Consider the following 110772-nt stretch of genomic DNA (forward strand, 5'->3'; position numbering starts at 1 on the left):
ATCGAGCCGGGTTTACTCGGATTGGGTTCAGGTTCACCTAGGGGCAAACCGAAAAATACAAGAAAAGATATAACCCAGAGAAAATCATGATAAAATTAGAGGACGGAGCTTGGGTTTGGGGTGGATCGGGTTGCCAAGGCCTCAACCCTAACCCAACTCGATATTAAATCAGGCTGGCATTTCCCAACCCTAACCCAACCCAACCCAACCCGAGCCAACAAAATCGGGTTGAACCCATAGGGTTTGGGCTGAGCGCGACCCAAGTTGCACCTCTAGACTTTACCAAAGAGAGGGACGGTATTATTGTCATCTCTCCTCATTAGTTTCTATGGATAACATATCCCTACTCTATTAAATCTCGACGGCCCTTAGTGAGTAGTGACCATATAAGAGGCATTTGGTAGTTTTTTTTTTTTTTTTTTTGATAGGTAAGCTGGGGTTAGGCAAGACCCCTACCAGATAACATTAAAAAGATAGAAACATTACAAGGGGGGCCAAGAGGCCAGAAACATAAAGGCCGACAGGCCGGGCTTCAGCCCTTACAATCTAAGATACAATGATCCATTCATGTCTTCAATTACAGCTGAAAGGAGGCTTTGAGTAGCCAAAAATACCGTGGAAGGAAAGCCTTTATGTGGGTAATTCCTTTTTGACAGTTGATCCGCGGGGCAGTTTCCTTCTCTCCAAGAATGGGAAATTCTCCAATTCAGCTCATCCAGATAGCTTCTGATTTTTCTAACGCATTTGGTAGTTTGCAACCGAACTAGGGGTTTATTTTTGGGTAAATTAAGAAACAGAAAATTCTCCCCCTTATCTACTTGAGACATCCCCTCTTGTGTAGTAGTGTAGTCATAAATAGAATAGAGGGGACTGTCCCAAGTGCGAAAAAGAGAGGCCATTATATCACTTTCCCTTTATATAATGCCTCCTTTGGTAGCAAAGATCAATACCCAAAAAAGAAATCTTGTTACAAGTTTTGAGAGATATGAGAGATAGATTGAGCTCTATTACAGACAAGATCTACAACATAGCACTATATGCGGATTCGTAAGCAGGCAAATAAGAGCTCTTCATCTCTCGTCCCTTGCACGCACCTGTGCGAGCTCAACCGCTCCCTGTGGGATATCTCCCCCTTGCCCCCTCAACCCTACATTTCTCTCCCAAAACAACACCAGGTTTGAACCCAAAATGAAATACCCTTTTTACTTTTGTAATATTTTTTCATACGCTCTTATTTTCTTCATTTTATTTTGGGTGTAGGGTTTTTGTTTCATACTCTATTTAGAAACCCTAAATTCATTTACTACCCACATTTTTCTTTAATATTTGAAATTATATATGTGGGTTTTCCTCATGGATTATTTTTTTAGGATGAAGATGATGAAATCATGATGAAGGAAGTGAAAGAGGAGGAGGTAGAAGAAGAAGAAGAAGAGGAGAAGAATAATAAGGAAGAAAAAGTGGGGCGAATTTGTAGAATGAGAGGTGGGAAAGGATGGAAATGTAAGAGGGAGGCCAAAAATGGGCATTCCCTTTGTGCCCACCATCTGACGCAAAGCAGGTCTTATCGGTACGAGCCATGTCGGAAATTTAACGATGAAGTAGGCCCCGCTGATTGGACGGCTAGGAATGGATCGGATTTTTATTATTATTCTGGGTTTGGTCCTTGCTCGACAGCTCGAGGAAGGAAGAGGAAGGGAGGAAGAGAGTGTGAGATGGATGATGAAATTGTCCCATTATCATCGGCTAATCATGATTATGGGCTTGATTATAAGGACCATGAAAATGATAATGATGATAATAATCGAGATGAGAATGTTATTGATGATGATGGGGATTATAGAAAGAAAAGAGGAAGAAAACCAATGAAAGCTCGATCTATCAAGTCTATCCTTTGATTCTTCTATTTGGTTTCTGTTCTAGAAGAGAAATAGCTTGAGTTTGATGTCCAACGTTTTGGCCGTTCTATTTGGACAATCTAAAATTACATAAAAGTAACAGTCCACATTCAACGACAACGAGCATATTGGATGGGAAATGTTATCAGCACTACAGTATTTTGATGAGGGCACTCCTCACTTTATTAAAAGTACGGGATGGCTCGCACCATAGGATGATTGAAACCGTCCATTAGATGGGCCACAGCCTAAAAATTATTTCCATAGGTTGATCCTAACCCTCCGATCCGAATGTTAGAGGGTTGGTCTATCTAATGGACGGTTTCAATCATCCTATGGTGAGGGTGCGGGCCATCCCGTACTTTTAATAAAGTGAGGAGTGCCCTCATCAAAATACAGTAATGCTGATAACATTTGCCCTCATCAAAATCAAGTGGGGGCTACCAAGTCGTGGAGATCCAGTTTCAATATGCCATAAAGAGCAATTCGAGGTTTTCTTATCCCGTATTGAAATGGTACAAAATGTCAAAACTAGATTTGTGCTTTGCAATTCTAGGTTTTCTTATCCCATAATGAAATGGCGCAGAATTTCAAATCTAGATCGACTTGTGTGTGGCAATCATGTGAAGTCATCCTAAGTGTGTGAACTGAAATTCAACCAGAACCAACCCGACTCAACTCAACCCGATTTCGGGCAGATGGGTTGGGTTGGGTAAGCGTTGGCCTCAACCCGACCCGATTTCGGGTAGATGGGTTGGGTTAGGGTTGAGAGATTTGAAGGCAGGTTTGGTTAGGGTTGACCATTCTCAACCCGAGGCTGGGGTTGGGTCGGGTTAGGGTTGGCCTCAACCCAACCCAAGTTGCACTCCTACTTTGTGAGTTAGGGCTGCAAACGAGCAGAGCCAAGCCAAGCTTTGGGGGGTTCCGGCTCGGCTCGCCTAGTTTGAACAAAGGCTCGGGTTCGTGACAAGCTTAATACTATAGGGTTCGAGCTCAGCTCGCAAAATATTCAACCAAGCTCGAGCCTGGCTCGGCTTATCTCATCAAATACAACGAACCAAGCTTAAGCTCATTATCAAGTTTGGGCTCGGGAATTTACAACTCCAAACACATTCCAAGAACATGATATCAAACAAATACCATTAACATCAATTAATTGAAAATTGCAACTTGCAAGTCAAGAAGACAATATAAATTAACAACGCCAAAAATATCATTCTTTATAATTATATTTGAAGTATATCACTTCTTTTCCCATCTCCACAGTATCATCAAAGCAAAAAAGCCATGTCATTTATCGAACATAATCCGAGCTTTAAAGCTCGGCTCGGCTTGTTTATGAATCGAGCCTAAAAAGTTCACGAGCTTGTCCAAGCCGGACTATACAATTGCTCGAGTTGGGCTCGTTTATTTGACGAGCCTATATTTTTGGGCTCAGGTTCGGCTAGTTTAGTAAACGAATGAGCCCGAGCCAAGCTTTTAATGAGCCGATCCCAAACATGTTCGTGATCAAGCTCAGTTCATTTGCAATCCTATTTGTGACCACATAAAAGGCATTTTGTAGTTTCCAATTGAACCAGGTTTTTTTCTTTTTTTTTTTTGGTTAATTAAGCACAAAATACGATAAATAGGGAAATGATAGATTCTTCCCCTCTTTCTAATGAGCACTGTTAAGAAAACGGGACAACGTAATGGGACTACATTTTTGGAAAAATGACAGATTCTTCCCCACGTTTGGTTGCTAGAATTTTTTTGGTTCTTGGGATTTTTGTGGAACAAAAAACTTCCTGGAGATTGGTGGGAAAAAAACTCCCTGAAAGTATCCCGATAAAATAAAAATCCCATGTTTGGTTGACCGGACTAGGCTTTGTTTGGTTGCTTGAACTGTTTGGAAGAAAAAAAAAATCTTCTGCAAGCTTTTTTTTTGTTCTTGGAATTTTTTCTTCCCCTCTTTCTAATGAGCACTGCTAAGAAAACGGGACAACGTAATGGGACTATTTTGGTTCATGGGATTTTATTTTTTTCCCTCCTGGGATTTCGTGCGGGGTTATTTTGGTTCCAGGGATTATTTTGGGCCCACCAACCAAACGCGCATTTCCTGTGGAAATTCCACAAAAGTCCTAAGAATCAAAAAAATTCAGGCAACCAAACGGGCCATTTAATTGAGGGAGCTCAAATCCCCATTTAAGCAATAAATACACATTTAGAAGCATCAAATCAAGAGTCATTTCATTCCCGTTCTTATTTTCCAAACGGAATCCCGTTTTCAATGTGTTTTCCTTTTCTAATTGAGACAGGCTCCTCTAGTCCTCAGTCCTCTTGTATAAAAGAAAGAGAGTATTGATTAATAGAGTAGAGGGAGCTGTCCCAAGTAATAAAAAGGGGGGCTAATATATCACTTCCTCATATATGATGCCTCCATTGTTAGCAAAGAGCGAGGCCAAAAAAAACCCTGGTGAAAAGTTTTGCGAGATCTGAGAGAGAGCTCTAATACACACAAGATCTACCCACATACACTCTACACTCCAGGCCTCGCACCATATGAGGATTCGGAAGCAGGCAAATAAGAGCTCGTCATCTCTCTTCATCTCACCTTCTTCTAATCTCGTCCCTTGCACGCGCGTGTGCGAGCTCAATCGCTCCCCATGGGATGTCTCTCCCTTGCCTCCTCAACCCTACTCCTCCCTCCCAAAACAATCCCAGGTTTGAGCATGAAATGAAACATCTTTTTTTTGCTTGTGTTAATTTTTTGTATTCATTTTTATTTCTGGGTCTAGGGTTTTCATTTCAGATATAGATTAATGGAAACCCTTGTTTTTTTTTTCAGGATGGAGAAGATGAGAGCTTGGTGAAGGAAAATGGGAGCGAAAGAGAGTCAGTAGGGGTTGTATTCGGGTAAGTAAATGATAAACTTAGAAATGGATTTTGGAACTTTATTTTCATTTTCATTCCAAATAATTACTGGTTTTTTTTAAGTAATTAATAATCTGAATTTGGGAGGGTTTAATGGTGTTGAATGGCTAAAAAGGTTGAAGAAAACGTGGGAAGTGAAAGAGGAGGAGGTAGAAGAAGAAGAAGAAGATGAGAAGAATAATAAGGAAGAAAAAGAGGGGCGGATTTGTAGAATGAGGGGTGGGAAAGGATGGAAATGTAAGAGGGAGGCTAAAAATGGGCATTCCCTTTGTGCACACCATCTGACTCAACGCAGGTCTTATCGCTATGAGCCTAGCCGGAAATTTAACGATGAAGTAAGCCCTGCTGATCGGACGGCTAGGAATGGATCGGATTTTTATTATTATTCTGGGTTTGGGCCTTGCTCGAGGAAGAAGAGAAAGAGAGGAGGAAAGTTTGAGATGGATGATGAAATTGTGCCATTATCATCATCAAATCACGATCATGGGCTTGATAATAAGCACCATGAAAATGATAATGATGATAATAATCGAGATGAGAATGTTATTGATGATGATGGGGACTATAGAAAGAAAAAAGGAAGAAAACCAATGAAATCTCGGTCTCTCAAGTCTATTCTTTGATTTGTGAGAGAGATAGCTCGAGTTTCATCTTTCTATCTCTTTTTTTGAATTCTCTAAGCATTTTTCTCATTACAAATTGCAATTATGAATGTATTTTTCTTCATTTTGGTCTTACTCACCTTCTATTGAGGTCCAATGTTTTGGCCTTTGAATTTGGACAATCTAAAATCACATATAAGCAACAGTTCACATTCAACGTCAATGGGCATATTGAAAGGCGTGGAATTCGAGGTTTTCTTATCCCGTATTGAAATGGTGCAGAATTTCGAAATTAGATTTATTCTTCACAATTCAAGGTTTTCTTATCCCGTAATGAAATGGTGCAGAATTTCAAATCTAGAGTTGTGTGTGGCAATCATGTGGAGTCATCCAACGATAAGGTCCGTAGTCGATTTTACGTCGCTATAGCGGTGAAATAATTCCATCGTTCTAACTTATCCGTCGCTAATTAAGAAAAATCCTCAAATTAGCGACGGATTATATCCATCCCCGTATATATCTAAAAAGAATTAGAGAAATTTTTATTTTTTTTTGGGGAAATTATATCAACACTCCAATGTTTCTATAAGATGCGCCAAGCATCTCGTCGGGCAGTATTTAAAGGGCTTGTAATAGCTTTTTGAAGACTGTGACAGCCCTTTAAATACTGCACGACAAGATGCTCTGCGCATCTTATAAAATCATTGGAGTGTTGATCTCATTTCCCTTTTGTTTTTTTTTTGAATGGCAAGTATTAGGGATGGATAACGTTGTTAATGGGTGTAGATAGAGGAATTGGAGACTGGCTTTTTCTATTGCTGTTAGGGCATTTGGATTGGCGATGAAAATAACCGTCGCTAATTATTTTTAAAAATTGGATTGGCAGAATTATTATTTAAAAAAAAAAAAAACCGTTTTTCATAGCGTGAAAGTTTTATTTAAAAAAAAAGGATTTACATTTTGGTGGCCCGACCCAAGATATATCTATTGATCCGGTAAGATATAATCAAATATTAGTACTAATGATATAAATATTAATTAAAATACTAATTAATTGAATACTAATTAAATTACCTCATCATCATAACCATTACCAGTATAATGGGATCGTCTTGACGAAGAACATTGTGACCATCTGAGAGTGGTGAGGAGCATGAAGCTTGGCTTTGTTGGGTCTACCGGAGCTCTCGGATCTTATCCTATAAATTAATGAAAATTTAAACCAAATCTTCTCATATACACATATTATCTATCTAACTCGCAAATAAACATATAAAACTTAGGAATTGTTGGCAGGCGAAGTTAGTGCTGGGTTGGGCCTCGCCCTTTTTACCATCCAAGTGTTAGTCCAATCGGGAAGACTTCTATCTTCCCTCTTTTGTGGTCACGTTAGAAACACTTGAATTGTTATGTTAACTTGATGAATGTAAAGTCACACAATGAAACTTCTATTACCTCTTCCTTTGGGCAACCGCGCTGCCGTCTTGGAGCCTACATAGGTAGGCATCTTATTCTTTGCTCAATTTTGTTTATTTATCTCATTGACTCTCTGTATGATGTAAAAGATTGTGTGTGTGTGTCTAAGTATATGTTATTTTTTCATTATTAATGGTAAGAAAATAACTAAATATAATTTACATACTTGGGCCTCGTGACTAGCCCAATAGTGGCACAACTGCTCCCAATGCTCCACAGGGATGTATATGCTAGTTAATGATCACACAACGGATCGAAGCGCATCAGGATGCCTCGGACTCTACATATAACAACAATTGTATATGCCTTGTTGATTTCCCAGTAGTTACTAGATTTCATTGGTGATCAAATAAATTCATAAAGGATCAAGAAATTATACCGAAGTGATTACCCTACTGGTAATCTTTACTTGATCTACTCCTTGCTTGGTTTCTATGTTGTCAAGATCGAACGCCCTGAAAGTCGAAGTGCTAGCTTCCTTTGATTTCTCAGACAATGGAGGATTGGTGAAGAACCTTTTTTCAAAGAAGAAAACAAAGAAGAAAAATTGCAATCCTTCAAGCGAGAAGAGGGAGATATGAGAGAGACTTTGGGAAAGAGGGAGAAGAAGAGAAAAACATCTCTCTCTCTCTCACACACACACACACCTTTTTATAGAAGGAGACGGGAGTTGGACATCCAACCCAACTTGGTAGCCCAAGTTCTCTTTCCAAAAAGAAACTTCCTTCCCTTTTCCAGTTTGTTTCCAAAACAAGTTTTAAAATAAAGAAACTTCTTCTCTTTTATCATCTCTTCCTTCTTATTCTCAAAATAGAAATTCCAAATTTCTTCTTTCATCTTAATTAATTAATCCAATTAATCAATTAATTCACAAACACAGCTATGGTATATATATACACTTAAGTGCATACACCACTGTTACGATGTAAATCCTTCCTGTGCAGTTGATCTCATCCGTCTGTGAAATACATAGATTCGGTACTCGGATTCTCCAAGAATCCTCATGAGTCGGGGTTGAGCCTAGCTCAGCTGGTAAAGACTATGTTCTTTCACCCTGAGGTCCGGGGTTCGATCCCAGCTTACCTATTAAAAAAAGAATCCTCATGAGTAAAGCGAGTAATGAGTGGGATCGACGTAGAGATCCGACGGCCTACCTTGTAGGACTCCTAGAGCCCCACTACGACCACGCTATGTAGTCCAAGTACAATCACATCTAGGTAAGTGGTCCCCACCAAGGCATTACCTTGAAGATGACCGTTAGATCATCCAAATACCCTTAATCAAATCCTATGTGTACATGCTTCCTCCAATCCTCATTTACCAGGTTGGGTCCTACGAGGGGTGGACACTTACTACCCCCGGGTCCACCCAAAGGTATATATACCTTTGAATCTAGAAGCATGTGCCCGCAAATGCATTTGCCAATCCCTTTTACAAATAATTGTTTTCAAAAACCTTTTGATAAACATTTTATCAAATTGGCTGGGCAGACATATTTAAAGGTTTGTGCTGAGAATAAAATTGTAAATGACTTTCCTCTTCATAAAAGATGGAGGATTCCCTATTGACCTCGTGGATTACCCTATGACCTAGTACTATTTGAATATGATCCTGAAACCAAAACCACTATAAGGCAGACCAAAGTCATGGAGAGGGCTCATAGACCAATTTGACCCCTCAGATCTGAGGGCATATAAAAGGTTCTGTTAATCTTACCCTTATTCCTTGTCCACATGCTATTCTACAATAATCATGTTCAGTGCGCAAACCATTTGTTGCACCCATTTTGCCTGCTTAAGTTCCACTACCCAAGTGGCTGAGATAAGCCACCCCAATGCATGTATTGAGGCAAGAAATGATGGTGGTTGTGTACAGGAAGAGATGTCAAGTCTCAACCCTAACTAGGAACATTCTAGGTCTGCAAAGAACTGGAATATCATATTTCCCCGCCCCTTAGGATCTGTGAATCCTTGGGCATGATATTCCTACGATGCTACCTAAGGACAAACGTGTGTCTGAATGAAATAAGCACATCACACGCTCATTTATATCACCCAAATACTCAATGAATGTCATAAATTGAAATCTTATTAATAATGCAAGTTTCAATACATCAAGGACTGGCTTTTAGGGCATACACTCTAACAGTATTCTCTAACTGTATTCTAGTTGAGCAGCAGCTCGCGCCTTATGAGTATTATCCATTTCTTAGACTAACATCTTCAACTTGTTCTTTCTTTTTCGCCAACACTTGTTGACTTTAGAAAGAACACATGCTTTTCTTGAATCATCCATTGAAATTTTTTCCTAATAAAAGTTCGATTGAAGTGAATCAAATATGCACCTGCTAAATTGGAGAAATTACAATAATCATTTTATCTTGTGTGATTGCCAATTGTAGGAAAAATTAGTGATAACACGGAACATATGGTTACATGCATTAGAGAGATCCATGAGCAAGTGCACGATAAGCTATAATAGAGCAATTAAAAATATGAGGCTCAAATTGACAAGCACAAACAACATCAATGGTTTCAAGAAGGTGATCTCCTCAAGGTTTATTTGTACAAAGAACAATAGTGGCTACATACAACAACCTCAACAAGATAGTTGGATAGATTACCATTTTAAAGAATATTAGAACATTGTTGTTGGTGCTCAAATCCTGCTGAATGATCAAACGACAATGATGATGACGATCCCACTCGTTGTCCAGAGCTCAACCTGCAACATGCGCTCCCAGACAACAAGTTAGGGACCACCCGGAGTCGGAACTCCAAGGGAACCTTCCAATGCTCAAGTCAGCTTCGAAATCAACAGAATGAGAGCTTAGCGCGGGAATGTGAAATGTTACCTTTGGAAAAGAGATTCAGTTCTGTGAGGAGCCAATCCCTTGGCATGGAGGTGAGGGTTCCTCTTTGTAGGAGGAGGTTATGTTCTCCAGACACGATATGACGGCAACCTAGCGCCGTGATTATCTCCGGGGTGAGGATATCGAGATTAAGTGAGACATGTCAATGGCGATGTGATATAGTATAGTGCTAGCTGGAGCTCTTCCAAGGGCAAGTGGTCATCCCCGGTGCTCCTCGGCCCTCGGCTACGTGTCCTTATCTGGTGAAGCGTTCAGATTTAACCCCATCACTGCTTATGTAATTGACTTACCATAGGACATGAAGACTTCCAAGTTCCAACCCGTAACGTTTATTATTTTATGCAACTATCATGGAAATGAGATTGATATCATAGAATAATTAAACTCGTGGTCAGGAATGATGCATGCATCATCAAATGGGTTACTAAAATGGGAAGTGATATTTACGCCCCTTTTCATCACCAGGGACACCTGGTGCCAGTATACCAATGACGAAAGGGGGCCTAATGTACTTGATGTCAGAAGAATCTAGTGGCCTTGATTGCCACGTACACTGGCGATGGGTGTCCCTGGTGATGAAAAGGGGCGTAAACATTAAAGGGAAGGGTCATATTCCACCAAATGGCCACTGTAATCTTAAGGTGGTGTTTGGATCTAAGGAAAAGAAAAGTATGGACAGTAATATTTTCAATGGAAAAATATTTCATAAAAAATAAATTCTAAGACCGAATAGGTTTGCATGTTTCCTTGAAAAACTAGGTAAAATTTCGATATTGAAAAAAAAAATCATTAAAAATGACTTTACCAAACACTAGAAAATTAATTTACCTATTATTAATTCGAAAAAAGAAAATCCCCACATTCAAATAGCCCAAAGTAACCATAGGGCATGTTTGGATAGGAAAGTAAAATTATGGAAAGTAATACTTTCTTGGAAATATTTTTTTGGATTTTTTTTTCTAGAATTTCTCTTTTCACTAGTAAAATATATGTGAGTAAATGGCAATATGGTGCGACCCCACTTCATATGATATTTACATAATCGCCCCTTCATGGTTGCTTCCCACGATTCCACCTGGACTCCCTATGTCCAATCTCAGTGGGCCCAAAAGTCACACTAATTGGAAAATCCAATCTCAGTGGCCCAAAAGTCACACTAAGGTGGGTCCCACTAGTTGGAGGCAAAACACAATACATGAGATGGCGTCTCCCTGTAGCATTCCTCTACTAAATGCTATGGTATGTACGTACACAGAGACGGTTCACTTCGGCCCGGCCCAGTTCGGCCCGGCCCGGCCCAGTTCGGCCCGGCCCGGCCCACTTTGTCCCGGTCTGGTTTAACAGTTCTTGTATGTATCCTCTCTCATTTTAAGAAGGTTACTGAAGTGTTGACAACTTGGCACTACCATGATGTGATAATTAAACAAAATCAGCTTCCTTTTATTATTTAAACGGCTCTCAAATGTTAATACAGTTCCCAAAACGGACTCGGTAGCATATCTACTCGGTCGAGCTAAAAACGGTGGGGCCAACATTTTCTGGGTGATCCAAACCATTCACTTGAAAGGCCCTTACCTACATAAGGTGTCCACAAAATATCGGATCCATAGAATCATCCTATAAAAAATAAGATCCATAGGTTTGATAGATCTGATTTTTTGTGGACACCCTATGTAGGTAAGTGCCTTTCAAATGAATGGTTTGGATCACTCAAAAAATGTTGGCCCCCACTGTTTTTAGCAGACCGAGTAGATCAGCTTATCTACTCGACCGAGTATGCTCACTTTTAACTATTAGAAGCTAATTAGAAAGGAAAAAACAAGCTGATTTTGTGCAATTATTAAAACATGGTAGTGCTAAACTGCTAACATCAGTACCCTTCCCCGAAGGATTTAAACAGCCTCAAAAGTTAGAGTTCCCAAAAATCTATTAAAAGCTAATTCAAAAATAAAAAGACAAGCTGATTTCATGCAATTATTAAAACAAGGTAGCGCTAACATCAGTTCCCTTTAAGAATAAGAATCTCGGCTCCTTCAATTTTACCCTCATTTCAACCTCCGCCCTCTCTCCTCTCTCTGAAACACAACATTCTCTCTCTGTCTCTCTTTCTCTATTTCTCACCTCTTCTGATTGATATCAACACACCCTCTCCAAGATCTGATATCAAAGACTTTTAAGACTCTGATGCATACTCCCTGATCTGATCGCTCTCTTTTCAGATCTAAGGTAACTCGTTCTTCTTTTCCTCTTTTCTTTTCTACTCCTCGTAGATCTGATTGTTTAGATCCAAAACCCTAACTTACTTTTTCCACTCTGTAATTAGAATTCCCCTCTCATCTGAACCGATCTAGTAAAGTTTCTATAAATTATGTTCGTTTATAGATCTTAATCTTTCGAATTCATTATAAAAAGATCTCAATATCTTATTTCCTTTTTGTCTCCTTATGAAGAACTTTAGATCCGTGTTTATGTATCTTGTAAAAGAAATGTGAATTGTTATTGTATTGTAGTTGGATCTGTATATTTATTGGATAGATCTAGGTCAGTTCATTTCGAATGATTGGTTTTGTTAAGATTTGTTTTGTTCTTATATTTTGGACATTTTTTTTTAGGTTTCTAGTAAGATGTAAATAAAGCATTTTTTTTATTAGTCATTAACTTCCCCCAATCTTCACTTATGCCATGCCCACTCTTTGTCATGGAATTAGACCAAGGGACAAGGTTTTAAATTTCGGCAGAGATCTTGTAAAATTCTGAGAAATTTTTTTGGTATTTTTAAAATTTAGGTGGAAATGTCTATAATTTCGGTGGAGATCCTTAAAATATCGGTGGAAATCTTCAAATTTCGGTGGAAATCGTTAAAATTTTGGTGGAAATCTTGTAAATAGGCGTTGAAACGAAATTTCGGTGATATCTCATTTATGCCATGCTCACTCTTTGTCATGGAATTAGACCAAGGGGTAAGGTTTTCAATTTCGGTTTCTGTGTCGGTTTCGGACACCACCGAAATTGAAAATTTTCGGTTTGGTGGAAATTTCGGCTGAAATCTTGTAAAATTCCGAGAAAAATTTTGGTATTTTAAAAATTTAGGTGGAAATGTCTATAATTTCGGTGGAGATCTTTAAAATATCGGCAGAAATCTTCAAATGTTGGTGGAAATCGTTGAAATTTTGGTGGAAATCTTGTAAATAGGCGTGGAAACGAAATTTCAACTAATTTCTGTTGAATTTCGTTGAAATCTCATTTCAGCGAAATCTTGAAACTTCGGTTCAATGTGTATTTTGTTTTGGTCTTGGCCGAAACCAAGGGGAACTCCATAGGAAATCGTGCCTCCGGTTTCTCATAATGAAATTTCTAAACCCACTTTTTTAGTTTCCTTTTGATAAATTTTAGATAGCATTTCAATTAAAGTTGATTCAGACTTTTTATGCTTATAATCTTAGCGTGAATGATTTAGAAATTTTTTCCTGTTTGCTATGCCTCTCTATAAGATCTGGTCCGGACTCTGTTCTATCTGTTGCAGAACACGGAACAGTTTCCTTAGAACCAGTTCTCTTCTAATGCTGCAGTTGAATTGTGTTGAGATTGTACATTACAGAATGTGATTTGCAAGTTTTGGCTTTGAGTCTGTTATAAAAAAATCTTGGTATATTATCCTTGATGAATCTTATCTGCTTCGTCAAATCAATTTTGAGTGTTTGGTTTCTGCTATGCATAATTGAGGTTCTGTATTTCAAAGTCATTCAGTTTTTGTATTTCATGTGATTTTTGGAGGAGAGAAACTTTATTGGAAATAAACTACAGTCCTCAGAATTCTAATTGTGTACGGAACAGGATAATGGATGAGTAAGAAAGAAAAGTATAAGGTGAGAAGAATGAAAAAGTGTAATGAGGGAGAAAAAAAAGGAATTATTTTTTTTAAACGAACTTTAATTCTATAAACAAAATTGGTAAAGACATATTTCATACCCATAGGAGCCACATAGCTAGGGAGTTGACTTTAGTAAATAAAAGGGTGGGTTTAGAATTCAATATTTTTTTGAAAGAAATGGGATTTGAATTTGATCAGAAGGAAAGAAACTTTTTTATTGGTTGGACTTTCATTTTCTATTTATTGATTTATTTATTTATTTTGGTTTTGATGCAGCTTGTTTTTGTTAGGGATTGAGTCGTGAGATTGTGACAATGCTAACTAAATTCGAAACAAAGAGTAATAGGGTTAAGGGCCTGAGCTTCCACAGCAAGAGGCCATGGATACTGGCAAGCCTGCACAGTGGTGTGATCCAGCTGTGGGATTACAGGATGGGAACCCTCATTGACAGGTTTGATGAGCATGATGGCCCTGTGCGAGGTGTCCACTTCCACAAATCTCAACCTCTCTTTGTTTCTGGAGGTATTCAAAATCTTGCTACTGAACATTTGTGACTTTCGTGATTTTAGAATTGCCCTAATTTTAGTTGCTTGTCTCCCTTTCTGTAGTAACTTGGGATTCGTTGACTTTCGGTATTATGCTTGATTTATATTTTATGTTTAGCTCAAGGTAATGGTGTTAACGTTCTTCTATCTCTATTTTCCTGAACTAATTGTGATGGATTTTGATCATGATCTTCTTCATCTTTAATACTTGTGACCATTGCATTAATTTTAGCTTGATCAGGTGGGCATGCCCCTTATTTTTAACAATTTGTAACATTGGAACATATTTTTAGCTCCCCCACTCCACCCCCCAACCACGACCACCACACACACACACAAAGGCCTGCAAAGCAGGCCTTATTATTAATGTAATCGTGACATCTGCAGAAGATTTATCGGGCTTTGGTTGCACAACAAAAAAGAGAAAAAAGACACTTTTTAATATGGGGCATTTAAAGGATTCTTATGTGGCTTTTGAATGGGCTTTATATGGCCTTGTAAAGTCTTACGTTTGAAAATTTCTATTTGGATATGAGTTTCTATTTTCGTTTTTAAGCATTGTAGTTAGCTCAGGAAGAAGTTTTTGATGTTCAAACAGAAGTGGGAAAGATCTAGGAATGGGTGATTAGAAAGGAAAGTGTTTGGAGGTGTTAGACTTCTTTATATAGGGATGGAATCACTTATTTCTGCAATTGTAGCTGGATTTTTCAATTTATTGTTTGGTTTCTTGCTGGATTTCACACAGAAAACGACTGGCTAATACTCAACTTATCTCCATTATATCTTATCTTTGAGTCTGTTTGAATGCACGTCTCAGTTGCACCCAAATAACAATCGAGAAATCCAAATGTACCTTTGTCAGTTGTGGGATTACAATTCGAATGGCTAGCTCATATTTTATTCTCTGGACCATTGTTTTGCAATTCTAATGGAGTTTTTTTTCTCGTTCTTTTTTGGCCATTGGAGAGCCCTCCTTTGGCGTAAAGGATATTATGTAGTGGGGTGGGACTTCTTGTCCCCAATCTGTGTACATCCGTTTATTATTAATATATAAGTCAATTTTTTTTTAAAAAAGGTGATGATGCTTAATTCTAAGGCAAGCCTTGATGTTTTGGGAGGCAAGGTTTGTTCATAATGCCTCAAGTTTTATCTGAACCCCAAGAAAAGTGAAGCTCAAACCGTACATATGAAACTTACACCTCACCAAAGGCTTAACTTTTCACAGTATTCATTTTTTGTTTTTTAAATGATTAAGTCCTTCCTGTTATGTGATCTTCTAAAATATTTTGTGTGAAAGAAAAACCTTACGGCGGCTATTCACCATCAAGTCCGGGTTTATTTTATCCTTGGATAGACTTGCTATATCCTCTATTCATGGGCACATTTGTTCACGGATGAATATTATGAGACAAACTTAGTGATCAGCGGACCATTAAAAAAAAATAATGATCAGCGGACAAGATAATATTCGAGATAAACTTATCCAAGCAAGATACTCGAAATTTAAGGGGCTGTTTGTATACATGGATTTTAAAATCCTGGATTTTACAAGCTAAAACCTGGATTCTACAATCTTGAAAATGCACAATCCAGGTTTTGCTTATAAAATCCTGGATTCTAAAATCCTTGTATCCAAACAGATTTTTAGTTTTACCCGTTGTTCGTGAAATTACTGTTTGTTAGATATATTGCCCATTTATAGATTATAAATAACCATATGAATATGACGGATGACCGGAGAATGAGTTAATTGGTCATCCGTCATATTCATATGGTTATTTATAATATATATATATATATATATATATATATATATATATAGAGAGAGAGAGAGAGAGAGAGAGAGAGAGAGAGAGAGAGAGAAAACATTTCCTACACACTTGTGTAGGTAAGTTACCTACGCACTAGCTTAAAATACAGTGGGGGCCCACATTGTTTGGGTGATCCAAACCATTCATTTGAATGGTCCTCACAGAGATAGGCTGTCCACAAAAAATCAGATCCATAGGATCATCCCAACCCTACGATTTGTGGAGGTAAAATGGACGTGTATAAACCTTCACAAATTAGTCCATTTTTTGCCTCCATAGTTTGAATGGTTGGGATGATCCTATGGATCTGATTTTTTGTGGACACCCTATCTATGTGAGGACCATTCAAATGAATTGTTTGGATCACCCAAACAATGTGGGCCCCCACTGTATTTTAAGGTAGTGCGTAGGTAACTTACCTACACAAGTGTGTAGGAAATGCTCTCTCTCTCTCTCTCTCTCTATATATATATATATATATATATATATATATATATATATATATATATCAGTGTTCTAAAAAGCGCTGGGCGGCTGACTGACCTCCCAGCGCCCAGGCGTTTTTAGGCGTTTTTCATTTTTTTTTTTAGATATTAATATATTTTCATAATTTCTTGCATTTTTTTATTTAAAATATAAGTACTTGAATACATAACAATCCAAACCATTTTATGCATAAGCACTAAACATTAAATAATAACAAAAAGTCAAAAACTTAATAAGAAATTAAGCTTAAAATACTTAATAATTTAAGTATATAACAATACAACACAAATCCATAACCAAAAAAAGATTAAGATCCAAGCACTTCTTCAGTTTTCATAAATCATTGTCCTCTTCCTCCAAGACCAAGACTCTATCTTCATCTGATTCTTCAAACACAATCTCCTCATCCACCCCCTCATCCTCTGTCTCATCATCCAATTGAAAATTATCTTCATCAAGTTCTCTTACATTCCTGGGAATGGTACGAGAGGAAGAAGAAGAACTACCACCAACTCTTCTACTCCTCCGAGGTTCTAAAGCATCATCTGCTCCTGCTGCCTCTCCAACCACTCTCCAAGTAAGTCCCGAACCGGAGTAGACTTCATCTTCGTTACTGGTTATAGCTTTAGGGTTTAGTATTTTACAGCTTTAGGGTTTAAAGCTTTAGGGTTTTGAAGTTTTTGGGTTTTACTGTTTTAGACTTTTAGTTTTAGTCGATGTTGAGGTTTGAGAAGAGGGTGAGGGTTTTACGTTTTAGGTTTTAGGTTATAAAAACTAAAAAATACACTAAAAAAGGCACCCCTTTTATTTCTTTAGGCACCCCTCTTTAAAAATTAAAATAACTAAAAAGGCACCCCTTTTATTACTTCAAACACCCCCTCTTTTATCACACCGCCCAAACCCGCCCCGCCCAGGCCCACGCACATCGCCTGGGCGGCCGCCTAATAACGCCCAGGCGGTGAGGCCGCTTTTTTAAACGCCTAGGGCCTGGGCGGTGCGTTTTTTCCACGCCCAGCGCCCAGGCCGCCTTTTAGAACACTGCTCTATATATATATGAGGAAAGTGTCTATAGTCAGTCGACTAGAGAACCTTCTCTAGTCCACATACCAAAAACACAGTGGGCCCATGTTGTTTGGATGATCCAAAGCATTCATTTGATGGGCCCTGACATAGATAGGGTGTGCCCAAAAAAGCATCTCCGTAGGATCATCCTAACCCTTAGATTTGTGAAGGTTAAAATGGATGCGTATAAACCCTATAGATAGCGTGTTCCTAAAAACACAGTGGTCCCACGTTCTCTGGATGATCCAAGTCATTCATTTGATGGGCCCTGACATAGATAGGGTGTACCCAAAAATCAGCTCCATAGGATCATCTTAACCCTTGGATTTGTGGAGGTTAAAATGGACGTGTATAAACCTACCATAGGTAGGGTGTCCCTAAGAAATCATCTCCATAGGATCATGGTAGCTGTTGATTTGGGGAGTTTTAGAATGGATGGCTACAAAGTGGGCTTCGATAGATCGAATGGTTAGGATGATTGTATGGAAATGGTTTGTTAGGAACACCCTATCTATGTGTGGTTCTATGGAATGAATGATGAGTCAAACAACATGGAGATGGTGTGTTTATAGTGGCTTGCTCAGGCTGAGCTATAGCTCAGAAACCTCGCCCCTATATATATATATATATATATATAGAGGAAACTGTTGGTGAGCTTAACCAAACTTATGGTGAGCTAGCTTTCCCAATCACATGGGTCCCACATTTTGGGGAGTGATCCAAACCATTCATTTGCAAGGCCTTATCATAGATAGGGGGTGTACCAAAAATCAGCTCCATAGGATCATCCTAACCCCTCCATTTGTCGAGGACAAAAATGGGGCAAATTTGTGTCTGTCCATTTTTGTCCTCCACAAATGGAGGGGTTAGGATGATCCTATGGAGCTGATTTTTGGTACACCCCCCATCTATGTAAGGGACTTTCAAATGAATGGTTTGGATCATCCTAACAAAGTGGGCCCCCATGTGATTGGGCAAGCTAGCTCACCATAAGTTTGGTGAGCTTAAGCTCACCAACAGTTTCCTCATATATATATATATATATATATATATATATATATATATATATAGAGAGAGAGAGAGAGAGAGAGAGAGAGAACGGCTCCTACACATATGTGTAGAGAGTTCTCTACACACTAGCTTAAAATACAGTGGGGGCCCACATTGTTTGGGTGATCCAAGCCATCCATTTTAAAGGCCCTCACATAGATAGGGTGTCTACAAAAAATCAGATCCATAGGATCATCCCAACCCTACGATTTGTGGAGGTAAAATGGATGTCTTTAAACCTTCACAAATTAGTCCATTTTTTGCCTCCACAGTTCGAATGGTTAAGATGATCCTATGGATCTGATTTTTTGTGGACACCCTATCTATGTGAGGGCCTTAAAAATGAATGGTTTGGATCACCCAAATAATGTGGCCCCCACTGTATTTTAAGCTAGTGTGTAGATAACTTATCTACACATATGTGTAGGAACCGTTTTCTCATATATATATATATATATATATATATATATATATATATATATCAGGAAAAGGTTTCTGAGGTATCGCGCAGCCTGAGCAGCCCACTAAATACTCCATCTCCCATAGTTGTTTGACTCATCCAACCCATTCATTCTGTAGGATTATGGTCATGGTTAGGATTATGGGTTATAGTTAGGGGTATGATTTGTGGAGGTTTTGAAATGGATGGCTAGAAATTAGGCTCGGTAGATCGAATGGTTAGGATTATGGTATGGAGATGGTTTCTTAGGAACACCCCATTTATGTGAGGTCCTATAGAATGTATGGGTTGGATGAGTTAAACTACATGGAGATGGTGTATTTATAGTGGCTTGCTCAGGCTGCGCGATACCTCAGAAACCTCGCCCCTATATATATATATATATATATATATATATATATATATATATATATATATATATATATAGGCAAACGTTTTCTGCACGATACCTCAAATAAGTTATCTGAGCAAGAGCTCAAAAAAATGTGGGACCACATTGTTTGGATGATCCAAAGCATTCATTTGGATAGTCCAAAGATAGATAGAGTGTGCACAAAAAATCTGCTCCACAGGATTATCCTAACCCTTCGATTTGTGGAGGTTAAAATGGATGGGTATAAACCTCCACAAATCTATCCATTTTTAACCTCCAAAAATCGAAGGGTTAGAATGATCCTATGGAGCTGATTTTTTGGGCACACCCTATCTATGTAAGGGCCTATCAAATGAATGCTTTGGATCATCCAAACAATGTGGGCCCACATGATTTTTTGAGCTCTTGCCAGATAACTTATCTGAGGTATCGCACAGAAAACATTTCCCCTATATATATATATATATATATATATATATATATATAGAGAGAGAGAGAGAGAGAGAGAGAGAGAGAACTGTTGGTGCGCTTAAGCTCACCATTTTTTTTGTGCGCTTAAGTTGTTATAACGCCTCCCATTCGTTTAAATGTTTGGGTCCCGCTTAAGTGCACCAATGGGAGGCATTATAACAACTTAAGCGCACCAAAAAAATGGTGCGCTTAAGCTCACCAACAGTTTTCTCATATATATATATATATATATATAGGGAAAACTGTTTCTGAGTATTATGATTTATCTATGATTTCTGCTTATAGGCTTTTATCAATGCTTGGGATAGTTCCATAAACTTATGATGGAATTTTGGGATAAACTTAGCCAAGCAGGATATCCAATCCCAGGAACATCTTATCCAAGGCTTTCTATCCCCATGGTGAACAACTCCAATCTTGAAAGTTCAAAGGATTGAGTTTTTTCAATTTATTCTTTAAATTACCGTTTTTATTATATTGCCCAACTATAGATTATTAATGACCATATGACGTAATGATTGATGAATGCTGAATGAGTTATTTTTTTATGCTTACTATATATGATTTATGAATTATGAGTTCTGCTTCTAGCTTTATATAGGAGCTTAGGGTAACTCGTGATGGAATTTAAGGAGAATTTTTCTTTCTTTATTCTTATGTTATCTTCTTTTGTTATATATATGATGAACGTTGAATGAGGTTTTTTTTTTTTTTTGAAATGTTTGAATTAGTATTTTTTTTTTTGAAAATTGACTATTATATTCATACCATGGAATATACATGGGGAACAATAGTCTCATTAGAATCACATAGTATGAGGGTCCAGGAGCATACTCCAAGACCAAACAGTAAAAAAGTGTAAGAAACTGTAAACAGGCTTGCACCATCATCTAAAACTACCTCCTGCATCAACGCTTCCCAACAACCTTCTACAATACCTTTCAAAGAATCCAACCACAGAAACACCGTAGAGCCCAACAATCAGCCACCAAGGAGCTTATATGCCTCAAAATGCATCAAGGATCTAATCATTTTTTCCTCCCATAATTCTTCATAGGATTTTTTCCCCCAGCCCTTGCAACATCTAGGGACTACCATAGCCTACAACAAACCACCAAAAATTCCAAAAACCACTCTGCCATCCCTCCAATCGGCATAACAACTTCTTTCTCCCTATAGTCCACCGCTTCCTCATTCACGGATAGGCGAGACTGAAAAGCTCGAGATTGACTGACATTCGACGAGAATATTTACACATAAGAGCTCCCCTTCATTTCCTGAGTGCTATAAGCTCTGAGCTCCCGCGACCCAGCGTTTTACCTTTCTTCTCTTCCGCATCCCTTTTCTCAATGTCGAAAAACATCTTTTTTGTTTCTTCCACATCTTCCTTGTAATCTATACCCAGTACATCCCCCATTTAGCCATCTCCTCAAACTCTTATGAATATGCTTGCTCTTCTTCCTCCAGGATGGCCTTCTCATCTTGGAATTGCGAATAAGCTTGCTCTTCTACCTCCAATATGGCCTCCTCTTCATCTCCTATGACTCCCTTATCTTCCTCTACAGGAATCTGCGCAGCCCTTCCAAGACAATCTTTGATTTTTCCGCTAAGATCCACGTCCATCGATTCTCTAGTCATCATAGACTCCACGCCCGGGATAGCAGTGCCCGCCTCCTTCTGTTGCTCCTTTCCATCCGAATTAGCCTCAATAAGAGCATTACGCTCTTCTTCCAAGCGTTTCTGAAAGAACGGTAATTTATAGACTAGTACACATACCTCCTCGATCGATCTCTTTCCTTGTGAGTTGAAATAACTCCTCCTTGCCCTTTGCCTCCTCTTCAAACTTTTTCCACTGGAGTTGCAGGTACTCCATAGCTATCTCACTTTTAGTTGCCGACCCAAGGTTCACCCTATTTTTGCCATATCCGCTCTTCTTGAAACTCTTTCTTTTCCCCACTCCCAGCCCGTCATCTCTGGCAGCCTTACCCTTCCCCTTATAGTCAATTTTGTCCCCTTCATCTGAGGAGGAAGAGTCCCCACTTTTCTCAAAGTTTTTTTTTTTTGAAAGATGACATATTTTCATTGATGCTATAAGAATTACAATGGGGACCAGGAGTCCCACCTGGCAATACACTTTTCTCAAAGTTTTTCAACATCGTTAGAATACCGGCGAGAAATTTTTTTTCTTTCTCTTCTCTTCTGTTGAGAGCACGCCCTTCTGGTTTCTTCTTATAGGGAGGAGGACCGCCTTTATTAGCCTCTAAGGTTGAGGACATGTGATGATGACTCCCAGAATAGTAAAGGCCGTGCATGGGATTGCCTTTTCCAATATGGAAACTTTTCGTATTCTGATTAAAATAGACATGTTTCCTTTCTGAATGTCGCCTCTCAGGTACTCTCTTGCCCAACTCAACTCAACTCAACTAAGCCTTTATCCCAAACTAGTTGGGTCGGCTAATGAATCCTTTAGAAATTTTTCATGAAAAAGAAAGGATCTATCCGGCTCAAATTGAGTAAGTCTAATCCTGACACTAGTTGGGTTCATCTACATGGATCATTTTCTTCCATTCTATCCTATGCAAGGTCATGTTCCCTGTTATGCTCCTAGCCCTCAAGTCTTTCCTCACTGTTTCTACCAAAGTTGTTTTCGGTCTGCCCCCACCTCCTTTTACTCCATCAACTTGGCACGAGTCACTTCTTTTCACTGGAGCATCCAAAGCCCTACATTGGATATGCCCATGCCCAAACCATCTTAAGTGGTGCTCTCTCATCTTATCCTCAATTGGTGCCACCCCCATCTTATGCAATGCTCTCCCATCTTCTCCTCAACTGGAGCATCCAAAGGTACTCACTTGCCTGACTTCCCAAAATACTTTTTGTAGCTAATTAAGTCCTTAGTGCCCTTCGGGGCTATAGCCGGCTCATTGTCTTTTCCTCCTCCGCCTCGATTTTGGCGGTCCTTTTCGGTATTGCCACTTGTCCATGCATTAAAAGCATTTTACTTGTGCGACTTAACTAGCCGTCCTTCTTCTGCTCGGGGTCTCAACATACCAGCCAATGACGATCTGGTTTTGGTTCAAATTTGAATTTGGATTCTACTAAAGGTTGTTTATCCTTTTGCTGGCCGTACAAAGGAATTGCTTTTCCTTTTCATAGAAAGATTTTTCCTCTGGCAACAGTTCACTGGAATACCGTTGGACCTTTTCACCTTGAATGCTTCCTTCCCCATAGTGACGTTAACATCAGAAGACGGTTCTTCTTAATGCCATTGTCCACAGGCATAACCTTAACTTACACTAATTAACTTTTACCTTTTATCTTCAAGCTAATAAATGGTGGTAAGTTTTTCCAAACTGTGGTGACAACTTTTGCAGATGCAAAAGCCATGCAGTCCATGCAGTGGTCATGGTCCCCAAATAATTAACTTGGAGGACCTGGCCAAAATATTTTCCCATAGCTTCGTCAGATGAAGATGTCCATGCATGTAAATGAATATCATAAAATCTAATCCATATGGTCTTCGCTTATGTATTGAAAGATGGGTTCTGTTAAGAATTAACAACGCAATAGAATAACGATATGCAAAAGATAAACGAACAATCAACACAAACAGAACACACAGATTACGTGGTTCACCCAACTAGTTTGGTATGGGCTACGTCCACGGCAGAGCGACAAGCCAACGATTTCACTATTCTGAAGAAGACATTACAAAACCCTCACAATGTTCTAGGGCTGCTCCTGATATCACACCTTTTTATATGGCGTTCTGAGACGCGTTACAATAAAGGAAAAAACCCTAATTCATGAAAGTACAAAACTACCCCCAGTATAAAAATACACTAATTCATGACCTCCGCAGTTGGGGAAAAGTGTACAGTACTTTCCAAATTAGACTGAGATCAGGCTTCACCAATAACATGTTCCATGTTTGAAAGGAAGCAACATGACCTCCAAAAGCATCCCCTGCACGACATAGGACCCGAGATGGTCGAGATTCCGAGTCGAAACAGAATAAGACTTCCAATGGGCTGATCATAAAGGGCTTCGGGAGGTCTGGCATCTCCCAAAAAATTTTGGCCCATTCCCAGACCTCCATGAGCTGCCTTTCATATAGCCCACTAGACATCTCTTTAGGGCTGTCTTGCGCTCCACTATCTCAGCAGAGGGGATATGTATTTCCGGAAATCTACTATAGATCCCAGCACTTTGAGATCTCTCCTCCCTGCCAGGATCCGAATAACTACCCTTGCCAAGTGGTCCGACGTTTCTACTCATATTGCACTTCCGGCAACAATTGTGTTGTCCGAAATTGTAGTATCCACAATCATAGCAACGCCAATCTCATCAGTTTGCGTCGTGGGAATATTTCTTCTACTCTCCTCATTCCATCTACCAGCAGTTCGCCAGTTGCCTACTGGATTGGTTCATTCCAGATCAGCCCTTTCATACCCGTGGACTCGCCTCGGCAAAGGTTGGGGCAATGCCTTTATACTTTTCCCTTTTCCGGTAAGTATAAGACTTTTTCTGCAGCAATCCTTCCGCAAGTCCAATGCTTGTAGGGCATCTAGAACTGAATATCCGGCGTCAATAAGGTCTAAATATACATATTTCAAGCTCTCTATTCCGTATCCGCAACTACAACAACCCCTTCCGATAGAGTTTCCCAAATAGATCACCCCTGAGGATCCCCCCCCGGGCGGCGACCAAAGTAGTCCCGCACCATCATTCAAAACTGCCCCGGCGATGATCCTTGAATTAGTAATTTTTTGATGTTTACTATTTATGATTTATGAATTATGAGTTCTGCTTCTAACTTATTGTAGGTGCTTAGGATAACTCAATGATGGAATTTAAGAAGAATTTTTCTTTCTTTATTCTTATGTTATCTTTTCTTATATATCAAATGGCATATAAAATGGAGAATTTTTCTTTATTGTTATGTTATCTTTTCTTATATATCTTTTTTTTTTGAAATGGGCTTTTCTTATATATCTAATGGCATATATAATTATTTTATTGTAAGATTGATGAATGATGAATGCTCTTCATGTACTCGATTCTTTTTTCTTTAAATAGTAAACCTTTTGTTGCCATTCAAAAAAAAGTAAACCTTTTATTCTTCACATTCTCATTTTTATCATACCACTTGTTTTCTGACTAATTGTTGGTTTTGCAGGAGATGATTACAAGATCAAAGTCTGGAACTATAAGATGCATAGGTGCCTTTTCACTCTCCTTGGACACCTTGATTACATCCGTACAGTTCAATTCCACAACGAGTACCCATGGATTGTTAGTGCGAGCGACGATCAAACTATCAGAATATGGAACTGGCAGTCGCGCACTTGCATTTCTGTTTTAACTGGACACAATCATTATGTCATGTGTGCTTCCTTCCATCCTAAGGAAGATTTGGTCGTTTCTGCTTCGTTGGACCAGACTGTGCGTGTTTGGGATATAGGTGCCCTAAGGAAGAAAACTGTTTCTCCGGCAGATGACATTCTGCGGCTCAGTCAGATGAACACTGATTTATTTGGAGGAGTTGATGCTGTTGTCAAATATGTCTTGGAAGGTCACGATCGTGGAGTCAATTGGGCTGCATTTCATCCCAGCTTGCCTCTTATTGTTTCTGGAGCAGATGATCGACAAGTAAAACTTTGGCGGATGAATGGTAAGCTGAGAAACCTGTGTTTTCTAGCTTAGTTTCGTTGGATTTAGGGCCTGTTTGGATTGCCGGAATTCACTTGAAATTTTCTGGAATGAAAATATTTCTAAAATTTCTTACTTGTTCAACACATGAAAAGACATATCTTGAACCGATCCTAATCAATTTTTACTTAGAGGGGCCTTCAATATATGATAGTATACATCTAAATTAAGTAATTAACCATTGTCATATCATTTCCCTCTGAATTGTGCAAGGAAAAAAATTTCCCAAGAAAAAAAAAATTCCATCAGAAATGTTTTTCTTGCAATTTGTTAAAGTATAAAAGATTAAATAACGCCATCTCCAATGGTTAAGCTTTTGGAATAATTGGTTGTTTGACTTGTTTCACATGGTGTCAAAGCAAAGGTCCTGGGTTCAAAACTCCTTAATATTAAAAATCAACATGTAATGGCCAACCCTAAAAAGAGGGGCCACACGTGACGGGGGAGTGTTAAAGTATAAAAGATTTAATAACGCCATCTCCAATGGCTTAAGCTTTTGGAGTAATTGGTTGTTTCCACACAATCCAAACAGGGCCTTAGTGTTTTTTGTTTCTCAGTTTTATGGAATCCAAAGAATTCATGTATAACTCAATCCAAACATGGCCTTAGTGTTTATGTTTTTTTCTCAGTTTTTTATGGAATCCAAAGAATTCATGTGTCTGAAACCTAATACTAACTTATTCATTTTTTTAGATACAAAGGCTTGGGAAGTGGACACATTGAGAGGGCATATGAATAATGTGTCTTGTGTAATGTTCCACGCAAAGCAGGACATTATCGTGTCGAACTCGGAGGACAAAAGTATTCGTGTGTGGGATGTTACTAAACGGACTGGTGTTCAGACATTCCGTAGGGAACATGACAGGTTCTGGATTCTTGCAGCCCATCCAGAAATGAACCTTTTGGCAGCTGGGCATGATAGCGGTATGATTGTCTTCAAATTGGAGAGAGAAAGGCCCGCATTTTCAGTTACTGGTGACTCTTTATATTACGTCAAAGACCGTTTCCTACGCTTTTATGAATTTTCATCTCAAAAAGATAACCAAGTGATTCCTATACGACGACCTGGTTCCAACAGTTTGAATCAAGGACCGAGAACACTCTCTTATAGCCCAACAGAAAATGCTGTGTTGGTATGTTCAGATTTGGATGGTGGATCATATGAACTTTATATTGTACCCAAGGAAAGCATTGGCCGGAGCGATACCGTGCAAGAAGCAAAGAGAGGACTTGGAGGGTCGGCTGTTTTTGTTGCTCGAAATAGGTTTGCGGTGCTTGAGAAGAGTAGCAATCAAGTGTTGGTCAAGAACCTGAAGAATGAGATTGTTAAGAAGAGCAACACCCTTCCCGTTCCCACTGACGCAATTTTCTACGCGGGGACCGGCAATTTGCTATGTAGAGCCGAGGACAGGGTGGTAATCTTTGATCTCCAGCAGAGAACTGTCCTTGGGGACCTTCAGACCCCATTTGTTAAGTACATTGTTTGGTCTAATGACATGGAGAGCATCGCATTGCTTAGCAAACATGCTATTATTATCGCCAGTAAGAAACTCGTGCACCGGTGTACACTACATGAGACAATTCGTGTCAAGAGCGGAGCCTGGGATGACAACGGTGTCTTTATCTATACAACCCTAAACCACATCAAATATTGTCTTCCAAATGGGGACAGTGGAATTATTAGGACCCTTGATGTTCCCATTTACATCACAAAGGTTTCGGGGAGTACTATTTATTGCTTGGATCGGGATGGAAAGAACCGCGTCATTGCAATTGACGCAACGGAATATGTTTTCAAGCTTGCCCTCATTAAGAAAAAATTTGATCATGTTATGAGTATGATCCGAAATTCTCAGCTCTGTGGGCAGGCCATGATTGCCTATCTGCAACAAAAAGGTTTCCCTGAAGTTGCGTTGCATTTTGTTAAAGACGAAAGAACACGCTTCAACTTAGCACTTGAGAGCGGTAACATCCAGATTGCCGTTGCATCTGCGAAGGAGATAGATGAGAAAGACCATTGGTACAGGTTAGGGGTCGAGGCCCTCCGGCAAGGCAATGCGGGCATTGTAGAATATGCGTACCAGAGGACAAAGAACTTTGAGAGGCTCTCCTTTTTATATCTCATAACAGGGAACATCGATAAGCTGTCCAAAATGTTGAGGATAGCTGAGCTTAAAAATGATGTAATGGGTCAGTTTCACAATGCCTTGTATCTTGGTGACATCCGTGAGCGTGTCAAAATCTTAGAGACTGCTGGCCATTTGCCTCTCGCATATGTTACGGCCTCTGTTCACGGGCTCAAAGAAGACGCCGATAGGCTTGCGGCCGAGTTGGGAGATAATGTTCCTTCTTTGCCAGAAGGGAAAGTCCCTAAGCTTTTGATTCCCCCCAAACCAATCTTGTGTGGTGGGGATTGGCCCTTGCTTAGAGTCATGAAAGGCATCTTTGAAGGTGGTTTGGACAATATTGGTAGAGGCGGACAAGAGGAGGACGATGAGGCGGCTCCCGCTGACTGGGGCGATGACTTGGACATTGTGGATGTAGATGGCATGCAAAATGGAGACATTGGATTAGTAGTTGAGGATGGTGAGGTTATTAAGGAAGAGAATGATGAGGAGGGTGGATGGGATCTTGAAGACTTAGAGCTGCCCCCTGAATTGGATACCCCAAAAGCCACTGTTAATGCCCGCTCGGCCATTTTTGTCGCTCCAACACCCGGTATGCCCGTCAGCCAAATATGGATCCAAAAGTCATCTCTTGCAGGTGAGCACGCGGCCGCTGGCAATTTTGACACTGCAATGCGTTTACTAAGCCGGCAATTGGGTATAAGAAATTTTGCTCCATTGAAGCCTATGTTTCTAGACCTACACAGTGGGAGTCACACCTATCTACGCGCCTTTGCTTCAGCCCCAGTGATCCCACTGGCAGTTGAGAAGGGATGGAGCGAGAACGCGAGTCCCAACGTGCGGAGCCCACCTGCTCTCGTTTACAAGTTTTCACAGTTGGATGAGAAACTTAGGACTGCTTACAAGGTCACCACAGAAGGCAAGTTTAGTGAGGCTCTAAAGATTTTCCTTAATATCCTTCATACCATTCCTCTTATTGTGGTTGAATCAAGGAGAGAGGTAGATGAGGTTAAGGAGTTGATCGTCATAGCAAAAGAGTATGTGTTGGGTTTGCGAATGGAGGTCAAAAGAAAGGAAATCCGAGATGATGCTGTTCGCCAGCAAGAATTAGCCGCGTACTTTACTCACTGCAGCCTTCAGAGGATTCATCTAAGGCTTGTCTTGGCTAGTGCTATGAGTATTTGCTTCAAGGGAGGAAACTATAATACGGCAGCTAATTTCGCGAGGAGACTTTTGGAAACGGACCCCACTAATGAGACTCAAGCAAAGAGAGCCAGGCAAGTGTTGCAGGCTTGTACTGAGAGGAATATGAAAGATGCAAATCAGCTGAATTATGACTTTAGAAACCCATTTGTGGTTTGTGGAGCGACATTTGTGCCCATATATCGTGGACAGAAAGATGTCTCGTGCCCATACTGTGGCACGCGATTTGTGCCGTCCATTGAAGGTCAGCTCTGTGCCGTTTGTGAACTTGCAGTTGTTGGAGCGGATGCGTCAGGTTTGCTCTGTTCTTCTTCCCAGATAAGATGATGCTTTTTTCTTTTCTTTTTTGAATCTTAAGACAATGGTAGGAATTTCATGCTTTAAATTTTCGTCGAAGTGTTTGTTTTCATAATTTTGATTACGATTCTACAGTTCCATCTCGTGTAATAAACATGTTTTTCACAGACGTTATGCTGTGTTTTCTTGTTATAGTGGTAACTATGGACAAGAACAGCAAAGCCCCATTTTAAGTCAGTGGTAGGTAGATAAGGATTTAGCTGAATGTATGTATGGAATGTGTCTATGGAAGCTTGGACAGGGATTTTCAGAAGCCACAGCTTGGTGGTTCTTTTGTTTTCGAAGAGGATTTTATTTGCTGGGTGAGTAAGTTTTTCATTTCATGTCATATCATTCATATTTTTTTCGTTTTCTAATTGCCTTATAGCAGCTCGTTATCTCATTGTTGTGCTATGGGAGATGAAGTAAGTTTTAAGAAATGACAACGATGCTGGAAAAGTGGAAATTTCATTTCCCTCGGAGAGGAATGGTTTTTAAAAAATGGCCAACAATTCACATTCAATGAGAAGAAGCCATTGATCGACCTGTCATGACTCATGATTTTCCAACAATTCACAACAAGCATCCTGCCGTTTTCCCGATTTGATAAAATGCTAAAAATCTCTCCAGATGTTTTTGAAGGTTTACGGTTTTTGATTATGCTATTGAAGGGCGAAAGCCTAAGGGGCTGTTTGGATACGCGGATTTTAGAATCCAGGTTTTAGTTTGAAAAGTGTACGGTTCATGATCAAGCTGTTATATGCTGTCCTGACAGCGTTTCTTGGATTTTAAGTAAGAGATCCAGGTTTTAGAAATCTCTCCCCAATCCCAAGATTTCTAAAACCTTGGAACATGGGACAATCTCCTGCTTTCTTGTTGTCGGAAGGAAGGGTGAGAAATCAAAAAATGACGGAAGAAATCGTTTATGAGAAATCTCAGCAGTATATAGTTAATGCCTGTCAGATCCCTGATTCTAAATTCAATAAGAGATCAGTGTTTAGATTGGGAAATCAGCAGAAAAAAGATATGTTAGCGCGGGGTTAAAACCTGATCTCTCTCTCTCAATAATTACTAGTTTGATTTCTCAGAGGGATGGCTGGTCCTGAATTGATGAAGTAGATGAGCAGGTGTAATTTGGGCATTTCGTTACAGATTTCCCATGAATAGTAAGTATTACGGTACAGTATGATGTACTAATTGTCGAGATTCTCAGCCCTGAAAATCTGTTTGGGAAAGAAAGGTTTTTTTCTGAAATTTCTTGCTGTTCCGTTGTTTTATTACACATGAAAAGGTAACTTGAACCAACGTAGTTGAAGTTTTATTTAGAGGCACCTTTAATTTAGAACAAATGACCCACTAAATCAGCCACAACAGTACCATCTCCCTCTAAATAACCTGAAAGGGATATATTTCTTTCAATCCTAACAGGGCGAGTTTGCTCTGGTTCGCTTTCTGAGACCAAGATTTTTTGGTATAATTCACAACTTATTCCCAAGAACTTACTCCCTGTTTCGATTGAAAGAAAATTTTGGAAAAGTTTGAAAAGGAAAAATATTTCTAAATTCTACCTTTTTTTAGAGAGAAGATAACATGAACTGACCCCGATTCAATTTTTACCTATTGGGGCCTCCAATTTATGATAATATCCCTCTAAATTAACCATAATCGGATCATTTCCTTCTAAATCCTACCAAGAAAAAAATTCCCACGGAACTTTTTTCAGTCAGAAATATTTTCTTGCAATCCAAACAGGGGGGGGAATGATATCAAGCCCCTTTTCTTCCCGAGGCCATCCTCCTCTTTTTATACTAGGAGTAACCCAGGGAGGAAAAGGGGCGAATTACTTTAAGATAATCAAAACAACTGGTTCAAAATCATCCTGCTGATTGTATCCACCTATCAAGCAAGGAAACTGTCAATGATTTCCTTTTATGAGAAATTATATGGCAACATGGTCTTTCTTTCCATCACTCTTATGCAAAGAGGTTACAATTGTACATAACAGAATGTTATCAGTCCAAGAACCAATTCTAAACCAGACCCATCACAGTAATAAAACATTCCAATGAAGAAGAACAAGGGTCACTGGGGAAATGGTGATCCAAACCTCTCCGCATTCTGCTCGACCATGGTAAGAACCCCTCATGAGTTAACCATGGCAGTCATCCTCTCTAACGAGCCGAAACTGTCTCAGAAAATCAACATTAAATACCTTATCAAGTATACGTTAAAATAGGTATTTTCACCTATAATCGGAGTTAGCTCGAGGTTTCCCCTTGATGGAACTTAAGTACTGCGTGACAAATATGACCCCCATCAGAACTATCAAACAACCCACCAATGTACTAAAGAAAAGGGCGCCGGGTTGCCTGGTCTGTACAAATCCATATACTCCGCTCGAGGTTACAAGAATAATATCGGTAAGCCCATCATTCGAGAAGTCAACAGTGATTAGGGCGTGTGTGGGAGATGCCGGCAAATCAATTGAAGTTAACTGGCTTCCACCAGGAGATAATACTACTGCCTCTTGATTTCCTGCTGCGAGGATCACCTCTTGTTCGTCCCCAACACGCAAAGAGAATGCCTTCAAAGTGGGCACTACAGTGGCTTCCATCATCCCAAGTGGAGATGGAAGGTTTGACCATGTTGCACCCGTTAAGAGTTGCCATCTCCAAACAGCACCGTGGCCGTGCAAGCCTGGTGTGTAAGAAGTAACCTAGAAACATTTCAAGGGCTTGATCCATCAATGCATAGAATAACTGGAAGTAAAACAATTTAAGAATGAGCCGAAACGGCCACTTGACTACATCTAGTAGCATAGTCACAAATATCTCCTGTATGAAATATTTTGTGACTTTTGATAAAAGCTCCAAAATCCCAAAATTTTCCAGAGATTTTAAAAAATTATTAGGATATATTCATATTTTATTTTTATCGTGATATTTATCACGATAAATTCACGATATTATGTGATTTCCTAAGGGAAATGATATCAGCACTACCATGTTTTGATATTTTCACTAAAGCATAGCATTTAAAGAGCTGTCGTAAGGTTATTACAGTTCCCAAAAGGCTCAAAAAAGCCAATTAAAAAAGAAAAGACAAGCTGGGACCGTGCAACTATTAAAACATGGTTGTGCTAAACTGCTGATATCATTTCCCTTTCCTAACTTTGTTCTTAAATTTAATATTTTTATATATTTGAAATATTTTGTCTTCCCAATATTTTCCCGTTATAAACCCGAAATTTTTTAAAAATAAAATAAAATATCCCGTAATACCCCTACCCGAGAAATTCCTGAGAAATTTTTTTTACTATGCCCAGTAGAAAGGGTACGTTTGGCTATGATGATCCGTTTATATGGTAACACTGAACTGGAGGAGCAAGAGGTCAGACTAGTGGCATACCTCTCCTCGATTGGTTAAGAACACAACATCACCATGGCTTCCCTTCCTATGCTTGTGACCATCCTTTCGTTGTACAAGGACAGGTGTTGCTACCTCTAGAGAACTGGCATCAATGGTTCGACCATAGCTTCTTGCAAAGTCTGAATGTTGAAATAGGTTGAAAGGTGCATGATGACAAATAGAAGCATTGAATAGTTGTTCTCGAACTGGTACACCAGATGTTGCGACCGCCCAACAGGGCCTTAGCACTTCCATAGATCCACTCACAACAGTTTTCTCAGCTCCATTTCCACCTACCACCTACACAATAACAGAATTTCAGTTACATTGTTAACCTTCTATTCCTGCAAAATGTGGCTTCTAATTTTGAATAGTACATGTTTAGACAGGAATTCCAAAGAAATAAGTTGGTCTCACTGCATATCTTAGAAGTAGAAGCCCTGTAAAAGAAATCTTCTGGGAGTAAGGGATATGAAATCAGTTATCTGTATAGACCTGTAAGGTGCAGGTTCTTGAGAAGAAATGTGTTTTGTGTCAAAACACATGCTTTATTTTCTTTCCATATATATCCATCAGGCAACCAAACTAGGCTGCACCCTCAGGGTGACAAGATCATCTTAAGCTAAACTCGGAGCATTTTCTTTACGGCTTTATCTTTCTTAAAATGAACAAACAAGTTTTTAATGTAAGCCGCAGCGCAGTGTATTCCAGACAAATATTGTGGAGAGATCGGTATTAGAACAAGACCTAATATCAAGTTCTTAGGATTAACCATAAATCGTGGAAAAAAAAGTCTCCAACCACATTCTGGAAAAAGTACACAATTTTCCAGATGACATCAAAGACGTAAAGATGTTACAAAGATTCTTGGGGTTGACAATGCTCCTGTCTATTCAATATAGAATTTTGGAGACCACTAGTTCCCACTCTCCAATGAGGTATCCATTTAGCTTAAAAGCTCAAGCTCCAAAGGGACATTTCAGAAGAATAACTACATTATGGTGTGGGTCAAAACCAATTATTACAAGATGACAGAGATTAAGCTCTCTTCTAGTGGACAACCCCTGAAGTTAATAGCATCAACTAAGCAAGTATCAAATGAAAATAGCTGTGTGCCCAAAACCCAAAGGCCAGCCTACCAAGGCCATAAGTGTAACAATACAGAGGTGTTCACCTTTATTAATAATGAACAAACCCCTCCAAATGACTCAGATAGAAGATCGTATCGTAGGGAAATCTCTATCTACATTAGTGGACCAATCAAACATTGCAAGGAGGCCGCCCTCCACACATCCATAGAGCTCAAACGATCATAACATGACAAGGGAGCAACTGCTTCAATTAAGGGAGAGAAATCGCTCGTAAGCAAACTAAACTGAACGAAGGTGCATACATATATCATGAGTCCACATCAATTAAGGACAAATAACCCCTTCCAATCGAATTTGGGTGCATGCAATCTTCACGGATTACTACATATAAACTCCCATCAACAGGTCATGAATCCAAAGGATCCCTCTAATTCATGGGCTCATTCACTCAAATCAGTATTGTTTCAGACGCATAATTTTAACGTAAGTTGTAATGTGTCTGAAGTGTCGACAAGCCTACTACACTAAAGGATTTCTGTCTAGCTCAATGAAAAAAAAAAAAAAAAACATGAACAGATATTAAATGATATGTAAAATAAAACATGAAAATATAAAAGAGTGACAGATAAAAAGGTAAACAAAGGAAAAAAAATGACATTAAAAAAACAAAAGAAAAATAAGCAAATAGATGCATAAATTCACAAAAAAAAATGTAGATGAATCAAACAGTGAAAATACAATACATTATATATAGGCTATTGATGTCCGCGTGACCATGCTTTGATAATGGGACGACACACTTTGTTTTAAACTTCTCTAATTGGCTGATGAGAGCTCTTTGGGAATTGTAATAGCCTCTGAAACAAGGTGAGTTGTCCCATTATCAAAATATGGTTGCGAGGATATCAGTCCCCTAGATATATTCATAAATGAAAACCAAATATCACTAAATCAGACCAAAAACATATATTTATAATGAATTATATACATGTTTGATGGTTTACAACTAAACCAACAAAAAGGAATAAAAAAAACTAAAGCATTAATTACAAAAAAAATCTAAATTTGTCTCCATTAGCTTTGGCTTCAGTTTGTCGTTTTCATTCTTCAGTTTGTCTTTTTCACTCTCAATTAGAGTAAAGTTTAATGGAAAGTAGGCACGTCTCTTAACCATAAAGAACGCAATCGATTTTCAACACCAATAAAATATTGGTTGATACGGGTGAGAGTGCCAATAAGGCACCATAACACCCAATATGGCCATTACCCACTCAATGCAAGCGAGATTTTTGGAAAGTACCGATCCTAGGCGTCCATATTATCTGAGGCTCCTCAAAACCAATACACATTCACTTTCAAGTATGTAAAGACTGGAAATCACTAGGCAGTTTTGTTCTAGTTTTAGGGTCCTGATTATCTAATTCCCACGATGAGAGAAAGTATTCACAATATCAGAAGATAATTGATTAAAAATTCAGTACCCTACTGTACCCCGAATCAAGGATCAAGAGATAATAATATAGTGAGGAATACTGAGGAAATGGTATTCAACAACATCCATAATGTCCAAACCAGCACTTACTGACAAAAACTTCAACTGGCACAGAAAGATGGAGGATAAGAATCAACACCCTAAGACTTAAACTACTTCACAAACTATATTTCTTTATATTCTACATGTATAATAGAAGTAACAACTTTTAGTAATTGATCTATTCTATTTTGAATTATAAAAGAGGATTTTTTGGAAATATTATGCATGAAAATCACTTCAATTGCAAAAAAAAAAATTATACATGAAAATCAAATAAGAAAGACATAGTGAAGCTAAGAGAGTTTGCACCTGAACATGGTCTAGAACCCCATCTCCATTAATATCAGCATGGAGGCCACCTTCTTGAAGATGAAGCTGGGAATTAAAACAATACAATAAAATTCCCATCACACCGCAAGTCCTTATATAACATGAAATATTAAGGATAATTGACTGCATAGTGAACAATATAAAGAAATGAAAACCCCATTGGCGCTTCAGATGTAACATCAGAAATAAAATTACATAAACAAATGAAAAATGTATTAAATATTTCTCACACACACACACACACACACATATATGTACGATTGACGTATCATATTAAAGATGATTGATTGCATTTAAAAATAATTTTAATAGATCCTACATCTCATGTATACCATGCATAAATTTTAGCCATGAGGGGAAGGCAGCAAAAACTGTCCAAGAAGAAAGATTGAGATGGGAACCACCGTAACAGCAAAAACAGTCCAAGAGGAAAAAGAAGAAAGATTGAGATGGGAACCACCGTAACAGCAAAAACAGTCCAAGAGGAAAAATTGAGATGATCACCATAAGACAAGCCCCCGCGAATTTTCAGATAAATACAACCATTTATAGACCTCCCCTATGAATTATAGTTGTCAATTTGATTCAGTTCTGGGTGGAAAAAAAAAAAATGTTCTGTTCTGGGAAGGCCAGTGAAACAAAAAACCACATCAGAACACGCAATAGAAAATTTTAGAATTGTTCTAGTGTTCCTCATTCCAACAGAAAGAACCTATCCAAGACGAAACCAGCTGAAAGAAGTTACTGTCCACCATTTCAAAAAGAAGAAGAAGAAGAAGAAGAAGTTAAGCTCCATTCATGATAGTATTTCAGGCAAAACAGAGGTCCCAATAAATTCAACAACAAAAAAAGGCCCAATGGGACATTTTACGCATTGGCACTTCAGCTATCAAACAATAGGGACATTTGAGGAATTTCACCTTCCCCAATCTGGTGAGGGTTCAAGTTCACTAAAAAAATTAGTTTTTTTCCAAAATTCGGGTTTTTAGGGAACTTAGAAGGGGCCGTTTGGATACACGGATTTTAGAATCCAGGGTTTCTTCAAAATTGTAGCTGAGAGAAAAGAGAAGAAGCAGACCAGCCGCTGTTTTTGACTTGTTTTTTACTTCTCACCCTTCTTTCCGTCAGCAAGAGTGTAGCGGATCCTCCCATATTTCCAGGTTTTAGAAATCTCAGTATGCTGGAGAGATTTTTAAAACCTGAATTTCTGACTTAAAATCCAAGAAACGCTGTCACGACAGCACACAGCAGCTTGATAATGAACCTTCGTTTACACTGTTTTCAAACTAAAAACCTGGATTCTAAAATCCGTGTATCCAAACGGCCCTGAAATGTTTGCTGGCAACAGAAGATCTAATAGCGGCAACCAGGTCGGGATATAAAGTGCTCCATTATCATGATTGAAGGGGGCAAGATTCTGGAATATAAGGTCGGACAGTCCGCTAGAGTTGCTCAACCGCCCCGCCTTTTGCCCGATGCTCATGATGCGCTACAGAACCTCCACCGTGTTGAGAGTCCAAGCGGGGCAAAGCTAGCGGCATAGGAGACGACTTGGCGGAAACAGCTTCCTTCTTGAACTATTTTTGCTCGTGCTACTGCCTCAGAAATTCTTAGATTTCTAGCAATATGAGATTGAATGCCATAACTCTGATTCGTATTTTACTTATTGGTGCTGCTGGGAAATCTGCACTGATAGGATTGCATACTCGGTCACCCGATGCAATGGAGCCTCAATCATCACGCCTCAACTGGTTCTAACCAAGGACATAACGAATGGAAAGACTTTATGTACAATGATCCGTGATTTCACGACACTCTGAACTATCATGACAGATTTTTTGGGACGGAAAAGGCACAAGTAGGCATGTACATAAATGACATTTAGGGCCTGCACAACCTCCCTTTTTTTAAAGGGTATGCTCCCGTATCCCTTTTAGTTACGGGCAACATCAGCACAATTATGTGGAAAAAAAGGTGCGTGGGCCATAACAAGCAGGAATAGAGGCCCTGCCATCAAATGGGTGCTTCATTTGATGGGAAAAATCACAAGTGGTAGAAATTTATGCCACCGGATAACTATGAGGTTCTCCACAAACTTCTTAGCCATACAAAGTCTTGCCATTCACAAGAAGTCTCTTCAGTAGATTTTGATTCTTGTTAGCATTTGGATCAATGCATTCAGAAATAACCATTCGGATCAGACCAGGAAGAATGGGGTTGGTCTGGCCTCTCTCTCTCTCTCAGATGGTTGACTCCCACTACCGAAAACTGTCCCATTCCACATTTCATGAACAAGTGTGCCCAAGAATTAAAGTATTGCGATATAGCCCCAAAAAAAGTCTACAAGGGTCCTTATTTGAGCCAAGAAGAAGCAACATAAGAGGGAAAGTGAGATGAGCAGGACGGGAAAAGAAGTATTGTGATATAGCGCCAAAAAAGTGAAACGTGATTCGGCCAAAAAAACAGGACGGGAAAATTCGAGTTTAATACTGTATTGGCTCAAAAAAAAAACACAGTCAAAAAATGGAAACACAAAAAATAGGTTTAAAATTTTGTCATTTACAAAATATAGTGGGGGTAAAGTTGGAAAGTTGAATAAAATGCATTTTAAATGTCTAAAAAGTGTTTTAAACACGTTTTCCACAAAAAATGAAGTTTTTTTTCTCTAAAAGTTTTAAACGGAGTAAAAAAAAAAGCGTCGTTTGAAACGGAGTTTTGCTAACTATGGCAGGGAAGTAGAGGAGACAAAAAAAAAGAGTGCAGGAAAGTTATTGGTTGATTGTTTATTTGTTGACATTACAAAAAAGGCTATGATCAGAATCCACTTGTTCATCCATGGAAGTTATGATGTGTAGTATTGAAATGAAAATTTTAGGCAAGATGATGTATTCACTAAATTTAGAGGGAAAACAGCCAGAACTGGCATCTTAATTTCACAAGTATATTCTAGACTCGCTGACAGGGTTCAGACGGAGAAATATAACAGGATATCAACTACCCTGCATGTTATAACCTTAAATAGTTGAGAGCCGCGCATATCATACAAGAGCAGAGTTCATGGTTGCAGCAAGTTTAATTTTCAAGATTTACTCAAAATCAAGATTCGCATGGAAGCTGTAAACAGAAAAAATAAAAAATGAAAAGCAAATAAGTGAAAAACTTTTGAAATTTTTCCTATTTTATTTCGTTACAGAAGAAAAAGGCTTAAAAAGTTAAAATAGTTTCTATATTAAAGGAGTTTTACAGTTACCATGAAAATGAAAAATAAAAAAACAAAATAACAAATGAATGAAGTAAAAGAAACCCAAGCGGTTGAGCATCTAGCTCAGCTGGTGAAGACTTTGTTCTTTCACCCTGAGATCATGTGTTCGATCCCAGCTTACCCACCAAAAAAAAAAAACGAAATGAAACCCAAGTGCAAAAAACTTGAAAAGGTGCAAGCATTTAAAGAGTTTCGTCTTTTGATCCCTGCTGGAGAGGAGATAAAATGAAGCAGATTTGTTGAAAAAGTTCAGATTGAGGTTTTATAATAAGAAATTGCTTACACAAAAGGTTACAATGTTGATACTTTTGACACTCGAGAACTCTTCAAAAAGGTAATTACGTTAAGGGGACATGACTACATATGTAATTGATCAAAATTTGAAACTACTTTAATATCAAAGGAAGTAAATTCTAAATTATTAATTTGCTATTTGTTTTTTTTTTTGAGATGGATTAATATGCTCGTTGTATATTCAATTTTAATCTAAAACAGATTTCCATTTTTTCTGGTAGGTAAGCTGCCTCAAATCCACAACCTCATGGTTGCCCACACAAAGGACCTTCCAACTGAAAATATGGATCACTTCAACACTTACAATTATACTCAACTTCAACACTAATAATTATGTGATGCCAAATCTCACAGCTTGAAAAAAGGACAAATGCATGTGCAAGAATACTCACTATCTCTTAGGCAAAAGGAATTGCATTTTTTAACCAGAAAATTCTCAAATGACGTGACATTTTTCAACATGAGGTGTATATGGAAAATGAAAAAGACCGGTAACATCTAGATACTTTGGTATATTACCTTACAAACAGTGCGTCCAGACGCCAAATGAACAGCCTCTATTCCTTCTTTTTGATGTGCCACAATCATATTTGGAACCCACCAAAGTTGAGTATGATTTGTTATCGTAGGAATATATGGCAACCTCTGCATTGATAAAATTAAACATGCCATAAGAAGTGCTCAAATCTTAGAGGCATACATTGACTGCATTTACAAATTACAAGAAACTGTAAGGTCAACACAACATATAACTAAGGAAAAGAATTGAAAATTAAAACCCAAATACTTCCAACAGCAACTTTAGCACTCTAGCTTCAGTAACTGGATCGCAGAGACGCCAAACATACGAAAAATGTATCAAAATAACAGTTTCTCCTTAAAGACGAGATTCAAAAAAATGTTGGTGGATTGAAGAACAAAGGGAATCGGACGGGATTAAACATAAATCTGTAGCATCACACCATAAATCTAAAAGGCATCACACCTTTAAGGGTCCCAAGCATCACACTAAGAAGAGAGAGTAAGCATCACGCCCACAATGCTCTAATTCTTGATAATTCCATCAATTAAAAATAATGTACAAAGATCCCTCTCTTAAGAGAAGGGGAGAGATGAAAGTTACATAACTACCTAGGTACTCTCCTTTAATGATAGTTGGACTCGTGAGAAGAGGAGAGATGGGCATATAAATAAAGAGAGTTGAACACTGGCAAGAGAAGATAAGAGATGTGTATAACCGTATAACTACATGGGTGCTCTCATTTAATGAGAGTTTGACACGCTGCAAGAAAAGAGGAAAGATGGGTAGTTACATAAATGGGTACTGTCCTTTAATAAGAGTGGGACACATGACACTCTAACCACATTATAACACATAATTATGTTATGCAGACACAATAAAATTAAAATGCATAAGATAAAATAAGAATACAAAGGCCACCTAAACAACACACTAAACACATAGGACACAAAAAATATTACACCCATGATGTTCTTAGTGCACTAAACATGAAGAGATCTAGTAATATCTTGAGCTCCAGACAACGGGCTAGTGGAATGACTAGAACATCAACACCGTCAATGACAAGCGTGAGAAATGGGGTCACGCTGGATCCGAGGCCTGAAACTGGATCTGTGCTGGACCTGCGCTCTGTAGCCTGGATCGATCTGGAAAAAAATCTAGAGATGCCATCATATAACCATATCGAAGTGAGAGATGGAGGATGGTGTCTCCAACTATGTTTATAAACCCTAAACTAAGGTTGGATATCCACCTCACCCATTTTTCTAATTTTCAATACGGATGGTCCCCCATCGAATCTGTATGAGTATCTATGCATCCATTTATGCATGTAATAAAAAACTAGTAAAGAGATTCTCCTAAAGTAAGAAATTCTATGATGCTCGGATTCAGGCTCTGTAAATCCAATACAACTCAAGGGTACAGGAGCGACCATGTGACCATAATATTCAGATTAGGGAAAAAAGCTATCTATACTTAAAAGACTACAACATGCTCAGCATGATGACAAGTCTCCAAAGTAACAGAGGACGGTATTGGAATCGTTACAATCTTCAAAAAGTACTTTGAATAAGCATACATCCCCATCATTGTCAGGTGATGTCTACACACAACCTCATACCCTCTATCAAGATGGTCCTCAAGAAAACCTCTATGGAGGATGGAAATTAAGGTAGAAGACCTACTTACAAGGCAAAAGCCACGATGGTGATCTCCAAGGTCTAATGAGGCGGTTGATGACGAAGTGCACCTTGGGAAAGGTTTTCATGAGGAGAAATCAGTGGGGAGTTGGTTTGTCTCTAGACCGAGTCTTTTCCTTTCTTTTTTTCCTTTTTTTTTGGGGTGGAGGAGATTTCATTAATGTAGAGAATGATATTTAGTAGGCAACACCATCGAACTACATAACAAAGTAATTGTATCTTATGCATGGGATGACAGATCGGGCATGGAGCCAATACCACCTCATAACTCTGTGGTAATGACATAAAGTTGGGGTCCTTGGAGGGATGACCCGTCATTATACTTCATTACATTGTACATCTTTATTGATTTTACTATTTCGGAAAGGTGCGATGGATGTCACAACATGTTCAATGTGGTTTTTTTATTTATTTTTTGAATTGTCGGTGTTCGATGTGATTAAGCTACATGGATGGCTTTCTTGCTTATGTGATGCTTTCTAAGTATGTATTTGTGCTTATTCTGACATTTCCCGAAGTTTCATCTTAAAATTTCATCATTTTCATATGTTTCTATACGCTTCCGTGGTTTTACAAGATTTCAACCAGATTTCAAACCGACACCGAAATGTTTACATTTCTGTGCCGACCGAAATAGAAACCGAAACCAAAATTTAAAACCTCGCTTCCAAACCCATGATTGGCTGAAGGAGGTCCCTACCTTATAGTGAAAACCATGACTAGCTAAATTTAGATGAAGTTGATGGAAGTAAAGAAAATGTAGCCACAGCCAATTATAAAAAAAGGGAACACGTCAAAATCGACACGAGGGTCCTCCAAGTACCAGAAATAGAAGAGGTGATCTCAATCTCACCAACAATCACAATCCAAGTCTCAATATCAACATCATAAAAGAGGAAAATTTACTATTGATTCATCGGATATAGAGCGTGCAATAAAGTTTTTAGTAATGATCACAACATTATTCGTGGTGGTGAGGTTAAGAGGAATGAAGCTGAGGAGTATCATATGCAAGGTGATTACTCCTCACTAATAAACATGTTGACATTTAAGGGCAAAGCAAGAGCAAAGAAAATGATTGTGAACTTGAGTATCATGAGTCGTAGAAACATGATAGGGGCAGTGGTGATATTGTGAGGTTCCAATGATTGGGTGAATTTCACCATTGATATGTACCATTCAAATGTGGTCCCATTAAGAGCTATGACCAATTTCATCCCTAGCCCTTTGGCTACGATATACGTAGGAATGGGGCAGCAGACAGCGTGGTACTCAAGAGATTCCATCTTCCATGGACATTGGAGGCTATGGATGGTTCTTATGGAGGACATCTATATGCATATAAAACTAGACAAGGCAACTACAATAAAAGTGATTATCAGCCTCCACCCAGGTCAATGTTGAATTGAAGAGCTAACTTGTGTAACTATAATTACCTGTATGATATATTTTGATGAATGGGTTTCCATGGTTTCTTAGTAGTTTCCAGTTGGTAATTGGTTATTTGGTCCAAAGTTCACACTCCAGTACTGCAAACTTTAATCAGTATAGGGCAGTGATAAATCGACCCCCATATATCTTAAATCGACCCCTATGTGTCTCTTTCACCTCTGGGTTAGAGAGAGAAATAAGAGAGAAAGACACATAGGGGGCCGATTTAAGATATATGGGGGTCGATTTATCACTCCCCATCAGTATATCACTATTGAATTATTGTTGTTTGAAGTGAACTTTGTATTCATTTCTAATTAATTTTTATTTATCAGAAATTATTCTATGTGTAATGGAATCGTATCAGGCATATCGGTAATATGTATTTTGTATCAGCAATACATAACAGATTTCACATTAGAAATCAAGAAGACAGCCTTGAAGGCGTCTAAACTCTAATCCAAATTGCAATGAATCTTACTTGATAACATTTATTTCCTTATCCAACTCATACAATGAAAGAAAATTTGTATCCATACAAAACATGAAATGGAACACCAATGAATAATTTACTTGCAGACAATGAATAATAAATTGTACCCTTTTCGATTTTGCTGAACCGGCATAATTTGCAGCTTTTCCAATTAGTTGTGGAATTCTATTACTTGAGTCTTTCCCTGGAGGGTGGTTTTCCTCAGGAACGTGAAAAGAGAATGGTGTCCCCTTCGCAGGCATTTTCTTCAATGACTTTCTTTTGTGCTTTCTGAAGTGTGTCAACTTAAAAGATGTGTCTTCCCTCCTATCCTGATTATAAAGTACTATCAGCATTAACTAATACATCTCCAAGCAACATGCAAACTTGAAAAAGGAGATAGCTAAGTGTCGCTAATGATTACCCAGTGATGTGGCATTACTCCGAGAATTGATTCTCGGAATTCTCTGCATTCAAACTGCAAGTAAACATGTATCAGATAGCTTATATTTTCCCAAGAAGAGATTCAATATACAACAAAATTCTTCTGCATACAGGAATAATAATAATATGAAGCAGCAGATTGGTATCAATTTTGTAAACTAATTGGTATTTCATGTGAACACGACCAAATGAAAACATGGCTAGAACTTTATGGTAAAAGGAATAAATATCATAAGTCAATAATGACATACATAAACCTCTCTCACTGATATGAAGCCAAATTATTTTTGATAAATTATTCTGTTTCACTTTCAACCATTAGATTTTAGCATCTTCTCAACTCAACTCAACAAAACCTTTGTCGCAAACTAGTTGGGGTCGGCTAGATGAATCCTTTAGAAAAATTTCATGAAGAAGGTGAAAGGAATCTACCCGGCTCTAATCCTGGTTCTAGTTGGGTTCTTCTACGTAAATCATTTTCTTCAATTCTATCATATCCAAGGTCATGTTCTCTGTTATGTTCCTAGCTATCAAGTCCTTCCTCACTATTTCAACCCAAGTTGTTTTCGGTCTGCCCCTACCACTTTTTACTCCATCAATTTGGCACGAGTCGCCTCTTCTCACAGGAGCATCCAAAGGCATCCTACGTTGGATATGTCCAAACCATCTTAAGCGGTGCTCTCTCATCTTCTCCTCAATTGGTGCCACCCCCACCTTTTTACAAATGTCTTCATTGCTAATTCTATCTAACCTTGTGTGGCTGCACATCCATCTAAGCATTCGCATCTCCGCTACACTCATCTTATGCACATGTTGCTTCTTGGTGGCCAAGCATTATGAGCTGTACAGCATGGCTGGCCTCACAGCTGAAATTTTAAAAGATATGAAAAAGCATATGGCAAAAGCACAAACGGCACAATAATGAAAAATATTCTAAGGAAGTTAGTTGAAGATGCTCGAGAGAAAAGAACTAAGAAATTCCACCACAAGCTCTCCCATGGCAGAATGCCATGAAAAACTAGCCAAATATCCTTGTCATATAATGGGCTTCCTTGTTGAAGATAGCTTCCATGTTCAAACAAAAACTGCTTGTCGTGTGTATTTATCAGAATTGCAACACAAAATCTGGCACTAAAGTGGCTGAAAAGGCAAGAATTAGTGCCAGAAAAAGGCAAGAATTATCTACTTCATCATAATTCTAGATATGATGGATAGTCCATCGAGTGATCTAGACCCTCATAATAAGGGTGATAATAAGCTAGAATGAGAGACTGATTCAATATCCTGGAAACCTCAATGATTAAGGATGATAAGACACATAGTTTCTGGAATCCTCTACCATTATATTTATAATGGAAGAAAATATTTTACAATAAGGTGCTAAATGTTTTTTATATTTTAAACGGCATAAAACGCTGCATTATTTACATATAAAGACTCAAAGCTAAGGAACCACAAGCGTCCTAAAAGGAATTCTGATCACATTGCACGGGCACACATTCTTGAATGATGAAATTTAAAACCTAGACGACAAGGGAGTCCCATTCGATCCACCACACGTTACCAAGTGCACTTCTAACCATGGATTTAAATTTCGACCGAAATCCAAAATTTCATGAAATCCGAAATTTTGGGTTTACCGTATTTCGGCCGAAATTTCCGAAATTTAGGTTGAAAATTCAGAAAATTTGTTTTTTTAAATATATATAGTATTATTCCGAAATTTTGGCCGAAATTACCGAAATTTGGGAAAGAAAAAACATAAAACTTTTTTATTACAGGATTTTGGCCGAAATTTCGATTTCAGCCAAGTCTGAAATTGGTACCGAAACTGAAATTTAAAACCATGCTTCTAACCAAGGTTTCAAATTTCGGTTTCGGAATGCGTTTTGGTCCTCACCGAAACCGAAATTTCGAAATTTCGGCCGAAATCCGCCGAAATCTATTCGACGGCTATTTTTCCTCTTACTTTATTTCGACCGAAATTTCAGTCATTTCGGCTGAAATTTCGGGATAATATTAAATAATTATTAAAAATCCAGATTTTTGGGTGAAATCCCTTAAATTTCAGGATAAACGAAATTTTGAAATTTCTGCCGAAATAAACTACGATTTCAGGTATAATCAATCTCGGTTTCGTTATCGACCGAAATTTCAAATTTTCGGATTTCGGTCAAAATTTAAAACCTTGATTCTAACCATGGTTTGAAATTTCGGCTGAAATCCGAAATTTCGCATTTCGGTGGAGACCGAAACCGAAATTTGGCAAAATCCGGAATTTCGGACTTCACCAAATTTCGGCTGAAATTTCTAGAAAAGATAATTTTTTTTTAAAAAAAAAGAAATGCTACAAAATTTTGGCCGAAATTTCAAAATGATTAAATAATCTTTTTTTAATTTTTACCAAATTTCGGCCCAAAATTTAGGATTTCGGAGGGGTCCGAAATCGGTACCGAAACCGAAATTTAAAACCTTGCTTCTAACTAATGACCCTGAAAAATGTAAACTTAAAGGAATGACAAATGCACTTCAGTGATGAGGATCCAATGGGGCGCCCCTTCCTTGTCAAAGCGTCTCCATGCATTTAATTCTAAGGGGGGATCTCTGGTACTCCTTTTCTGATAGAGCAGGTATTGAGTAAGAGATGCCCCTCTTATAACTATCTACGACAAATCAAATATAGTAAGTATTGGGTAAAAGATACCCCTCCTATAATTATGTATCTTAATTTATTCTTTTCATTGCTCGACATCTCCTCCCCCTTTTACCTAATTCATAATTCAAGACAGTTTTATTTTCTTTAGCTAAATAGATCTGGAAGGCATTTGCAAACAGCATTATGTTGAAAATAAGTTGCTGTTTCAAAGTGTAACGACACGAATTTTTGGAGGAAATCCACAAACCAAGATCACTACCAAAAAGAGAAACTAGATAGAACTCATATGAGTAAAATGCTAAATATTTTTTTTTGAAGGAAAGAGAAATGAGATTAATTGACCTAACTCAAAACATAAATGAACTGGACGAGTATCACCCATCGATGGCTAAGCAGCCTATCCAAAGAACACCGCACTCGTACTCTAAGCAAGACCCATCCCCATGTTCTCTCTCTTTCTTTCTTTTTTTTCAAGAATGGATGGGACGAATTTCCGAACCCTGCATCCCTTAGATGGTTTGTAGTTTCTTTTTTATCCTTTTTTTTTAGTTGAATGGTAGCAATGAAAGAAGTGGAAAACCGAGATGGTCGAACCGCAAAAGAACAAGGAGTTTCTTTTTTTTTTATCCTTCTTTCCTTCTTTTTTTTTTTAAATTCCTCTCCTTATTCACTTTCTATTTTCTCCTCTCTAATTGAATTGATTTAATAACTTTCAAATTAGAAGAGAGCTGTGATAAGATTTTCATTTTTCATTTTCCCTCCAATTTGATTTAAATCTTGGATTTTAGCTAACATGCCAAAAACATGTGGCATAAATTATTCTCTTCCAAAATCAACTCTCCAAAAGTCAACTTTCTAAGATTTTCAAAATAGATTAGATTTCATTAATTACCCAGCTTTCCCTATGGAATTTTCGTCCACATTGTGGTGGGAGGGTTGGGGGATTCACACAATTTCATGGAAAATATTTTACTTTAGTTTTAAGGAAATTTATAATGAAAATAAATCCATGGTATGGTTTCCTAGACTTGATGAAATGAGGGCCCTTGATACCCAATTTTCTTGATCTTTGGAAGATCAAGGGAGATCATCCTTAGTCCTACTAAAAGGATGAAAAAAAATACAGAATGTATCAATTCATGTTTGCCAAGCAGACGATCCCATGCCCAGAATAAAAACTTTTGACCTGTAAAATTTGGAAATCATCAATATGAGATAGAAGTGGATGAAGTGATGTGTAGACTGTAGAATAAGAATTCTTGTGTCTTGTAGTTTTGTTGATTGGTTCATTGCTCACATTTTACTCATGAAATGGATTGGATTGGTATTATTCTGGATAAGTAAAAAGCCACTCTATTAGATCCTCTGTGTGTGCGTACTGCGTATGCCAATTGTGTTAGGGTGCTCTAGGCTCCATCATCGCACACAAGGGAGAGCCAAGACCTGACAATTGATCAGTCTCACAATGGATGCCCCACAAAACCAAAAATCTCACTAAGATGATGCCAGTCAAGTAATCAGAGACCTATGACATGTACAGTTAAAATGAAAATAGCTGAAAGTTTGCATTCAATACGTAACATAGAACAGGCAGAGTTGTTGAATATGTGGGAATTGGGATCATTTGGTCGTCTCAGTCATGGTGATAGTCATTGATTAATGAGGTCTGTAACTCTGGGTTGCATCCACGTGTCACAAATGTACGTTGGGGGTCATAGGTCTTGTGAGCACCACCCAGAGAACCATAAGAGAGTGTGCCGTGCTTCAGCCTAACACAACCCATTTTACATGTCTAGATACAACTTCTTCTTCTTCTTCTTCTTCTTCTTTTTTTTTTTTTGCCCGGGGGGGGGGGGGGGAGGAATTTAAAAAATTGCAATATGAAATACTAAGTAGCATAATGAAATTTAAAAAATGGAAACCTGAAAAAATCCTGTAGTAAATTGAATAGCTTATCATGTGAACAAACTACAAGTTGCTTTCACAACATACATCTCCAGGAACCATGAAAAAAAAAAAAAAACATACCTCTCCAGGATGACGACTATTTAAAGCATTAGCATCAAGCTTGTAGTTATGCTGTGGAATCAATTGTGATGTGTCCGAGGAATGCGTCTGAATATTCTAAATACCAAAAAAAATTATATCAGAGAAATTCAGGTCACCTCAGAGAAGTACCGCAACAAATATTACAATCAAGAAAAGAATATAAGCAAAAGATCAAGAAAGACTAGTGAGGCACAACCATGTATTTATTTTTCATGGTGGATATCATTCAAGAAACCTCTAAAATGATAAGCAACACTAGAATTTATTCTTCAATAACTATACAGTCCAATGTTTAAATTTTCCAAAGCCTTAAGAAATGTTCATTAGTAGAGAAAAAACACTTCAAGAGTTTTATTTTTCAGATGAGATATTTTATATTCTCTACAAAATTGAATTGAAAATTATGGTCACTTTTTCAGATTTTTTTTGAAATCATCAAAAGCTAGCTTTGAAGCCCCCGCCTATTTGGGATGATTGTACGGCCTGCCCGTTAAAAGTTCAAGAGAATTCAACTTAGCATCAAATTCAACAGCAGATTTCTCAAGTTTTTTTGTTTGGGATTGGACAGTCAAGCATGAAGACACAGTGAGCAGAAGCACATGGAGATTTTAAAGAGTTCTAGTTGATTTATACTTCTATTCAAGGAAATAACCTTTGGTTTCGATCTGGACCTCAGTCCCCTCAGAAGTGGAAGTACTTCGTTAAAGTTTATAGAAGTTCATGGAAGTCTATGGAAGCATTAAAATTTTCTGATGAAACTTAAATGCTAAATAAGAACAAATACCTACCTAAAAATCATCACACGCAAGACAACTATCCAAAATGGTTTAACAAGATCAATCACCTAGTAGCACATATTGTCGCACGTCTTTTAACAACTCAGGATACCCTGGTGAAGGGTGATCGTATGATCGTAAAGCCCTTCACGGAAGTGAGCACGTATTAGGTTTCCCCTTCGACATTCCCCGTGCCACCCTCCAGTACATACCACATTGAAGTGTGGACGCTCATACTACTCAAGTAGAGTTACTAGATGGCTCACTATGCTTCATTAACAGGCCTGGAATATCAACCTATTCCGAGGTAGGGTCGGTGTGGCATACGCGTAAATGCAGCAAGTGGATCACATTTAGCTGGTACCCTTTCGGGAGGTACTTCTCTTCGAGTTTTTGTTTCATCTCCCTCCAATAGTACATAAAGGGCTAACTGATGGCATCCCGCACAGTATCTAGGCTTCTCCACCAAATTCTGCCGTGGACCACCAATTTCATCTTGGCAAATCTGACTCTCTGGTCTTCTGACATCTCGTGCCAGTCAAAGTACATCAAGGGTAGCAAGCGAATCGAAGACTGACTCAGAACTGATGTCAGTTCCAAACTCTCATGCCTCCACACGGACCCGCTTGGTGATATCATTCTTTTGATCTCTATAATAGTGTCTAGGTCGGTCTCACTGATCATGCCCTGCGGAAACAGGCACTTGGATAGTCCCAGGGTTTGGTACACATGCGGCCCTCAAGATTGCTCTAGTGTGGCCGGAACGCCGTCGGTATCTCATTCAGTCAGATCCTCTGTTCCTCCAGCGGGGTCGAGCATAGAGGTAGGAGAAGTATAAAGTCTCCCTATCTGCTGCTCCATGGTCTGTAATCTCGTCAGATTGTGAATCAACTTTGCTAACCCCAAATTTGAAGATGTTCTTGTTGGTAAGTGCTACACTCCTACAGCTACTAGTAGCCATTGTAAAACATATGCTCCGATACAACTTGATGTAAGACAGCCAACACAAGCTGTCTCTCTATAGGTTTACATTCAAATATAATTCAGGTAGGCTACAAGAATAAGTTAGGTTATTGTAATAATAGGGATTCGGGACAGTTATGAAAGGGTTTAGGTGGGGATAACAGATCTAGACGGGCCAATTAAAATCTGGGTAACATTCTGTATGTGAATTTGGATTACTGTTTTAGGAAGGGAAATAAAAGGGTTCAAGCAGTAAGTTTATACTAGGATGATAAGGACAAGGACTGTTCCCAGTAATAAAAGGGAACTAGGACCTTTTTATAGTAAGAAACTGTTAGGATTATAAGTGTAAGGGAAAGGGGTTTAAAAAAGGTATTAAGGACAGGATGGAAGCAGGTTTTAGTCGTGGAACAGTTCACAAGCTGAACTATTGCAGGTGTTAAGGGGAATTCAATAGAAAGGATTGTTGCAGGTTTTCCAGACCTGCAAAAGTTTTATTTTGATGCGGGCCAAGGGGTGGTGGAGCTGTATCCATCAGGAAAAGATGAAGGTGAAGAGAGTTCAAAGTTTTAGTGGGGAATAAGGTTGGATGTGGGTGTTGGGAAAGCGTAACCCTCAAGTTTGGAGGGGTTTTGGGGAATGGGGTGAAGATCAGGTGGAGATTTCTGGGTAGCACCTGTAGTCGGCCAGCAGTGGGGAGGGTGGGTTTCTAGTTGTGGCTGGTGGGGTTTTCTGGTTTTGTAGGTGACAGTTCAGGCAGAAAGAGGAGTTGGGGCTGCTAGTCGAAGGTTTGAGAGGGAAGGCTGTGTTTCGGTGATTCAAGGAGGTAAATGAGGGAGGAGAGGTGGTCGTAAGGTTGGGAGTGGAGAAGAGGTGGTCGTAAGGTTGGAATAGGAGATGGAGGGGCGGTGATAGGGATCGTGTGTGGGGACTTGTGGCTGCTTGCCGTAGGGGTTGCATCTGCATCAAAGTAGCTGTGGGGTAGGGTTTGCGGCTAAAGAAAAATCTAATAATAGAGAGAGAGAGAGAGAGAGAGAGAGAGAGAGATCTTTTTACCCAACGTGGGGCCTTCTCTTTGGCTATGGTGAGCAAAAATCTTATTTCTATTGTGTGTTCTTCAAAGAGGCCAAACGCCTTAATTCATAGACAAACATATGGAGAATGATAAATTCGCTCTCTTTCATCTCCTCTTTCGCCTCCATTTACCCTCTTTTACCAGTTGACAGTAAACTCCTCTCCTTTACTCCATCCTTTTGATATTAAAACAAGCACCTCGCCCTCTTCTGCCCTTGCCAACTAAAGGGAGAATCAGTGAGATGAGGATGGGAGCCAAGACAAACTCCGACGATGGTCAGGTCGTAAAGGCAAGTGCCAGATGCTTCACGTGATGGTATCATACGGCCCAACCGTCCATGGCTACTTTGATTTGGAAACAAAGATGATGGCCTGAGACACCATTGACCGTGGTGCGCTAACCTGTAACTGCTCTTTGTTTCCACATTTTGCCGACAATTTCTCAGGGCAGCTGCTTCACGTGATGGTATTATACGGAAGTGAATGAACAGCTGTGACATGTGCCGATGTTGGTCGCCGGAGGAACCATGTAGCTTAGGATGGTTACATGTCTGCAGTGAATCTGACAATGGCTCCTTCATTGTTCCACATCTCCTTTTTCACTCTTTTATATTGTTGTAAAATGGAGAAGGAAAAAAAGAAAGAAAGAAGATAACTGACGGATTCGAGGTTTTCATGTTCAACCATGAAGCAGAGGGCTTTTTTCTCCTTTTGTCTTTGGAGTTCGGTATTTTGTAAGGCTTTGAATGGCTCTTCTTGGGCTGCCATCAGCCAGTGAAAATCAGTCGGAAATACATGTTTATGAAGAATAAGAAATGGCAGAGTCTTGGGCACAGAGATAACACCTGAATCGCTGATGTCGTGATTCGGGTTTCTACCTTCACCCACTGCATTTGAATGCGCACTTGCAAAGGGAAGTGAGAGATGGTCAGGGAATCCTTTTCTATGTGATGAAGGAACAACAAAAATAGCCTAAAATCGTGAACCGGGTGATCTCTAAGCTCAATTTTATCTGTCGAAGTAAACGACAAAGAGCTGTCTTGTGGCAGAGCAGTAGTAGATGAAGTTGCATCAAGAGAAGATTTTCTCCTTCTGCCTTATCATAATCAGGAAACTGCTGGATAAAATGAGAGAGAGAGAGAGAGAGAGAGAGAGAGAGAGGCGGGAGGGAGTTGCGTGGGAAGATAAAGATAGGAGTTTACCGATTGCGAAGCTTCACAACCGGTAAAGGGGAGTAAAGGGAGTGACAGAGGATAAAAGGGGGTGAATATATCATTCCCCAAAAAATAACTTCCTAATTCTATTAAGACTTTGGCTTCTAATCTAACTTGACAAGGTTTCATCCACCAATTTTCGAAAAAAAAATCCACCAATTTTAATGAGACCCAAATACTAATCCAACACAAACTTCAAACACAACTTAACTAGAAATCCCTACAAACTATAACTTCTAATCAAAACCAAATAGATAGTGGGCCCATGGAAACTTAAGCGTTTAAAACATATGGGCTGCTCTATATAAGGACACTCCAAAGGTACTTTAGTGCTCCCCCTAATTTGAAATAGGATTGCCATCACTTTTTTCCAACTAAACACTCCTCATGCCAAATGCATGCCAACCACAGATAATTTGATCCTACAGTGCCTTTAGACCCCCTCTGGTAAGTATTGAGCGCCTTTTGATTCCTATAATTACTATGTTGATCTACAAAGATATATTGCAATATATCTTAGGAGATCTGCAAATGGTGTTTCAGAGGGGGATCTGCAAATTCCGAAGAAGATTCTCTTGCGAGGTCTGAGGTTCATAGGAATGTATTGGAGTGGTTTGATTTTCTCCCTCCGTGAGGTTTTTTTTGTTGTTGTTTTTCCCTCTTGTGTTCTTGTTCTTTCTTGAGGCCCTTCCCGGTCTCTTTTCTCTTATTATATTGCTATTTCAAAAAAACAAGATATATTGCAATAGCCTCTCAGAAAAATCAATTTTAGGAGGTGTTTTCTAGTGATTATAGATAGCCCAAGTGAGAAATAAACCATCATCGAACCAGATTGCACCAAGTCACAACTCACAACAGAGTATAATTACACTGATAATGATTCACATAGCTCAGTAACTTTAAAATCGAACATATAGCTCAGTTAACTTGTCAAGATTCACATTATCCACACTATGAAATACAATGCAATAACAAGCATAAACTCTTCACCCAGACAAAAATCACTTCCAAAGCTATTACGAAGGTAAAACTGCCTATATCAAAGAAAGCAAACTTACAAGCATAGAAGATAGGAACAAAAAATACCTCATTCTTTCTTTTCCAGCGCAGTGTGCCAGTGCGACCGGCAAATGCATAAAATGCAAAATGCCGTAAATCCACAGTTCCAGAGTTCTCAGATGCCTACACTTGAAGAAAAATAACATACAATTAAGCAACTGTGTTCAGTGACTCTTTCCAAAAATATATATATATATATATATATATATATATATGTGTGTGTGTTAAGTGACTGTCATTCCAACATACGGACACATGAAATTGACTTATTATTAAAAATCAACTTCCAGATACTATAGAATTAACGGAAAAGGCATTTTTAGAGGACTGGAGAAAATAGCGCAGGAAGCAGCAATAAGTCTTGTATTGATGATGAGAATGCTAAATGAACTCCAGTAGCTTATTAATAGTGATCAAGATTGAAGTAATACCTACAGAAAATACTACTTACCCTATGAGGAAAGATAGCAAGATGCAAAACGTATATTAGTAGGGTAATAAATATTATAAAAATTGAGGGAATTCTCATGTAGGCTTCTGTCATGTCAAAAAAGTCCAAAGGAAAATGTTGATGAGTCACCAGTTACGATCGAAACATAATCAGGTTTTCAACAAAGTACTAACATGGCTAAACCAAACTTTGACATAAGCTCAAGAGGCAATCTAGGTGGAAGTGGAACTGTTAGAAACGATAAAGGAGATATTATCAAACCTTCTCCGGGCCTATCCGGCATACCGATTCTAGAGAAGCTGAAGTAAAGGCTCTCCACGAAGGTTTGAAGAAGATGCAACAACAACTCAACTCAACTCAACAAAGCCTTTGTCCCAAACTAGTTGGGGTCGGCTAAATGAATCCTTTAGAAAAAATTCATGAAGAAGGAATCTACCCGGCTCTAATCCTGGCTCTAGTTGGGTTCTTCTACGTGGATCATTTTCTTCCATTCTATCCTATCCAAGGTCATGTTCTCTTTTATGTTCCCAGCTATCAAGTCTTTCCTCACTGTTTCTACCCAAGTTGTTTTCGGTCTACCCCTACATCTTTTTACTCCATCAATTTGGCACGAGTCACCTCTTATCACCGGAGCATCAAAAGGCCTACGTTGGATATGTCCAAACCATCTTAAGCAGTGCTCTCTCATCTTCTCCTCAATTGGTGCCAACCCCACCTTTTTACAAATGTCTTCTTTTTTAATTCTATCTAACCTTGTGTGGCAGCACATCCATCTAAGCATTCACATCTCCGCAACACTCATCTTATGCACATGCTGCTTCTTGGTGGCCCAACATTATGAGCCGTACAACATGGTTGGCCTCACAGCTGCTTATAAAACTTTCCCTTCAACTTGGTAGGGATTTTACGGTCGCACAGAACTCCCGAGGCAAGCTTCCACTTCAATCAACCTGCTCTTATTCTATGGTTAACATCCTCTTCAATCCCTCTTTATGTAGAATTGAACCAAGACAGCGAAAGATATCCCTCTTAGGTACCTCCTGTCCAGTCATATTTACTACATCCTCGTCCCGCCTCCTTACATTGCTAAAGTTATATTCCATATATTCTGTCTTAGTCCTACTCAGTCTAAAACATTTGGATTCCAAAGCAGTTCTCCATAACTCTAACTTAGCATCTACTCCTGCTTTGATTTCATCGATTAATACTATATCATCTGCAAATAACATACACCACGACACCTCGTCCTGGATACCCTCCGTAAGCTCATCCATAACTAGCGTAAAAAGATAAGGGCTTAGAGCTGCTCCTTGGTGCAGTCCTATTGTAATTGGAAACTCACTAGACGTGCCATCCATGGTTCCAACACTAGTTACTGCTCCATCGTACATATCCTTAATCACATCAACATATTTAGTAGCCACTTTTTTCCTTTCCAGGACCCACCACATAACACTCATGAGAACCCTCTCATACGCTTTCTCCAAATCAATGAAAATCATATGAAGGTCCCTTTTATTTTCTCTAAATCTCTCCATTAACCACCTAATCAAGAAGATAGCTTCAATAGTCGATCGTCCGGGCATGAAGCCAAACTGATTCTCTGACACCTTAGTCTATTTTCTTAGTCTATGGTCAATTACCATCTCCCAAAGCTTCATAGTGTGACTCATTAGCTTAATTCCCCGCTAATTGGTGCAACTCTGAATATCCCCTTTATTCTTATAAATAGGTACGAATGTACTCTTCCTCGACTCATCAGGCATCTTCTTAGTCTTCAAAATATTGTTAAATAATCTAGTTAACCAAACCAAACCCACATCACCCGAGCAAGAAGATGCAACAAAATAAGAATATTACAGCCAAGTTGTCAACAAAGGAAAACCTTCTGACATTGTGATATGTGCGAAATTATATGGTGTGCCTGTTGAGATTTTGATGTGTTAGAAATTAAATGGTGTACCCGCGTACCTGCACATAATGGGGGTACGACAAAAGTGCCGCCCTTGATATTTTATCAAGCGACAGCCTCTTAATACAGTCGGACGTTGTTGGATCAAATACCATGTGTGGCACCTTGATTATGCACAAGCATGACACGCCTAGGTACCAGATAGAAACTCATGATATGAATCTCTAGAAAATCGTGATATGAATCTGAAGAAGCCCCTGAAGGTGTACCAAAAGATATATCAAAGACCCAACTCCAAAGCCCCAGTTTTAATTTGGCTTGAGAATGGAGAAGGACCCACGTGTAAGATTCGCCAGCAAATAGGCGTGATTTTTCTTTCTTTCGTGTTGTGAGGGTAAAGTTGTCATTATGTTCTAATTCACTTAAGTCAGTAAGTGAACCAAGAGGGCTCACAGGTGTTTAAATCACCTAAAAGTGACTCACGAGGGACCACCTTGCACTTACAACATGAGGGGATGAGCAAATTTTTGTAGGTTTTTAGGGGGCTTTTGACTAGTTCAAATAGAAGTGTTGAATAGGTCTAAGTGTTGAGTCAAGTGTCCATGTGTCATCGTAGGCATGGTTTAAAATTTCGTTTGGCTTCGGCTAGAACCGAAATGATATCCACAATGAATCGGTTTTTTAGCTTCCGAAATCTCAACCAAAATTTCGTTTTCACGCCAATTTACAAGATTTCCACCAAAAATTTAGAAATAAGGGAAATTTTCACAAACTTTTACAAGATTTCATCCAAGGGAGCCCCATACGGGCTTTTTCCTAGGGAGTTTTAGTACAAAACTCATCACTGAGTCTTTCTGCCTTTGAAATAGGTGTGTCCATAGGCTTTCCCTATTCCATTGCACAACGCTTTAGTACAGTATCTAAATACATTTGTTGTGAAAGCGCTAGCAACCAGATGGATGTCTCTATGTATCTTAATGCCCAAAACATATCGGACCAAGTTACGAACTATCCAGAGTCCAAACAGTCCACATCTATGGCTTAAAATGGTACTATTGACTTCAGGCCATCAGTCACAAAAACCATAGCTTCTTTTGTAACTGTGGCTTAAAAAGGTACTATTGACTTCATGCAACTCAAAGAACATTTAGCATTACACAATAGAAGATAGAGGATCAAGTTATATCTTATCATGATTTAAGAAGGTACGAGTGTATGACACTATATATTGCTGGTGTTATTGTCTTTGGTGAGCTAGTTACAAAGTAATCATTCAAAAATTTATATGAAGATGTTACCCCTATTTATCAATAGGGGACCATTTGGATTCGCAATAAAAAGAAGGGTATGCTGAGTTGAAGATATGACGTTAAAATGTTTCTTGTTGAGAAAAAACAGCATAAATAATATTTTTGAAAAAAACAGATTTTAAGGACAGAAATGCCCTTGTGCTACGTTTTACCACTCGACCTGCCTCTTTCACGTCTTGTCTCTTTCACATCTTGCCACTTTCACGTCTTGCACTCGAAAACGACCATATCTTCACCACTCCGGCGATCCAAGATGAGGTTTTCCGGCAAAATTTTCCATTAATGCAGGTACGAGCTCTCTCTCTCTCATTGATTTAAGAGAAGTAGGGTTTCATAAATGGAATTTTTTCATAAACAGTAGTGTTAATTTCTATTCCTCTAATGTGGATTGCTTTCAAAATTTTCAAGCTTTCAGCCCTCTTCCTCTTCAAATCTTTTTCATTAACGTCTATTTGCATATTCAAAAAGGATTTCGAGCTCTCTCCCTCTCATTCTCAAAGCCAAAACAGGTACTCGAAGCGAAAACAGGTTATTCGAAGCCAAAAATTACTTGCTCGAAACCGAAAATGTGCTTCCAGTAACATTCGCCTAGGTATTTTTTCGCTTCGGCTAAAGTTTTTTGGGCTTCACGTTTTTGGCTTCGACTAAAAATTTTAAATTCCAGTAACATTCGCAAGAGTTTTTTTGGCTTCAACGAACATGCTTTTGACTTCGACTAAGATTTTTGGCTTCGACTAACTTTTTTTGCCTTCGACTAACACGTTTTTGGCTTCGACTAGAAAATTTGAATTCCAATAACATCAAAAACATTCGCAATAGTTTTTTTTTGCTTCGACTAACATATTTTTTTGCTTCGACTAATACCATTTTGGCTTCGACTAAGAGTGTTGATTTCTGGAAATTTTTTTGGCTCGGGCAAGATTTTTTTTTTGGCTTCGACTAACATTTGTTTGCTTCGAATAAGTTTTTTGGCTTCGACTAAGAGTGTTGATTTCCAGTAACATTTTTGGCTCGGGCAAGAGTTATTTTGGGCTTCGACTAACATATTATTAGCTTCGACCAACACCGTTTTAGCCCGAAGGCAAAAATGTTACTGGAAATCAACACTCTTAGTCGAAGCTAAAACGGTGTTGGTCGAAGCCAAAAATATGTTAGTCGAAGCCCAAAATAACTCTTGCCCGAGCCAAAAATGTTACTGGAAATCAACACTCTTAGTCGAAGCCAAAACGATGTTAGTCGAAGCCAAAAAAATGTTAGTCAGAGCCAAAAAATGTTAGTCGAAGTAAAAAAAAAATCTTGCCCGAGCCAAAAATATTTCCAGAAATCAACTATCTAAGTCGAAGCCAAAACGGTGTTATTCGAAGTCAAAAAAATGTTAGTCGAAGCCAAAAAAACTCTTGCCCGAGCCAAAAATGTTACTGGAAATCAGCACTCTTAGTCGAAGCCAAAACAGTGGTAGTCGAAGCCAAAAAAAAAAAAACTCTTGCGAATATTACTAATGCTATTAAAGTTCAAAATTTTTAGTCGAAGCCAAAAACTTGTTAGTCGAAGGCAAACAAAAGTTAGTCGAAGCCCAAAAATATTTAGTCGAAACCAAAAATATGTCAGTTGAAGCAAAAAAAAAAAACTCTTGCGAATGTTACTGTAATTCAAAATTTTCAGTCTAAGCCAAAAACATGTTAGTCGAAGCCAAAAAAAAGTTAAGTCGAAACCAAAAAAAATTAACCGAAGCGAAAAACACCTAGGCGAATGTTACTGGAAGCACATTTTTGGCTTCGACCAAGTAATTTTTGGCTTTTAATAACCTATTTTTTTGCTTCGAGTACCTGTTTTGGCTTCGAGAACGAGAGGGAGAGAGCTCGAAATCCTTTTTGAATATGTAGAGAGACGTTTATGAAAAAGATTTGAGGAGGAAGAGGGCTGAAGCTTTTAAAAATTTTGAATGCAATCCACATTAGAGGCATAGAAATCAACACTACTGTTTATGAAAAAAATTTCATTTATGAAACCTTACTTCTCTTAAATCAATGACAGTAAGGGGGAGAGAGAGAGAGAGAGAGCTCGTACCTGCATTAATGGAAAATTTTGCTGGAAAACCTCATCTTGGATCGCCGGAGTGGTGAAGATTTGGCCGTTTTCGAGTACAAGACATGAAAGAGGCAGGTCGAGTGGTAAAACGTAGCACAAGGGCATTTCCGTCCTTCAAATCTGTTTTTTTCAAAAATAACATTTACACGGTTTTTCTCAACAAGCAACATTTTAACGTCATATTTTCAACTCTGCCTGTAATTTACTTATGTGATATTTTCTCATGCACACCCAAAATACAATATATTGGGCGAGAAAACAATTATTTTTGCAACATTTTCTGGTCATAAAAATAGTATGATGAAAAAAATTCCAAAAAGCGAAAAAATTGCTCATGTTTGACGCTACTTTTCCAAAATCATGCCCCAATAGATTATAGCAAGAAGTAAGAACGAAGAGAAAAATGGGATTATACTCATGAAAAGGAAGTCCAACTCCTTAGACCATCTAGCAAGTAAGAAAATTAAAAGTACCAGATGGGGCCTATGCAAGAGAGAATAGGAGACAGGAGGAAGAAGTGCACACTCAGCTATCAATCAATTCAGATGTGATGACGATGTGGATCTCATCCAAAGAGTATGAGGGAGATGAGTAAAAGTAGTCGCAAAATAAAAGGGAGGAAGAAATAAAGTGCTTTATGGCACACCAAAAACTCTCAGAAAGGCTGAAATGAAGTCTTGGCCATGTGCACAGCAAGGATCTAAGGAATGGTAGCAGCCGAAATACATTCAACATGTGAAGAAGGATGGCATACAAGGACTTGCCACACCATCAAGTGATGAGGTGGCGCTTAGTTGGCCCATTCTTACCACCTCATCAAATGCTGAGTTGTCTCTTAGCTATCCACAAGCTGTCAAGAGTCAGCACGCACTTAGTTGGGATGCACTTGAGGCCACAAATTACATCTATAAATAAGATTTTGTTGTAATTTTTGAGTTCGTACTTGATTCGTTAAGTTTGGAGAAGATTGTGGTTGCAAAATTCATATCTGATCAGAACAAACCAACTGTAAATTGTAAATCCAGTTCAGATATGATGTCCAATATGAAGCATGTTTCAGATCTGTTACATACATTGGCCACACTACTCTTAACTCCATTGATTTGAGTCTTTAATCTTAAATATATTCATAATAGTTCCTCTGTGCTGCCGCAAGTGTTGCTTCTCTGCCACTGTAAACGGAACAGCCTCTGTTTGGTTTACAGTGAATCGATTCACTTCAAAACAAAATCAGAACCTCAAATCTTCCAATTGGATCTTGCAATTCATCAAGAATGTGAAGAATAAAACCGTCAGGCAAATCCTTCAACAGGTCCATAGAAATTCAGATCTTAATCGGAAGTTTGTTTCAGATTCTGTTGATCTTACATAGAATCGACATCCGGACAGAATCACCATCGTTCTGCTCGTTGTTTATCCTTGCTACAATTGAGGATCTTGTTCCCTGATTGCTGCAGAGATCTGAATATTAATTTCAGTATAATCTTGATAGGACTGTGATCAGAAGCTAAGATCAACCAATTCAAAATCAAGAGCCATGTGAAAGCATCCTCTTGTGGAAATTCGAAGAGTGAAACTCAGACTTCATGAAGATCTAGTTCAGTTAAACTTGGATCAGGTCTGAAACCATGAGCAACTACTTCAATGAAGCTCAGACTTCAGCTGAAACTGAGAACGGTTCGAATCTCCATCGAGTTTAGTTCAGATTTGAACTGCAACTGAACTAATTCAAAACTCTGATCTAAACAGAAAGGCCTGTAGATCACAAAATTTCAGTTCAGTTTGATGCAAACAGAAACCATGGCTGGCTAAATTTAGTTCAGTTATGAACTGAACAATTTGAATTTGATATCAACTGATCTGATTTTTGATAATCCTCTAGTTTGAATGGAGCTGCTGCTGCACTATTAATTAGATCGGTTTCGCTTCAGTTTATTGATCATTGAAATCTTAAACTGGTATCCGATCGTAAGTGCTGCCAATCCAATACGGAGCATTGCTTATGCTTGTGTGCTCTACATCAGAAGTGGTATCAGAGCTCGTAAACAAGGGAGTCCATCTCCCTTGACCAAGACAAAAAGGAGAGCTATGTTGAATTTCCAACCTATGGTGCGATTGTTTACACCTCACTTCTCTGGCTATAATAAATGAAAAGACGAGTGTTAATTGGATCAACGCCATCAAGACGTGTCATGTGCCATGCGGTCTGAGCCACAGAGAGATAATTCACTGTGCAAGGAAGATTGTACCTCTTCACGCCAAATATTTGTAGATACTCATGGAACAGGAGCGGCGCAAATTGGGAGAACCGTCGTTCAGCAATTGGGAGGCAGTACGTGATCATTTCGTGAATATTTGCAGGGATAACTCATCAACAGTCCTTAAAGTTCCAGTTTAGACGAATACATGGGAAAGGTTTTTTAATGAGTGAAGTGAAGAAGCCCGCAAAGAACAGAGGACTCGGAATGAAAGATAGAAAGTTGATCTTGAATCCATCATCGAGTAGATAGATAGACTATAGGCTCAGAGACTTGTCTTAAGCACAAGAACCCAAGTTTCTCTAGAGTTTGTCACTTTATGGAACACAAACTAATATCCCCATCATGACCCATCAAAATTCAACTGGTGTCAGCATGTCTGGAATTCCCTAAGCTAAATCCCCCAAAATTAAGCTTTTTAGAGGTCCAGGACGCGGAGATGACCACCTAGAGGCTGGTCGTTCATGAGAAAAAAATTGCAATGGTCAACTCCCCAAGCAGCCTAAAGATCATTCTCCAACACACACATGAACCCCATAGTCCAGCTAGCCCAACACACCATGGTACTAAGAATCCCCCAAAAAATGGCATGCATCAGTCTCGAGGTCCATTTGAAGATTCCTTGATTCCTTTCCTTCCAAGCAAGCCAAAGGGATGCCACAAAAGCAAGATTCCAAAGGATCTTCACCCAATGTTCTTGGGAAGAGAGAGAGCCTAACAATCAATCAGCTTGCCAATGTGCCCATGGAACACCCACATAAGTTCAAAAAAATCCAACACATACCACCATATTTCTATAAGAAAGCTACAATGAAAAAAGAAATTATCAGCCATCTCCTCATCGGCACCACGCATGCAGCATTGGTTAATGATGAACCTGTGGTGATGTCAGGAACGTGTGAAAACTCGGAACGAAATGCAAAAAAAAAAAAAAAAAAAAGTTACATGGGAGACAATATTCTCATCCTTGGATGTAGTACACTGGTTTGTTCAATACAATCTGGGATGTTTGTTTCAGAAAAGTATAGGTGGAAACTCCAGTCAGAAATGCAAAAAATTGTTACATCACAGATAAGATTCTCGTCCTTGAATGCAATACAATGGTAATGAGATTAGATGTGGAATGATGTACCCGAAACTCATCAATTCAACCCATCCCAATTGTTATAATATAGGACCCTTGCCATGGCCCATCTAAAGAATGGGCTACGTTTATAAAATGTGAAGATAATAGGAGTAATTACAAGGATCCTCAAATACAAGTTTTTGGAAAACGTCATTCTTTTAAATCTTATCTTTAGCATCGTCAACCACCTATTATTTGAATGTAAAGAAAGAACTTGTCAAGAGAAGACAGTAAGATACATTAAGGCTTCGTTTCATTCAACGTAAAATGGACATAAAACAAATTTTATGCACATATTTTAGTTTTAAAATGGGTGTAAAATTTGTTTTGACGCCCATTTTACATCAAAAGAAATGGGGCCTAACCGATAAGCCTACATGGAAGTGTCACTCTGCAGTAATAATGACATGTATGTCATAAAGGTGAATATACGGAATAAAACGAAAATAATTGCATCCAATTTCTGCTACACATAAGGCACATACCTCTTTCTCATTCGCACTTCTTCTGTGTTGTTCAGCATTTTTCTCTGCCATCTCTGATTCTTCAAATGGGTCCATGTAAAGCTAGAAAGGTCAGATGTTTCAAAATTGTCAGTATAATCAAAAGGGGGTTACAAAATTTTAAATTTATAATTTTCAAAAAATATATATATATAAACATATCAAAATATTGAAGTTCAGTAGGGATGCATTCCCACTATTTACACGCAATACCACAGTACAGGAATGTGATGGGTGGAAAAATAAATAAGCCAAAAGTTTAAAATTGAACCCTTTTGTGCATAATTCTTTCTGAAGCAATTGTGGTTGGATAAACAACATATAAAATCAACATTTAGAGCTACATGTATAACATGAAAACAAACGAAATGGAAAAAATAATACAGTTTGATGGAATTTCTAGCTTTTCTTTTAAAACAGAAAGAAAGGCAACATTTTCTTCAAATTTCAGTAACAACTTTCTGCATGACTGCAAGTTGTTCTCAACAACAAAAACTTCAGCCCTCCGTAACGTACACATGTTTCAATCATGTTGCATAACTAAAAGTTTTTTGGTCTCTCTGATTATTTTTTTCACGATAGATAACTTTCAAAACATATCTGATAGTTAAGTTTGGAGACTTATCTTAATCCTTAAACTTCCACTTCAGCACTCAATTTATTTTCTACTTCACTGGATTATTTTGAGTAGATTTACACTTTGACCAAAAAATTAAAGAATCTGTCATACCCACGGGTAATAGAATCCATTTTCACTATGGATTCCAAATAATTTTACAAAGGTTATTAATATCCCATCTTACATGTGATGTCTCAATATGGACATGGGTTTCACAGGAATTTTAGAAGTGTTTCCTGGAATTTTGATACCTCCATTTTTGTTTCTATCGTACTATACCAGGCATTTCCCAAATGAATGTCTCTTCCATTTCCCAAGCTAATGAATTCTCGTTTCCTACATTGTCATCTTAAGTTGTGTTTCTAATTCTCACAGAATTTTCACTTCCCAACCCAATGTAGCTACTGAGAAGACATTATACACGGACATTAATCAAAGACCATTTGTAAAGGGCTAACTGAAAAGCTCTTCCCTCAAGGTCTCCAATCTAAAGAATACAAGTCCTCTTGGGAGAACCACCATCTCCATACAGAAGACATTGTATTGGTGTTAAAGATACTATCGTTACCAATTTCGTTTCATTCCGGTCATTTTTGCTAATGGTATTCCGGACATAATTTTTAGAAGTCTCTTCTGTAATTTGGAACAGAAACAAGAAATTTGATAACCCAGACAAAAAAGGCCAAATGAAAAAGTCGATATGCATCAAAAATCCCTATTTTAAACAAATCTATGGTTTTTGGTTCTTTCCTGAAGCCTTATCATGAGCTTGTAGAGACAACCATATTTCGCCATTTTCATCAAATAAGTTTGTTGTTTTCTTTTACAAAGCTGAGTGAAAGCTAGGGCCAACCAAATTGTGACCTCCAACAAAATGATTTGAAGGTGGTACCAATTCCTGTTGCTCTTCCAATATTTTTCTTTTTTCTTGTCAAAAGCTCTGAGTGAGTTCAGGATCTCCTAGTGTGACATCATCATCCATAGTTCCATTCCCCCAAGATTAAATGACCGGTCATAGGCTCATAGTACAATTGTATCGGAACATCGCAATAAAATAATATGTATATTTTGCAACAAAATGAATTTAAAGAATGAAATTTCTGCTCTACTTCCAATCTTCCGTCATATTGTACCAGCCAAGCAAGCATTATCTTGGGGCTTATATTTAGTACCATGGCTGCAAGGAATTATGGACGCGAAAATTTTGTGGAGGTTGAGCAAAAATAAATCAATGCTTTGAAACCGTTGATGCCCCCTAAAAAGACAAATAGATACTTTGATGAGACAGATGGATCGAGTTATGTCCAAAATTTGACTGTGGTGAAAAAGATTGGTTGGGGGCTACGTGGCGTCAACTAGAATTCCAACAATCAACTAGAAGGTGTCTAATGTAGACCAAAAGCCTCAAATTTGGTGGAAAACAACATGGAGAAATTTCGGGAAACCAAACGCATCATGCCAAAGTAAAAGACGACACCCATGATGAAGAACTTAAATTATCAGATGAACTTAAATTATCATGATGAAGAACTTAAATTATTAAGAGCATCACTTCTTGGGACAGCATGGTGAATTGAAACCATTGGTCTCCTCCACCTCTCCATAACTCACACAGATCAAAAAAGTCCATCATAGGCTTATACCCCATTAAACAAGCCAAAAAATATTATCATATTTCTGCCAAACCAAATAAAAACAGGCGTTGAGGTTTCCTGAGAGTGGCCACGGAACTTACACAGTGTCATCTGGCAAATCCTTCTTTTTGGTGATGCTCTTAATAAGAATGTTTGTCGTGCAAGGATAAAAACCAAAAGGCAACCATCCAAGGGGAGGGATTGAGATTCCAATTACATGGGTAGTTTTTCACAAAGCCCATAACAGTTTTTTTTTTTTGATGCCATAGGGTACAAAGCCCATAACAGTTAACATGGAGTAGAAAGACTTGATAGAGAACTGACCAGGTTGATCAGAAGACCAAATAGCCTAAGCTTCCAAATAAGAGATATAGACCCTAAATTATTGAATTCTAGCCAAAAGATGGATGCTATTCCTCAAGAAGAAAGTAAACCCTAGTTTTTGGTATTTGTCCATGATGGTTCTTCACCAGAGGTCTCTGGTTGGGATACTAAACTCCACAACCAATTTGAGAGCCAAGCATAGTTCTTCTTTCTAATACATTTGACACCAAGAACCCCATCTCAATCAATACAAATTGGATCTTCGTAGGCTTGAACCCAGGTATTAAAACCCTGGTTTGAAGCAATAGAGACAGCTGAAAAAAATAGACCTGAAAAAAAAATTATGCTTGAGTTGAACTCTTCATACTCATCAATGGAATTTACATATACAGCAAATATAGCCCATAATTGAGATTATCAAGCACCACAATAACAATGTGAATGGACTTAATTCCCTCAAGGTGTAGTACATCTTGAAAAGTAATTCCTACAATGATCAGCCAGTTGTGATAATCCATGCATCGTGCACGAGTTTCCAAGCATCAATTGTTTGTAACGGACTTGCCCTCTGTAGCCTCTTTTGTAGTATATTTAGGAATCATTGTTCTAGAAACGTAAGATATCTTGAGAATTCATACTTCTTCAATGAGAAACATTTTACTACAGTTCAGCTCACTTTTTGTAATCTCTCCGTAGCCAAATCGTCCATATTTACCAACTTGAATCAATAGGTTTTGTACCAAGCAGGGAATCCACAACCTACCATGCCTCCCACTTATTGTAATGACCATCTCTTTCACCAGTCTATATTCAGGGATATTTCATAAAGTGTTCTAGAACTAGATGAGATCCAATTGATCTAAGAGGCATTTTCCCTTTCCATAGATATTGATCACATTCCACATGGTCTCTTACATGATATTGTTTTCATCTGTTCAGCCATGTATAGAAGACATGACAATTTATAAGCTCACTCATGCAATTTGTTGTGACTCAAGACATTACATAATTCTATAATACCAAACTTGCATCGATATAATATTCATATTATCATATAGAATGGGGGAGGATACCACCTATGAATCACTTGCTCTATCCGAGCCAAGTGATGGACCGAGCTTTGTTTTCTTAGAGATGCAGATGGTGCTACACTTCGGGCCTTCTCTGGACCTCTAGGGATTGCAGATTCTAATGAAGCTGAGGTCAAAGCGGTTCTTCAGGGTATCAAGTGGGTCAAGCAACAAGACTTGGAGAGGGTGATAGTGAAGGGAGACTCCCTAAATGTAATCAGATGGTTGAATGGAAGTTGTCCGCACCCTTGGAGATTTGAGAGACGGATTGACGAGATTGAATGGAAGTTGACCGACGCCAACTAGTTTGGGACAAAGGCTTAATTGAGTTGAGTTGAGTTGCAGGGGAATTTGGACTATCTTTCCAGCACGTGAAAAGATCGGCAAATTCGGATGCAGATTGATTGGCCAGGGAAGGAGTTGTGAGAACGGAATTAGAACTTTTTGACTTCCATCGTGATAGATGTTGCTTATATTGTTTTAGCCAGTGCCTTTTTTATTCTTGCCTTTTTCTCTTTTCGTAGCCGACCTCCTCAGTCAGTTTTGTACATTCTTTCTTTCCTATTGATGATTCATTACCATTCAAAAAAAAAATCATATAGAATATCTACATAACTAATTCTAAAACATCTTTTGACAACTGGGTTCAATAGTAATGGATGTTGCATATAAAGGCAGTGACTTAATTTTTTTATAGTTAATTTATAATATAGAAGAAATTGCATTCCTAACAAATTAGTATCCCAATTTTCTCTTGTCATTAGAAGCTTCTCCCAAAAGAATAATGCCACCACATTTTTAGTTCAAGCATCATTTGATCATGTGCAAACTTGAAGGATGTCCTGAGATATGGTACAATATCTGGTCACAGAAGACTTAGAGTGAGACAAATCCTAAATTGCTTGGCGAGTAAAATTTAAGTATCATTTAAAGAATTAATGAGAAAACATGTTACGTGAGCTATAAAAATGATAAAATATTAATATTAATGCAAAGATGAATGAGAAATATACATGTGGTTGCATTTCCATCCTTCCTCCAACAATAACCAGGCCTGCATCCCCATGCTTCAATGTGTAATTGCTTATAGATATTGCTATCTCCCTATGATGAGCACCATGTGGAAAATCCTCCTGTCAAAAAGTAGAAATGGGTAAGTGCATTTTAAGAACCATAAGAAAGCCTAAGCATAGCTGAGTTTACTACTTTCTGACAAATGAACAATATGATCTTACAAAACTTTTTGCTAGGCCTTGTTTGGATTGCTGGAATTTTGTGGAAAAGTTTGGAAAGGGAAAAAAATGTAAAATAGGCTACTTTTTTCACCCATGAAAAAAAAAACAACTTAACCAACATGCGCAATTTTTATTTAGAGAGACCTTCAATTTATGATGATATTCCTCTAAATTAACCATGATCATGTTACGGCCTCTGAATCGTGGAAAGAAGAAAAAAAATTACAGAGAAAATTTTTCCATCAGAATTGTTTTTCTTGCAATCCAAACAGGGCCTTATGGAAAGAGTCTGCAGACTTTTTGGATATGGAAGGAGTCTGCATGCTGGACATACCTGTAAATTATTTTCCCAGAGCTTTTTGAGATTGTGATCAAAACACATCACGGACCAACCTGATGTCACAACAACCAAAACTTGCTTCTTTATTTCTCCATGCTTGTGAGTTCGGTCAACGACACCCGCAGCCATAGCAACAGGACGTCTCCCAGATGAAATGCGAATTTTGTCAGGCAATAAGGACACCTCTGCTTGCAAACGTGCTTCACTAAATCCTTCATCTGCGTGCCTTTCATGGGGCTCCAAAACCTATGACATCACATCAAATTCTAAAAATTATAATGAGGATAAGAAGTCGGCAAAGGAACAAAGCATCACCGTGCTGTTGACCACAGAAAAGGAATAACTGTGAGGGAAAATGGAAAAATAGATGCTATCTTTACTGGGAATCCGTATAGAAAACCAGTTCATACTATACTTCTGATAAATCAGTTCTAAAACAATTTCAAACCTAAGAAGATTTCCATAAAGATGATTTAGCAGCATACTCTAATTTAAACTAAGAAGAGGAGCCGACTCAAAGAAATTGGATTTGGTACAAGATTTTCCAGAAGTTAATGCTTAGGCACAGAACAAGGTTTTAGATTACCATGCTGATTCAGCCAACCCATTAAATGACCATTTGTGATTTTCCTAAAGGAAATTCAATGTTAGTGCATATTATTCAGATTTCTCTTTTCTTCTCTTTTTTTTTTGAGCACTAATGGGATGGTTTCTGAGCCCAACCAAGGGGGAGCGGTTTATGAACCCAACCAAGGGGGCGGTATAAAAAACCCAACCGAGAAGGGTGACGAAGGGAAGGGGAGGAAAAAAGGGGGAAGACGGGGGAGGGGGGAATTTGACAACAAAAAAGTGACAAATAAAAAAGCAGGAGAGTGGGAGAGAAGAATTTAAGAAGGGAGAAAGTTGACGAAATGGATGGTTCATGGTTGAAGGTGAATGGAGAAGGGAGAAAAGGAGAAGTGGCAAAGGTATAGTGAAGAGGGAAGGTCAGAAGAGAAAGAAGGGAGAAAGGGGATGTGGGGGGGGGGGGGGGGGGGGGGGGGGACGTTGGTGTCGACCGAGGGGTTAGGATATAAGTAGGGATTTTAGCCAATCGGGAGTAAAGCTAAGTGGGCTAGCGTAAAAGACTATAAAAGATGGGTTTTAAAAGGGTACGTGGGCCAAAAAAGATGGGTACGGTGGTCCATACACTGATGTGGGCATCCCCCACATCTAGGATAGATAAAATGCAGATAAATCTGATAAAATATTACCTAAAAGAAAATATAACGATGTCCAATAGTCCAATAGAAAAAAAAATCTAATGGGGAGGATGACTGAATCACATCATAATCGAATCATGTCCTACGTGAATCTGTGTTAAAATGCATCGACACGTGATTGATCCATAAATTTAAAGAATCCATGCCACATAACACTAATTGACTTGAACATAACAAGTAGGATGATCCATTAAGATTATTGATAGAAGACAAGAAAAAACCACGCATGGATGGTTGACAAAGTGAAAGGATAAAGACACGGAAGTCGTACAAACACCTAGAGCTACAAGTGAATCATGAAAGTGAAGTTCCTCAAATTGAACCTTATAATCTTAAGGTTAATGATAAGTAGCGGGCCACATCATTACCACAAAGTCCATAACCACACCTAATGGCATTGCTCATGGTGGTGGTGATGATCATGTCAGAGCAAGTGCACATGCTTGTAATTACAATGAGAATTATAATATAAGGACAAATACAACAAGGATAATGATTCTGCCGAAAAGAGAAATATATAATTGAGGATGTTATTCTAATTCAGATTCATCACCTCTTTTTTTTTTTAAATCTCTGCTACATTTACCAGTGGCAGTTACTTTTGAAGTCTCTTCTACTTTCTGGAATATTCATTCTTGCAATGGCAATTCCTTCTATATTCAGTTTGTTGTTTAGTTTTGTTATGGAATTAATTAATGGTGTGAAGAAGTAGGGAAGTAACAGTTGCACTCCAATGACTCACTTGTCTCAGAGCTGACAATCTGCTGCTACACTTATCTTGGTCATAAATGCATGGTCCAAATTTATTAAGGGGTTGAAGCCCAACAATTTTGTAAATTCTATCGCATTTTTGTAAGAAATGCTCTCCTTGTGATTAAGTTGAACACTTTAATAGTTTATATTCTTTCTCATACTCCTCATCTTCTTAGAGGTTTAGGTTAGTTTTTAGAGAGATGTTTGACTTGTTGAGGACTGATGATTACTCCTCCTCACGTATCCAAAGAGAAGGAAATAGTTTGGCCGATCAATTGGCCAATTTTGGTGTCTTGCACAGAATCGTTGGTCTGGCAAAGTTGCCTAATTTGTAGCCTTTTCAGTGTTTTACCTTTCTTTTTGCTCTTCGTTTTTTTCAGTTCGCCTTGTGCAGTGCTTTTACTATATATATATATATATATATATATATATATATATATATATATATATATATATATATATATGAGAAAAGTGTAGCTACACATACGTGTAGCTAACTTAGCTACACCGACGGCTTAAAATACAGTGGGCCCCACATTGTTTGGGTGATGCAAACCATCCATTTGATGGGCCCTCACATAGATAGGGTGTGCCCAAAAAATCAGCTCCATAGGATCATCCCAACCCTACGATTTGTGGAGGCAAAAATGGATGTGTAAAAACCTTCACAAATCTGTCCATTTTTGCCTCCACAGTTTGAAGGGTTGAGATCATCCAATGGAGCTGATTTTTTGGGCACACCCTATCAATGTGAGGTCCTATCAAATGAATGGTTTGGATCACCCAAATAATGTGGGCCCACTGTATTTTAAGCCGTCGGTGTAGCTAAGTTAGCTACACGTATGTGTAGCTTCACTTAACTCTATATATATATATATATATATATATATATATATATATATATATATATATATATATATATATATATATAATCCCCTTCAGTTCCTTTTATTCTTATCCCTTGCGTCTTATCCCAATTTTCTTATTTCTTATTCTCATCATTTAAGAAGAAACATCCACAAAGAGCCGTACTCAGAATAGTCCAATAGATTTAGGTTGACAGCAGGAAGCAGCTTTCTATTTACTTCTTCCCTTAACCTACGTTCAATGACACTAGCCATAACACTAGATTCAGAGATATTTTGGTTGCTCTCAGTGGTTAGTTGAGACTAGATTTTGATGGACTAACAAAGCCAATCCACTCATGTTACATGGATTCTTTTGGACGGGCTAAGTGTCGGGCAAGTGTAAGATTCCAATACTTAACAATTTGTTGCGACACTTCTAGATCTCTTTTATCTATTTTTTTCTGAATAGTACTACCATAACTTTACAATTACCATATGTTCTGAGTTTGCACGTTCTAATAGAGTAATAGTAAGTTTTTTATAAGGAAATAAAGCATTGCATTTACTTAATGAATTAAACTTCCAATATATTACTTGTTATAACTATATTATTATGTAAAAAATTAAAATGCGATAAATGATTAAGATATTTTGGCGAATCCACAAATCTTTCCTTTTGAGGTTTTCCGAATCCAACACTCGATACCCGTGTCGGATTCTGACACTCATACCCGTACTGATGCAATATAGCAATCCACGGGAATTTGGATTTCAGGACAATGTGGGCAGAATGGTCTCACTTGTGCTGTAACTGACAGTTACTAAAATGATTTGAAACTGAAACCCCGGTACCAAGATTTAGCTTCTCTCGGAACTGGTGCCTACAATATTTGGGTAGAGGGAAATACGCATAATGGTGTAGGCTTACTGAAGGATGACTCCTTCCTACCTACGGTTCCTCCCCATATTCAGGGAACTAAAGCAGCTCAACATTTCCAGTGCTGTTGCTGAATATCCCATTTCGTCAAAAAGGAAATTTGAAAACTAACAAACTGCTAATCTCAGAACAAAATACACAAATCTCAAAAGTTGGAATTGTATGCCAAACTCATAATCTTCTTGTAATTTTGAAACTTGATTACGTCCTCTTCAATCACTCTTCTATTGTTTATATTTTCTTTATCTGTGCACGTGGCAACGTTGCTTGTGATTCAAATTTAAAGCAACTCATACATAGGTTATACTGTTAAATTGGGTAGCAGAGTACACCTACTTAATTTTAAACATGTAGAGACCCCACAAAAAACTGATTGACCAAATGCGGTCCAACAAGTATTAAGGTCTCAACAATGAACCAACATGTCCTGGGTCAAAACCTCAAAAGACTCAAAACATTGTCGTATTGAGCTATGCAAACCAACTATTAAGTCACCTGAATTTTGGCATCATGAGTTGCTACAAGAATTTCACTTCTTCCATCACCATTTAGATCAGCTACAATTGGTGGGGGGAGTCGCTCAGCTTCATATTTGATTGGGTAGTCATCTGAGAGATGAAACCATGCTTCCTTGAAGGAGAAATCACCTCCATGCTGAAAATGAAAAGTCGATCATAATTAACTCAAAGAAAAAGAGAATCACAACTTACATATATTTCACACACAATATAAATATATAACTTTCTAAGAGCTATTTATGGAATAAATGGCTGTTTGACTGCTCAGTTATGCATTTTAATTTGTTGTAACATTGGGAAATGAATCAGGGAAATTTGAGAACCACTTTAACTAAAATCCTTGCCGAGAATGGCATAACATAAATATCATAAAACCATAACGAACGAGGCCATGACTTAAGTGAGGCAAGAAAGAACTCCAAAAGCGCGTAGATTGGTCTAAGAAAATTCAAAAAATATATATAAGAAAAAAAAAATACACCATCTTTAGAAAGCGCAACATACTTGAGTGGCAGGCCACGATACAATCCTTTCTTAGACATCTCTTTTGCCCTAGGTGGGTAAGTATGTTTATTACTATGCACCTAGTTGTCCTTTAAACCCATTCTTATGTGCTTAATGATTATCATTAAATGCATAAGAAATTTTGATGGGTTAAATTGATGTATTCCAAAAATGTTTAAAATGAATATCCTCAATGTGATTTTCAAGAAGACCGAGGGCACCGTCTGATCTCAAAAACAACTCCATTTTCAGAGTTGAAGAACACAATGAGGAAAATTAACCAGAAGACTGAATACAACGTGAGGACAAGTTCGACAGTTCATAACCGAGAGGGGAAAAAAACAGTGTTGATGCCAACTTATTTCGAGTTCCATCAAATACAAGTACATCAGAAAACGAGGAGCCAAAGACTGGTTACAGTACTTAAAAGACTACGAACTAACCCTAATTCAGAGTAGTCACATGATCAACAATGTGGGGTCAACGGAAGGTTGAAGTTAATGTTACTCGGACCATGTTTGGCAACCGTGAAACTATTTTTCAGGAAATATTAGTTTGCCAGGTGGTGAAAAGGGGTAGAAAGATTGGGAAAGGTACAGACTTGAGAAGGCATGAGTGAGGGGATGGTGCTAAGGCCCTGTTTGGATTGGAATAAAAAATATTCCTGATGGATTTTTTATTGTCTGGAAAAAATTGTTCTTCCCATAATTTAGGGGGAAATAATATGTTATGGTTGATTTAGAGGACATCGTCATAAATTCAAGGTCTTTAAAAAAAAAATTGAATAAATTTGGTGCAAATTATATTTTTTGGTTTGGAAAAAAGTAGGAAATTTTAGAAATATTTTTCCTTTCCAAACTTTTTCATAAACTTCCTGCAATCCAAATAAAAGTCTATTTTGAGTAGAGTTTTTCTTTTTCCTGTTTTTTAGCAACTTTTCACTGTCTTTTCACCCATGCCCTCTCAATTCTCTCACTCCTCACCCTCATTGCCCCTCTCCCACCACTGGATAAATGGGAAAAAAAATTCATGGCTTCCAAACATAACCTTAATAACCATCAAAGAACACAACCAGAAAACCCACTACTCAGAGAGGCAGGAAATTCATTCTACAATAGAAAAAAAAAAGTAAAACACCCCAAGAGGGTTTACTTCTAAGTTATCAAGGAGAAGAATATAGCCCAAAAACCCAATACTCTTATAGGCATGAAATATTCATTCTACCATAGAAAAAGAAGAAAACCCAATAAGGGTCTAAGTTATCAAGGAGAAAAACATAGCACAAAAACCCAATACTCATATAGGCATGAAATATTCATTCTACCATAGAAAAAGAAGAAAACCCAATAAGGGTCTAAGTTATCACGGAGAAAAACATAGCACAAAAACCCAATACTCATATAGGCATGAAATATTCATTCTACCATAGAAAAAGAAGAAAACCCAATAAAGGTCTAAGTTATCATGGAGAAACACATAGCACAAAAACCCAATACTCATATAGGCATGAAATATTCATTCTACCATAGAAAAAGAAGAAAACCCAATAAGGGTACTGCTAATTTATAAAAAAAAAAGGAGTTTATACATACCTGAAGGGAGAAGAAAATAGCAAACGCAGACAATAGCAGAATACCCAAGTCTCGCTTTCTCATGATTCGTCCCTCTCTTTCCTGAATCACTATGAAAAGAGGGTGAATTTTTTGGTATTACAGAGAAAGGGAAAACAAGACCTATGAAATCGGATTAATAAAGCTTTCTGAGTCCACAAGTCTTATGAGGCGGACTTGAGATCTGTAACCTATTTGATGAAGGGTCCCACAATGGATGGGCCAGTTAGGGAAGTAATGTATTCACCCCCTTTTTTTCCACTGTCCAGCCCTTCTAGTGAGGGTGCAACTCGGGTGGGTTTGGGTCGGTTGAAGCCAGCCCGAACCCAACTCTAATCTGCGAACCCGAACCCGACCTGACTCTGAACCCAGCAGTGCCTAATCTGACTCAACCCAAATATTATTCTCCCAGCCTGATCCTGACCCGATTTCCCAGTTCGGTTCGGGTTGGGTCAGGTTGACCCGGGTATAGGGATAACTTGCTGGTAATCACGAAGTGGTGATTGAAAAGAGAGAAGGGGAAATTATTGGTTTGGGGGATTTTTCGACAAAAGAAACTTCGGTTTTCTAGATTTTTCAAATTCTGGACGGGTTTTGGGTTGTATTGGGTTGACTGATACCCCAGCCCGAACCCGACCCGAAATCTTCTGATTCATAATTGCCAGCCTGAACCCAACCTGAATTTTGAAAAGTCCAATGCAGCCTACCTAAATTCGGGTTGAACCCAACCTAAGTTGTACAGTGTATTTATGACTACACTTTTTACACTAAAAGGGGTGGTCCGGGGAAGAAAAAGGGGCAAATATATCATTTCACCAATTTTAACCTTTTTTTTATAGGTAAGCCGGGATTGGGCATACCCCTACAGGACTTTATAAAAAGAGAAAGATTACGAGTGAAATGGACTCCTTGAGAGTCTACACATACAATGCTCAAAATATCAGAGGGAGGACATTGTATGGGATGTCCTCCCTCTTTACAAGACAATCAAATTTTGAAAGGTAATCAGCTGCGGCATTTGCTTCTCTTTGAGTGTGGGAGATTTTCCAAGTTTCGAGGTTTGCAAGGATAGATTAGAGGGTTCGCAATCGTTGGGATATGCTTCCAAAGACATCTATATTTTCCTATAATAGTGTTGATTGCAATCCAAAGGCTGTTGATGCCTAAACTGCTAGCGATGGTGACACCTCTGTTAATTGCTTTCTAGCTCTTGGACAAATTTCGGATGACAATTAATGGATAAGGAGGTTATTGTTGACTTTATTTTTTATTTTTAAAGTTCTTTATAATTCAAAATTTACAAGAGGGGATTCTATTTTGTCTTTTTGTGGTTTGTCCTTTAGGATTTACTTTATGCTTTTGGAAGTCCCTCCCAAAAATTTGAACTCCCCTCCAAAAGGGCTAAGGCCTTGTGAAAACCTTTAGTCCAAGAAGGAAAGTTTGTGAGGAAAAGAGTGTCCATATATATACTTCCACTTTCATTGTCTTGTGAATGAGAAAGAGGAAAAATAGAGACCCTCGCGCATGAGTCGTCGGGTGGCCTGGTGGGCTAGACCATACCACACACGCGTGCCGTTCGGCTGGCCGCACGCGTGGGCCCGAAGCTTTTCTTTTATTTTTTCCTCTCATATTTTTCTTAAAAAATAATAATTTTGTTACCGTTTGGAAACGTCTCCACGTGCTTAGTGGGCCGTTTAGGAAACGTTAATTACGCAATAAGTATTGCAACGTTTCGATTCCCATCGGATTCTTTCCTTTATATAAAAATCAAATTTAGAGAAAGGAAAATATATCCCAAGCGGAAAGTCTTCCTCTCTTCTCGTTCTTCTCCTTTTCTGCTTTCTACAACTGTTGTTTTTCCCCAAAGCTTTATGATCAAGGCATTTTTAGCACTCATAAGTCAGTTGTAAGGCATCCGGGTTGCTTGAGTGCACACCCCTGGAGCGAGAGTTGTTGTATCCTGGAGGTATAAGCCGAGACGCTCATCTGCACCGTTGATTTGTCATAGTGGGGGCGAGATTTGCCTTAAGGACAGCGAAGATGCTTTGTGCCTCAACTCGATAAGTTATGACTAGGAGTGGACATTGTTCGGTTCGGTTCGGTTTTGGGCTAAACCCAGAACCGAACCATATATATTCGGTTCCATGAAATTGGAACCAGAACCGAACCGAACCAGAACCATATATAATCGGTTCGGTTCGGTTCGGTTTTGGGTTTACCCAACCTTCACCAATGGCCCTTCAGGCCTTCACCAAGTGACAAGACAACCCATCTCAATTTTTTTATTTATTTTTTGAACGATGCCCAGCTCAAAATTCTTTCAAGAACACTCCATTCAGCTCTTACTGTAAGTGTATGACTCATCATTCTATTTTTTTAGGATAGTCGGAAATGTTGAAAACATAAAAATCATAAACATTCCATAAGTAGGCATAAATATACATGACATTTCAACTTTTTAATTTTCAGGATAGACATTTATGGAATATGAAGTGTTTCCCCTAGAATCTCATTAATAGGAAGAAAATACAGATAGTAGTAGCACAAAGTCACAAACCTTCTCATTTTCATGAACTTTGTTGAGAGAATGGAATTTTGAGTACAAACAGAGGAGGATTTGGTCAGCTTATAGTAGCACAAACCTTCTACTTAAGGTGCCCTCCTAGATGGTTTGAAACATAAAACAGCTAATTTTCAACATTTTATTGCAGCTCCAACTTAGCACACGCACCTGTTTCCTGCCATCGTATGCTCTTGAATCCAGTTGAGCTACTAGGCTGTTTAATTAGGTAAACAACTGAAGTGAGCACTTCGAGAAATGTCAAATGGTTGTTGGCTACCCAATCACTCTTAAACGAACGGAGCTTCAGAAATTTGTTTTGGAGCTTCAGAGAGCAGACAGCCACTTATAGCCTTCCCCTCCACTTCAATGGTGAGTTTTGCTGCTTATTTGCAAGTGACTAACATAACTCATCACAACAACTAAAGCAGGGAACATAAATTTTTACCTGGAAAGAACAAACAAAACAGAGTCAGTACCCTGACCACTGCTATAAAAGATTTTGCACCCAGTCTAAGTGTCTAACACAGTATCACCTCGAAGCAGAATTCTGCATCGGATGAATTTAACATTCCCTTCGTTCTTGTTGCTTTTCTGTTAGTATAATGCGGGCATTTTGAGGATCCATGCTCTTCATAAGAAGCACAAAGAGCTAATCATAATCAAGGGGAGGAAAAGGAAAAGAGTAAAACCTCTCACTTACAGACCTCCTGTAGCCTTATCCTAAAAGGGAGAATTCGCATCTTGTCCAAGTTGCAGTGCCTAAATATTGCAGAGAAAAAAAGAGGGAATCTGAGTATTTTGTAGATTGGGTTATGCTAACTACCACAATTACCAACAATAAGAGGACATGCCCCGCCCTTGTGTATAAGCATGCAGGGAGAAATAACTTCCAGCAAAGAACAACATTTGAAAGAAATGAATAGTTCTCGAGTAGAAGTGATGATTCACAAAATTAAAACCAAAAGATAATTATTTAACACCATAAGCAGTATGCCTTTCAAAAAAATGCCATAATCAGTACAAGTTCCAGTAGCCACTGGCTTAAGAATATGGGCATCTCAGTAATCAATTCCGTTTTGCTTCGTCTGTTTCGTTTCTGTTGTAGAGGAAGTGATGGCGAACTTGTTGCATGAAGTAGGTAAATGCAAATGATATAACAATGTAGTGCTATCAATCTCTTTCGATGTACCTCCGGTGCTGGTACTAGTGCAGATTTCAGAAGGATCTAGCACTTTCTAGCATCAGATGAACATCTGTCACATGGAGCAGAATAACTTCATCAATAGCAGCAGGAGTCACTAGTAAATCAAACAAGGGCTTCAGCCCATTTCTACCTAAATAGGAGGCTTGAGAAAACAAACAATCAATCAAACAAGGGCTTCAGCCTCTAGACCAGCAAAGCTCACTGCAAAGAATTCAAGCTCAGCTAAGCAATGAAAAGATTAAACCACTACAAAAAAATGTTAATGACGATTATTTCAAAAGTAATACCTAAAGTTATTGGCAGAGAAAGAACATATTTGGCGATCAGGTGCCCCGTTAATGCGCCAAGCCTAAACATAAATCAACAGAGAAAAGTAGCAGACTACCAAATGAAAAACAATATCATGCAGCCATTCAACAAGCAGAAAGAGGGGGCAAGTTTGGGTCCTGCAAGTTCCATCAGGGCTTTGTCCACCTGCAATTTACATACAAGTAGCTTGGGTTTATCACCTTGTCATAAACAGCCAAGCAATAGTGGTGTTGCCTTTTCAATATTTGATGGACTCCTGTTAAGAAAAACTCCCAACAATAACTTAAGAATCAGATTTCAAAAACCATATAGACAAAACATGAATTCACTCACCTTCTCTTCTTTTCTCCATCTCAACTCTCATACATAAACTTTCGATTGTAAAAGCAAATGCTAACAAAGTATCTTCAAAAATGTCTATTAGACAAAATACCCATACAGACAAAGCTATAGATTATACTATTCATAGAGAGGAAAAGTTACAAAATGATGTAACATAACATAACATTCAAGCATCCCAACCCATAAAACATCCAAATAGAAAGGAAAAGTAAATAAAAAGGAATGGCATCAAATGATTCAAATCCTCCATTCCAATGTCCAAGTTCACGTTTCTTTGCATCATCCTCTTCAACATGAATGAAGTGACAGTTGGACTTTCAAGGTCAATCAAGAGAAGTAACAACTGCAAAAGTATACAACAATTAATGTGGGCATACAAGTTACAATAATTAATTATAACAAAAGAACTAAGACAACAATAAAAAAAACAAATAAAATGTTACCTGATTCAAATTCTTCAAGTTCATCTAGCTTTTCTTCTACTTCAATAGGGAGTGGCGAAGCCTGTAACCAATCTTGTCCACAAATCAAGCACTCTACTAATTTAGGGGTTAGAGAACTACGAAACTGATCAAGAATACGACCCCCGGTGCTAAAAGCGGACTCTGAGGCAACAGTAGAGACGGGAATAGCTAGAACATCTCTTGCTATTTTGGAAAGAATTTTGTATCTAGAACTATTCACTTTCCACCAAGCCAATATTTCAAATTTTAGGTCTTGCTTTTCACATCCTTCTTCTAAGTACTTATCTACCTCAGACTTAGTATCCACGCTCTCCTCTTCTTCTAAAAATGCAACAAAGTCCGAATCAATAAGATCTATAGTTTGGTTACAAGCGTCTAGATTTTGCTTGTCAACCTCCATCTCATCCAAGTTTTGAACTTTATTGGGAGGCGATGTGGAAAGAGATTGGTAATGCACAAAAAGACGATGAAATACTCCATATACTCTATTAGTGAGTGCACTAACCTTTTCCGAAGCATAGAGTTTAGAGTAACAAAATTTAATATACTTCAACTTAAAGCGAGGATCCAACACCACGGCAAGTAATAACATCATATTAATTTTATCAATGTTCCCCCAATACTTGTCAAATTTTTCCTTCATTTTCAACGCCATAATGCTCAAATAAGCATCTCCATTTTTTGACGACTCATCCAAAAGACGTTCAATCTTGAAAACTTCATGAAAATACGAGTTAGAGGTAACATATAAAGATCTGGATAACCGTAGAGTAGCCTCATTGAAAGATTTCAAAAATTGAGTCAATACTCGAGCATTATCCCAATCATCATCATTAGGGCACCCATCTTTCAACTCTGCCATAAAAAGTACATCTTCCTCTCCAAACCGTTCAAAAGCTTTTCGAAATTTCAATGCAATTTCCAACATAAGATAAGTAGAGTTCCATCTAGTTGGAACATCTAGGCAAAGTAAACTCTTGCATGTAATTCTCTCTTTTTCCACACAAAACTTAAATCTTTGTGCTCTTGATGGAGAACTCCTAATGTACCTCACAGCCCCACGAATTCGAGAAATCGAATCGATGACTTCACTTATCCCGTCTTTGACAATCAAATTTAATATATGCGCACAACACCTCATATGAAAAAACTCCCCATCTAAAATGAAACCGTTCCTATTAGAAATTTTTTTCTTCAAGTATCCAACAACAGTATCGTTTGAACTTGCATTATCTACTGTAATTGTGCACACCTTTTCTATACCCCATTCAATCATGCATGACTCGACAGCTTGTCCAATTGCCTCACCCTTATGACTATAAATCACACAAAAGTTTATTATTCTTTTATGTAATTTCCAATCATGATCAATAAAGTGAGCTGTAAGGCACATATAAGAAAGGTTTTGTAAAGATGTCCATGCATCTGTTGTTAGGGAAAATCTTTGGTCTGTTTTATGCAACAAATCCTTTAATTTTTTTTTCTCAATTGCATACATTGCCAAACAATCCCTAGCCACTGTACGCCGCCCAATCAACTTAAATCTAGGTTGCATGACACTACAAAAATGTCGAAAACCCTCTCGTTCTACAAATTTGAAAGGCAATTCATCAATGATAATCATCCTATTAAGCGCTTCCCTACACAGCTCTTGGTCAAATTTCCATGCCACACGACTACTATCCCCTTCTTGTGACAATGATTGATATGAAGAAAGGAGTGTTTGCCTCGTGTTTTGAAAATTGGGATACTTAGTGTAATTTTTAATATGCTTCCATAACGTACTAGTACCATAAGAACTACTATAAGTATAAGAATTTTGACAATAATTGCATTTTGCCTTTTCAAGTTTTCCCCCTTCCGGATCTTTAAGTCTAGCAAAATGCTCCCACACTCTAGATGTAAAAGACCTTTTCTTAGTTTGGCATACCTTTGCTTTACTTTGAGACGTGCCTTCCTCAATAGGACTTAAACCTCCAACAGGTACATCATTAGGAATGTTGGTGTCTCCCGTGCTCGACATCTAACAAGATAAACAAGATATGGAATATGGATGGTTAGATGCCTAGATGGTGTGACAAGAAATTCTAAGACAAGCTGTATCAATAAAATGAATTGAACTCAGACAATAATATGAATATGAATTGAACTCAAATTCTAATAGTAATAAATCTTGAGAGATGCATTAAAGCAGCATGTAAGAATATGATTTGAACTCAGACAAGCTGCCAACAAGAATATCTAAATGCCTCAAGAAAACGTGCAATGTGGTTTCACAAGAAAATACCCTAATTAATTATGCCCTTTCACAAAATATAAGAATTGTAAGAAAATAAAGTTATCTAAAATTAATGTAGCAAAGGACAAAATCACAAACCCTATTCTTTAAGTTTAAACCCTAATCTTTAAGTTTAAACCCTAACAGAGCTAAATGGATCAAAATTTGTAACAAAGAAAAACTACTAAACAGAGTCAAAAATACTAATATAAGTATCTAACACTCTCAAGTGGCTGAAAAATATGGACAAAGGACCCTTAAATTTCGAAAAGCCCAACAGACAATTTTTTCGTTGGAGATCTAAGCTTATACAGATGGGTTTATTCGGTTTTCTCTAATAACATATAACATTCTCAATGTACTGGACCCAGAACTTCTGCCCATTGATGATTTCATGTACAAAGGCCAACCCGGGTAGAGAAAGCCCCAAAAAAATTCTAAAACCAATCTGCAAAACAGAAACCCCCAAAAAAAAATTCCTAAAATTTATAAATCTATACAAAAAAAAGAAATCAAGGCCGTGAGAAATAAAAACCCAACAATGAGAGAGAGAGAGAGAGAGAGAGAGAGAGAGAGGAATGGAGGGAAAATGAAACCCGAAATAGGGTTTTCCCCAAAAAACATAAATAAAAAAAACATGAAATGGGGTTTTTGAAGGGTCGTTGGTTAGAGAAAATGAAATAGAGAGATAGAGAGGGAGGGAGGGAGAAATTAATCTGATAGAAAAAAAGAAGAAAATAGAGAGAGAGAGAGAGAGAGAGAGAGAGAGAGAGAGAGGAAGAAGATGGAGAGGAGAATTGTACCTTGCGCCTTGCGGGCTTGCGGTTTCCAGAGAGTCGGTTTGAAGAGAGAGTCGGCGGAGAGGAGTCGGTTTGCAGAGAGAGTCGGCGAGAGACCGAGAGGAGGGAGCGGCGGAGAGGAGAAAAAAAAAACTAGGGTTTTGAATCTTTGATAGTTTGATTTCTGATTTTGTGAATATTTTTGTTTTTTAACTTTTTAGTTTTAAGTTAAAACTTATAAGATATAAGGGGGTGAATTAAAATGGGAGTGGGTGATTTTATCAAACTTAAAGGCTTAAGGTAAGGTGAGGTGAGGTTCTCGGTTCCGGAATCCCAAACCCAGAACCGAACCGAATTTGCACCGGTTCCCGGATTTCGGAACCGGAACCGACCCATATACATATGGAACCGAACCATATGTGCCGGTTCGGTTCGGTTCCTCGGTTCGAACCGGAACGATGTCCACCCCTAGTTATGACTGAGCTGTTGTCGTCACAAATGATCCCTCCGATTGTGGCTTTGTTTTCCCGAAGCTGTGCATCTGTGTTCAGTTTCCAAATTCCCGGATTAGGAGGGATCCACAGGCAGGACTGATGCCTATGAGAGGGGCTGAAGTTCAGGGGACTGAGATGGTGCGAGAGGAAGTCATTGTGTCCTACAAGGGATTGGGCGGAGACCACAATACATAAGAATTGGACCGTGAGAATAAACCCTCAGCTCGGAGGATGGAGCACTCGCAACAAGAGCATGTAGAGGAAGAGGCGCATTAGCATTAGGGACAGGGTCAACGGTACAATTAGAAAAATATGGGTATCTAAAAAAAGTGACATCAACAGAGACAGATAGCCGACGTAATGTAGGACTGTAACACTTATGTGGGATTTTTACATGGTTTTATTGAGGATTTTTTGGGATTCTATGGTTGGAATTAGATGATGACTTGTCTCTAGAATGACTCATTTCATCCCACTTAAAAGCAATAAAATCAAATTTATTTATATCCCAATTTTTCAGATTTCTGCATCAATTTAAATATGAATTTATTTTTTACGGGGTTACTTAGGATGAAACACATCTCTTCACAAGTTTTGTAGCCTATCAAAACATAGAAAAAAAATCATAAAATCAGGAGTTCAATTGTAAGATCAACTGGGTGATTTTTTCCTGATGTGAAAACAGCATTGAATGGACTGATGATTTGATGAAGAGGACCTCACTACATTAAGCTCTCATGGGAGAAGATGCAAAATGGGAATAATTATGTTCTTATACAAATATACATCACATCTGATCATTTGGAAAATCACCAACAGGGCCTAACTTTTTCAGTGCAATCAATTATGGACTGGTAATCAGTTCTCAAAATCCAAAACAGATAGGGTCTAAGAGATGCATTTGGCATATTCATGAAACAAGGGTGTCTTAATATTGTTTATGTGGAAAAGAAAGAAAGAAAGAAAAGAGGGGTTCATAGTGCCCAAAATGTACAGTGGAGCCCAGATGAATGGATCATCTAAACCTTTCATTTATAGTCCATGTGGTCCCCAGTTTTTTTTTTTTTGGTGTACAAATAAGAAAAAAAAGAAGCCTCCAAAGAGTAGTGGGTGCGATACGGGATATAAAACCAGGCCTACCGAGTGGACGGCTCAGATCAATCAAGGATGGGACCCACCAGTAGAATAAAACCCTACCCAAATGGCGGGAAAAGGGCTGTACATTTTCCCGCCAAAAAAAAAACCACATCTCCTTTGTTGTAGAGAACCCTCGCCCCCCTCTTCACACCATCTCTCTCTCTCTCTCTCTCTCTCTCTCTCTCTCTGAACATGGATTCTTCTCCCATTAACAACACAAACGGTAACAATCTCTCTCCTTCTCTCTGTCTGATTTTCTTTTCACAGTTTAGTGTAAAATATTAGGGTTTTCATCCATTAACAAAATCTGCAAGTCTCATTTTCTGGGTCCGTTCAAATACATGGAGTTTACAACCCAGGATTATAAAATCGTGGATTTTACAAGTTAAAACCTTGATTTTATACTCTAATACCTGGACTTTATAAGCTAAAACCTAGATCTTACAATCTTGGATCATAAAAACCAGGTTTTCACTTACAAAGTCTAGGTTTTAGCTTATAAAATCTAGGTTTTAGTTGGTAAAATTCAAGATTTTACTGTCCTAGATTATAAAATTCATGTATCCAAACTCCCCATCTGTTTTTTATTTTCTGTTGAGAGTGTAATGTAACAATTATTGGGTTTTTACCTTCTTTTTGTACTGAATCCATTCCTCTCTCCCTCTGTTGTTTGATTTTCTGTTGACAGTGTAATGTAACAATTATTGGGGTTTTTTTTTTTCTGTTTGTATTGAATCCAGGCCCCTCTCTCTCTGTTGTTTGATTTTCTGTAGACAGTGTAATGTAACAATTACTGGGTTTTTCCCCCCATTTTTCTCCTGTTTGTATTGACTCCAGCCCCCCCACCCCCCCTCCCCTCTGTTGTTTGATTTTCTGTAGATAGTGTAATGTAACAACCATTCTATTTTTTTGTCTGTTTGTATTGAATCCATGCCAGTGTGTGTGTGTTGATTGATTTTCTGTCGATAGTTTAATGTAACAATTATTGTTTTTTTTGTCTGTTTGTATTGAACCTAGGCCCCTCTTCTCCAGATGATTCCTATTCCAGCCCAATCAACAACACCAATTCCTCTCCAGCTCCCCGAAGAAGACGTAGATCCACATCCGCATCCGGATTCCAAACACCCCCTCCTGACCACAATCTCCGCTCGCCCTCTTCCGAAAGTGGATTCAACACCCCTTCCTCCCGCCAAACCCCACGCCGTAGACGGGCCCCACCCGCAACCCCCACTTCCACTGACGACGCCCCGCCTTCTTCTGACGATGCCCCTGACGACACGCCCACCACCTTCGTGTGGGGCACCAACATCAACGTCCAGGACGTCCGGTCCGCCATCCACCGATTCCTCCGCCACTACCGTGACAACCCCACCGACCTAGAGGGAAAATACATGAAGGCCATTCACCAGATCCTCGAGCTCGAGGGCGAATCCATGGACGTTGATGCACATAATATCTTTGATTATGATCCTGATCTCTACAACAAGATGGTTCGATACCCTCTCGAACTTCTCGCCATGTTCGACATTGCCCTAATGGATACTGCCACTTGTATTAATCCTCTATACGAGAAGCACATCCAGTCGCGGATATTCAATCTTAAGTCATCTGTATCCTTGCGCAATCTCAACCCATCTGGTTTGCTCTCTCTCTCTCTCTCTCTCTCTATCTCATAGTTAAATTATTTAGGTTTATGATCAGTTTAGTCAATTTTTGAAAGTATTGTTAGTTTCAAAATTCTTAAAAAAAGCAGTTTACGTTGGTTAGCTTGAATTTATTTATACATTTTGGATTTATCACATTACTCTGATTGATTACACATTGAATTATCTCATGGGTTAGCATTTTGTAGTTGATTACATTTTGGATCATTAAGTCAGTTTGATTATGGTGCTTCGATTCAATACATGTTGTACATTTTGGATCACAGTCAGTTTGATCATGGTACTTAAACTAAATCTCAACCCATCTGGTTCTCTATCTCTCTCATCGTTGAATACATAGGTTTATGATCAATTCAGTCAATTGGAGAAAGTATTGTAAGTTTCTTAAAAAACAGTTTACATTGGTTAACTCGAATTTATTTTATACATTTTGGGATTTATCACATTTCTGCGATTGATTACATGTTGAATTATCTCATGGGTTAACTTGTTGTAGTTGATTACATTTTGGATTATAGTGTTGTGATCCATTAGCCATACACTTGATATTAGTTAGTTTTTTTTCTTTTGTGAAAGGCTTGTTTAGTTCCATTTTTTGGGAATTTTATTTGCTCCTAATTCCTGGTAGTCAACCTGGAAAGTGCAAACCGTGCAAACCCTAGGTTTGCACCAATTTGGTATCAGAGCCTAGGGTTTGCATTATGTAGTAAATTTTACAATGCTTTGATTCAGTATGTTTTGTATTTTTTGGATTATGTAGTCAGTTTGATCATGGTACTTGAACCGAATATATTTTATACATTTCGGACTTGTCACATTACTGTGGTTGATTACAATTTGGACTGTCTCATTGGTTAGCTTGCTCTGGTTGATTATATTTATCATTATATAGTCAGTTTGGTTACGGCGCTTAGATTGAATATTTTTATACACCAAAACCAACTAATATAACTGTTTAATTGCTTCAAGCAGACATCGATAAGATGGTTTCAGTGAAAGGGATGATAATCCGTTGCAGCTCCATAATACCTGAAATTAAGGAAGCTATATTCCGCTGCCTTGTCTGTGGTTATTTCTCTGATCCTATTGTTGTCGATAGAGGTATGAAATTCATCTCTATTGCCACTCCAATTCTATATCACCGTTAATTTTCTCGACATAATCATTATTTTGTGGGTTGCAACGAACATTATTAGGCCGAATCAATGAACCAACAAGGTGCGGTAGGCAAGAATGTCTGGCAAAAGATTCCATGATGTTGATTCACAACCGATGCAGGTATTACTGTTAATTTAGTGTTACATTTCATAATGCAATTATGCGAGTGATTTAGAGTATGATTGTAGAAATAATTCAATGAATTTGTATTTGTTTTTTATGGTCATGTTGTAAAACCAGTTTTGCAGATAAGCAGATTGTGAGACTCCAGGAGACCCCAGATGAGATTCCTGATGGAGGGACCCCACATACGGTCAGCTTGTTAATGCATGACAAACTTGTGGACACTGGAAAGCCTGGTGATAGAGTTGAGGTAATAACACATCAATGCTTCCCTCCCTGTTTTACCTCAAGTTCTGTCAATTTGTGGAGACTGGTTTTTTGTTTGTTGAGATATTTTTTTCTTCAACAGGTCACTGGGATATACAGAGCGATGAGTGTTAGAGTAGGACCGACACAAAGAACTGTAAAATCTCTGTTCAAGGTATGCAAGATTATCATTTAGGATTTTCCACGTTTCCCCTTTTTGCTTACATAATTGGTCAAGGCAAACCAAAGCCTGAATAATTTATGAAGCTCGAAGAAAGACTTGACTTTGTTTTGGAAGAGCTGAGAAGTTCTTAGAAAGCAAGAGAATGTCGTTGGAATTTCAAGCATCCCTAAAGTCGGTCTGGAGACTAGAAATTTCTTTCGGTTGGCAACTCCTATAAATTAGGGGGTTGTGGAGTCTTTTGAGCAAGGAAGCTAGCAAGCAATGGTGTAGTTGGGTGCTTCTAAGTGTATGGTGTAGCCTAGATTGTAGACAATTATTACAATTTTTTTTTGGTAAAGTGTCTTTTTTTGATACACAATCTTTTGTTCTTGTGGCACCCCCATTTAGCTTCCAGGAAATAACATCGGTATTTCCATCACTCTAGTCAGGTAAGATTCAGTCTTCATTGGCTCTGTTAATAACTTAATATCATTAGATTATTCTTCACTTGAATGCCTTGATATAGAGTCTGCTTTGCTTTTTCCACTAATTCTTTGGTCTGCTTGGATGTATTTAGTGCCTCGTACTTTTCTTTGAGCTCTACCAAAATCATTTGTGACAGAAAATACTTATTACTCTATATTCCTTGATTCCTAAAATGTGCTTTTATGACTGGGGTTGAGATTGGCTTCATCTTCTGGTGTGGCCACTTTGCTATAACCTTTAACAATCTCCCATAAATCTTGTGAATACCATCATCTAGATGCTCCATTTGTCCTAATTGCCCTTGTTTAACAGTGGAATCTGTGGACGGGATCGTGCCTGTAATCTTCAACTGTCAGATCAGACGGTCGTATCTGATCAATCAAATGAACTAGGCTCTGACACCGATTCGATGCAAATAACTTGATGTTGTTCCTGGAAGCTTGCCCGTGGCCCCGCAACAAAAAATCTTGCATTGAAGAACACACTTTAGAAAAAATATTTTGTATGACTTGACTACAAACTAGGTTACACCATTAGAAGCACCCTACTATACTATTGCATGTTAGCTTCCTTGTTCAAAAGACTCCACAACTCCCTAATTTATAGGAATAGGAGTTGTCGACCAACTTAGAAGCATGTAGTCTCCAAACCAACTTTAGGGGCGACTGAAATTCCTCCATAAATTCCAGCATACAGCCCGCGAGCACCCTCAGTAGATGTTTGCCATTTACCGCTCTTATACCAAATCATCAGCGATTCCTTTTTACTTGCACAATAATGGAATTAGCTGATCTAATTCTTATATCTCATCAATGGCAGACATACATTGATTGTCTCCATCTGAAGAAGACGGACAAGTCTAGAATGCAGGCAGAGGATCTCATGGAAAACGAGGATGGCGCCAATGGAGCTGAAAATGATGGTCCCACTGATTTCGAAGATAAGGTACATTCTTATTACTTGTAAACAATCGCATTAGCAAATCTGACCCATACTCGCTTGAAATTTTCAGGTAGAGCAATTGAAAGAGCTATCAAAGTTGCCAGATATTTATGATAGGCTAACCAGGTCCCTGGCACCAAATATATGGGAACTCGAGGATGTAAAGAAAGGCCTTCTTTGCCAGGTCCGCATAAAATAAAATTTCCTCTTGTTTGTTTGTTTGTTTTTTTGAATAAGTGATCTTAATATGGATTCATTATGTTGTGCAAACTTGGTTCTCTACATAGTTGTTTGGTGGAAATGCCTTGAAGTTGCTTTCTGGGGCCAGCTTTCGCGGTGACATTAATATCTTGCTTGTGGGTGATCCTGGAACCAGCAAATCTCAGCTGCTCCAATACATACACAAGCTATCCCCTCGTGGCATTTATACCAGTGGAAGAGGGAGTTCTGCTGTGGGTTTAACTGCTTATGTTACAAAGGACCCAGAAACCGGCGAAACTGTATGATATAGTTGTGGATTTCTTTTCCTTGACAGATTTCCTTCTACACACTTATTCCTGCACTTCAACTCAAAGTGGGCTTTTATGTATTGCTTGATCTCTGTTTTTTTTTAAAATGTGCAGGTGCTTGAGAGTGGGGCATTGGTCCTTAGTGACAGGGGTATTTGCTGCATTGACGAGTTTGATAAAATGTCTGACAATGCACGAAGCATGTTACATGAGGTTTGTGAAAACAACCAATTACTCCAAAAGCTTAAGCTGTAGGAGATGGCATTGTTTAATCTTTTATAGTTTAACACTCCTCAGTCTTCACGTGTGGCCCCTCTTTTTAGGGTTGGCCTACACGTGGCACATGTGGACCCTCTTTTTGGGTTGGCTGTTTCATGTGGATTTTTAATATGAAGGAGTTTTGAACACAGGACTTTTGTTTTGACACGATGTGAAAACAACCAATTACTCCAAAAGCTTAAGGGGTCGTTTGGATATGCGGATTTTAGAATCCAGGTATTTAGTTTGAAAACAGTGTAAAAGAGGGTTCATGGTCAAGCTGTTGTATGCTATCCTGACAGCGTTTCTTGGATTTTAAGTGAGAAGTTCAGGTTTTAAAAATCTCTCCTGCATCCTAAGATTTCTAAAACTTGGAAATATGGGAGGATCTGCTACTCTCTTGTTGATGAAAAGAAGGGCGAGAAGTAAAAAACGAGTAAAAAACGACAGCCGGTCCGCTTCTTCTCTTGTCTCTTAGCTACAATTTTGAAGAAATCCAGGATTCTAAAATCCGCGTATCCAAACGGCCCCTAAGCGGTTGGAGATGTCATTATAGTTTAGCAAGGTTGTTATGTTTTCAAAGTGATCTTTGGAAGTTGGCTTCCTTCTCTTGCCTATGTCACAAATATCGTTCTCGGGAATTTCTTGGCAAGGGAAAATCTCACGATATATTAATTTTTTTCTTATTTTTTTGGCTTTATATTTGGAAAAAACAATAAAAATAAAACTATATATATATATAGAAAAGGAAATTGCTAGCGTCCATCGCAAAAGGGTTTTCGCGGCTGGTCTGTCGCACGTCAAACCAGCCACCTCTTGAATGAAGACAACAACTTTTGTCTCCATTCACGAGGTGGCTGGTCTGACGTGCAACAGACCAGGCGCGAAAACCCTTTTGCTATGGAGCTTAACAAATCCCATATATAAATATAAATTTTAAGAAAAAAATATAAAATAAAATACTGTAAAAATATCGGGATGATATCATGATATTGTCGTGACATTTTATGATAAAAATGAATATATCGCTATATTTTTAAAATCTCAGGATTATTTCTGGATTTTTTCGTTTTAAGAAAATGTTGCGATAAAAATGCGTTATTTTGAAAATATTCGGAGATATTTGTGCAATAGTTTCTAGCCAATTAGAATCCTCAGGGGCATTTGACTGCGTATTTTACCTTATCATACCATGTCTTCTGATTTCTTTTTTAACACACTGCAGGTTATGGAACAACAAACCATTTCAATTGCAAAAGCTGGGATCATTGCCTCCCTTAATGCCAGGACTTCTGTCTTAGCTTGTGCTAATCCTAGTGGATCACGCTATAATCCCCGCTTGTCTGTAATAGACAATATCCACCTTCCTCCTACCTTGCTGTCTAGGTAATAAACTAATAACAAAATCATAACACACATAACACAAAATACTTCTTGAGCTGTTTATGGCATTGGCCCCTCTCAGATTAATATCTAATAATTGATGATGTCAACATCCACAGGTTTGATTTGATTTACCTAGTTCTTGACAAGGCTGATGAACAGACAGACAGGCGCCTAGCTAAGCATATTGTTGCTTTGCACTTCCAGAATCATGAGGTCAGCAGAGTTCCCATCTTGCAATTTCTCCACATGGAATTCCAAGTTTTTAGCAATTTGATATGCAAAATTAGTTTCTAAAGGAATTTGTTGAGTTGAGTGTCTTGAATTCAACCAGGTTGGGTTCCGAAATATTGTGTGATTTCGGTCCGATTTGAGTAAGTTCTGTCCCGCTTTTTATAAGGGGGTTTTAGGCCTTATTTTCGTCTTCTTGTCTTTGAGAAGAGGGTTGAGAGCTCAAAAGGGGGAAAATGGTGTATTAGGGTTTTTTGTGGGTTTGGTGAGAGATACTGATCTTCTCTTGTATTCCCTTGTTCTTATAGTGGATTTTCTCGTCCCCTCTGGCATGGATGTAGGCTTTGCCGAACCACGTAAATCTGTGTCTTTGTGCGTTTGCTTGTGGTTGGTTCTTTCGTTTTGCCTTGCCATTGAAATTGCAGATCGCTATTTGAGAGGTTTTTCATAACAAAATTGATGTCTATTGTTTGTGCAGAGCACAGTGGAGGATGTTTTAGACCTTCAGACTTTAACTGCATACATTAGCTATGCCAGAAAGCACATTCATCCCCAATTATCAGATGAAGCCGCAGAAGCATTAACACATGGATATGTTGAGATGAGGAGAAGAGGAAACTTCCCTGGAAGCAGCAAAAAGGTCCTCCTTTGTATCTACAACTCACATCTGAATGTGTAAACAAATGACATCCTATCCTTAATATTACCTGGATTTTTTATCGACAGGTGATAACAGCCACCCCAAGGCAAATAGAGAGCTTGATACGTCTCAGTGAAGCCCAAGCTCGGATCCGTTTTAGTGAATGGGTATGAAACTTGTTTGTCAGACACATGTTTGATTGTTTTCAGACACAAATAAGTCTTTTTTAAACCTGGAAAAGAGTGCGGCACCGGAGAGGTCTTCAAATTTTATAGATAAAGTGAAATAAACAAGAGGACTAACTGCCTTTCCTCGAGAACAAAACAGGGAAAGAGTACTAGGGTCCTGTTTGGATTGCTAGAAAAACAATTCTGACTGAAATTTTCCCATGAAAATTTTTGCTTTCCACAGTTTAGAGGGAACTGATATGTTTAGAGGTATCATCATAAATTATAGATCTCTCCAAGTGAAAAATGAATAGGGTTGGTTCCAAGTTATCTTTTTCGTGTGTAAAAAAATTAGGAAATTTTAGAAATATTTTTCCTCATCAAAATCCTGCAATCCAAACATGGCCTAAAGCAAACTCAAGAATCTGAAGCAAACAAGTTGATTCCCATGTCTACAGGTTGAAAAAAGAGATGTGACAGAGGCATTCAGGCTTTTGGAAGTTGCTCTGCAACAATCAGCCACTGATCATTCAACAGGTAAATAAATATCATTGGACACTAGCTGCTGTTTTTCTTATTCGAACAGTTGCCTGTATAGTATTTACATTGATGACCCTTAACAGGGACAATAGACATGGATCTCATTACAACTGGGGTTTCCGCAAGTGAAAGAATGAGAAGGGAGAATCTGTTGGCGTTAACCCGCAACCTTATAATGGAGAAAATGCAAATTGGGGGAGCCTCAATTCAATTGATGGAGGTAAGGCTTAATTTCTTCGAAACCATTCCATTTAAATGTGGAGCATTTCAATGCCTGAAATATTGTTATACACGCTAATTCAGTTACTCGAAGCACTGAGGTCACCAAGCAACATAGACGTCCACCTTAATGATGTAAGTAGAGAAGTAGAGACATTCTTTCTTATAGTGAAACATTAATGTCTATTGTAAATTGAATGGTGCTTACTAATGGGTAGAACCTTCATTTTTTGGGCTTTTGTCAGCTGCGAAATGCACTTGCAGCTCTTGCAACAGAAGGGTTCGTTAGTCTTCATGGTGATGGTGTGAGGAGGATTTGATTAGAGCACATGTAGAGTGATAGGAAAGCTCTTTTGCTGCATTGGGTGGAGGTCTAAGGCTCATTTCCATCATGGTGTCAGTCAGTCATGGACAAGGAGGTCTAAGGCTTATTTCAATCATAATGTTAGTCAGTCTTGGACAATTTCAGCTACATACTATGTTTTCACACTTGTAAAGGTACTATTGGAACTGTCATACTTAATGTGCGCAGATCGAGTCCTTAATGTACTGCGTCAAGTCAAATACTAGTTATTATCGTTGTTGTTATCTCTCCTTCACCTGAACCGCTGAACCTAAAACGCTATAAAAATACTCTTCAAATATTATATTCATTGTAACTTATTGGTCTCTCTCTCTCTCTCTCTATGCATATTGGAGACTGAAGATAACTATATTAGATTGATGAATGCACTGTTATTTGATTATCTCGTGTTTGTTTGAGACGTTTAGTTGGTTAATCTTAAGATTTATTAGTTTGTTAAATGAATGTCATATTTATTTTGTTGCAAATTATGATCAGTAAAGTAAGCAGTAATTTTGTATGTAAGAACACTTACGGGCTTGTCTCCATTTCTAGATTTTTTGGGGTTGCCGTCTCGGGCACCTTGTTTCTATGTCGTCACTCGATAGACGAATCCTAATCATAGACTACATGTGATTTGTTAGGGTTCTGTTGATAGTTTGAAAGTACTATGTGACATGGCTGGGGTAGACTGATAAAGCTGCATGTAATACCTGTGAACTGAGATAGAGCCTATCTACACAAGGATGAACTTGGTAAGTTAAGATTTTACTGCACTCACTGTCTAAGATCAATGGATGAGTTTATATGTAACTTTTAAAGGTGCTGTAATACATGAGAAGGCTGTTGCATCTTAGTTGTAGATACATTTCTTTCTCTCATGTCTCAAGTCCTCATTTTTCAAGCATATATCACGTTGGATGTTCTCTTATAACTAGAGCTACTAATTTAGTCAACTATGTTACCTATTTGATTATAGAATCAGACCAAGATAAGCCATGAGATCAATCAGTTAGAGAAGGAAATCCAATCTGAAACCTTCAGGCTCCGTTCACTTGTTTTCTAGCTGCAGGAAAAGAAAAGAAAGGAAAAGAATCTGATGTGGAAAACTTGAAAAGAAAGGAAAAGAAACTGTGAGAAAATTCTTTTTTCTCGTTGGTCACTTGGTTGAGAAAGGAAAAGAAAGTATGCAGGCAAAGTGGTTTTCTCCAGAAATGGATTTTCTTACGCTTTTGGTGAGAAAATTTAGAGGGAAAGTGCAAGAAAGTTGGTTTTACATGTAATTATTTATATATTCCACGTGTGTAAATCTGCTTTCCCGAGAAAACGAGTGAACGGCGGAAAATGTCCAATCACGAGAAAATTTGGCTTACTTTCTTCTGCTTTCCTTTCTCGAGAAGGCGAGTGAACAGAGCCTCAAGGATTTGGTATTAATGGCACTCAACACTTCATTAACTAGTTTTCTGGTGGGCTGTTTAGAGCATCTTGAGAATTATAACGTTTATCAAAGAAATATGAAGGAGTATAGTTCCACTATTGAAACCAGACTGCAGAAATCAATTTCCCATATATGTATACATATGTAGGGGATTTATATCTGCACTTCCATACTTATAATGACACCCATCTCTGCACATATATTCATATATGGGATTTGCACCTCACTTATGCAGGAGAGAACCACATCAGATGAATTAAATGAATAAGACAAATCTGCACAAGATGGCTGTTCTCTCCCAAAGTCCTTTTGGTAGAGTTGGAAGCTATTTTATCATGGAGATCATATCCCTAGCTTCATGAAAATTTTGGGAAATGAGGAATTCCCACAAATTCAATGGAGAAAAAATATCTAGATACGATTTTTCAAAAAAAATAAAATAATATCTAGACACAAGAACATTCATGGCATTCAACAGTGGATGCTGCTCCATTTGTGATGCAATCGACCCTATTTCAAATTGTGTTTTTGTTTTTCCTGTTTTCCAAAGCTTTTCATGCTCCTCTCACTCCCACCTCTCAAGTACTCTCTCCCTCTCTGCCCATCACTCACAAGTTACAATTAGCCCCACTAATATTCTATGGAATATTTTTTCTCGTTTGCCAAACATGGCGCATGGTAACAGATCGAGGCAGGCCACATGAGTTCGAGTGGGAAAAGTAGCATTCCAGGCTATATGAAATGAAATCCAGAATTCGCTTAGAAAAAAAAATTGTTACGTACCTAGTTGGTGTTGTAAAAAACGAGGGCACTGTTGTTTATAAAAAACAGAAAGTAAACATTTTCCAAAACACTAAAACATGTAAAATACATGATTTTGAAAATGCAAAATCACTAACAGTTGGGTCTCACTTGTGTGGAATAAATTAGTTTAGATTTGTGTAACTTGTGAGTTTGCTATCTAGTACGGGTACGAGTCTTAGAGATAAGGATTACTGTATCTAGATTGGTTTGGTTAGGAGCTTTAGAGAAAGGGTAAGTAGCTGCAAAGTACGTTTTCTATTTAACATGAAGTATTTTTTTCAAATTAATGAAGAATTTTGAACTCAAAGCTGTGATTTTGCACACAAAGGAGGAGTGACCCTTTCCTCGAAGTGGGTTGAGAGGCTGATCTTCTCTCTAAGAAGAGTACAAATTTTATTCGGGCACTAAGGCCCTTTGCACTAAGGCCCTGTTTGGATTGCAGGACTTTTCTGAAAAAATTTGAAAAGGAAATTTATTCAAAAATTTCCTACATTTTATACACACGAAAAAAGATAACTTGAACCGGCCCTCTTCAATTTTTTACTAAGAGACATCTTCAATTTATAATGATTTCTCTCTAAACTAATTATGACTATATCATTGCTCTCTAAATTGCGGAAAGAAAAAATTTTCCCATGAAATTTTTTCCATCGTTAATGCTTTCTTGCAATTTAAACAGGGCCTAAATAGAGACAGCGAGGAGAGAATTTTGTGTTGATAGTAAGCATCAAGAAAAGTGGGTACAGAATTTAGTAGTATTAATAAGCCACTTGAAAAGTATAAATGGAGATACTAGTAATGTTTATCAGAAATACACTTCACTAAATTTAGATGAAGAAATGAAGAAAGCCATTCTGAAATTTATTGAAAAATCCAAGAGAAGGACTAGCTGCCTTGCTTCGGACAAAACATGGGATAACACAATAACAGAACACAACAATCAGAGAACAACTCTTGCACAAATTACAAGGAGACAACCCTTAAAACTTCCACAACAGAGCCTTTATTACAGAACTGAAAACTGAAGCAAACACTAAGCAGCAATCCTGAACAGAAAATCCTACCCCAAACCCAACCACAAGCCTGTGGAAAGCCATAACCTGAAAGAACATACAGAAACCAGCATAGACCTCTTCCAAAAGAGCAGAGTAAATCCTGAACAGAAATTCTTCCCAAAACCCACCCACAAGCGTGCAGAAAACGCTCCTAATCGTAGCCAAACAGGGAGCAGAACATATGCTAATAGCAAGGAAAGGAGGCACCCAGAAGAAGGCTTTGGTTTACTTGACTATCACACCTTGAAAGCAATGAACAGCCACCTGTGTATATCAGAAGGGAAAACAAAATAGTGGAGTTTGGAGGAATGTAAAAAGACATGCAATATAACAGAATCCACTCACGAAAATGACATGAAAGAAGAGATTTTATCTTTATGAAAATCCTTCATTTACAAACTATAGTGTCTATTAAAACTCATGAAATGGTCAAAACGTGAACTTTTTTGAAAAAAAAAAAAATTCTCAAAAGTCCATATATAAAACAAGAATTTTTTATTTGGACAAAAGCTGTTATTTAACCAAATATAATTTTTTTAGGCATGTAAAAAACAATTGAAGTTTTCACAGGAATAGGAATAGATAAAGATTTGGGACTGCAAAAAAAAGATGTGCATGTAAAAAAAACGAACCTGGCAGTGGCATCATCTAATGGTGATATGCGGTACATGGTCTATCTTGTGCCAATACTCTCTCTGCCTTTTGCATCGTCTCTCCAAATCTGAACCAGTGTGAATAGACAGTCTTAGGAGTGTGGTGAGGCGTTGTAGTCCGGCGGGCAATGAAATCATTTTAGGACAATTCTTGATGGTCAAAGATCGAAGGGATGTGAGGTGGTGGACGTCATCCCACAAAGATTCCAACTTATTACACCAACTGATTGTCAGATTTTGGAGGGCAGTGAGGTGGTGGACGTCATCCCACAAAGAAACAAGCGTATCATCGTCAGAGATAACCAATGATTGAAGAGATTTCAAATGCCGTAGCAGCCCATCTGGCAATGCCAAATTCCAACAATTACCGATTTCCAGATTTTTGAGGGTAGTGAGACACCGCAAGTCATCCGGCAAAGAAACGAGCTTTTCACAGCCCACAATAACCAATGACTGAAGAGATTTCAATCCCCGTAGTACCCCTTCCTCGGCCAATGATATTAGACTGTCACACCTTGTAATCTTCAACTTTTCGAGAAATGTGTGGTTTCGCAATCCCTCCGGCAAAGACACCAGCTCCCTACAATACGAAATGTTCAATGACTTGAGAGCACTGAAATTGTCCAGCTCCCTAGGAAGACTCCTCAACTTCTCACAAGACCTAATTGCTAAATGTTGGAGTGCATTACCGTGTTGTAGAAAGCTTTCTGGAAAGGATGACATCTTATGAAGAGAAGAGATAAGAACGGAGGTAAGATGCACAAAACACGGCAGGGTGATCAACTTTGGGCAGTCTTCAATCTTCAATTCATTAAGGCAAGGAAAAGCTCCTCCTTTCTCCACTGATGCCCATATCTCTAAATTGGACATACCCGATAGCGATAGTCTTTTCAAAGATGGAAATGAAAATCCCTTCAATGTGTTGTTACCGTAAAACTCTTGGTTGATTTGCTTCACTGCAAACATTCCTCCTATCTCAAGACTCTTGAGTGAGGGAAGCTGCCCTAGTGGTGGGAGACTACAGACCCTCCAACAGCCTTCTAGTTTCAATGTTTGCAAATTTTGTAGGTAGATAATCGATTTAGGTAAAGTTTCGATGTTAGCATTGGAGAGGCGTAGGTATCTTAGCTGTTTCAAGTTGCATATTGAATGTGGGTTAACATCGCATCTACTTAGAGAAAGGCATCGCAAGTATCTAAATTTCTCAATATCTCTAAGGATCCAGTTTTTGCTGGTGTCTGTAAAGAATCTGAATTTAACTTCAAAGCCCAATAGCAGCGTCCGTATGGCTTTGGCCTTATACAAGCTCGGACATTCTGATAATGAGTAGACATATCGAGTCGAGGGAGGGATATTATCAGTTTTTTCTGAATCCACGATATAACACTTGTTCCCAATAACAGACCGTGAAAGATCGTGTACCAAGTCATGCATCTTGCACCTTGTTATTTTTCCTCCATCGTCCTTTTCTATGTCTTGGAAGAAAGACCTCCATAATAAATCATTGAAAATCTCATTTCCAACGTCTTCCAGCTCCATTCCTACCTTAGGGGTAACAAAGCCATTAGCTATCCACATACGAATAAGTTCTTCTTTCACAATTTCATAGCCTTTAGGGAATACAGAGCAAAAAGAAAAGCATTGCCTTAGACGAGATGGCAAATTGGTGTAGCTCAATCTTAGAGCCGGCAAAATTTCATCATCTTGTAATTCCCATATTTGGCTGTCTCTTACAGACAACCACGAAGGCTCCTCCCTTCTGAGACGTAGTAGGCTTCCTAATGCCTTAGCTGCTAAAGGAACACCCCCACATTTCTTGACGATCTCTTTGCCAATTGTAACCAAGTTTGGATGCTCTTCACTTCTCCCTGGTTCAAATGCTTGATTCTCAAACAGAGACCAACAATCACTGTCTGATAAACCAGTCAAGTGTGGGGATTCATGAAGCGCACCCATCATCGATGCAACTGTTTCTTTACGAGTAGTTACAACGATTTTGCTTCCTTTTCCTTCACATGTTAAGATCTTCTTTAGATCATCCCATTTTTTTGCATTTTCATTCCATACGTCATCAAGTACAAGCAAAAATCTCTTCTCACATATTATTTCTCGGAGGCTTTTTTGCATCTCATCCAACTGAGTAAGAGCAGTTGGTCTTCCAGTTGCAGATTCTAAAATTGCTGTTACAATTCTAGTAACAACAAAATCTTGAGACACATAAACCCACATTCTTAGCTCAAAATGGCCCTTTACATTCTCGTCATTGTAGGCCAATTGAGCTAGTGTGGTTTTTCCCAAGCCTCCCATGCCAACAATGGCAATAACAGGGACATCATTTTCATTACTCACATCGGCTAGCAATAGTTGGACACTCTTTTTTTTATCCTTATCTCTCCCATAAATTTCTTTTTCAATTACTGAGGAGTCAGTAGGTGTTCTCTCTTCGCTCTCAGAACTCATTGGTGTTACTTCAAAATTGAACTTTTGCCTCTCCTCAGCAATTGAGTCGAATGTCTCGAGGATCTCTTTTATCCTAGTTCCTATCTTATGGCGAAATATATTACGTTGGAAATGAAAACAAGGAAAGAAGGTATTGCTTACTTGTATGTTGCCACACCCACTTGTGCTCTCAACTTCTAATCGTTCATCTTCCACAGCCCAGTCTGATAAGATATCGTCCGCATCATAGGCCGCATCTGAAAGCTTTGAGAGCCAATCCTTCAGCTCCTCATTCCTAGCTGCCATAGCCTCTCCATTTGGGAGTATAACTCGAATCCTTTGTATGATGCTCCTAAGCTTTTCCATATCTTTCTTAACACCCCCCAGTAATTGAAACTCTTTTTGGATTCGAGAGTTCAAATTCTCAAACAGTATATTAACGATAGCATCCACCATATTTGATCCTTGGTAGGAGAACAAAATTTCTCTCGAGCTAGCTAGAGCAAGTAGAGAATCACACAGATAACTTGCAAGCTTCTTCCTGTAAGATGGTTTGTTATATAGACAACTCTTCTTTTTAGTATTCCTTTTTTATGCTCTTAATCTCCCGTTAATATGTTTCTTAAATCAATGATCTTATGCACTATATAACAAACTTACCCCTTTAATCTTACCAAACACCCATATAACATCCCCCTCACTGAGAAGACATAAATGGAGTGGGTAAAAGGAATACATAGACCCTATCTTTATGTCTCTGTCACAAGACATAAAGATGACATGTCCAACACAAAAGATGCCCACTTCTTTTTATAATGGGATTTGCTAGGGTCCATTGCAAATGGCATTTTGCGGACCTGATGTTGCCTGAGAGCAGCCACCTCGCATGTATCAAATGGCAAATCCCTTCTATAAAATAAGGATTTTGCTAACGAGTGCCCTTACCCAAATAAGGTCATTCGTAAACATCATATAATTGCTCTATCATGGATTTATACGTACGTTCGTTTAGGGGAAAATCACAAAACATGTGTAAAAGTATGTTTAAAATCATGTTGCCAACAATTAAATGATGCTTAAGGAGTCCCAACCAAAACCCTAATTTTTTGATAATACCTAAATTTGGCACGAGCGAGGACCATGAATTTGATTGCGCTGAAATCAATTTTTATTAGGCCATTTTTTGCTATCATAATTTTTTTTCCCATGAAATATTAGCTTAGGAAGGGAATGGGAGTGAACCGGGAGAGATCGAGTGGGATAAGGGTGAAAATAAGGGTGACTATGTACTTTAGTCGGTGAGATGGGAGACTATGTACTTTAGTAGGTGTGAAGGTCTTAGAAGGGGTGTCCCCAAAATTAATAGAATAATAGGGGTTAATATATAAGCTCCCCATCAATAATTGTTAGAGGGTCCAAAAACTTACACACTATGCACTATGTTGGTACTGTGGTAGGACCCACAACCCATGTGCCATACATTTGTTCTGAGCGGTTGTGTTAATATCATTTTCCTTTAGTAAGATTGGATATGGGCTGCTTTAAAGGGGACCCACATCCCATGTGCCAAACAACATTGAAAATGTTCTCTCGGCGGTTTGGGTTACTATCATTTTCCTTTAGTAATTGCGTGCCCATAAACCTTCTTTGGTCCTCAGTAGGGCTCACAATTTTTGGGTGATCTAAACCACTTATTTGTTGGACCCCAACGTAGATAGGGCGTGCCCTTAAAATCTTCTCCTTAGGATGATCCTAACCCAATGATCCATGGAGGTTTCTATATTGTGCCGTCCGTTTTATACCTCCACGGATCAGTGGTTAGGATAATCCTATGGAGAAGATTTTATGGGCACGCTCTATCTACATTGAGGCCCAACAAATGAATGGTTTAGATCACACAAACAATGTGGGCTCCACTAAATGAATGGTCTATATTGTGCACGCCCTATCTAGGAAGAGACTAATCCCTCGGGAAAAAAAAGATTATGGAAAGGGAGATGATATTTTCACTCCCCCCTGCATTTGTGTTAGTATCATTTTCCCGTATCATTTTTTCCGTAGGATTAGTCCCTTCCTAGATTGGGCGTGCACAATATAGACCATTCATTTGTTGGGCCCACATCATTTGTGTGATCTAAGCCATTCATTTGTTGGGCCTCAACGTAGATAGGGCGTGACCATAAATCTTCTCCATAGGATTATCCTAAGTCCTAACCATTGGTCCGTGGAGGTATAAAACGGAAGGCACAATATAGAAACTAGGGCTGCAACAGGGTCGGGTTTTTCAAAACCCTAGCCCAACTCTGGATCCCATTATCTCGGCCTGACCCGCTCTGACCCTGAGTCAGGTCCGGAAAACCTCAACCCATTACCCGCCCTCCAGGGTATTGTGCTGGCCCTGGCCCGCCCTGATTGGCCCTGATTGGGCAGGGCAGGGCCGGCCCGGCCCTAATTGACGCTAGTGCAAATACCTGTTAAAAGTGCCAAAAATAAAGTAACCACTTATCATAAGGAACAAAATGATCAATAAATAAAGAAATGGAACAAAATAAGACAATATGAATTCAACAACATGACGGGCAACAGAGACAATTAATAATAATAATCTAAAGAAACATCAATCCAAGATAATAGAAAACATTAGCAAAATAAACATGCACAGATGGTTCAATTCTATAATAGAAAACTCAGGGTCGGGCCGGGTCAGGGTACCCGAGGCATTAACCCAAAACCCGCCCGACCTGAGTCGGCGTCTAAAAAAATGAACCCTGACCCGCCCTCAGGGTTAGAAAATCCAGCCCTGACCCTGTTCGGGGTCAGGGCTGACAGGGCCAAACTTGCACCCCTAATAGAAACCTCTACGGATTAGTGGGTTAGTATCATCCTAAGGAGAATATTTTATGGGCACGCCCTATCTACGTTGGGATCCAACAAATGAGTGGTTTAGATCACCCAAAATTTTTGGGCCCCATGGAGAACCAAAGAAGGTTTTATGGGCACGCAATTATTAAAATATGGATTTTGTTTCTTCGGTTTTGGTCCCCTATTGCAAACTCACCCACTTATTATGATAATGGTACTCCGGACGCTATTAAATTTAGAGAAATATGGTTGACAGTCGTGCACGTGCAGCCCAAAAAAAACAGTCGGGCCCACATTTTTTGGGTGATCCAAACCATTCATTTGTTGGGCCTTGATCTAGATAGGGTGTGCCTGTAAAATCTTCCCCATAGGATGTCCCTGACACTTTGATCTGTTGAGTCTTTGTCACGCCCAGAATTGTACTTACGGTCTGGCACACCACAATGCCATATACATGCAAGGTAACCCCCACCAAGTATACAAGAGTAAGCAAAATAATACCATAAACTAACTATACTGTCTTATAAGAATTTAAAAACAAAGTTTTCACTATTACATTCTCACCCAATATTACTAGATTAAATGTTTCTCGACAATTTCTCTACACAAATACTCACTATTCTAGATTAAATGTTTCTCTACACAGAGATTCTACAAGGTTCCAATGGATGAGGAAACTAAGCATGCAAGACCCAAGTTAGTTATCGGTAACCGTATCAAGATTCCACATAATTTGAAAGAATATACAGGTCGCAAACAAAATGATATAAAATAGAGATTGAGTTACCGAAATCCCGATTTCGCAACCAAGAGGGGATGAATTTGTTGACTTTATAAAAAAAAAAAGGTTTGCTTTTTAAGACTTTTGCCAAGTCCACCGTAGTTTTAATGTTTGATTGATCAAGTTATAGATAATAACTATGAAATACACTTAATACCCTATTTGATTTACAACTTGATTAACAATGTAATCTTCATGCTAGCATGTATAGATTTTCAAGGGAATGTTGATCACAATGCTAATAAGGAGAAAATCACTCAAATAAATATAACCAAGATGAGATGAGAGAGAGAGAGAGAGAGAGAGAGAGAGAGAGAGATGTACCATACAAGAAGAGCACGCAAGGATTTATCGTGGTTCGGTCTTCTACCTTGAGGCCTACTCCACTCCCCAAGTTGTTTCTCCTCAGGATTTCTCCCCTAAATCCGACAGCACACAAAGCCCGGATCAGAGGGCGTAATACAATCACACAAAATAAGGGATGGAATCCCTTCTCACTACAATCAAGGGATGAAAACCCTTCTCACTAAAAATCAAGGGGCAAAGCTCTTCTCACCAAATATGAAGAATAGTTTCTGAAGTGGTTGGAATTGCATTATAGAGGTACGCCATGGGACAAATCTTTGGTGTTCTAATTCCCTAGAATAACCGTGTCGGTATGTTTCAAGTATGATTTGAAAAGGTGAATTATTCAACTATGCTAACTGTTTAGAATCCTAGAATTTCGTGAACTAGGATCTAGCATGCCGTCCGTATATTTTCGCAATTCATTGATTTGAGTTGAGACATGTGGAGTGTTGTTCATATTGAGTCAAATACTCAGATGATTTACATGACATGCTTTGCAAAGTTTTAATTGTATATTTGATGTTGTGTTGCACACGGGTTTTCATATCATGCTATGCGGTGCATGGGATTTTCAGTTTATGTTGTGTGATGTATGAGTTACAAGTTACATGAGCAAGCCATGATGGGCATTTGTATTTCAAAAGGACTAAGATCAGAACCATTTCTCTTCATTGCAAGCTACCGGTGCGAATAGCAGTGATACCGGTAGGGTATTCCTCGGACTGCCAGTGCGAATAGCAGTGATACCGGTAGGGTATTCCTCAAAATGTTTGCTTTATTCTACCTACCTAAAAAAAAAAAAATGTTTGCTTTATTCTTGCTTTATTCTTCTTTTTCTTTTGTGTCATTTGCTTTATTCTATTCTCAACTTAATAGGTAGGTTTGCTTTATTCTTTCCTTTACTTGTTAATCTCACGTATGTCCATTAATTATTATGTTCTTTAATTGAGAACCTTACTTCGTCTTTCTTTTCCTTTTTCCTTTTGCTTTTGGCTAGGCTTGCATTACTTTGTTCACCACTTGATAATCTTACTTTGATAATATGAGAACAAACTACTATTTATACTCTTAGCAAAAGAGCCCACTCTTTATCTTGAAAAAGTGGTTATTTCATAAAGGAAAGCACTTTGAAAACTGGATTCCGTTTGGAAAATAAAGAAGAAAGTGCAATCTACCAAAAGCCACCTGAAATTAATTAAATGAATAAGACAAAACTCTGTTACCAGGTGGCTCTTATCTCCTGAAGAAGTGAATTGCAAGATTGCTTTAGTGATATTGCCTAGTATATCCCCTCTCTCACAAAGACATGAACAGAGTGAGTGAGCTGTGTATATAGATAGCCCTTTCACTTATAAAACATTAATAATATGGGATTTGCCAGGCAATTTCACAAGAGAGAACAACCCACGATGAATTAAATGAATAAGACAAAATTTGCTTCAAGGCAGATGTCCGCTCCTACAAAATTGATCAGTGATATGGCTTTATTTGAAATTGCCTAGAATGTCCCTATTAATATACCTAAATTTGTCACGGGATTTGCTAGGGACCATCGCAGAAAGGCATTTCATGGCCGGGTTTTGCATGTGAGAGCAGCCACATAGGCTTACTTTTCAGCAGCTTTTGTCTTATTCATTTAATTCATCTGAGGTGGCTGCTCTCACATGCAACAGCCAGCTGTGAAATGCCTTTCTGGGATGGTCCCTAGCAAATCCCATTTGGCACATGCCACAACCATGAATTTGATTGGGCTGAAATAGATTTTAACTAAGGGCATGTTTGGAAACCATAAAAAATTATTCCACGGAATATTAGTGGATCCAATTATGAATTGTGAAAGATGGATTGGGGAGAAGGAAGAGTGGAGGAGTGTAGAGAGGGTAGGAGCGGAGAGAGCATGAGAAATTCCTAAAAAAATGGTGAATGCATTTTAGTTTCTGTTTTGAAGTGTCCACTAGTGAGACCAACCGTGCGATGAACGATTTGGAAGTTATTTAAGATCGAAATGAAATTAAGTGTTGATTAAAGAACAAAATAATTGAGTTGAGCAATGCTATGAGTTTTACCCTTGGGGTAGGGAATGCGAAAGAGATCTTAAGGGACTGTGACCAGGTTCCACTTCCACTGATAGTGTTAGGAAAGAGATATCCCTGATTAGATTATGTTTTATACATTTGTGTAGAATTTGTGTGGCAATTAGAATCTTTGGGCATTTTTGGCCGCCGAGAAAATTATTTCATTAAGTACTCTCTGGCACAACTGTGAAGTAATTGTCTTCCAAAGGCATTTCCATTAAAATGAAACATGCATTAAATGCCTTATATTCCACCATTCTTGGAAGCAAGTTGTATGCATTCTTAACATATCTACATGTGCCTTCTCCAACAGCTTAAGCTTTTGGAGTAACTGGTTGTTTCACAGTTTTATTGGTCTCCACTAATTCAACAATTTTCTCAAGGCATATGATAAGGGAATTATAGGTCGTCTAGGATTAGTAATCATATTAGTAGAAGACAAACAGTTTACTTAGTGATGAATGATTACGCCTTAATTCTACCATGTCCCAAGAATGGCAACTCTTTTGCCCCTGAAATCCATAATTTTAGTTTACTGATAGACGAGCTCATGCTAGTGGTGTTCGCATTGTAAACATTCTTGGAAGCAAGTTGTATGGCCACACCAAGAATACATGTGCATGATATCAAATTGGCAAAGATAAAATAACACATCATGGTAAATCAAACATTTTACTGATTCATATAAATGTATATATGTGGTGATGGTTGAGCAAACAAATGTCCCAAAAAGCTGCTTTCATTTAAACATTTTTTAATCATTTCCTCATGAATTCTGCAATTCCAACCTCATAATCCCGTGCATTAATGCAAGAAAATAAATTCCTTCTCTTTCCTTCATCACTTCACATTCCAAAAGAAATTGAAAAAATAAAAGAGAGAAGCATATTCGTACAACTTCCCTCTTTCTCCCTTGGCATAAAACCTTGCTTGCAAATATGATAATAGTTAGAGAAGAGACTTTCTTTTACTTGGCTCGAATTTTACTGTGAAAATCCCTTGAGGTACAAATCCTATAATGGAAGACGCTAATATTAAGATTGATTAGAAGAAAGAACTATACAGAGAGCTAAATTAGAGGAGCTGTATACATACAACTAAAGTTGTAAGCAAATAAACCCCAAACACACTGTTCTTGTTTAAGTATAAAAGATTAATTAACGCCTTCTCCAACAGCTTAAGCTTTTGGAGTAACTGGTTGTTTCACATGGTATCTGAGCAAAAGCTCCTAAGTTCAAACATCCTTGATAGCGAAAATCCACATGCAATAGCCAAACCCAAAAGAAGTGCCACATGTGCCACGTGTAGGCCAGCCCTAAAAAGAGGGTCCACACGTGAGGGGGGGTGTTAAAAGTATAAAAGATTAATCAACGCCGTTTCCAACAGCTTAAGCTTTTTGAGTAACTGGTTGTTTCACAGTTTTATTAGTCTCCAGTAATTCAACAATTTTCTCAAGGCATATGGTAAGTGAATTATAGGTCCTCTAGGATTAGTAATCATATTAGTAGAAGACCAAAACAGTTTACTTAGTGATGAATGATTACACAACTGACCCCATCCAAACCAAGACTCACATGCACATGTTCAACACTTCCTTGGGAGCATCTGCTTCTGTTAGCCTTAATCCTACCATGTCCCAAGAATGGCAACTCTTTTGCTCCTGAAATCCATAACTTTTAGTTAACTGATAGACGCGCTAATGCTAGTGGCGTTCGCATTGTAAACATCCTTGATTACTTTGACATCTATATATGGAGAACCCAGCAAAAAGTGGGCTGAATTGTTGTCTTGTAGGCTATCTTATACTATTTGGCCCCCATATGCCTAGTATTTTAAGCTGATGAATTGTTATAACAATCATGAAAAACCAATTGAAACCGTTCAGGAAAAAAAATCCTGCAGTTTTTCGTCATACCGTTTTTTTCGGCCATAAAAAAAAGTCATATGAACTCAAAATATTATAGAGATAGAAGTCGGAAATGTCAACATCACATTGAAACCTACAAAGTTGGCCGCAACACCCCACTGCATTCCTCTTTACAAACCTTCTCTTACACTAATCCTTACAAATAAGGTAAAAGAAAAAATACAGGAAATCCCAAAACCCCAAGAAACCCTATTAAAAGATGAATCTATAGCAATAACTTGACTTTTCCTTGCAAGAATCCAAACCCACCTCTGTAAAAAGCTTCAGCATATTGTCCAGATCGAACCGACAAAATCGGGCATCACTGTTACGGTCCTGAGTGGGGCCCGCCTAGGTATGGGACTTGGTGGGACCCAGCCGGGTATGGGACATGTTTAAAGGGCCTTGCCTAACACGTTCCATCATCTCTGGAGCTTTTGGCGTATTGGTAAGGAACCTAACAGTCACCTCTCTCAAGAATCTTCAAAACCATATGCGAAGCCGAATTCCTCTTCAACTTTGCTCAGCACTGAAATTAACAAGTAGTTCTTGATAGATGTTTCCACTGTTTATCTTGAAAAAGTGGTTATTTCATAAAGGAAAACACTTCCAAAAACGGGATTAAATTTGGAAAATAAAGAAGAAAGTGCATTTGACAAAACCACCTCAAATTAATTAAATGAACAAAACTCATTTGCTGGGTGGCTCTTCTCTCCTGAAAAAGTGAGTCTCAAAATGGCTTTCTGTGAATTTGCCTAGCTAATCCCCTTAACATGTCCAACTCTACATTAATAATAGGGGATTTGCTAGGGATTAGGGGTTTGCTAGGGACCATCGCAGAAGGCATTTCACATATGGTCCCATAGTTAGCAAAACATGATTCCGCAAAACAAAGGAGACGGCAAAAATTCGAGTTTAATTCGGCATTGGTTAAAAAAACGTAGTTAAAAACACGGAAAGACAAGAAAATGAGTTTAGAATTTTGTCATTTACAAAATATGGTAGGGTAAAATTGGAAAGTTGGCCAAAAACGATGTTTAAAACGCTTACCTAAAAAAAAGCGTTTTATTCGTTGTAAAAGTTTTAAACGACACACCAATAAAACATCGTTTAAAATGGAGTTTTGCTAACTATGGTCACACCAGGCAAAAATATTCGGTTTGTGTATTACTCCTTCGGATCAAGCCATCGGGTACGCCGCTGGAATATCAAGTATGTTGACGGAATTTTTGTGTTGAAACGCATGTTCAAATATATCAAGTACGCCGCAAGAATATCGAGTACATCGTCGGAACCTCGTGCACGCCACCGGAATATCTCAAGTACATCAGAATATGTCCGTTTGTCAAAGATGCAACGATCGCTGCTTATGGGTGACAGCTAATATTTAAATGAACCTAAGATTTTCTGGGTTTAAACGCATGTTAAAACAAAACAAAAGTGCAATAAAGAAAGAAGCCACCGTTCCATCAAAATTTTCTAGACGAAGGATCAATGAATAAACCTTCTAGTCACGTCTCAAGACATAAAGTACCCAATTCAACGTTTGAAAACCATTTTTTATTCAAAAAATATCCACTTGTTTTATAAAATGATAATGATATACCTTATTTCGGCAGAAAGGACAACCGTGAAGTTGATAGATTTCCAAAAAGTCCTACCTGCTACCCAATTTGATTAGGAAAATGTTATCAGCACTACGGTATTTTGATGAAGGCACTAAAAGTACGGTATGGCCCTCACCATAGGATGATCCGAAACGTCCATTAGATGGACCACAGCCTAAATAGGGTGTGCCCTAAAAATCATTTCCATAGGTTGATCCTAACCTTTCGATCTGAATGTTAGAGGGTTGATCCTAACCCTACGATCCTAACCCTTTATAAATCGAGGGTTAGGATAAACCAATGGAAATAATTTTTGGGGCACAACCATTTTAGACTGTGACCCATCTAATGGACGGTTTGGATCATCCTATGGTGCGGGCCATACCGCACTTTGAATAAAGAGGGGAGTGCCCTCATCAAAATACAGTAGTGCTGGTAATATTTTCCTTTTATTATTGTTTAGGGTTGAATCAGTTTTCCACCGCTATGTTAAACTCATTTTCTATATTCTTTTTTTTTTTTGGGATTTGCTAGTGTCCATCTCAAAAGGCATTTCGCAGATGGTTTGTTCATCTGACAGCAGCCACACAAGCACAATTTTCTCAATGAAGACAAAGTCTGCGGAAACGTGTGCCTCTGTGAATGCTGTCAGATGCAACAGACCATATGCGAAATGTCTTTTGCGATAGACACTAGCATATCCCTATTTTCATTTTTCCCAAAAAAGCTATAATTTGCTTCGTTTATATGGAAAATTTCAAATTTTTTTTTAAGGATTTGCTCGACAATTTTGCTCAGAGACATTTCCCGGCTCACAATCGATGGAAAGAACAATCAAACCATGTTGATGCAATGGTGTTTGGGTACAGATGGTCGGCCCTACCATGTCAAAACATGAGGCGTAAGTTGGTGCCCTACACCCATGCAATGGTGTAAAAGGATGGGTCTCACCTTATCAAAAGGTTAGTGGTATAATGATGGGCCCCACCTATGTTACACAATAATTAACCTAAGAAAATGTTCCAGTTCAATTTTTCTATGGAAAAAATATTCCAATGAAAAATTTTCTTAGAAGGAAAACAAATGACAAAGGAGAGAAAGAAGCATGTTTAGTAAGAGTTTTTATACGGTATTTTAAAAAAAGAAAAAATGTAGTTCCACATAACTTGATAAAAGGACAAAATGACCCTTGTAGAATCTAAATACCTAAGCCTAGCTAAGGCAAACAATCGTTAGTCAAGATTTTTATTCAAAATCGATAACATTTACACATGATTCAAATGTATCTAATAAATTTGAGACCAACCGGCCTG

At 38.3% G+C, this 110772-nt stretch overlaps 7 protein-coding genes across 13 annotated transcripts in view; 3 read left to right on the plus strand and 4 right to left on the minus strand.

Annotated features, from left to right (window-relative positions):
* LOC143859247 (uncharacterized) overlaps positions 1-7516 on the minus strand; it is an 11589-nt gene extending 4073 nt beyond the window's left edge. Inside the window, exons 1-3 of one of the 2 annotated variants that reach the window (XM_077369957.1) lie at positions 7269-7516; positions 7056-7169; positions 6488-6612 (exon numbers count right to left, since the gene is read on the minus strand). In XM_077369957.1, the coding sequence (XP_077226072.1) occupies positions 6488-6568 (81 nt within the window). In that variant the 5' untranslated portion in view covers positions 6569-6612; positions 7056-7169; positions 7269-7516. Of the gene's footprint in view, positions 1-6487; positions 6934-7055; positions 7170-7268 lie in introns of those variants that run through there. The other variant, XM_077369958.1, reaches the window with a different exon arrangement.
* Positions 4265-5636, plus strand: LOC143859280 (uncharacterized). Its single transcript, XM_077369987.1, has 3 exons — positions 4265-4601; positions 4726-4793; positions 4927-5636. The coding sequence occupies exons 1-3, from the start codon at positions 4440-4442 to the stop codon at positions 5432-5434; spliced, it is 738 nt and encodes a 245-aa protein (XP_077226102.1). The 5' UTR covers positions 4265-4439; the 3' UTR covers positions 5435-5636.
* Positions 7517-11800: 4284 nt separating the features above from the next.
* On the plus strand, positions 11801-29611 carry LOC143858875 (coatomer subunit alpha-1-like). 2 transcript variants are annotated; one of them, XM_077369564.1, is made up of 4 exons: positions 11801-11987; positions 13909-14154; positions 25070-25564; positions 26296-29611. In XM_077369564.1, the coding sequence occupies exons 2-4, from the start codon at positions 13947-13949 to the stop codon at positions 29256-29258; spliced, it is 3666 nt and encodes a 1221-aa protein (XP_077225679.1). In that variant the 5' UTR covers positions 11801-11987; positions 13909-13946; the 3' UTR covers positions 29259-29611. The 2 variants fall into 2 exon arrangements, with proteins under 2 accessions (XP_077225679.1, XP_077225680.1); XM_077369565.1 differs by having other exon boundaries at positions 13923-14154.
* A 1558-nt stretch (positions 29612-31169) lies between these two features.
* Positions 31170-75007, minus strand: LOC143859123 (FG-GAP repeat-containing protein). Its single transcript, XM_077369805.1, has 13 exons — positions 74832-75007; positions 72713-72871; positions 68412-68663; positions 67856-67975; positions 63178-63258; positions 53575-53670; positions 48441-48536; positions 43737-43790; positions 43441-43644; positions 39706-39831; positions 35610-35675; positions 32676-32975; positions 31170-31983 (listed from the first exon to the last, which is right to left on the minus strand). Exons 1-13 carry the CDS (start codon positions 74892-74894, stop codon positions 31510-31512), a joined length of 2091 nt encoding a protein of 696 aa, XP_077225920.1. The 5' UTR covers positions 74895-75007; the 3' UTR covers positions 31170-31509.
* Positions 75008-78779: 3772 nt separating this feature from the next.
* On the minus strand, positions 78780-81754 carry LOC143859001 (zinc finger BED domain-containing protein RICESLEEPER 2-like). The gene is made up of 5 exons (XM_077369682.1): positions 79711-81754; positions 79259-79342; positions 79106-79181; positions 78904-78965; positions 78780-78817 (listed from the first exon to the last, which is right to left on the minus strand). The coding sequence occupies exons 1-5, from the start codon at positions 81752-81754 to the stop codon at positions 78780-78782; spliced, it is 2304 nt and encodes a 767-aa protein (XP_077225797.1).
* A 2734-nt stretch (positions 81755-84488) lies between these two features.
* On the plus strand, positions 84489-94372 carry MCM4 (Minichromosome maintenance (MCM2/3/5) family protein). 4 transcript variants are annotated; one of them, XR_013239191.1, is made up of 19 exons: positions 84489-84642; positions 85437-86057; positions 87056-87184; positions 87280-87361; positions 87482-87614; positions 87714-87785; positions 89079-89204; positions 89272-89385; positions 89489-89701; positions 89825-89923; positions 91194-91354; positions 91471-91567; positions 92061-92222; positions 92309-92389; positions 92848-92926; positions 93013-93149; positions 93233-93283; positions 93394-93646; positions 94136-94372. XR_013239191.1 is itself a non-coding variant. In XM_077369905.1 (18 exons), exons 1-18 carry the CDS (start codon positions 84612-84614, stop codon positions 93466-93468), a joined length of 2463 nt encoding a protein of 820 aa, XP_077226020.1. In that variant the 5' UTR covers positions 84489-84611; the 3' UTR covers positions 93469-93819. The 4 variants fall into 4 exon arrangements, 3 of the variants coding, with proteins under 3 accessions (XP_077226020.1, XP_077226022.1, XP_077226023.1); XM_077369905.1 differs by lacking the exon at positions 94136-94372 and having other exon boundaries at positions 93394-93819; XM_077369907.1 differs by lacking the exon at positions 94136-94372 and having other exon boundaries at positions 84541-84642; positions 85452-86057; positions 93394-93819.
* Positions 94373-96573: 2201 nt separating this feature from the next.
* On the minus strand, positions 96574-100495 carry LOC143859201 (disease resistance protein RGA2-like). Of its 2 annotated transcripts, none has more exons than XM_077369893.1 (2): positions 97421-100494; positions 96574-97052 (listed from the first exon to the last, which is right to left on the minus strand). In XM_077369893.1, exon 1 carries the CDS (start codon positions 100334-100336, stop codon positions 97433-97435), a length of 2904 nt encoding a protein of 967 aa, XP_077226008.1. In that variant the 5' UTR covers positions 100337-100494; the 3' UTR covers positions 96574-97052; positions 97421-97432. The 2 variants fall into 2 exon arrangements, with proteins under 2 accessions (XP_077226008.1, XP_077226009.1); XM_077369894.1 differs by lacking the exon at positions 96574-97052 and having other exon boundaries at positions 97821-98021; positions 98131-100495.
* Positions 100496-110772: the final 10277 nt, after the last annotated feature.

This window comes from Tasmannia lanceolata, unplaced genomic scaffold, assembly GCF_043159265.1.
Source record: "Tasmannia lanceolata isolate RefF3 unplaced genomic scaffold, GAP_Taslan_0.1 ptg000029l, whole genome shotgun sequence".
NCBI lineage: Eukaryota > Viridiplantae > Streptophyta > Magnoliopsida > Canellales > Winteraceae > Tasmannia > Tasmannia lanceolata.

Bases quoted from the DNA above. Each gene is read 5' to 3' on its own strand.
- LOC143859201 (XM_077369893.1), bottom strand. From the start codon at position 100,336: ATGGTGGATGCTATCGTTAATATACTGTTTGAGAATTTGAACTCTCGA.
- LOC143859123 (XM_077369805.1), bottom strand. From the start codon at position 74,894: ATGAGAAAGCGAGACTTGGGTATTCTGCTATTGTCTGCGTTTGCTATT. The intron at 67,976-68,411 runs GTATGTCCAGCA...ACTTTTTGACAG, and splicing joins TCTGGGAAAATAATTTACAG to GAGGATTTTCCACATGGTGC. The intron at 39,832-43,440 runs GTACAATTTATT...TTATCAATGCAG, and splicing joins GTTCAGCAAAATCGAAAAGG to AGGTTGCCATATATTCCTAC.
- LOC143859280 (XM_077369987.1), top strand. From the start codon at position 4,440: ATGAGGATTCGGAAGCAGGCAAATAAGAGCTCGTCATCTCTCTTCATC. The intron at 4,602-4,725 runs GTTTGAGCATGA...TTTTTTTTTCAG, and splicing joins CCCTCCCAAAACAATCCCAG to GATGGAGAAGATGAGAGCTT. The intron at 4,794-4,926 runs GTAAGTAAATGA...ATGGCTAAAAAG, and splicing joins TCAGTAGGGGTTGTATTCGG to GTTGAAGAAAACGTGGGAAG.
- LOC143858875 (XM_077369564.1), top strand. From the start codon at position 13,947: ATGCTAACTAAATTCGAAACAAAGAGTAATAGGGTTAAGGGCCTGAGC. The intron at 14,155-25,069 runs GTATTCAAAATC...TTGGTTTTGCAG, and splicing joins ACCTCTCTTTGTTTCTGGAG to GAGATGATTACAAGATCAAA. The intron at 25,565-26,295 runs GTAAGCTGAGAA...TCATTTTTTTAG, and splicing joins AAAACTTTGGCGGATGAATG to ATACAAAGGCTTGGGAAGTG.
- MCM4 (XM_077369905.1), top strand. From the start codon at position 84,612: ATGGATTCTTCTCCCATTAACAACACAAACG. The intron at 91,355-91,470 runs GTAATAAACTAA...CAACATCCACAG, and splicing joins CCTCCTACCTTGCTGTCTAG to GTTTGATTTGATTTACCTAG. The intron at 93,150-93,232 runs GTAAGGCTTAAT...ACGCTAATTCAG, and splicing joins CCTCAATTCAATTGATGGAG to TTACTCGAAGCACTGAGGTC.
- LOC143859001 (XM_077369682.1), bottom strand. From the start codon at position 81,754: ATGTCGAGCACGGGAGACACCAACATTCCTAATGATGTACCTGTTGGA. The intron at 79,182-79,258 runs GTGAGTGAATTC...TTTTCTTAACAG, and splicing joins GATGGAGAAAAGAAGAGAAG to GAGTCCATCAAATATTGAAA. The intron at 78,966-79,105 runs GTATGTAAATTG...ATTTATGTTTAG, and splicing joins GTGATAAACCCAAGCTACTT to GCTTGGCGCATTAACGGGGC.